Source organism: Acartia tonsa, chromosome 7 (genome assembly GCF_053477335.1).
Source record: "Acartia tonsa isolate MP-2025a chromosome 7, ASM5347733v1, whole genome shotgun sequence".
In the NCBI taxonomy this organism is placed as follows: Eukaryota; Metazoa; Arthropoda; class Copepoda; order Calanoida; family Acartiidae; genus Acartia; species Acartia tonsa.
This window is the reverse complement of record NC_137266.1, coordinates 50,198,090-50,317,058: the sequence shown is the minus strand read 5'-3', so window position 1 is coordinate 50,317,058 and position 118,969 is coordinate 50,198,090. Positions and strand designations below refer to the sequence as shown.

Here is a 118,969-nt window from a genome sequence, read left to right as displayed (position 1 = left end):
AGAAATTTAACAAAAATTGCAAAATTTGGCAAATAAGCCAAAAGAGCATTTATTGTGATTGATTGCCTATAAGTAATTTATCAAAAAATTGCATGGTTTGGTATATAAGCCAAATAAGCAATAATCTTCATTGATTGCCTATAAAAAAATCATCAAAAAATTGCATGGTTTGGTATATAAGCCAAATAAGCAATAATTTTCATTGATTACTTATAAGTAGTTTGTCAAAAACAGGCATGATTTGGTAAATAAGCCAAATAAGCAAAAATTTTCATTAATTGCTTATAAGTAATTTATCAAAAAATTGCATTATTTGGTATATAAGCCAAATAAGCAATAATTTTCATTGATTGCTTATAAGTAATTTATAAAAAAATAGCATGATTTGGTATATAAGCCAAATAAGCATTAAATGTGATTGATTGCTTATAAGTAATTTATCAAAAAATTGCATGATTTGGTATATAAGCCAAATAAGCAATAATTTTCATTGATTAGTTATAAGTAGTTTGTCAAAAAAAGGCATGATCAGATATATAAGCCAAATAAGCAATAAATGTGATTGATTGCTTATAAGTAATTTATCAAAAAATTGCATTATTTGGTATATAAGCCAAATAAGCAATAATTTTCATTGATTGCTTATAAGTAATTTATCAAAAAATTGCATGATTTGGTATATAAGCCAAATAAGCATTTATTGGGATTGATTTCTTATAAGTAATTTATTTTAAAAATGCATGATTTTGCTTATATAAGTTGAAGTGAAGAAAAAGGAGGAGGAGTAAAAATTAATCCCTTCCTTCCTGTAAGCAGTTTATGAAAAAAAGAGAAGATTTGGCTTATATAAGCCAAATTATTAAAAGCCTTTCATTGATTGCTCATAAGTAATTTAACAAAAAATAGCATGATTTGGCATGTAAGCCAAATAAGTCAAAATATTCATTGATTACTTATAAGTAATTTATAAAAAATAGTATGATTTGGAATAAAAGCCAAATAAGCAAAAATATTGATTGTTTCTAATATGCCTTAAAGAAAATAATTAACCATCTCGGAGGGACATACAGACCAACCCTAATTTTATAAAAGCTGTGCTTTTCTAAATTTCTTTGAAAGTTTAGTAAATTTTTTAATCCGTTGGATTTTTCTACGAAAAGACTGATTATTAACTTAAACTTTTACATTTTTATAACTGCAGAAAGCTGTTAATAATACAATGTGATTACTATCTATTTCAGTATTGCTTCAAACTCAATTAATATCCGGTGGATTAGAACCGGTTCTTAGCTATACTGAAAATTTATGCATTGTATTGTACTACAGACAATTTTCCGTGAATATTAAGATAAAAATCATAATAGTGTGTTATACAAGAGTTATTAGCACCCCATGAAATTATTTTCAATTTGTTTCATCATAATCAAAATTAAAATGTGGGCTGATAAAACAAAGAAACTATTGTTTTATATATCAAATCATGCAATTTTTTGATAGATTACTTATAAGCAATCAATCACAATAAATGCTTATTTGGCTTATATACTAAATCATACAATTTTTTGATAAATTACTTACAAGCAATCAATGAAAATGATTGCTTATTTGGCTTATATAACAAATCATGCAATTTTTTGATAAATTACGTATAAGTAATCAATCACAATAAATGCTTATTTGGCTTATATACCAAATCATGCAATTTTTTGATAGATTACTCACAAGCAATCAATGAAAATGATTGCTTATTTGGCTTATATACCAAATCATGCTATTTTTTCATAAATTACTTATAAGCAATCAATGAAAATGATTGCTTATTTGGCTTATATACCAAATCATGCTATTTTTTCATAAATTACTTATAAGCAATCAATGAAAATGATTGTTTATTTGGCTTATATACTAAATCATGCTATTTTTTTATAAATTACTTACAAGCAGTCAATCACAATAAATGCTTATTTTGCTTATATACAAAATCATCCAATTTTTTGATAAATTACTTATAAGCAATCAATCACAATAAATCTTTATTTGGCTTGTATACCAAATCATGCAATTTTTTGATAGATTACTTATAAGCAATCAATCACATTTAGTGCTTATTTGGCTTATATACCTAATCATGCAATTTTTTGAAAAATTACTTACAAGCAATCAATTACAATAAATGCTTATTTGGCGTATATACCAAATCATGCTATTTTTTCATAAATCACTTACAAGCAATCAATCACAATAAATGCTTATTTGGCTTATATACCAAATCATACAATTTTTTGATATATTACTTATAAGCAATCAATGAAAATGCTAATTACTTATAAGTAATCAATCACAATAAATGCTTATTTGGCTTATATACCAAATCATGCAATTTTTTGATAGATTATTTATAAGCAATCAATCACAATAAATGCTTATTTGGCTTATATACCAAATCATGCAATTTTTTGATAGATTACTTATAAGCAATCAATCACATTTATTGCTTATTTGGCTTATATACCAAATCATACAATTTTTGATAGATTACTTATAAGCAATCAATCACAATAAATGCTTATTTGGCTTATATACCAAATCATGCAATTTTTGGATAAATTACTTATAAGTAATCAATCACATTTGTTGCTTATTTGGCTTATATCAGCCAAATCTTCTCTTTTTTTCATAAACTGCTTACAGGAAGGAAGGGATTAATTATTACTCCTCCTTCTTTTTCTTCACTTCAACTTATATAAGCCACTTTTACTGTAAATGACTGAGTATTTATTTACTCCACCCTCTTTTATCTCACAAGTAAGACCAAATTGTTGTAGAATGCTGATATAAGTAAGCAATTAGTATTCTTTATGGCTTATCAGTAATTTACCACAAAAATGGCACAATGGCACATTTAAGTAAGCCAAAAAAATGTTAATTGCTTACTTACACGTTTTGAGATTACTAGGGCACCTATATATGGCATGATTTGGGATTATGGGGGGGGGGGGGAGATAGTGACGTGGCTTAGAATCCAGGGTATAGATGCAGGGATATAAAGGGATAAGACAATGGCCCATAAATTTGTGTTAATCTCATATGATGAATCATAAAAATACCCCATTTGTAGATTACAATTAGTGGTTGAAACGTTAAGACACTCAACTTATTGAACTAACCAATCAAAATACAACTAAAGTCTCCAAAATTGTAAGCTAACGAATAACAAAACGTAATTGTAAAACTTTAAGGACTACTGTATAAATAAACAGCTCATTGTCCCCTGCCTCCCTGGTGTAAAAAAACGGGGATTAAAGGGAAGGTGTACAACGGTCAGCTCATGCAGTAGCTAGCAAGCAAGGATATTACGATCAGGGTCAACCTATTCCAAGAATCTAGAAATTCCACCCATAATTCACCCCCCTCCTTTTGTTTCCTATCCCAAATCAAGCATGGGCCCTCGTTCGTCTTGATATTATAATTAAAAGAACTGTACGTATTGATTTTTCCTTCTTCAAAAGTTAATTTATCAAGATTAATCTATATTTATAATGAAGACTTTTGCCGCTTTGAATACTATATGAAAACTATAAAAATGCAGAAGTTCAAAACATTGAAAGGCAAAATATTGTCCCCAAGATATATTTCTTTTGGAAGGGGGGGATGGGGTGAGGTAATAAAGTTCCTTTATGACCTAAGTTTGACACACAAATTCCTTTTTCTACTGTAATAAACTGTGATAACTAACTGAAATGTTCTTTTTTTGATATTTGGACTAATCGATCGAGCCGTTTATTATGTCTTACTGAACAAATTTAATACCGTTCATTTGGGTTATTCAAACAATATGAATACTGCTTTTTCTACAGCTGAAAAAATGCGGCAACATTTTTTGCGAAAACAGCTAAAATTTTTCTCGTAGATTTTCTACAATTTAGAAAAAGTACAGTCCTTTAAGAATCATGCTAACCGGCCGATGCCATTCTAAGGTATGTGTGTGTGTGTGTGTGTGTGTGTGTACACATAAAAAATGGGTAAAGCAAAAAACGAACATGGGCTAGGTCATGCCATGGGGTAAAGAAAGAAAGGCTTTTGGAAAGGGAGGGTGTATTTTTGGGGGGTCAATACTTGTTTTAGGATTAATTGGTGTTAATTGTACTTTTTTATTCGTTGAATAAGCATTAATAAAGAAAGCATTGCCTGTATAAGTGAATTGTTTGAATTTTTCTGAAAATTCTAATCGACAAGTGTTCATTGTTTTAAGGTAGGTTTTCAGTTAATTTTTTAAAAAGTGAAGCTTTTCTGTAGTTAGGGCCTTTCGTCCATGAATTAAGACATGTTAGAATTGTCCTATCGAATTTAAACTTTGCGTAATGATTCTTATAACAGTTAGGTACGATTAGAAAGCGTAGCAACTCGATGATCATTACAAGAAATTCCTTACGTCTATTTTAAAAAATGCTGATTTTTACATTTTTGACAACAAATTTGTGTATGTTTTTTTCATCCTATTGATCTGAATTTGGGAATACTGATTCATAAAACAATAAAGTACAATGTTATAAATCGAACCATCTCTATAATCAAGTCCTATAAATGTAGTTCTTAAATTATAGCCTTTAAACATTTTTGCAATAAATTTACTTAAAAGTTTGTGTAGACTTGTGCATTAATTTTTTGTGTAGACTTGTGCATTAATTTTCAGATAATTCAGTTTTGACACTCTACAAGTGTTAATGTTCGTTTGTCCTACTGTTTCAGAGCTTCGCTTTTATATAGATGTTGTCATCCTTGTTTTTATATTTCTTTTTATATTGATATAACAAAAGCATAAAAAAACAATTACTAAGCAAGTTTTCGTGATAGCAAAGTCATATTTTAATAGTAAAATATTTTTAAGTATAAATCGATCAAGCCGTAGTTTTCATTTTTTTTGTTACGTAGGGCTTAGGATTTACATTAGACTTAACATATGCATGTAGACTTGTCCGGGATCTAAAGGGATAAGACAAAGACCGATGATAAAATGATGTAAATCCCAAATGTTATTACACAAAAATACCCTGTCTGTAGATTGCATTTAGTGGGTGAAAAGTTTGGAACACTAAACTAAATGAACCAACCAACAAAATTTATTAAAAGTTCCCGACGTTTTTAAGCTAATTAATAAGAAAACTTTATTATAGAACTCTGGGGACTGGTGTAATAAAAAGCCTAATGTCCCACCTCCTGGGAAATATTCATAAAAGTTCAGACCCATATCTGTTAGGAAAATCTCCTCAAAATGATTGGTCTACAATGACTTTTTGTTTTGTTAATCACTCCCTTTCTAGGTACTTACATGTAACTGCCTTGTTAAGCCAAAATGCAATAATTTTAAGCCTTATCGATTTAACTTATAGAAAGCACTTCGTAAAAAACACATTTTTAACATGATTAAATTATTGATTTTTTCTGAGAATTATAGCTTTGTTGTATATTATGTTCATTTGATTTTGTTAGGTATTAAATATTTCATTATAAGCGTTTAAGCTTTATAAATCTAAAAATTTTTTTTATATATGTATATAGGTATTTAGTTAAACTTCCCATTTTGAGATATTTTACACAGACCTTAACTGCTTTATAAATAGCACTAGTGCATTTGATTGTCTAAGAAAGCGAAACAATATAGCATGAAACCATCCTAAGATTTTTACTTCAAATTAAACTAGCCTAAAACCATCCCCAGAGCTTTGAAAAACTTTCCTATATATATTCATTCGGTTAAGAGGTTAGCGAGATATCTAAGGTCAAACAAAAAACCTTTCTACTTCTTTTTAAAAAGAATTTATGGATCAGCCATTTAAGACTTTTAGGTTAAGATTTAAGGGGTAAATAGCAAAGAACTGTTTTCTTCTTATATTAGTATATAAAGCTTTTCGAAAAAGGATTATCCTAATGCATCGTAAAGCCATTTTCGGGTTCTTTGCATTTAAGATTTATATTTTATTCTTATTAACGTTTAAACTCATTTTAGCCTGTTTTTCCCCCTTTTGAACCTAGCATAAAATATTATCCACATATATGTATGCTATGATATATGATTATCAGGGACCTAGAGGGATAATACATTGGCCGATAAATTGGTATACATCCCCAATGATGATACACAAAATTACCCCTTCTGTAGATCACAATTAATGTTTGAAAAGTTTGGACACTTAACTAAATGAACCAAGCAATCAAAAGTTCCCAAAGCTAACGAATAAGAAAACATTATCATAAACTTTAAGGACAAGTGTAATAATAAACATCCCAATGTCCCCTCCCTCCGGCCCAATATGATTTTACATTAAAAGCGTTTGTAGAAGGAAAGATTTAATATATTCAATTTGGTTTCGTTTGCACTTGCTTTTCAGAGAGATTTTCAGTGAGGTATGGGGAGGGAAAGGTGTTTTTACTAAATTGCAGAAAATCCGTGAAATTTTTCTAAAAAGTCTACAAACATTTAGTACCTACTCGATATTTACCTACGAAAAAAATTAATCATTGCATATTGGGTTGTTTGTCAAGAAAATTTCCCAAGTTACAACTTTGAATTGCCGTGTAGATGTGTAAAAGGGGGTTATTGAAATATAAAGTCCCCTTTGCTTATATTTCGTTTTTGTGATTTTTCTATTTTGCTAACTAATTAAATTTGTAGTAATACTAAAGCGCTTTTAGGGATGCATAAATGCTTAGAGATGAAACATGTTAGGAGGGGTGGGGGGGGGGGGGGGTGTTGTGCACCTGCTACAAATCCATTGAAACAGCCAGAATTCTGCCATCTGTCAAAGTTGAGGCAACTTTTCACCCCCCCCCCCCTCCCCCACCCTAAAATCCCCCCAAAAAAACAACCCATAACCACTATAATCTCCCCCCCCCCTCCTTACATATCATGCATGGAACAAATATAAAAGCATTATTACTATTGAGCATGTGAAATCTGGCCTTTTATTTGTGTCACTTCCTCCTCTATAGGGAATAATATTTCGGGGGGGGGGGGGGTATTATTGCATATGGCCTGGAAATGGGCTTATGTGCCAAATACAATACAATGAGTTAGTATGTATGTGTTGGGTATTGATTATTTTTTCCGGTCGCGCCGGAAAAAGAAATTTACTACTTAAGGTGGTTGGGGAAATAATCTTGTAAAAAAAAGGTTAAAGTCAGGATTTCAATCTTATATTTAAAGTAAGGGTATGTTTTTTTCTGAAATTTTCTAGTGGTTTGGAGCATCATCTATGGCTACAAGGAGGGTGGAAAAGACACAAAAATAGCTGAAAACCATCCCAAGACTTATTAGGTAAAAAACATGATATGTAAAGCATCTTTGAAAGAGAAGTCAATCAGTTCAGTGGTTAATGAACACACAAATACTAACTACTTTGCCTATAGAATCTAGGCTCTGCTTTAAAGGGGTATGGAAAGCTAAAACATAGCCTAAAACCATCACAAGATTTAAATCGAAAGAAACAATCCTTAGACCTATGTTAAATGTAGAACTAAATCGGTTTAGTAGTTAATGAGATCTTAACGGAAATACAAACTAATAATAAGTTATTTAAAATCTCCATTTTATGAAATATGTTTTCATAATAATTATCCCTATCTAGTGTCACATATACATGTATGTAGGGTTTGGGCTAGGTATTGATTTTTAGGTACTGAGAGCATTGTATTTTAAATTTTTGGGTGCTTAGCTTGATATAGTTGGATGGATATGAATCAGTTTATAAACCATAGGTTACTGACCTCGTAATAGGATTAAAAAGGACAAATATAGCATTGTAGACTAATCATATCCTAATGCATAAAGTATTAAGGTTTGTTTTTGATAATCTAAACTGAATAAGTAATATATTTTAGAGCAGTTTGTTTTAAGCTAATTATTTCAAATGAGTACTAATATTTGGGATGGTTTTATGCTGTTTTTGCAACGTTCATTCCCGTTCCAGTAGAAAGGCCTTTTGCTTGTCCGTTAATTTAGAGCTAACCACAGATTTCTGTAGGGAAGCTTTACATAGGTTTTGAAGGTTTTAATTATTTCAAATATTAATCATTGGTTTTGGGCTGTTTTTCTGAATATTGTCCTCTCTTTCCCTTTGAATACTAAATTCACGGATGCTTGGGAGGCACCCGCTTTTTTATTTTATTTTTTAGAATTTTGTTCAAACCTTATCAGAATCTATTGGACTTTCAAGAGATAAAAATAGAGCCAACTATGTGCTTAAGAGAACATTTAAAATTGATTAAGAAAAGGATAAGTGCCACAAAAATTGTACATTAAAACATTGATTCTTGTATTTAATTTGTATATAATGGATATTGTCATCTTTGTTATGAGTCATGGATCTAAAGGGATAAGACAATACATGGCCAATAAATTGATGAACATCCCTAATGATGACGCACAAACGTCCCTTTTACAGAATAAAATCAGTGTTTAAAACCATTGACACTGAACTTAATAAACCAACCAATCAAAATCCATTAAGTCCACAAAGTTGTTAAGCTAATGAATAAGAATATGCTATTGTAAAACTTTCGGGACTAGCTATGCTACATAAATTGTAATGAAATAAAAGTTTTCAAAGATAGGACCATTCTTTCATCTCTTGAATATATGCTCCCCTCCCCTCCCTGTTTTACTGTAACATATTTAAGTCTCTAATGTTAGAAAAGCTTATTTAAAATTACATGGATGACAACATCCATAAGTAATGAAGCTCCCAAAAATAATCATGGTTTGACAAACTGATAGTGATGATAGAAAAATTGTTTAGTTGTCAAATGAAAGCATGACCGACCGACAGATGACCAAAAAATTGTGTTAAAAAGGACTTAATTAAACTGACAAACGGACGTACAGACAACTTTAATTTTAGAGTAGCTTCGCTCCTAATAAATCTGTTGAATTTCTGGCTTTGGCTTTAATAAACAAATGGTAGGGCAAGCAAATGTTGATTTAAATAAATCTTTTGTTTAAAATTTTTTATATGAATAATTCCACATATGGTTTCATCCAGGGAGGGAGGGGACATCGGGCTGTTTATTACACTAGTCCCAAAAGTTTTATAATGACATTTTCATATTATTTGCCTAACAACTTAAAGACTTTATAAAATTTTGATTTATTGGTTCATTAAGTTGAGATTCCAAAACGTTTCATCCACTACTTGGTAAGGTACAGAAGGGGTAATTTTGTGCATCTTCATTGGGGATGTGCATGATTTTTACCTGACATTGTCTTATCCCTTTAGATCCCTGAGTTTCATCATATTTGCATAATAATTTTCTATTTAATTCTCTTGCTACCTCATTTAAATAATGTCCTTTATGCAATGGCAGGGATCCAAAAAAATAAGACAATGGCTGATAATTTGATCTACTTACCCAATGATGATACGCAAAAGTACTCCTTCTGTTGATTACAATTAATGGTTGAAATGTTTGAACACACTAATTGAAACATCCAATCAAAATAAAAAATAGTTATATAAAACTTTGTGTACTATTGTAATAAACAGCCCAATGTCTCCTTCCTCCTGTAATAATTTACTACCTTATTTAAATAAGGTCCTAAATGCAATGGCATGTAAAGCCTTTTTGCAAGGGGGGGGGGGGTTATATGAGAATTATCCAATGGGGGAGGGGGACAACCATTGCTATAAAGGCAAGTGATTACTTACACCTGTGTATTTTTTAAAAAAAGCTTTGTTTTTTTTGTTCCCTCCCATTTTACTCGAAAACGTACCTCATATAGGTATATGCATTATATTATGCAGGTAAATTCAAAATAAGGTCTTCATTTAAGTTTTTAAAAGGGGTAGTTTTACGAGTAGTATTTGAATTTTAAATTATTGACCTTAGTACTTAACTTTTATCAAAATAATTGTGTTTCTTTGGTGATGTGCACCTTTTATTAAATTGGCATAAGAAACAATTTAATAGTGCTAATTTGGTCAGGGAGGGTGGGGACAATGGGCTGTTTATTATAATAGTGACCAAAGTTTAATAATAACGCTTTCTTATTCGTCGGATCAACAACTTTGGGGACTTTAATTGAATTTTCTCTGGTTGGTTCATTAACTTGAGTGTCCAAATGATTCAAGTTTTAATTGTAATCTACAAAAGGGATAATCTTGTGTAACGCAAGATCTGGTAATAGTTAAGTTTCTAATAACAAAATCTGTAATTAAACTCATAACATACCTTCAATGGAAATATCCTTATATATTAAACCAGTTTTTTTTCTATAATTAGAGAGAGAGAGAGGGGACATAAGTACACAAAGTTTTATAATGTTTTCTAATTCGTCAACTTAAATACATTGGGGACTTTTATGTAATTTTGATTTGTTGATTCATTAAGCTTTTAATCGTTTTTATCAATATTTTTATTCTAAAGAGGGGGTAATTTTATTAATCATCATTGGCGATGCATATCAATTTATATTGTTTATCGTCTTGTCCTCTAAATGACTCTGTTCATTTACAACTATTACAAAATATACATGAAATACCTTACATGGAAATATCCTTGTAGGAAAATCTTATATATTAAACCAATTCTCTATTATAAAGAGATATTTACAGGATCTAAGGGATAAGACAATTACCAATAAATTGAAATATATCCCCAATGATGATCACAAAATACCCCTTCTGTAGATTAAAATTAGTGGCTAAAACGTATGAACACTCAACTTGATTAACCAACCTATCAAAATTCACTAAAGTCCCCAAGGTTGTGAAGCCAACAAATAAGAAAACGTTATTATAAAACTTTGGGGACAAGTGTAATAAACAGCCCATTGTCCCCTCTCTCTCTGGTTATTTATCCTTGGAAGAAAGGAGGGAAATTATCATTGAAAAGTCAGGGAGGGAGCGGTCAATGTTAGATATTAGTAAAATAACAGGGTTGGAGGGGATATTGGGCTGTTTATTACACTGGTCCCCAAAGTTAACGTCAAGTTGAATAACGTTTTCTTATTCATTGGCTTAACAACTTTGGAGACTTTAATTGAATTTTGCAAGCACTAATTGTAATCTACAAAAGGGGTAATTTTGTGAATCAGCATCAGGGATGTATATCATTTTATAGGCCATTGTCTTATCCCTTTAGATCCCTAGTAAAATGTACCTTTTAAGCATTCCAATTGGGGTGAAGATTAATTTATCATCCATAACCCTATCCCTTAACACCCGAAGGCAAGTATGTAAGAAGCCTTTCTCTCTCTCTCTCTCCCTAATTTTCTTTGTTTTACGTGTTGATAGGGTGAAATGTAGGTATTTTCAGGAAAGAGCCAATGGAAAGTAATTTATTCCTACCCCTTCCTTCCCAATTCTTGATATTTAGTCAGGCAGGGAGAGGACATTGTACTGTAAATTACACTGATACCCAAATTTGTGTTATAATAACTGGATTCTTGTATTGGTTGCTTCCCATCTAGAAGTATCCAAAGTCAAAACTTTTCAACCAATAGAGGAAAGTTTGTTTATAATCATGGGGTTGTATATAAAATTTACGACCACCATTGACTTATACCTTAAGATCCCTTCCCTGGTATTTTGTTGAAGGTTTAAACATTTGGGGATATTTTGGTGGATAACTTTGTTTTGGTTTTGAAGTTCATAAGTCCATACAGATTTTAGGAGCTAAGCTTATTACATCTGTTAAATCTGACAAAGAAATTGAAAAATTGACCTTAAGAAATAGAGAAATTAAATGGAACATATTTCTTTCATGCTTATAACTCCGAGAGAGAGGGGGGGGGGTGGACAATCGGCTGTTTATTACACCAGTCGATTCCCCAAACTTTTACTATAACGTTTTTTTTACTCTATGGCTTAACAAATTTGGGGACTTTTACTGAATTTTGATTGGTTGGTTTTATTAAGTTGAGTGTTCAAACGTTCCAACCTTTAAGTGTAAATTACATAAGGGGTAATTATGTGTGTCATCATTGGGAATTTACATCAATTTATCGCCCAGTGTCTTATCCCTGATCAAATTAGATTTTAAGGTTGTTATTTATCATTTGATCCTAAAAGTAATACCTATTGAAAGATTGCGAAAAATTCCATTAGTAAAAACTTAAGCTTTTTTATGCTAAATAGGAATAAAGTTTATTTTAGATAACCCCAAACTGTCTAATTATTAGTATTGATTAAAAGAGTACACTAATACATGTGTATGTAATATGTATGTATATGTATGTATGTATTCCAATACCTATTTTATATTATGCACTCAAATTTTCCCCTTTCAAAAGCTCACATAATATAACAACCAAGCCATCTCTCTCTCTCTTTCATATTGTCAATTTACTCCCCCCCCCCCCCGTTTTTGTACCCAATTTCCCCAATGTTTTCCAACCCCCAAATTTTATTTTTATGCCATTCCTTGGTTGATATTTTAGATTTACGCTGGGTACCCAACCCAGGGATCTAAAGGGATAAGACAATGACCGATACAATGATGTACATCCCTAATGATGATACACAAAATTACCCCGTCTGTAGATTACAATTAGTAGTTGTAACGTTTGGACATTCATCTAATTGAACCAACCAATTAAAATTCAATCTAAGTCCCCAAGGTTGTAAAGCCAAAGAATATGAAAATGTTGATATAAGACTTTGGGGACAAGTGTCCACTCCCTCCCCACTGGGTACCAATATTATAGTTTGTGAGTGTGTGTAAAATAGTATATATATACCAAATATATATAAAAGTATTCATCTCTTTTTAAAGCAGTGCATCACCCCTCCCCCTTAAAACGTGTTTATTCCCTATTCCCATAAGCCCAAGCATGTGTTATAACCCTCTCTTTTTTTATCCACCTTATACCCAACCACCCCTCATCTGTAGTATGTGCCATGCCGGAATAGAACGGGGGGGGGGTGCTTACACCCCCCCCCCCCCTAAGATGAAATGATGCTATGTCCTCAAGGGATTTAACAGCAACTGGCCTCAACTAATTTAATCTCTAATTTTCATCAAGTTCTCTAAACTAAATTACTTTAAAATCAAATTAAAAGTCATTATTCAACTAAAAAATATTTCTGTAATTTTAATTATTTGTAAAATCATTGATTTGGCCTCTTCTTTTAAGAGAAGTTTTAAGGTCCTGAGGGGATATTATATTTAGTGCGTTCTGTTGCTTTGTAGTGTCCTAAAAGTCCCTTTCCATCTTAGTTTCTCTTAAATTTACTTCAACTAACCCCCCCCCCCCTCCCATTTTCTCTTGTACTGTTCCCTTATCTAACCCCCCTAAAGGGGGATTTTACACCTTCTCCCATTTGTATTTATGTCCTACACAATGTATAAGGATGCTTTGGTCTTCTCAGATGGCTTTACAGTATACACAGATTATAGGAGGGGGGGGGGGGGGGGGGATAGTACCATGTATGCTATATTCCCCTCTCTCTTATTTCATTCCTGGTCGTGTGCTAAGCGTCCTCAATGAATTTTACCATCTCTCAAATGTTGCCCACAAAACTGCATTAATCAGTAAATAGCAAATAGGCCATAGGTCTAGAAATTTTAAAAAATGGTCTTTTTGAAAAGCGATGATTGATTTAAAGATTTAAACCAGGAAGGAGGGGACATTTGACTGTATATTACACTAGTCCCCAAGGTTTCATAATAATTGGGGACTTCCAATTGAATTTTGATTGTTTGTTCATTAAGTTGAGTGACCAAACGTTTCAACCACTACAGAAGGGTTAATTTTGTGAATTTCTTTGAGAAAATACATGAATTTGTCTGCCATTGTCTTATCCCTTTTGTTCCCTTGTTTTGTTTGAACACCTCGCATCTCTGAGAGTCGGAATACTTGAATTAAAGGTCCACCCTTCACCCCCTTCCAACCCCCTCTAATATTCCCCCCCGCCCTTTCCAGACAAACCATTGATGCCTGGTTTTCCCCCTTCTTAATTCTGTTGCTTATTTACCCCCTCCACCCCACCCCCGCAATCCTTGCAGCAATCAAAGTAGGTTGCTGGTTAAGCAGGGGGGGGGGGGTTGAATGGAGGGATATAAGCATTCCCCCCCCCCCCCCACGTATTTTCTAAGTAGGGGGGAAAAGCAGAGAGAAATTGTGGATTGAGAGAATTGTGATCTGAACAGGACCTAAACACTCATTAGTTTTTCATTTCAGTTTGTCAAGTCGTCATGTAGATACACAACACTAACAAACTACCCGCACATACTAAAAACACACACACTCAAAAATCACCAAAAAATATCTACACTAAAAGCTGTTGACGACTTGTTATATAAAACAAAACAAAAAAAAACTTAAAAAGACAAACTTGAAATTAAGGAAAACATAAGATATTTTTGTATCTTCTGCTATTACTTTTAATTTCCTTCAGTTTTGTTCTTTAATTTGATATAATTATACATACTCTGAGAACGTTTAAAGAAAACCATTTGTGCCATTTTTAAATAATCAGAAGAGAAACAAATCTAGTCAAAGTTTGCCATAATCTCTTACTGTGAAATAATACTTTAATGATTTAAAAAAAAACTGTGCAATAAAATTGTGAAAACTGTGCCAAAGTTGAATTTGAAGCTGATCTAATAATCAAAATGGTTGTTGAAGATAACGAAGTTAACATCATAGAAGATACTTCTATAATAGCATCTTCACCAATTACAACAACTACCAAAACCAAAACAGATGATATAACTGCTGAAATCAAGGAACAGCTTGTGACCGAGGGTCTTCAGGAGAAGCTGGTGACTGTTGGACTGAAGGATAAGCTGTCAGCTGCTGCTCAAGAAGCCGCGGCCATCATGGAGACACATAATCTGGTTACAAGTCACCAAGATGACGAGTAAGTTGCTTTTTAACTTTAAAAAGAATTGATTAAATCTTTCTCAAAAATTGTTTTATTATTTTATAAGAGTGTTCTTTTTTTCTACTAGTTAAAATAGTTAAAAACCTGTACCACAAAAAAAGCTTAACTGTAAAGGAGAACCATATAGGTTCAGCGGTTAGCGAGATCCTTCGCAACAGACAAAAAAGTTTACTTTTTAATTACAGAGGATATATAAAATACTAATGAATCATAATTAAGAAGAAATTGGGATATACCTTTATTGAGAGGTTGCGAGATTTTATATTTTATTATATTTAGTTAAGCCTTTATTTGGTGAATTCATGATTTTAGCACTTAGGAAATATTTGATTTTAAGGTGTTATAAATTAAATACCTAGTTTATATTCTTTTTCAGTATGGCTTTGAAACCGATTAATATCCGCTGGATTAGAACCGGTTCTTAGCCAAACTGAAAAATCATTTATATAGCATCGTATTAAAAGCAATTTTCCACGAATAGTAAAATATTTATTTATTAAGATGTAAAGAAGAGGGTGAATATATGCTGCGTTGGTCTGAACACAACAGCCAGCTTATACATGTCTTCTATCAACTTTGTCAGGTAAAAATCTTCAAAAGTTTTCAGAAAAAATCCACGAAAAACTACCAGAAAATCTTCTAATTCTGTAAAAATCGGCGCGAAAACATATTTATGCAAAACCTAAAAAATATAATATTAATCTGAATACCTATGGTTCATATAAATTGCTATGTAAAGTACTAGAGGCTACGCACCTAGAGGCCTCTAGTGGCACTTGTCATAATAGTCAAAAACCTTCAAGGACCTTTGAGAATCTACCCTTTATGGGAGAACCATATCGGTTCAGCGGTTAGCGAATGCCTTTCGTACAAACAAACAAACAGAGATCAACATAATTTGTGCTACTTTATTAAACGGATTTTCTTTTGATATTTTGATAAATCTTACTTTATCTTTTTTCCGTTATAAAATAAATTTCGGCATAACACTAGGTGTAAGTTGTGTTCTTCATAAATATGTCCATATAGAATTCTTGTACTTTGTATTCAAAATTTAAACAAGTGTTACCTATTGAATTAAATGATATTTATTCAATTTTAATCTATTGATTTTATTAATAAGCGTCATTAGTTAGAATTTTCAAGTACAATCAGATTTCATAGAAAATTAAAGGGGTACCTAGCCTTTTAAAAATACAAGTTTATTTCCAGTATGGCTTCAAAACCAATTAATATCTCGTGAATTAGAACCGGTTATCAGCCATTTTGAAAAAGCATATATAGCATCGTATTACAGCCAGTGTGCCACAATAAAAATTAAAATAAAAATCATTAAAGTATTACCAGTTTTGTTAGCCGAATCTTCGGGGCTAACAAAACTGGTTTTAATTTTATAATTTTTATTTTATTATCCACGGAAAGCTGTCTATAATGAAATAAATAACATTAAACTAACTCATGATAAAAAAAATATTTAAGGTTAACAACTTAACATTTACGAAAATATCGCATGAAAATATTTCTAACCTTTGGCATTTGGATTTAATATTTAATGTGGATAAATGTCAGAGATGTGGGGGAGAAAATATCCAGGGAGGGAGGGGATATTGGACTGTTAATTACACTAATTTCCAAAGTTTTATGCTAGAGTTTTCTAATTCGTTGGCTTAACAACTTTGGATAATTTTATTGGTTGGTTCATTAATTTGAGTACCTTAACGTTTCAACCAATTTTGGGTATCATCATTTGGGATGTACACCAATTGATCGGTCATTGTCTTATCCCTTGAGATACCTGGAAAATATATCATTTTTATACGCACACAACATTTTTAGGTTTATAAAAATCATGAATCAAAAGTATTTGAGTTTTATATTTTATACGTTATGCTTTTAACCGAGCCCGATTGAGTTCTCTTATTAAAGGAAACTGGCAAATAGGGTTTTCATGGTTTTAGTCTATTTTACTTTCTAGATGCGCTATCGCTATTAGCTTAAATAAAGCATTACTAAATCAATACCTTTTGTTTAACTAGCGACGAAGCCCCTAGAATTTAGGGTATCTTATCGAAGGAGCAAACAGGGACTAGAAAGTAGCTTAAAACCATTCCATAAATTAAATATCATAATAAAAAGCCTAAAACCATCACAGGAAATATGTGAAACTCAATTGGTTAAGTAGTTGTTGAGATCTTAAGCTTCAGACAAAACTTTACTATTTTATGTCATAGGATATTTAATGAATTTTATTGAAATGTTGCATGTTTCGAGAAATTCTTAGCTGCACCTGTTTTGTAAAATTGATATGTCTCTTCAAAACATTTTTATGGAATTAGGGAATTAGATTTTTTAAAAATCATTTAAGAGATAAAAGCAAAAAAAGGTCTTTTAGGTACTTTAACTAAAAATGGATTAACTATTACATTTAGGATTACATTTGAATATTTAATGTAGTGATTTTCATATTCAAGATGCATTTTTTAGTACTGTAATAATATGCTTTTTAGCTATATTTGCTTATTTCTAAATGAGAGCTTAGTTTTGAATATATTTCTCTGTTCCTAATTACATTCAGGCCATTGAAGACATTGAATAGGCCTTTTTTTGAAGAAAAAAAAACATTGACGTCAAAATATTAAAAAATCCGGATTTATGCCTAATCATTTTTATCAATATGAAGCCCTACTAGCCTAAATTACCAGTTAATTCTTTGGTAAAAAGTAATTTAAATCCAATTTATATAATATATACCTATGTTTTTGCCTTTTTATTGAATAGATCTTGTTTATTTGATAATTACCATGTTTTTATTTTATTTTTTGATGATACGTTTACGTCAAAAAGGAAAGATCCGTTATTAATTTTTTAAAGGGTTGCTTATTTTTTTTGGTAAGTAATATTTCTATTTAATCCGGTTAAATTAAAAATGTAATTAGCAAGATTTTCCTTTTTCTTGATTGATTGATTGATTTAAGAAAAAATAATGATTTTAGGCCGAAGAATTTTGTGACGTCACAATTGCAACAGAAAACCAGCAGTTTAAGGTAAATCATCTTTGAAACAGATTAATATCCAATGGATAAGAATCGGTTCTCAGCTATACTGAAAAATCACCTATCGTATTGTATTAAATCTAGTTTTCTACTAATATAAAAATGCACAATTATAGTATTAAACCAGATTTGTTAGTTCGCACCTCCGGGATCTCCGGGCTAACTAAACTGATTTTAATCTCATTATTGTATATTTTTATATCCGCGGAAATCTGTTTTTTATAATACGATGCGATAAATTCTGTTATTTGCCTAAGATATAAGTACTACATAGAAAATCTAAGGTTTCTTTGACTTTATCAAAACATTTAATGGAAGTTCTTAGGAATAATTACGGCTTAGGTATACAGAATATTTCATTTAGCTGTTCTTATTTGTTTGATAAGTTTTAGTGATTACCATGAGGATAAGGTTTCAATGTTTTTTTTAATGTTTTGCTATGTGTTCTCAAAAACTTTGAGAAAAAATCTTCGAACTGAAAAACATAAAAAAATCCTCCAATTTTGACAGGTTGATTCTTTTTCTAGGCTCACAAGTTGATTCTATCCGCCTGTAGTCCGTACTTCAGACAACTTTTCCTTGCCAACCCTTGCAAACATCCAGTCGTTTTCATCAAGGTAAGCTTTTGGTTCATTTGCAATTTGTAAGTAGATTTGTCCGTACGTCAGGAACGTAAAAGATTTCCGGGTATATTCCCTTTCGTGGCAACGCCCCTTAAGGGGTGATTCGTCGTATTTCTAAAATGGGTTTCGACAGGTTATTTTAGGTTAGGTTATATTAGGTTAGATGATTGCCTCGCAGGGTTAGGCAATTGGCCCTGCAGGGGCTAGAAATAGGAGAAAGGCTTGAAAATACCAAGAAACGCTCCTTAAAGGGCATTGCCACGATAGGGACTATACCCGATTTTTCTTCTAACTTTTGGATACTTTTTTTAACTTGGTAATATAATATTTATTTAGACCACTAAACAAAAGAATTCAGTTTTTTATCCATTATTGTAAATATTGAATTTCAAAAATGCACCTCAAAACGTTTTAAAGATATTAGATATTTGAAAAATACATAAAGAGAGGAATAAAGAGAGAGATCGGATTAGTTTGATTTAATTCTTGGTTCTCTGCCTTTAAAATTGTAAATATCAGCATTTTATATTTTACTTGAAAATTCGCATGTATTTACATGCTTTCCATATCTAACTTTAATGTATTTTGTGAAGTTGTTTTTTGTTTGTCCGTTAAATTCGCTAACAATTGAAGGGATTTTAGTTCTCATAATTTTTATTGGCCATTTTTTCTTAATTTTTTTCTTAATTTTTTTCTTATTATTTAAAAACATGTATTTAGTCAAAACAACAAATATAGAAATCATGCAATATTTAATTCAACAAGTACATTGGCTTTTGATTTAATTTTGCACATGTGTAATATTAATGAATAGTGTTGTGTCAATTATAATTGCGTAGTTTTTTTTGCAGGATCTTTCAAATACATTACGTGTGCAAAACATATTCATAGGGTTGCTACGTAGGGATCTAAAGAAATAAGAAAATGGCAAAAAAATTGATATACATCTCCAATGTTAATAAAAAATTACCAATTTTGTAGATTACAAAAAGTGGTTGAAACATTTGGAAACTCTACTTAATAAACAATCAATCAAAAAACGAATAAGAAAACGACATTATAAAACTTTGGGGACTAGTCTAAAGAGCCCATTGTCCCATTGTTGCCCCTACTTCAGAATGTTTTTAATTTATTTAATTTTAGGACATTTCTGACCATCACATGGCCCTGCTGTTAGAGTACATGTACCGCGGCTCAATTGCGGTCAAACAGTTTGAACTGGAGGATATTCTATCCGCCGCATCTGTCCTGAAAATCCGCGGACTGACCACAGCCACTTTGCCGCCAGATCACCTGGCACCTGTGCTGGGCGGGAAACGAGGCAATTATTCTCTGCATGAAGACGACATTCGACAACATCCCACTTCCTCCTCCAGTAGTTCAGAGGAGGAGGATGAAGCCCCTTTAATTGTTGATGAAAGTGCCGGCAATGCAGACAAATATCACCATGTTGAAACCAGTTCCAGCATCAGCGGCAAGTCGGGCAGCCGTAAGCCTGAAGGCCGCAAGTCATCAGTGCCCAAAAAGTTGCGTTTAAGCGGCGGTCTCATGATGGATCACGATGAAATTTCATCCACACATCATTTGAACAGCAGCGGTAGTCCTCTGCCGTTGACCAGCACTGTTGGTTTGTCATCCTGGTCTTTCTTACAGCAGGCAGCAGCAATAAGCACCACATCAGCGCATAACAAATCAGCAGCAGAAACCAGCATGGAACACTTGTCCACGTCACCTTTGTTGGGCGGAGCTGTTACCGTGTTGTCGGGTTCTAGCATCGGCGATAACCGCAGCCCTGATACACACACTCTCACCAGCGACACTGAAGAAATTGACACGGACCAACCAGTTGACTTTAGCACCACAAACAACAGCAAAATAAATATGGCGCCCAGATATTCAATCCTGGGATCTTATTTGAAAAGCGGCATCCCAGTGGGTCTGGATGACCAGCAAAGACGCAATGAACTGGCTGAAGACTTGAGGAGGGCTGGCTATGGAACAGCTGCCCCGTGGTTGACTGGTCTCGAGCAATTGACCGGTTTGAAGGGAGGTCTTAACAGGCCTGCCTCCAGGGATTCCCGCGGCGATAGCCGTGAAGAGAGAAACTCAAGTGGCGAAGATTATGAGAAGGATTCCAAGAAGGGTTCACCCACCCCTCCCCCGCAGCCATTGGGCGCTGGATCACTGACTGATTCCCTGGGAATTGACATTGCTGGTCGTTTGAGGTCCCATTTCCTTGCCAATCTTCCTTCACAAAGTTATGCCTGGCTGAACGGCATGTCCAACGGCAACATCAGCAGCCTCAACTCGCTGGCGAGTATGTCCCAGCTGGGAGCCATGGGTTCGTTGCCTGGCCTTGGTAGCCTTGCCAGCCTGTCACCTGGAAGCGGAAAGGATTCTGGTGCCTCGAGACAAAGACGGGGATCCACTGAAAAGATGGAGAAACATCCCATTGGTGGTGTGAGGTAATAAATCTTTATTTTTGCAGTATGGCTTCGAAACCGGTTAATATCCACTGGATTAGAACCGGTTTTAAGGTATACTAAAAAATCAAGTATTTTATCCAGTTTTTAACAAATATAAATATGTACTTTCATAGTATTAAAACCAGGTTTGTTAGCTCATGCCTTTGTAATTTGGGCTAACAGAACTAGTTTTAACCTTATAATTGTACATTTTTATATCCGCGGAAAGCTGATTATAATACTATTCAATAACTATTATTATACCTGAACTTAAATACAAATTTCCAAGAAAATTAAGATTCTATTGACATATCCTAATATACAAAATTAACAAGTGTAAAATATACACTTGAAGAAACATTTATAATTACCTATAAGCATTACAGCATATAATTAAATTATCATTACTTGTACTAATTTTGTACATAATGTACCTAATAAAATCACTTGGGTCTCTAGGCTAAAATGTGAACTTTTAGAAAATTAAGGTCACCACAAGTTATCAATAAACTAGCGGCTGCGACCCTAGGCTCCGTATTCGAAGGGGCAGATAAGAGATTTAAAATAGTCTGAAACCAACCAAAGGCTAAAATCTAAAGTAAAATAGCCCAAAACCATTAGATAAACGATATGAACTTATCTGAAATAGAGAACCCAATCGGTTCAATAGTTATTGAGATCTTCAGATTAAACAAACCTTTCTACGTTATATTAGATTAAGAAAATATCTGAATTTCATTTACATTACATCGAGCATCTTAAAAATTTTAATCAGTCGTTTTAACTTTAGGACTGGCGAAATTGGCGCAAACGGCAAGCCCGCAGTTGCCTGCGAAGTTTGCGGCAAGAAACTGGCGGATCCTTCCAGTCTGTACAGGCACAGGAAGATTCACTCCGGAGATAAACCACACAAGTGTCCATATTGTCCAAGGTAATGCATACATTGCGTTTTATAATTAACCAGGGAGGGAGGGGACATTGGGCTGTTTATAACACATGTCCCCAAGAGTTTAAAATAACGTTTTCTTGTTCGTTGGCTTAACAACTTTAGGGATTTAAAAAAAAAATGATTGGTTAATTAATGAAGAAAAGTGTACAAAGATTTCAACCACTAATTTTAAGAAGGGGTAATTTTGTGAATCATTATTATCAAGAGTGGTACACGGATAGGGTAATAAAGTATAGTTTTATTTCATATCTTTGCAATTCCTAATGTGGTTAATTTGGAAAGTAGTGGCTTTAAAAATGAAGTTATTAAGCAAACTTTAAATCTTTAAAAATATCATTGGATTTATTTTGAATGTGATTTAATTTAGGCGGTTTATCCAGCGGTACAACATGAAGCAGCACATCAAAACCCACAGGATCGAGCTCATGGCCGACCAAACCTCTCTGCCTGAACAAAACTTCATGGAGCAGGAGAATCACAACATCACCGCGTAAATCTTCCACGAAAAATCCGCGAAGAAAATGTTGAAAAATCTGCGAGAATGCCGCGTCTGCTGATTTGTTGAGTTTCCCGCCTTTATGTCGTCACGAACAAAGGAAATCAGCTGATTATGCACAGCACAAAAGCAAATTTGTTGCCTGTGTATTAAATAAAAAGACACCTACCCCATACAAAAAGAAGAACCACATTAAGAAAATCATAGAAACATTTACTAAGAGTCTGAAACCCTCCAAATAAGAGTAATTTTCTTACCGAATAGGAGTTAATTTTTTTACTGTGTAGAAATAGAATCCTACCAAGGCTCTTCCTTAAAGCTTATAAATAATTTTACATTATTATTGCACATGCTGTTATCACAAGCTCAAGTGGATAAAAAAAGTTTTAGGAAATGTTCTTTCCGGCCATTTTGGCCCAATTTTCATAATTTTCTCTTCACCAAATTGTGGTTGTAGTTAACCTACCAAAAAATAAAAAGCATTTAATGGCCTTTATGTATTTATTAAAATGTTGCTGCTCTATGTTAAATGGCATTAAGTAGATATATAACTGTTTAAAAGTAAATACCTATTACATATCCAAATGAATTATTCAAAGAGCAAATAAGATTTTGCCAAAAAAAAAACAGATAGTCAATGTGTACCTAAAACCTTCTGTCTTAATGGATCTCAGTCATATTTAATCTTCTGTTAAATGTAAAAGATTTAGTCAATCCTGCAATCAAAAAAAAATGAATTTTATATAAAACATTCCAAAGATATAGGATTTAAACAATGTGCAATTTTGTTAAGTAATCTATTCTACATGCAATAATTAAAATTGTTCAAATTAAAGTACCTTAATTAAAGAATTGTAAAGAAATAATTAAAAAATGCATTTTGGTTCAATCTGCAAAATCAATGCAGTTTATCTTATTTTTTCTTTCTTGATCTCGTAACCATTGAAAAACTGCTGTGACTAGTGTATTAAAAGTTGTTGTTGAATCTTACAAATGCCAAGTACTTTTCTACATTTTTTTAGAAGATTAAAAGGATACAAACACTTTTATACCCTAGCGCATAGCGGCCAAGAATTTGACTAGTCAACTAAAAAGAGTTTATACCACTCTTGGTGAGTGAGCAACATACTTAAAAAGAAATTTATCAAAAAATGCGTAAAAAAGTACTCTATATTTGTAATAAATGTAATTATATATTATATATGTACTGTGTATTAATATTGAATATGCCTTTAATAAAATTATAGTTATAGCTAAAACCATGTTAGTTGTTTGGTTGATTTGCTTTCAAAATCAATTACTAAAAATTACCAAAAATAAACATCTAACATGTTAAGAAATATATGTAGCAAAAAGTGTTATTATTTGTATTAAAACTGAAGGCATATTTTGATATATAAACTTCTGATGTTAAGTGTTAAATGGTATTTGATGGAAATAAATGTGATGTTTTGGATTATATATACATTTAATGGGCTTTTTTGTCACTATTCTGTCCAAACTAAAAAGTATTTGTATTTTTCTATTTTACCGCGAGTAGTCAAACTAGGCCCATACAAAATCCTTATTATTATTATTATAAATGTGTAAAAATTGATGTTTTAAAAAACTGCATAAAAATGTTAAACCTAGTGATGTTAAAAACATATCTTTGTTCTTATATTAATAATCTCGGTGCAAGTTTAAATAGTCATGGGCAACTTCATGTAAATTCCTCTTTAAATTATTTTAATATTTGTCATATTATTTTTCCTCAAAAAACATACATGATGTCCCAAAAATGCTAAATGTGCCAAAAAAGTGAAAACTTGCCATTTTTGTCCTGCTTTATTTATTATTATGTTATTATTATTATTTTTTATATTATTTATTATTTCACGTAAAAGCACAAATTAGTATAGCACAAAATAATTTTGTTTAGGTAAGATTTATTCAAATTTATTTCATTATGAAAACTGTTTTATTAAGTACGTTTTAAAATTCCTGAAATAAAATTTCGAGATTGATTAAGATATTGATTGCGTGTGCCTTTATGTGACCCAGAAAGTAACTCTGTTCATTTTTGTGCCAAAAAAATTGTTTTACAATTCTCATTTTTCCGCCGCCTTACTTTTTCCTCGTTTTTTTTGGTCCACCGCCTTTCCTAGGTTTAGCCGACTTTAAATATTCAGTGAGGGAGGAGACAATGAGCTGTTTATTACACTATACCCCAAAGTTTTTAAAAATAAGTTTTCTCATTTGTTGGCTTAACAACTTTGGGGACTTATATTGAATTTTGATTGGTTGGTCATTAAGTTGATTGTCCAAATGTTTCAACCACTAATTTTAATCTACAACAGGGGTAATTTTGTGTATCATCATATGAGTTACACATTGATTTATCAGCCATTGTCTTATCCCTTTAGATCTCTGATAAAAAAATCCTCTAATCCTTATAAAAAATCCACAATTTTTATTTTCTCCTGATACAGTATTATTGTACAGACTTCCAAAGTCTTTCAAAGTCGTAAATTTTGGGCCTAACTGTGTAATACTAATAAAAATATTCAATGTGTTGAAAACTGGTTCGTTTTATGGGCGCAATGCCGCGCCGTCTAACATTTGCGCGCGCGGCATTGCTTTTATAAAATGATCTTAGCATAAAACTCTCGATGTGTACCTAAAGATTTAGTGGAGAATTGAGCTTAAATGTAAACTTTTCATAATTTTATCATTAAAAATATGTTATTCAATAACTTAAAATACTCTAAACTTATATTACAATTATATTAAATTTTGAAAGGAAAAAAACTGATGCTCAAATTGTTTATTTATAGCTGTTTTTATGGTAAAATTATGAATAAGTTGGTAAATATATATATATGTGCTATATTAGATATATGTTTGTAATTTTTTAGAAAATTAATGTGGTAGTCATCGTATTTTTAATAAACCATACAAAAAAACTTAAGTTTTATTTTCTTTGCCGTTGGAATTCCAGTTCTCGTAGAGGCCTCTAGGGGCGTAGCTGCTAGTTTTTATAAAAGTAATTGAATCTCTGTCTGAACCGAAGGGTTTTGTTAATTACCGAATTGATATAATTCCTCTTTAGAGTGTAGCTTATCATAGATCCTGAAAAGGTTAATTGATATTTTTGATGACTTAACCAGAGAAATCGCCAAAAATACCAATAGAATTTTCTCCGCGAGGTGGCGTGTACTAGACTTCCCGTCCTACACAGGAGCAGAAACATATTGTGTTTAAAACTATAATTGAGAGTGACACCCTTCCAACCACCTAGAAGCCTCTAGGAACATAGCCGCTATTGTAATTTAAAGGGATAGTTTCATGAAAGTGAAGAAAATGAAGAATGTTGATGATGGTTTGTTAATTCCTTGATATATTTTTTTTTTTTGGGGGGGGGGAGGTGGGATTTTGTACAAAACAAAGGCTTTCAATGGTGTCAAAAAGCGCAAAATTAATGTTAAGGAATTTTAGAGTTTTTAGTAGCGAAGCAACTCTACAATTTGAAATATCTGCCTGTCTGAAACGTTTTGGACCCTGGAAAAAAGGAACCAGGTACATACACCCCTGACAAAAAGATCTCATTAACAACTTGATAAATTGAAACATTACTTTCAGGGAAGTTTTATATTTAATTGGTTTAGGGATGAAGTTGCTAGTAAATAAAGCTGGGAACTAAATGAGTGAGACAATGGCTGATAAATGGATGTATATCCCCAACGATGAAACATAAAATTACTCTTCTTTAAATTGCAGCAATTAGTGGTTGAAAAGTTTGGACACTCAACCTAATGAACCAAACAATTAAAATTCAATAAAAGAATAAAAAGAAAAACACATAATGCTTTCTGCTGAAGGTACTTTTATTTTTTTTTAATTTAAACATTATCAAACACAAATAATAAAATTTTTTTATATCTAAAATTTCCTTAAATCTAGAGTCCCTTACATACTAAGCATCATGGTTGTAAATAAAAACTATCAAAATCTGAAAAAGCAAAAATGCAAGAAAAATGCATTTTTGATTGATTACTTTTTTTCACAACCATGACAAGTCTAAATTAATTATAAAAAAATACAATAAATAAATATAAAATTTGATCAATATTCTTTACTACAATATATCACAGCATTAGTCACTTTGACACTTGTCAATACAATAAATAATAATTAGTACTAATAGGACAATCACATAGGTTTATAAATCTGAGTGTGATACCAATACAATATATTAACATACAATAGAGATTTAGATAGTAAGTTAGAACTTGACATATGAACCAGTATTTTCAAAAATTGGATCATTTGCACTTGACCCTGCATTTGTAGCTGCCTTAGTAGTTGTGGTAGTTGTTGTAGTAGTTGTGGTTGTTGAAGTAGTTGTTGTGGTTGTTGTTGTTGTAGTAGTTGTTGTAGTTGTGGTTGTTGTGGTGGTAGTAGTGGTTGTTGTAGTTGTTGTGGTGGTAGTAGTGGTTGTTGTAGTTGTGGTTGTGGTTGTTGTTGTAGAAGTGGTAGTTGTTGTTGTAGTTGTGGTTGTTGTAGTTGTGGTTGTTGTAGTAGTTGTGGTTGTAGAAGTTGTTGTAGTAGTAGTTGTGGTTGTTGTGGTAGTTGTGGTAGTTGTAGTTGTAGTTGTTGTAGTGGTAGTGGTTGTAGTTGTAGTAGTTGTTGTTGTAGTTGTGGTTGTTGTTGTGGTAGTTGTAGTTGTGGTTGTTGTTGTGGTAGTTGTAGTTGTGGTTGTTGTAGTAGTTGTAGTTGTGGTTGTTGTAGTATCAGTTGTTGTAGTACCTGTAGTAGTAGTTGCTGTTGTTGTAGTACCTGTAGTAGTAGTTGCTGTTGTTGTAGTACCTGTAGTAGTAGTTGCTGTTGTTGTAGTACCTGTAGTAGTAGTTGTTGTTGTAGTAGTGGTTGTAGTTGTAGTTGTTGTTGTAGTTGTTGTTGTAGTAGTTGTTGTACTTGTAGTAGTGGTAGTAGATGTAGTTGTAGTAGTTGTTGTAGTTGTAGTTGTAGTTGTCGTTGTAGTAGTTGTGGTTGGACCTGCAGTTGTTGTTGTTCCTGTAGAGAAAGATAGAATATACTTTGATTGTAAATAAACATAATGCTCAATCATAAGAATGTTATGTATATTTATTAATAACATAGTTTTGATGTCCTATATAGCTCGACCATAGAATGTTGGATAATCTACCCATATTTGGCCAGTTCGAAACCCACCCCAAAGAGAGGATCTTTTGTAGTTGTTATAACTCAGGAGTTTCTGTGTAGTAAATGTTGTTAGAAATATAGGTATTAAATAAAATTTATTTCAAAGAGTCACAAACCTTCTGTTGTAGTTGCAGATGATCCAACAATAACTCTCTTTGTAGTGGTTGCTAAAATTAAAATTAATTATAGAATAATGAATAGAAAAAAGATAAATTTGATATGATTTTGACCAATTTTTTAAATTTAAAAGATTACATACTTGTAACTGTTGTTGTTGTAGTAGTAGTAGTTGTGGTTGTAGTTGTTGTAGTAGTAGTTGTGGTTGTAGTTGTTGTAGTAGTAGTTGTGGTTGTAGTTGTTGTAGTAGTAGTTGTGGTTGTTGCTGAAATAAAATAAAAATGTATTTTAAAAAAGTAATTGTAAATATATGTTAAAGACAATGTAGAACAATATCTGTCCATAATTGTTGGTTTATTTGTGCCTTAAGATTTCACTAACCAATGAACTGATTAGGATGTGCTTTTCAGAGAATGTATCTACTGATCTTGCAAATATTTTTTCTGGGCACTCTCAAACCACATAAGTAATTGTAAATAATCAAGAACAATGTTAAACTTACTTGTTGTAGTTTGAGTGGTAGTTGTTGTCGATGAAGAGGAACAGCTTGATAAGCTCGATGACAATTTGGTAGAACTTGAAGATGTTGAAGGGTTGGAGCTAAGCAACATAACAAATCCGCTTGGGGTAGAACTGCAGCTTGAGAAAGTACTTGAGCTAGATAAGGGACTGCTACAGCTAGGACTGCTGCTGCTTGGGCTGCTACTACTGGAACTGCTGAAGATAATAAAGATTAATAAAATTTTATATAGTAATAAAAAAATAAAGAACATATACTTTTTTACACAAATAAGTTGAGTAAATTGGTTAGAACAACCTTGGGTAAGATTTATCAAAGTTAAGTTAATTCGCTATTTGGAAGCTCATTAGAAAACAAAGCAATGTGTTAAAAAATATTATTTGAATATTAAATGAATATGTAAACCTGCTGGATGAACTGCTGCTTGATGAAGAGCTGCTGCTTGATGATGAGCTGCTTGATGAAGAGCTGCTGCTTGATGAAGAGCTGCTGCTTGATGAAGAGCTACTGCTTGATGAAGAGCTACTGCTTGATGAAGAGCTGCTACTTGACGAAGAGCTGCTGCTTGATGAAGAGCTACTGCTTGATGAAGAGCTACTGCTTGATGAAGAGCTGCTACTTGATGAGGAGCTGCTACTTGAAGAAGAGCTACTGCTAGATGATGAACTGCTTGAAGAGGAGCTGCTACTAGATGAAGAACTACTTGATGAGGAGCTACTACTAGATGAGGAACTGCTGCTAGATGAGGAACTGCTGCTTGATGAGGAACTGCTACTAGATGAGGAACTGCTGCTTGATGAGGAACTGCTACTAGAAGAGGAACTGCTACTAGATGAGGAACTACTGCTTGATGAGGAACTGCTACTAGACGAGGAACTGCTACTAGATGAGGAACTACTACTAGATGAGGAACTGCTGCTCGATGAGGAACTGCTACTAGATGAAGAACTGCTACTAGATGAGGAACTGCTACTAGATGAGGAACTGCTGCTAGATGAAGAACTGCTACTAGATGAGGAACTGCTACTAGATGAGGAACTGCTACTAGAAGAGGAACTGCTACTAGACGAGGAACTGCTACTAGATGATGAACTGCTGCTTGATGAGGAACTGCTACTAGATGATGAACTGCTGCTTGATGAGGAACTGCTGCTGGATGAGGAGCTTGAGCTGCTACTTGAACTAAAAACAAATATGTTAAATTTGAGGATGTTTTTGCAAGCTTTGTTAAAAGTGATTCTAAAAATGATACAATTTATATTATAGACTAGTATAATTGATAAAAAGTATATAACCAACTTTATACCTTGAACTGGATGAGCTACTGCTGCTGACAACCAATGTGATACAAACAGGTTCACTGCTGTAATCACAAGCTGCTGTGAAACATAATTCCAGATAATTTATCAAGTTTGTTGCTGTATTTAATTCAATGTCAGCCTCTACTTGGTAAAGAGTTCCATCTAAAAAATATGTTGCAGATCAACATTTAAAGAATTTACTTTAACCAACTTAACCTTCATTAAGAAACACGATTTATGAACAATATGGATTTTGGATATTACCTATTTCTGTGTAAAATGTCCATTGATGATCAATAAGTCCAACCCTCTGATCCCATCCAGATGAATCAGGATCAAGATTTGTACAATTTACCTGAAAAACAAACAATAATTCATACTTGAAAATTTTGACCCAACAATAAAGATTCATGTTTGAAAGAATGATTTTTTATAAGCTGAAAAATTTCTTTATTTCCTTTGATTAATATAATTACACAAAGGGTTGAGGTAGCTTATGTTTCTTTTATAATTTTGTCTTGAATGAAAAATTACTTAACTCACTTAAACTTATCAAATCAATAATAAGTCTTAAGTTGAATGATAAAGCTTTTCTTTCTTTACCGTGGAATTCAAAGTGAGACAATTTATATGAAACACACTGTACCAAATAATACTCATTCAAATAGATTGCAACTTACAATAGTCATGTACACTAAAGGCCGAATACATATGTTATGATTCTTTCAAAAAAAAGCTTCTACTACTTTAATCATTTCAATGTCTATTTATAAAACTAAATTTACAAATATGCGATTTTATATAAGAATACAAAACTTTAAAGTGTAAAAAAGTGGGTGATAGATTAATCTTAATTTTTAGCAGGGGATGTGATTCAGTAAATTAATTCCATTTTGAATTGAAAAAATTTGGATGTTATAGTGGCATAAAACTTTTTTGTGCTGTAACTTTTAACTAAAGGGAAGTGGGTGGTAGAGAAATTTTCATTTAGAATTGTTTGTCAGGTTCCTAGTCCCTTGTCCCAGAATTTTAGAGAGTATAGTTTAATATTTAAATAATATGTTTACCGTGGCCTTATCAACAACATAGGTATCTGTGCGAAATTGTAAATAGCAGACTGCAAAAACTCCATCTTTTACCAGAACCAGTTCCTGATCATTTACTTTGGTTAGTCCTGAAAAAAAAGATTGATTTTATAAATTACTAGGAATTTTAAACATTTAATGTTTGGAGAACTTGAGCTCATTCATAGACATTTATTTCCCATATAGATATAGATCTTGAATCAATGAAGCAGGGCATTTTGTAAATGTTAAAAATTGGAAGTTTCTGTGTAGTGAAAGTTGTCGCAAATATGGGTAAGAAATAAAAAGTAAATTTAAAAATAAATAGGAAAATAAAATACGGACAAAGTGATTCTTAGGTTCTTAGTATTAGGTTCATTAGTCAGTAACGTGTTATTCTAAAACAAATGTATCATTCTATTTACCTCTATTGTCTATATCATCTGATAGGATAACCAATATTACCCAACCATCTAGAGTATCAAAAGTGTTTCTACTTACCTCTATTATCTGCAACCCAACCATCTAAAGTATCAAAAGGTTTCTACTTACCTCTATTATTTGCAACCCAACAATCTAGAGTATTAAAAGGTTTCTACTTACCTATACTATCTGTAACCCAACCAACTAGAGTATGAAAATTACCTCTATCATCTGCAACCCAACAATCTAGAGTATTAAAAGGTTTCTACTTATCTATACTATCTGTAACCCAACCAACTAGAGAATCAAAATTACCTCTATTATCAGCAACCCAACCGTCTAGAGTATCAAAAAATTTCTACTTACCTCTATTATCTGCAACCCAACCATAAAGAGTATCAAACTTACCTCTATTATAAGCAACCCAACCACCTAGAGTATCAAAAGTTTTCTACTTACCTCTATTATCTGCTGCCCAACCATCTAGAGTATCAAAGGGTTTGGCGGTAGCAACCTGAGCACCTAGCAAGGTTGCTATTACTCCCACCCAAACTTTCAGATTCCCTTGCCTAAGAAAAATAATAAGAATGCGGTACAATTCATTCAAATCCATGCACGCTAGGTTCTAACCACCAACTTGTTGTATTTCAAACCAGTTTATAATCGACGTCAGGTAGCTTGTCTATACTTTAAAATGTAAAGAATACATTTTTATAATTTTATAATTAAGTTTCTATAATTTCACCTTTTTTATAGAATGAAAGTTCAAATAATTACATTTGATTTATGCTTTTTTGACATTAGTAGGGTGTTTAATTGTCTTTAACTATTTATATTCATAAAACTTACAGAAAAAAAACCTCATATCTTACATATTTATACTTATTGCCTTTCTACCTATAGTTGAGAATATTAGAAATTGTATTTTTTCATCAGAAAATTTTACTAAAGAATTTTTATATTTTCACCAATTTAATGCCTACATTTTTTTTTGGTTGAATAAAAGTTTAACTATTTTCTTTTAAGCAATGCTTTTTTGAACTTTGCAAAGTGTTTGATTTCCTAAAACTAATGTAAGAATTTAAGCTCTATATAGGTCATACAATACAAATGACCAATGATAGGCCAAAACACAGACTAAATTACCAGTTACATGACAATGCCAGTATACATTTTGATTGACCAATGTTAGGCCATTTTTATATGCACTATGAGGAGCTTCAAAATCCTGATGTCTTTAATATTAAAAAAGTAAAATTATAAAATGTTATCTTACTGACCTACACTTTTTACTTTTTTACACTTTTGACCATAAGAAAGTTTTTGATTATCTTACAGTTCACGTGAAATAATTATTTTCTTAGACTCCTCCATAAAATATTTTTACAAGATGGTATTTTACAAGGAAATAAGGATGACAAACGAACATTAACACTTTATAGTATAGAACCATAAGCAGAATATAAATTTACAAGTCTAAACAAAATTGTATGTAAGTTTGCTGCAAAGTTATAAAATATGTCTTACTAACCTAAGTAACATGATAATGTTACCATGCGGGGCTCTGACATAGGACTACAGCCTAGCCATAATTATATCAACAATAAATAACATTCAAATTTCAAGTGTTTTAGTTTGTATGCATTAATGACATATTCAAGTTAGGTTTTCAGTGAACTTTTGTATATCAAAGCAGGGATAAGACAATGGCCGATAAATTGATGTCCAAATCCATTGATGATTCACAAAACCATCGCTTCTGTAGATTACAATTAGTGGTGGAAATGTCTGGACACTCTAAATAAATAAATCAATCAAAATTCAATAAAAGTCCCTAAAGTTATTGGGTTAACGAATAAGAAAACATTATTATAAAACTTTGGGGACTAGCAAAATAAACACCACAATGTCCCCTCCCTTCTTGACGAGCCACATGTAAGTATTAGTAATATTTATATCATTCTGTATTTAAATCAGAGTTATATTCTTTATCAAGTTTTTGTTTGCTTAATTAAAAAAAAATAAACAATTCATTCCTATATTTTAATGAGTACCTTAAGATCTTGTAAACATCTGGACTAATTGTTCCACATGGAAAGGTTCCAGGCTATTGGGAGGAAATAAAGCGACAGCACCACTCCAGGGGACCTCTCAAGGCAAAGTCCCTAAATGTTAGGATCGCAGCCACTATTCATTTTGACCCCCCCCCCCCACATTTTTCAAAATAACATAGAAAGAATTGATTTACTTATTCATAGAAATTTCAAAAGTTTTAAAAGAGTCACTTTAGTTTACAAAGTTTATTCATATGCCAAGCTATAGTAAAGACAGGGACAGGAATTCTGAAAATGTTAATGTTTTATATCAGGCAGGTCACGTGACAACATCTGTGAGAATAGCGTGGGAGGGGGAGGGATTTGATCATGTGTTGGTTTTTGTCTTTGTTAGGGAAAGGGATAGTTGGTGCGCGTCCTTTTTAAAAGCGAAGCTTTGCTATGATTAGGGTCGGTCCATCCGTCCGTCTGTACGTCCGAGACAGATAGCTTTTTCGTTAATTTAGGCAAGTTAGAATTGTCCTATCGATTTCAAACTGTGTATGCTGATTTATGTGGTAGTTAGGTACGATTTAGAAAGCGTAGCAACTCTATAATCATTACCAAAATGTCTGTACGTCCATTTTAAACATATTGATTTTTTACTTTTTAACAACAAATTCTTATGTGACTTTATTATCCCTTTGATCTGATTTTTGGTATATAGATTCCTTAGACAACAAAGTACAATAGCATAAGCGAAGCCACTCTATAATCAAGTCCTTAAAATGTAAGTATGTCCATAAACATTATCCAGTATCAAGTGAGAGGCCAGTATACATTGTTATTGACCAATATGGTAAAAATTATAGTGGACTCTCATTGGCTATTTTTTTTACGTCATAATCAGAGTCAGACACTTTTGCTAGGTTCAAATTCGAGTCTTGGGATTGTTTAAGGCTATTTTTATTCTCCCTCCCAAGAAATGCCTACACCATTGATGCTAGGGTCTTAGTCATTAGTATGATATGGGGTAGTCGAATTCCCTTTGTTTGTTTTTTGTTTTAAAAAGAATTTTAGTGGGGGGAGCGTATTTTTCATTTTTTGGGGGGTTGGGGGTGTCCAACCCCCTAAGAAAATAGCTTAAAACCTTCCCAGGACCAGTAGGTATATTCCCTGAAGAAAAGAGCCCAATCGGTCCAGCGGTTACCAAGATCTTAAGCTTCAGACGGACAGACATCTTACTACTTTCTTTTATAATCTTTATTCCTATTCATAATCATTTTAAGCTTTTATGTATTCCAGCTATTTCTTCATTTAATAGACTACATACATACATACCATGGCAGGAGAGGACATTGGGCTGCTTAATACACTAGTCCCCAAAGTTTTATATTTACGTTTTCTTATTCGTTGGTTTAACAACTTTTGAGACTTTTTTGAATTTTTATTAACTATTAGTTAGTTCATTAAGTTTAGTGTCACATGTTTCAACCATTAATTTTAACTTTCACAAGGGATAATTTCGTGTAGCATTATTGAGAATGTATATCAATTTATCGGCCAATGTCTTATCACTTTAGATGCCTGACATACAACTTCAAATATAAATCAATCAAACATAGAAATACAAATGAGTTCAACAAATTGACCTTCTCACATGTTTTAATTACATAGGATTGAATAGTATGACGATTTACAGTTGATACATGTAAAGAAAAGGATGACAACATTAATAAAAGCGAAGCTCTGAAATGGAATGTAGAGTGTCAGAATTGAATATACTTAATATAAATATATAAGTTTTGACAAAATAATACGTAGATTTGTTGCAAAACTAAATACAGAATATTGTTTAAGGACATACTGACATTTTTAGGACTTGTATTATACTTTATTGTAATAGGAATCAATACTAAAAAATTACTCGGATAATCATATCTCACAAAAATTGTTATTAAACGATTATAGAGTAGCTACGCTTTCTAACTACTACAGGAATCATCATGCAAAGTTTGAAATAGATATGACAATTAAAACACGCTTAAATTAACGAAAAAAAGCTATCCGTTACGGAGGTACGGCCGGACTGACCCTAATTATAGAAAATCTTCGCTTTAAAAAAGCCATTAAATACCTTATGTCTTAAACTAGATATTATTACAAATTTATTTGATTATTTATATATATTTCTTTTTAGATATGTTATAATTTAATAATTGATAAAAATTTTAAATCTATACAAAGGAGTTTAAAATTAAAAACTTAAGATTCTTTTATATTAAAATACTTTTTGAACATAAAGTAAAACAAAGCTCTTTATAAAGCTGTTCTATAAGATCTCAGCAACTACAGTACTAAAAGGATCCGTTCTTTAAAATTTAAAAATATTTATTTTAAAATAAATCCATTTCATGTATTTTTAAAGCGAATCACGATTTTTTTGTTCGTCCGTAACGAATAGTTCTTTTCGATAATTTAGCCATGTTGGAATTATCCTATTCATTTATTTCAAAAATAAGAAGTTATGTTTTTTTTCTTCTAGTATTTCTCTTTCGAAAAATAGTTATAAACCTTCCCTGCACATATAAGAAAACTATATAATTCATAAAGGCATCATGTTACTTTTATGTAAGAATACATACAAATTTATATTCTGCTTATTAAGTTCTGACACTCTAGCAATTGGTAATAATTTAGCAATACCATTAAAATGACAATTTTTTAGTGGTCCGAAACCACTGTATTCGTTTAGTGAAAGCAAAAAATTTTTTTTTACTTCTTTCTGTATTTCGAAATTATTTGTTGAAAGCAAAGCTTTCCTCAATTTAAGGTATGACCATCCCTACAGACAACGCTGATTGTTAGAATCGTCCTATATATTTCAAATTAGGCACGAGGACTTCTATGACTTTTTAAAAACATCCTGATAAGAAAACTATGTGCTTATTAAGTTCTGACACTCTAGAAGTGTTATTGTTCGTTTTTCTTACTGTTTCATATCTTTGCTTTTATCTATTTTGTCATTCTTGTTAATTCAAAATTTAATCAATGATATTTATGTGTTTATTTCATGTTACACTTTATGATCAGGGAGGAAGGGGACATTTGACTGTTTATTACACCAGTCCCCAAAGTCATATGATACCGTTTTCTTATTCGCTAGCCTAACAACCTTGGGGACTTTTATTGAATTTTGATTGGTTGTTTTATTTAGTTGAGTGTCCAAACGTTTCAACCGCTAAATGAAGGGGTAGTTTTGTGTATTATCAATTTATCGGCCATTGTCTTATCTCTTTAAATCCCTGCTTTATGATACACCAAGTGTTTTAATTTCTTTTATCAATAACTTGAATAATTTGAATATGGATGATATTCAAGAAGAATAAAGGTACAAGTAACTTTGCTGCTAAAAGACTCTAAAGAATATCCTTATAATAAAGTAAAAGAACCTCTTTATGTATGTGTGTCTGACGGATCTATTTAACTAAAAGATGTACAGGGTATAGCCACTTTCATGACAACGCCTCTTAAGGGGCGTGTTTTCGTATTTTCACAATAGCTTTTGATAGGTGATTGCCCTGCAGGGTTAGGCATCTGGCCCCGCTAGAAATAGGAGAAAAGCTTCTGTGGTAATACAAAGAAACGCCCCTTAAGAGGCGTTGTCACGAAAGAGTTTAATACCCGCTGAACCGATAAGATTCTCCTTTACAAAATGTAGCATCTCATAGGCCCTGGGAAGGTTTTGGGGGAAAATACCACCACCCTCCCAAGATAAATCACCCTTGGAAAAAAAATTACCCGCTCCACAAAGGGGATTGGTCACTTACCCCCCTCCCCGAACCCCTAATTTTTTAAAACTTTTTTTGAAAAGAAATAAAATGTCGGTGGGGTGGGGGGTGGTTGAATTCAACATAAAGTAATACAATTTTGTTTGTTAAAATCTTTGCTTTACATAATTGTCAGAAAAGCTTCGAATGAAAAAAAATATTACATCTATCCTGCGGTTATTGAGATATTTTGTTACAGATACACATAGACAGACTATATATGATGTACTAATTATAAAAAATTTTAGTGGATTTTCTATTCCATTAATCCATGACAAATATATATTTATTGAACAAGCAACATAATTAAAGGTCAGTTCTATTGGATGTGTTATCAATTCCACACATAAAAAAAGATCAGATATCTAAAGGGATAAGACTATAACCTATAAATTGATGTACTTCCCCAATGATGATACACAAAATTACCCCTTTTGTAGATAAAATTGGCAGTTGAAACGTTTGAACAGTAACACTCAACTTGAATGAATCCTCAAAGTTGTTGAGCAAACGAATAAGAAAATGTTATTATAAAACTTTGGAGACTAGTGTAATAAAAAGCCTATTGTTCCACTATCTCTGTAAAAAAAACAGCTTGATAAAAACTCAAAATCCAAATGCCCAAAGATTGATAGAAATTATGAAAATAAACATAAATCAAGATACATTTAGTTGTCAAATATTATACTAATCAGTGTCAGATTTTCAGTGATTCAGGAATAGGACAAATAATTATTTTCCAGTATGGCTTCCAAACCGATTAACCCTTAACGGTCGAGGGGGGAGAGTGCCTTGAACGCCCCCCCCCCCCTCCGGTTTTTTCTATCTCATTTTCTATGTGTGAAAGATAAAGAGCCCAAACTGCGTGACTTTTTTAGTGTGGGTATGACACATAACTGAGAGTTGGAATTTTTAAATATCTCCATCCTCGCGGGAACAGGATGCCAGCAAACCTGGCAGGGTCATCCAGGTAAAGAGCAATAATATTGTTTTTGACTTAAACAAAGCATTTTATCTTACCAAAATACTAAAATATCCTCTAGTAGTACATTCACATATTAAATACAGGTGTTCAAGTCAATTTTAGGTTTCAGGTATGATCCTGCCGGTCCTGATCCTCCAGGTCTCCAGAAATCCCGACTGTTAAGGGTTAATATCCGGTGGATTAGAACCGGTTTACAGTCATACTGAATATAATGTATAGAAAAACAAAATAAAATTCATAAAATACCAGTTTTATTTTATTGGCCCGTGCCTTCGTTCACTTGGTGATAGTTTTCATCGTATAATTTTGCATTTTAATATCTTTGGAAAGCTGACTATAATACAATGCTATAAATAAACATTCTCTAATTCAAATTTTGGTAGGGAGATTTTGTATTCAAGACGAAAAGGGAACTATCCACGAACGAGAGCAAGTGATTCTAAGCACCTTCCAGCATTCATCCACAGTATATTTTTAGTGAATATACTAGGTTTATGTTTAATATTTGGTTTATCAACTAAAAAGTTGGGTTTTATATTAAAAAAAAGTGGAAATGTAAATATATTTTTTTATGCAATATAATCAAATGCTTTGTTGAGTTCGAAGGACAAAATAAAATAACACGACAGAAAAGCATCAAATGATGTGAATTACAAAAGTACTTAAATTAAACAGTTTGAACTCATTAAAACATTTGATGATATTGCACCAAAAAATGCTTTACTTTTCAAAGTTTTTTTCATATAAAACCATGGTGAAACCTAACTTTTTAGTCGATAAACCAAATATTAAACATAAACCTAGTATATTCACTAAAACAATACTATGGATCAATGCTGGAAGGTGCTTAGAATCAATTGCTCTCGTTCGTGGATAGTTCTCTTTAAATTTGAGTTGATGATATTTATGTGGAATGTTGGCACACCTCTTTTGTAAAAAAAAAGGTGCTTGCTTACGTTACACAGTTGGACTGGTGAAACTAATTACAAATTACACTATGTACTAACTAGCGGCTTCGCCCCTAGCATCTAGGGGCTTTGCCCAAAGAGGTTTGATCAAACCAATTTTTCGTATTTTAGATTTAAAGAAAAAATCAAAAACTGTAAAAAAAAATTAGGGGGGGAGGGGAAGTCGGCCCCACTGTTTTAATTTTAGTTAAAAAAAAAAAATTTTTTTTGGGGGGGGTATTTTTCATTTTTTGGGGGAAGAAAATAGTTATAAACCTTCCCGGGACCTATGAGAAACTACCCTGAAAAGGAGAACCCGATCGGTTCAGCAGTTAGCGAGATCCTTCGCTACAAACAAACAGACAGACAAACAAACATCGTTCTACTTTGTATTATAGATATATCCAGGGATCTAAAGGGATAAGACATTGGCTCACAAATTGATGTACATTCTCAATGATGATACACAAAATTCTCTCTTCTGTAGATTACAATAATTGGTTGAAACGCTTGGACATTCAACCAACGAATAAGAAAACTTTTTTGTATATAAAACTTTGAGGACTAGTGTAACTAATTACAAATTACACAATGTACTAATTCATCCAGGGATCTAAAGGGATAAGACATTGGCCCATAAATTGATGTAAATACTCAATGTTGATACACAAAATTCTCTCTTCTGTAGATTACAATACTGTTGAAACGCTTGGACATTTAGCCAACGAATAAGAAAACATTTTTATGAAACTTTGAGGACTAGTGTAACTAGTTACAAATTACACAATGTACTAATTCATCCAGAGCTGGATCTTTAAATCATTTAAATTTCGTTGTTGGTATAAGCTGGATTTAAAATAAATGCTCTATTGATAACGACATTTATATATTACTAGTTTCAAAATAAAACTAAAACAACTAAAATTTCCATTAAATTTATTTGTTAAAGTATAAAGTAGCTACTATTACATTCTAATTCAAAATAATTATAATTATAATCATATTGTACATATCTTACTATAAATAATCACAACACATTTCCAGTATGGCTTCGAAACCAGTTAATATCCCCTGGATTAGAACCGGTCTTCACACTGAAAAATCATGTACAGCATCGTATTGCAGATAATTTTCCACGAATATTAAATCATAAATCATAAAATTAATATCAGTTTTGTTAGTCTAAGCCAATGCAACAAATATGGTTTTAATCCTTGAATTTTTATTCAAATATTTGCGAAAACCTGTCTATAATACGATGCGATAAATAACTATTATCTAATTATTGCTTTGTTTAAGGAAGTATCATAATATTACTGTAAATTTCTTTAAAAATAATAATAAAAAAATAAAAATTAAAGATGAATGATTGGCAGTAAAAAAATATAATTTGCATTTCAAAGTTTATTGGTTCTTTAAAAAAACATAAAAACATTGTTTTTTTTTAAAGTAAAAAAAGGTTTATTTTTAAAATCAAACATAAAGAGGCAGAATCCAAAAATATCTTGGGGACTAGCCATAGAGTTAGGGTTTCCTAAGCCTTACAAAGTATTTTATATTAATTTAAGGCTATGAACCATTACCTCTTGGAACCTTTTGTTATGATTTTACCCCATAACACCATATAAACCTATTTGTTGAAAATTTGGAAGCTCTTCTTTGCGCCTAAAAAAGGGGGATAAATTTTGAAAACTTTTGGCTAAATGACGTCATATTAGAACAATCCATTATTCTAATGACGTCATTCGGCATACCTTGTCCAATTTTTTTAAATTTATCCCCTTCTTTAGGGACAAAAAAGAGCTTCAAAATTTAGATTTAGATTAATCTTGCAAAAAGGCAGAAAAAATATTACTAGGTAACTAATATAAACATTGATTTTATCATATCAATAAAAAAATATAAGTTATTTTTAACATACATGAATAATTATATCTTTAATTGTATTGCAATTTTTAAAGAGTGCTTTAGATTTTCATATGTGTAAATTTCATTTAAAACATAATTACAATATTGTAAAAATTTAAAAGAGTTACTTTTAAATATATGTATATGTATGATATATTCTAAACTCTAAATCATATCACTTTTTTGCTTTTTATCATAATTTGTTTTTTTATATTTTCTGCAGTTGTGTTCATAAGGGGCGTCAAAACACCCCTAAAACCTTAAATTTTGGAAGGACCCCTTACCCTTTCACCTCCCTGGCAAATCACTTTGCACGCCACTGAATTTTTCTGTCTGTTATTAATTTCTAATTTTTTGTTACTGGTTAAATTGTTTTAATTCTATAAATGTTGTAAGGGAAGCTGTTTATTGTGCCTATAGAAAAATGACGTCATGCAATAAAAATGTCCAATGATAGGCTAGTATACATTTTAATTGGCCAATGGTAAACCAGTTTGACGTATTTTTTTAGAGGCACTATAAGCTGCTTCTAACAGCATAATAAAAAACAATTTAGTACCAAATTTCTCACATAGATGTTGTTTTATCTTAAACTTTTTCACCGCTGAGACTGACTTCATTGTAGTAAGCATGGTCGGGGAATATGTTCAAATCAATGTAATCTGTGTCTTTCATCAACATATTCTCAAAATCCTAAAAAATGCGCATTGTTAATTATTTTTTTCATATATTTTTTTTTGTTTTAACTGAGCTATATAGATACGACTCTATTAAACAGAAAGAAATACTTCTGTCAGGGATCTTAAGGGGTAATACATTGGCCGATCAATTGATGTACATTTCTAATGATAATATGACAATAACCCCTTCGGTAGATTACGATTACTGGTGGAAAAGTTCGGACACTCAACTGAATAGACCAACCAATCAAAATTCAATAAAAGTCTCCAAAGTTGTTGTGCCAATGAATGAGAAAACGTTATATAGCACTTTTGGAACGGGTGTAATAAACAGCCCAATGTCCCCTCCCTCCCTGGTCATCTTTTCTGTAGCATCCAATAGACAAACAACCCAATAATTTGACGAGACCTTTGTTTGGAAGTACTAATTGTGCATGGTAATGAGTTGCACCTTATTTATGAAATTACATTTACATTACAAAAAAGGAGAAGGGGTTAAACAACTGTATCTCTCCATCCCAATGACCCTATGCCGACTCTCAATTGGGTCTTTGAATATCAAACAATGGCGTCATAAATATTAATACAGCCAAGTCGCTGCAAAAGAGCAGAAAAGCGGACGAAAAAGGTCCCCAAAAACAGGGGCCAGGTAGTTGTCTGGGTTATATTCTTTACTTATTACATTTATTACCTTAACAAGTTGAGAAAATGATAATCTTTCGTCCGGATTATTGTCCCAACAATAATACATTATGTTATACATTTCTCCTAAAATAGATAGGTAGATAGACAGACAGATAGATAGATAATTAGATAGATAGATATAGATAGATAGATAAATAAATAGATAGATAGTTAGATAGATAGATAATCTTTCATCTGGGTTATTGTCCCAACAATAATACATTATGTTATATATTTCTCCTAAAATAGATAGGTAGATATACAGTTAGATAGATAGATAATTAGATAGATAGATAGATATAGATAGATAGATAAATAAATAGATAGATAATTAGATAGATAGATAAATAAATAGATAGATAATTAGATAGATAGATAGATATAGATAGATAGATAAATAAATAGATAGATAGTTAGATAGATAGATAATCTTTCATCTGGGTTATTGTCCCAACAATAATACATTATGTTATACATTTCTCCTAAAAATAGATAGATAGATAGATAAGTAATATTTCATCAGGATTATTTATAGACATTCTCAATGATGATACACAAAATTACACCTTCTGTAGATTACAATTAGTGGTCAAACGTTTGGAGACTATACTTAATGAACTAACCAATCAAAATTTAAAATAAAGTCCCCAAAGTTATTAGGCCATAATAAGAAAACTTTATTATAAAACTTTGGTACTTACTGTTGCAATGTTCTGGTTTCTCGAGTCTCTTTCCCTCCTTCACTTTCTTGAGAACCTCGGACCCCGACATCCCGGGGTATGGAGTGGCTCCCAGAGTAACTATCTCCCACATCAACACTCCGAATGACCAGACGTCTGACTTACTATAATAAGTAATGTAAATATATTGAAAAGGAATAGAGGGTGCTATAACTATGTGTAAAGACCCCATCTCGATATTATATTGGGTCTTTGAAAATCTGCTGATAGAAGGTAAAGTAAAATTTCAGGTTTCTGGACTCTTAACATTGTCAGGCCCATACATGAGAACAACAGGTAAAATGTAAACAATTTTTTTTTAAAATCTTAAAAAACTGACATCACTTTAAAATTTCAGTGAAAAGTAATCAGAACAATGAAATTTGCACACAAAGCTATTAACAGCGTAACCGATAAGCAAAGTTTGCTAGCTAAAGGTTTAGGTAGTTATCTGGAATATACATCTATACTTGTTGTGTTTGTTTAACAATTTAAGATGTTTAAATTTTTTTTTACAAATTATCAGAAATGCGATAAAATTAAAGATACTTACGTAGTATAAATGTTATCAAAAAGAGATTCAGGCGCCATCCATCTGTTTTAAAACAATTTAGAATCTTTAATTTAAAAAATATTGAAATGGTTTAATTATCAAATGTTACTCTTTTGTCAAACCTACACAAATTAATTAAACACTTGAAATTTTAAACCTAAACCCGTTTGGATGCTTTAATTAAAAAAATACAGAATGTTGCTATATCTGGGTCAGGGTTAGACTTCCGGCTGTTTTTTTAAAGTTAAAAGGTTGATTTCCTGGAGGCATAAAGGCGGCTGAGGCTCTGCTGCCAAGCCCTGCGTTAAAGAAATCAAGTGGCAGGACCGCAATTTGAAATAAGATTTGAATTAAATCTGGTAATTTTCAAGACTATTTTTGTAGTATGACAAAAAAAATAGACCTAGAAAAATAGTTATTCCCTAATTCTAGAGGCTGTTTGCAAAATAACAAAAGAGTAGCTTCGCTTATAAAAAAAAACGGTTCGAGCCTCTTTCGTGGCGACGCCAGTTTTTTTATTCTCATAGTAGCTTTTCCCCTATTTCTAGACCCTGTAGGAGGGCTCAAACCCTGCGAGCCAATTGTCTAATCCTGCGGGACAATCACCTAACTCAACTTAACCTAACCTAACCTAAAATAAAAACTAATGTGAAAATACGACAAAGTGCCCCTTAAGAGGCGTTGCCACGAAAGGGACTATACCCAAAATAACTAGAAAAATTGAAAAGATTCCAAACATTCCTTATTGGAAGACGACCCTCTGACTTTCTTTCATAAATATTATTTACAACATTTCAGAGTTGCTTTTACTATTACAGGAATCACCATTCACCATGCTATAAGGATGCTGTGAGTATTGGTTTAAAAAATATGACGAAACAAAAAAAATTAGCCAATGCAATGAGAGGCCGTTATTGACCAATGGCGGCATGCGTAGTGGACTCTCATTGGCTAATTTTTTTTGTTACGTCATATTTTTTAAACCAATACTCACAGCATCTGCTATAAGTTTTAAATCGGTAAGAGCTATTCGTTGCGGACGAATGGACGGACCAACCCTTATTAAAGAAAAGCTTAGTTTTTAAGAATAAAAAATGAATGTAAAACATAAGATTCTAAACATCCCTTATTGGAAGACGACCTTCTGACTTTCTTTCATAAATATTATTTACAACAACATCTCGACTGAAACCAAAATCTGACACCTAAAATAAAATATGTAAGTAATAAAGTATCATATAAAATTATATGAAAGTCAATTTTAAGCATGATAATTTATAGGTTTTTTTATATACAATAATTCATATGATACTTGTTTCTTTGATTTTGACCACTAGGGGAGGGTGGGGGAGGTCAGGAATAGCAAAAAAACACCCAAAAGGCTTCCCTGTAGAGTACAACCAAGTCTACAAATATTTTTATTCCGGATTTTTAGCTTCAGATTAAAAATCTTACTAATGTATATATTAGAATAATATCAATAATCCAATCAACTTTTTGGAATGTGGATAATATGTTTTTTTAAGCATTCTGTATTTAAGTAATATTGGAATAGAGTAAAGCGGAATTTTTTGTCCAGATAGTAGCTGTCTATAGTGCCCTAGCAAAATGGGGTTAGATGGCAATGCTTCAAGAAATATACTATACCCCATCTATTTTCTAGAGGGTTTATTTCCCCCTTCCCTTTCTCTTTTCCTCTACTATGACGCCAATAGAATAGGTAGGCCAAAAGCTGTGACATCTATCCCCATTTTCCTAGGGCACGAAACACAGGAACTAGCTTTTATAGATGTTGACAAACTTGTTTTCGTAACTTTTGTAAATAAAGTAACCCTGCGGGTTTGTTCCTACCTTACAAACATTTTGTGCTGTTAGTAGAATATTTCTTGCTGCTAGATCTCTATGAATAACCTAAAAAAAACATTTATAATGCAAGTTTATGTTCTATATCAAACCAACAAGGTTTATGAGAAATATGTTTTGGACTACAAATAAATTATTATTAAACAAAGTATTATAATAAAGAATCAAATTATTTCATAATAGATAATCTTTCGTTGTATTGATTTAAAAATAAAACATAGAAATTACCAAGAAATTCCTGATTATTAAGAAAAGATCTGATTAAGTAAGAGGATAAGGTGGATCCCCTGTTCACTTTTAGTTTTGAAAAGTATCCCTCCCCCCCCCCCCTCCAAAAAAAGAGAATAGTCACAAACCCTTTTAAGGACTTATGAAAAACTTCACCTTCACTGTAAAAGAGAACCATATCGGTTCAGCGATTAGCGAGATCTCTCGGTACAGACATACAGACAAGCATCCTAGAACTTTTATATAACGATGTATTATTTACCTTTTTAGAAGAGAGGTACTCCATTCCTTTAGCAATATGGAAGCAAAACATTATCAGGTCTCTTGCCGTCAATTCCTTACTTGGACCTAAAAAAAAAAAATATGCATTGAATAAATTGGATTGGAATATAAATTATACCAGAAATCTAAAGAGATAAGACAATGGCTGATAAATTAAGCACAAAATGTTCCCTTCTGTAGATCACAATTAGTGGTTTAAACGTTTGGACACTTAAACAACCAATCATAATTCAATAAAAAACACCAAGGTTGTTAAACCAACGAATAATAAAACGTTATTTTAAGACTTCGAGGACTAGTGTAATAAACAGCCGAATTATACAGATACCCAAAGTTTTATAACCACGTAATCTTATTTGTTGGCTCATAAACTTTGGGTACTTTTATTGAATATTGACTAGTTAATTCAATACTTGTATAAATTTGTCCAACCTTTATAACCAATAATCTACAGAAGGAGTAATTTTGTTTCTCGTATTCATTCGAATCCGGTGGATCAGAACCGGTTCTCATCCATACGAAAAAACTATGTCTAGCATCGTATTAAAAAACTATGTCTAGCATCGTATTATATCCAGATTTCTACGAATATAAAAATGTACAATCATAAGATTAAAACCAGTTTTTTAGCCCGTGCCTACGGCATCTCGGGGATAAAAAAATGGTTTTAATCTTATAATTGTACATTCTATATCCGCGGAAAGCCGTTTATAATACGATGCGAGAAATAACTATTATAATCATTTTTAACTTAAGTTTTCTAAAATCTAGAAAAATTTATTTAACTTCATTCTTTACAAATATCTTAAACTTCTTATAGAAAACTATTTAAAAAAATTCCATAACAATTTCTTCAACTTATTTATTTCTTATACCAAAACAATGCCAAATATTAACTTTTTAAAAAATATTTCTTTTATGAAACATAAAATATAAAGAAATATTTATTTTCTTTTGTTCAAGGTTATTTACTTCGCAAATTAATTATTTCACAAAAAAATATTATATAAATGAATTTTGAAATTTTGATTAGATTATTTTTTCTTTTTATGATATTATATAAATATATTTGAATAATATACAAGAAAAAAATTAAACTGACAAAAAGTCTTTTAAAAATATTATTTTACACGGTAAAATACTTAAAAAAAACATTTTCCAGTATGGCCTCGAAAACGATAAATATCCGCCGGGTTAAAACCTGTACTGAAAAATCATGTATAGCATCGTATTACAGACAATTTTCCACAATTATTACAATAAAAATCTTGACATTAAAACCAGTTTGTTAGCCCGGGGATTTGACCTCTCGTGGCTACCAAACTGGTTTAAATCTTATAATATTTCATTTTAATAACCGCGGAAAGCTGTCTATAATACGAGGTGATAATATTTTCGATTAAGTACTAGCGCCCCCCCCCCCCCCCCCCAATGTTTGGGATTCGATTATCACTCTATTATAACAAAAGGTAAACATTCAAATTTTAAATTGTAATTTTCAGATGAAACAAACTATAAATGTTCAATTTCCTTATATTTTTCTCTTTTTTCGATCTCTCTATCTCCCTTCTGTTTTTATGCAAAAATTACTATATTTATGATGTGACCGTCTGTATGTCCATGTATCTAATCTTATTCATATTAGAAAAGTCTGATCTATCTCTAACTTTGATTGACGATTCTAATAGTAATGTGATATCATTTAATGTTATAGGAACAAGGCATATTTAAATATGTTCATTTCTTTTCGACCTTTTAAGTTCAGTTCTTTCAATGTGATTATAGATACTCTGTTGTTAGCCGTTTGACAGCTACCTGCATTTAAATTAATTTTGTCGAAAAAAAATTTGTATATTTGATTTTGATTCATTAATTCTTTAAAAATTGTGTTCTTTGCAAACAGGGTTTTGGACATTTTTTTTGTATAAAACTCCACTAGACAAGGAAGAAAATAAGATATTAATGATTATTTTAGGTCAATGGTAAATGGGATAAAATTGCTTCTCTTGTATGGATGTTTTCCTCCCTGTTTTCACTTTCTCGTTCAGTCTTTGTTCTAAATGTGATAAGTTCCGACACTTTCATTTCCTGTGGAACTGTGGTATTCGGCAGCCGTGAGCCATGTTCTATGGCAACCCTGACCTTGGTTCGGAGAAGGGCCGAGGGCCCTCCCCCGAGTACTGGGGAAGGGGTCAGCCGACCCCCTCCCTATGCCTAAAATTAATGATAGATTTTGACAGCCTTATTATGGTTAAGCTGTATTGTTAATTCCCCCCACCCTTTCCAGGGATGGGGGATCATTATTGCCCAAACTGATTATTGTATATGTATTTATATTGATTCTGTTTATGATTACTTATTCCAATCTGTGTATTTATTGTTTGTTGTATATAACTTTAGTAAACCTTAGACCCTGAATAAAGGAACATCTGAATAGACTCTGTTTGTTATTTAGTGATTGCTAGAGAAGCATAGCTTCTCTATAATATATGTGTCCACGTCTGTTCGCACTGCCGTAGTCATTTGAACTCGGGTGTCTGCCATTTAACCTAGGCGGATACCACAACTTTTGGTGACAGCTGTGTGAGATTACGGCAAACCACAAGTGTAGAGCAGACGCGCAGCTGAGGCTAAGGTACTCCCAGCAGTGAAACTGGCAAAACTGACACAAGCAACCTGAATTACCCACCCTGGATAGCAAGGTCTAACTCTGTATCCGGCAGTTGTGGAAGCGAAACCTAGCGAAAGACCACTAAGTGTGGCGGAACCCGAGCTGCGGAGAGTAGCGAAATCGGACGAGAGACTGCGGAGAGCAGCGAAACTTGACGGAGAACTGCGAGAAGCGCCGACATCTAACGGAGGATTGAGCGCTCAAGGGCTGAAACAGGCCTGCGGACGGGCTGAAACAGGCCAAATAAGTGCAAACGGCTGAAAATAGGCCAACATTTACTGCAAGAGATAGCAGGATCCGAACCAGCGGCGCTGCAGGAAGGGACATTCCCTGCCGCCACCAGCCTAATTTGGATACACGGCGCTGCAGGACGGGACATTCCCTGCCGCCGACTGGCTGAAACAAGCCCAAATAGCTGCGAGCTGTGAGCGAAAATACGAGTGTAGTGTACCAAGCAGAAGAAAAACTACGTTAACTCCAAGTATCCTGAGAGGCTACAGTGCAGCCACCCATTTAGAAAAACAGATATTATATCAGATTTTATGGATTACCACCCTGGTGTGAAAGCTGAACAATAGATTTATGGGCAAGGCTTGGTAAACAAATTTGTTGTGTATTGTGATAAAGCCAAAAATAGAACCTAGATGTAAGATAACAATGCATTGGTAAACAATCTGACCCCAAGCCTTCAGCACGACAAATACACCCCCTTATCCCAACGGAAGGGGAGGGGCCCACCATAAATTGAAGCAAATACAATTGAGGTGACATAACAATAAGCCCAGGATTAAGGAAGAGGCACAATTACCTCACCACCCAGTCACTTCAAACCTGCAGCACCCCCCTCCCCATAGGGGGGAACGGACGGCTTTACCCCGTCCCCTCACGCACTCCCCCTTCTCCCTACACTTGGATAAGTCCGTCCACGGTGCGGAGATAGCGACCGGGAGAACAGAGCGCAATTCACGGGTTGCGCAGCGGAGCTTGGGACGCAACAAAAATTCAACGGACAAAGGAGATAAAGCGGACCAATGAGAGAGCAGATTGAGGGATAGATGCGCGTTTTACCTGTGTGCGCAATCTGACGGCGCGTAGGCGCGTTGCAAGAAAAGGAGATTCCACGCACACACAAACACACAGGAGCGGAGCTACTCCATAGCATACAACAGAGATATTTTTAGAAAAAAAGGACTTGCAAGCTCCTCCCTCCTATCTATAGTGTGATAAGGAAAACCAAATCAGTTCCTGACAGCAGTTCAGACCCTCAACAACTATCTACACCTACCAGCCTACCTTAAAGCTCAGAAGCTAGTGACAAGTATTCTAGTGTACACCTATTTTAGATCTTTGTAGTTTAAACTACCAACCGAGTGATAAACAGTGTTGGCTGCTAGGCTAGAAAGCCATAAGTGTAAACCACCTATAGTATTGACTTAAAACTTAGTGTCCCGCCGCTGAACCTTTGACCCGATGGAACAGCCACAAGCGCAAGGAGGCGACCAGCTCCAAGGATGGCTCCAGGACGATCCCCAGCCGGCTCCAGCCGAGTACCGCAAGCTGATGCTGAGTAACCTGCCAGAGTACCGAGGACCGCCCAAGCAATCCTGGAATTCCCACATCCGGAGGCTGGAAATGTCATGGGCGGCTTACCGTGTGCCCCCCCATGACACACTGAACCGCCGCAACGCCCTTTTACTATCCCTGGCGGGGCAAGCGGCGGAGATGGCCTCTCATCTGTTTGGAGAGGCAGGCCAAGCCTTGACATGCGAACAAGTCAAGGCCGAGTGTGAAATGTTATTTCGTCCAGCCTATGAGTCTCAGACCCTGAAGCAAGCCTTCAGAGACTACAGGCAACACTCGACAGAGCCTATACAAGCCTACATATCCACAAAGTGTGCGCTGTACCGGGAGGCCTACAGCCACAAAGATTTGGAGTTATTGATAGATGAACTAAATCGCGGCATTCGTAACGCGTTATGATGGGTCATGAGATTGCCTCGGTACCTGAGTACACGAGGCGAGCCATGTTTACCGTGACCATGATCACCAAGCAGCTGAAGGAGGGTGTGTGCCTAGTGGACGCCACCGACGGGCTCACGGGATCGGCCAGCGTCCAGTTGCCCCAGTACGATGAGTCGGAGCCAATGGAGATTGGCGCCTTGGCTCCGGGTCTCCACCAGATGGGGAAGGTTGCACCAGACGACAAGATTCCAGGCCGCTGCTACCGCTGCCATGGGAAGGGCCACCGAGTCAGAGATTGTCCTACGCCTATGGAGGTCAGCCTAGAAGAGCGACGCACCCAGCCACGCCGTGACCGTCCTGCCAAATGTGAACGTTGCCATTACGCAGGCCATACGGCAGCCGAGTGCAAGGCTGACTGGGACCAGGTAGCCGGCCGGAGACGTATAGCTGACAAGGGCACTCACTCAGGAAAGCCCAGCAGAGTAGCCAACATGGAAGGGAGCGCGCCCCCAGCAACACTCCAGCAAACCGCCGCCCCCAGCGCAGCGGGCCAATCAGAAGGAATGCCGCAGTTTGGGACCATCCCAGCTAGGATCAACGTGCTGGGAGGAGCGGCTGAACCCAACTGGGTTGGCCTGGGCTTCAGCCTCAACCACTTGGGACCGGAGTTCGTGCAGCCAACCAACATTGCGGAGCCAGAAGTCCTGAGGCCTCAACCCTTCAGCCTCAACATGATGGGGCCTGCCAGACCGAGTCCACCCAGCGCCTACCCAGCGCCACCGAGACAGTGTACGGGGAGGCCCTGGCGGCCGCTGAGCAAGAGAGGCGAGAGGCGCTAGCCAGCGCATTGGAGTCGATGTATGGGGCACCATCCGGCGTCGCCACCTGGGAAGGACAAGAGGTGCGCCCCCGCACCCCCAAGCTGATGTCTGGGGCGGCAACCGCCGCCGCCACCTGTGAAGACTGGGGGGTGCTATCCAGCGCCCCCCCACTGGTGCCTGGGGCAACAACCGTCGCCGCCACCGAGATACCTGGACCCTGGAACGAGCCTGCAGCCCCAGAGGGAGGGGTGACATCCGTCACCCACAGTCAGCCCGCGCCACCAGCCAGCAGGGAGAGTCCAGCTATCCATCATCCAGCGCCACCAGCCAGCAGGGAGAGTCCAGCTATCCACCAGCCAGCGCCCCCTGCCAGCAGAGAGAGTCCAGCTGTCCACCACCCTCAACTGAGCCAGGATAAGTTAAAATTGACAAATGTATTGTATCCAAAGTATTGTAACCCTCCAGCCTTGCCTGTGCCTCCCGCACCAGAGGCTGGGGAGATTGAGATTTGGGGTTATCAGGACTTGCCTGTGCCACATGCACCTGAGTTCCTAGGGCAGGGGAGGGATGTAATACAGGGCGAGCCTGTGCCACACGCACTCCAGCCCCATGCCACTGGGCATGCCATGGACGAGGGAAGGGACACCTTGGGGCTAGGGGAGCCGACGCCCAGACAGGCGCCAGTCGCCTGTCAGTCTGTCATTGGGGAGGGCATCGGGACGCCCTGGGCGTCCAAAGATAACACTCAATGGAAATTTATATCCAGCCAGGAGCCGTCCAGCAGTGTCCAGCCCCAAGAAGCAGTCTTGGCCCGAGCCGAGGATCCCCAGATGCGTGCGCGAGGACGATGGCTGTCTGGTAGATTTTCCCATTGGTGGATGGTTCTGTGGGGCCTACTGCTAGCAGCTGTGTGGCCTACAACCAGTTATGTCTTGGTAGGGTGGGACTGTGCCAACCCCACCCATGTCATCGCCTACAACAAGGAGCAGATGTGTAGCAAGGAGCCGCTACACCAGGAGGTGCCCTTGGGCCATGAGATACATGTCCTGCAGCAAGTCAAGATTCGGGAGACCACGGGATATAGCTGTCAACTCGCCGTGTCTCAGTGGACATTTAGGTGTGGAGTCTGGGGCCACCTGAAGGTGACCTCGGTCCCCACCCTCATGCGGCCAACCAAGATTGACCCAGAAACGTGCCGAGACCTGGCCCAGAACCGAGTCTACACCCTGCCAGGCAAGACCCAGCCATTGACGTTCCAGCTGAACCACCCCCTGTTCTTTACCCTCGATATGGTGGGCGCACTGGTCAACAGCCCCGAGGGGGTGGGTTGTGAAGAGGAGGACGTCCATTTTGAAGGCCAGCTGTACCGAAATGAATTAGTGCTCCAGGAGCGACGGCTGCTGGTCAAGGAAGAGACCTACGTAGTTGAGAATGGACGGGTGGAGTCCCAGTCTGACCACCTGACCCTAGAGTGTCCCCTTCCGAGCTGTCCTGTATCACTGGAGAGGCCACATACGTGTGGGACCACCTGGGGAGAGATTGCCCCTTGAGGCTGATCCGCAGCCTCCAGCCCAGCCTGGTGATGGATGCGTTCCTGGTTGACCATCAAGCCCAATTCTTCATCAACATGACTACCCCCACCTCAATAGTGAACTGCGACTTTGAGGCCCATGCCACCAACCACCCAGCATTGTTCGTGGCAGCCGACCCGGCCGCGGCAGCGTTGCCCAGAGTATCGGCCAGGGACGTGGATGTCCCCCTCCAGGCCCAGATACATGCAGGTTACATCGGATTTACCCTGGAAACTCGAATGAGAAGCGCAGCAGCAGAAGAAGTAGCGGCCAATTGCTGGAAGCTCCAGCAGCTAGACCCGGCCCATCCGGTGCGCGTCCAGGGGAGCACGTTCTCTGTTTTGAGGGGAGATGTATTGCTCCAGCTTACCTGCCAACGTAATAAGTACGTGGTCAGGGAGAGCAATGAATGCTGGGACAAGGTGCCGGTGGAGCCCACAGGATTTGTAGATGCCGTGACAAAGGTGTATAGCGGCCACGCCACCAAGATTCCCTGCTCCTCCACCTACCCCCTAACTGTACACGCTGAGGAAGGATGGATAGAGCTAACTCCTGCACCTAAGAAGAGGCCGCCCCCGCTGGACACACCCAAGCAGCTGCTGACCGAGCCCTTGGATGACTTCAGCTCGGGAGGATTGTATTCGCAGGCCGAGCTGAAGGACTGGCAGCAGCTACTAGCGTTTCCGGCGTATAAGGCCGCCATGCTGACCGGCCTGTCGTATGGCTCGTGCGTCCAGCAAGGCAGCTGTTCAGCCACCAGAGACCATGGGATCGTGTCCTACAATATTGACCGACTGGCGGAGGAAGGAGAAGCAACCCTGGATGTCTGGGCTGGGTTCAGACAGGCTATTCACGAGTGGGGAGATGGCGCAGCCATACTGTTTCTGCTGTTGTTGATCCTCAAGCTGCACAAGGAGGTGTACGAGCCGCCCTGAATGCGATGTCACAAGTATTCCTGTATCACCCAACCTTGTATCGCAAGGCCTTGGCCAGAGCCAGGCTCACCCATGCCAAGTCCCAGGACTTTTCAGTGGACTGGGATGCCATTCCTATTGGCCGGGAAGCAGCTTAGGAGATGGTATCCATGCAATCAGCCGATAGTGGAAATGACCGCCCAGGCAGGCCTGGGCCACACTCTGGAAAGCCCCGCGGCCCCTCGGGAGTCCAGGCTGTTGCCCAGACGGTCAACCTGGTAGCCAGTGCCCCAGCCGCTGCCAACAACAACCAGAATGCCCCGTTGCTGACCGGTCCCGCAGCGGCTGCGCCCCATGCCAACCTGACACCCGCTGGCGCCGAGCTACGTGCCCAACAAAAGCCAGCCTCTACCTTCTATCCCACGTTGGGGGCCCATCAGACCTGAAAACCACCACTAGGATTCCATTGAATCATTATCTCTTGTATATAATAGCCCCTAATGAGCGGGCCGAAGGCCTCAACCACTGTCGGAAGTCTGGCAGGGAAACCCCCTCCCAGCCTTCCGAGGGGAGAGTTGTGGTATTCGGCAGCCGTGAGCCATGTTCTATGGCAACCCTGACCTTGGTTCGGAGAAGGGCCGAGGGCCCTCCCCCGAGTACTGGGGAAGGGGTCAGCCGACCCCCTCCCTATGCCTAAAATTAATGATAGATTTTGACAGCCTTATTATGGTTAAGCTGTATTGTTAATTCCCCCCACCCTTTCCAGGGATGGGGGATCATTATTGCCCAAACTGATTATTGTATATGTATTTATATTGCACAGTGGGATCTTTTGCCAAAAAACGGGACATTTAGAGTAGACAAAAGTAAACTTCAATAAATAAGCTTGTATTTGAAGAAATGATGTAATTTCTTTTGCTTTAACTCGGAAATAACTTAAATTTTGCCTCTGTTAACTTCTAATGTGCATTTGGTAAGTACGTCTTGCTGTTTTGGAGGAGCGAAGCTACCCTATTTTTAAAAAATCTATAAAACTTCATAACTTTAGTTAGGATAGGAATATTTTAACAAAATCAACGTCTATGTAAATATTTCTTCAATGCAAACAATGTTTGTGAAAAAGAATATAGCGTCAGGTGCACCCATTTCGAGTCCCGGCATTTTTAGGTAGGTCCAGTATAAGTAAAATAGGACACTTATAAGGCATGTTTTCAAATATTTTTTTTACAGATATAAACAACAATAACATAATTTTCAAAACACTTTTGATTTTGTGTTAATACCTTTATTCTAGGTCTAGCTATCTTCATTTAAAGTTTGTATAGGAATATAAGCAAAATTACTTAAATTATATTCTCTCTCAAACGTACATTTATACTCGTATATACTCTCTCTCTCTCTGATGCGTATATAATGTTTTTGCAATATTATAATTGATCTCCAAATTTGAATTTCTGCTGGACCAAAACCAGTTAGAACTACACATTTTTTTAGAAAACATGAAAGAAGTTGTATCAACTTTTTTTTTTATAGCTAGCCGGTTCTTTTAGTAAGTAGTAGATGTAAAATTTTTCATAGAATTCAAATATGCAATCGGTTTTTTTGTAGACCTCTTATTTTTTAAGTAATTTAAGTTTTTAAAAAAAATAATTAAGTCGGTTTTAAGGTACTAAAACGCAACAAAATAAAAGAAGAAAATGGTCAGTAAGAACAAAAATAGTAAGATCTTTAATTTGACACCTTACTTTTAAAATTCTGTTGAGTAATTATTGAAAAAATCTATTTTTTTAACCTCGGTATAATAAAAACTTTAGACCTAAATATTTTCTCAAACAGACATAAAAAACATGGGTTCATATATACCATTAGAATCAGAAAAATATTACGAATCCATTGTAAGCAAAATTGAAAAAAATTAAAAAATTAAAAAATTACAGAAATGGCCAATTATTTTTTTTGTTCAGACAACACTATTGTCTTCCCTTTTTTACCCCCTCTTTACCCCCTCTTTACCCCCTTCCCATTTTTATACTCAATTGAAGAATTAAGACGTTGCCTGTACAACATAATATGATATTTTCATATAATTCCTTTTATTATAGTTTATATACTATATTGTAAACTTTTTTTTCAATTTTGCTTACAATGGATTCGTAATATTTTTCTCATTCTAATGGTATATATGAACCCATATTTTTTATGTCTGTATGAGAAAATATTTAGGTTTAATGTTTTGATTAAACCGAGGTTAAAAAAATAGATTTTTTCAACAATTACTCAACAGAATTTTAAAAGTAAGGTGTCAAATTAAAGATCTTACTATTTTTGTTCATACTGGCTATTTTCTTCTTTTATTTTGCTGCGTTTTAGTACCTTAAAACCGACTTAATTATTTTTTTAAAAAACTTAAATTACTTAAAAAATAAGAGGTCTACAAAAAAACCGATTGCATATCTGAATTCTATGAAAAATTTTACATCTACTACTTACTAAAAGAACCGGCTAGCTATAAAAAAAATAGTTGATACACCTTCTTTAGCAAATTTAATTGCTAAAATAAAAGTATTTTAAAGTCATCTTTATTTAACGACTCCTTTATCCCTTAAATGTCCATTAAAACTGCAAGAACGGCAAAAATCGTTAAAAATCACGCCAACGGCGGCAAATAACAGCGAAACGGTTCGCCAGAGGCAAATGATGCATAAGTCAAGAAAGATCCGCCTTAATAAGTTTGAAAATATTGCAGAGATGACTTTGGGCTCTAAAATGACTCCTTCCCCCTCTAACGGGGGAAAATTTGAAATTTACAAGAACAAAATTGTTCAAACCATGCAATGTAAAATGCTCAATTACTCAAAACCGGACAAGAGGCCCCAGGTTGTGAAAACTGTTTTATACACAATACATGTTGTATATTAATATTATTATTGCAAAACCCAGGGCCTCCTGTCCGTTTTTGGGTAAAATGGAGAAAACTGATTTTTTGGGGTTAAAAATCTTAATATTTTTGGTGAAATTTTCTCACAAAATGTCAATTTACACCACCAAAAAAATATTTTTTAAAATTTTTTCTTTAATTAGACATTGGTACAGGTATCTGAAAAGTACCTCAATAAATTTTTTTTTTCATAAGATGAACATAAATGTATTTTTTGTTGCCTTGAAAAAAATGTGTAAAAAAATCTGGAAAATCATCAAAACTGAAAAGAAATTTTTCACTACCTTTTTTAAAAATGGCATAAACCCGCCAAAAATTAATATTTTTTAAAAATTTCTTTTCTAGCTGTCTACTTACAGCCATTATTAGGTCCTAGGATAGATAAAAGTCGATTATAGATTTTTTGGATGTCCCGATTTTTTTCAAAAGATCCCACTGTGTATTGATTCTGTTTATGATTACTTATTCCAATCTGTGTATTTATTGTTTGTTGTATATAACTTTAGTAAACCTTAGACCCTGAATAAAGGAACATCTGAATAGACTCTGTTTGTTATTTAGTGATTGCTAGAGAAGCGTAGCTTCTCTATAATATATGTGTCCACGTCTGTTCGCACTGCCGTAGTCATTTGAACTCGGGTGTCTGCCATTTAACCTAGGCGGATACCACAGAATCATTATATTATACTTTAACAAGGACATTAACATCTTAAGAAAACAGGACATATAAATCGACTTTCAGCCTTTCTTGTTAATCTTTAATCCTACTACATGAATTTATAAGATTGTTTTGTCTAAAGATTAAGATCTCAATAACTACTTAACCAATTAAAACTCAATAAAAGTACCCAAAGTTGTTGAAATTGATAAGAATAAGAAATTGTTATTATAAAACTTTAGGGACTAGTGTAATAAACAACTCATGTCCTATCCCTCCTTGCTATGAGACACCATATGTGTACATAGTTTCTAAATTCCGAGACAAATGCTCAAATAATCTATCCTAATATATAAAGTAGTAAGGATTTTTTGTCCGAAGCTTAAGATCTCTAAAACAATTGAAAAGATTGAGTTTTCCCTTTAAGGGAAGCTTCACAGAGGCCACTATATTTTCAGATTTTAGTCTTAGGTAGTTTTAAGCTATTTTGCCCCTCTCTGCCTCTTGGTATAAAAAAGCCTCTAGAGGCTAGGGGGTTTATAGCTAGTAATTAATAAAATATTTACCATGAAGATTTCTGTAGTTTTGATCAGATCTTGATTTTCTCAGGAAATCTTGAAGTTTTCCATTCTCAACATATTCCATCACAACAAAGACAGGATCTAAAAATATTATAATTACAACTGTGTTCTTTGGGTACCTTTCCAGTTTAAGTACCATTCCATTCTCAACATATTCCATCACATCGAATACAGGATCTAAAAATATCATAATTACAGCCGTGTTCTATTAAGTGTTCTATAAAGAGCGGAAAAGGGTTAAATAACTGTATGTCTACTCTACATCCCAAGGACCTCGTTTCGACTCTTAATTGAGTCTTTGAAAATCAACCAAAAGTGTCGGGATTATTTACACAGAAAATAATTTGCTAGCAAACGAAATAGGTCCTTAACAATTTTTTAGGTAGTTGTCTGGTTATACATCTATACATTAAATTTAATAGTACAACTGTGTTCTATACAGAGGTTATCATGAGGGAGAGAGGGAACAAAGGGCTGTTCATTACATACGTCCCCAAAGTTTTATAATAACGTTTTCTTGACAACTTTGGGGACTTTTATTGAATTTTTATTGTTTGGTTTATTAAGGGTTGAGTGTCCAAGCGTTTTAACCACTTGTTGTAATCTATAAAAAGGGTAATTTTGTGTATCATCATTGAGGATGTACATCAATTAATTAGTCATTGTCATATACCTTTAGAATAAGATCCATGGGTTATCATATAGAGATTTAAGTATGTTAATTTGAGGGTAAAGGGATGTAAATTAATAGAAGGCTCTTATTGTACTCAAAATCGGTATACCAATTTTAGAATGGTCACTCTTGTAATAATGAGCTAAAATCTAGAATTGCAGCAAATCTATCATTCTTAGAAGAAGGCCAACATTTTCATTTTAAGCATTTAAATTTTTAAGCAAAAGTTCTTCAAGTTTTGTCATTATGCATTTGATACAACATTTTTTAAACAGATGAACATCGAATTCAAGTTTGGAAAGTTTTCATTCTTTAATTTTTATTTATATATTTAAAAAAAAATGTAAATCCTGGTTTAAAAAAATAATCTTATTATTTAACCAAACTTACAAAGAAGTAAAAACAAGAGGAATTTTTGGAAAAAGGATTCAAAGATAAAAGGTCTAGTTTTTTTCTAGAGATATTACGAATGAAAAATGATTTGAAAAAAATCAGCAATCTTAATATTAAGCCGTGAGATAATGACCAAAAAGTATTTATGAAATTGACGTTTTGTGTATCGAAAAAAGTCGATTGGTAGCCATGAAAGATTTTAATTTAAAATACCGGTCTAAAGAACAGCTAATATAGTATTGTAAGTTTTGTCCTATGACAATGCAGTTCGTTTGCAGATTCGAATTTAATATGTATGCAGCAGATTAAAAAAAAGATAATGTTTTTTGGTCTTTTGACATATTACTACATCCTGTTTGTTATTCCCAGATGGAAATTCCCAAATAGATTCCTTGATTTGCAATGTTTTTCAAGTAAATTCTTTTCTTTCCTTCAAAAGAGGATTCTTCAGAGAGATAGGGGACTTATTACACTAGTCCCCAAAGTTTTTAAATAACTTTTTCTTATTTGTTGGCTTAACAACTTTGTTGATTTTGGTGATAATTAATTGGTTGGTTTATTAATTTGAGTGTTTAAACGTTTCAACCTTTTATCTTACGCTACAGAAAAGGTTATTTTGTGTATCATCATTAGGGATGTGCATCAATTTATCGGCCATTGTCTTTTTCCTTTAGATACCTGGGATTTATATAAATCCTCAATCTATAATAGCAACGCAAATCTTAAACTAACAATTGTTCGGTCGCCTATTTTTTAACTTAGTACTAATAAACAGGGGTTCTAAAGGGATAAAACAATGGCTGATAAATTGATTTTCATCCACAATGATGATACACAAAATTATCCCTTCTTTAGATTACAATCAGTGGTTGAACCGTTTGGACACTCAACTCAACCAATCAAAATTCAATAAAAGTCCCCAAAGTTGACAAGGCAACGAATAAGAAAACGTTATTGTAAAACTCTGGGGACTAGTGTAGTTAACAGCCTATTGTTCCCTTCCTCCCTGATAAATAAAATAAGGAGGGTTTATTTGTCTTTATATCTTACCCCTGTAGAGTAGGCCTATCCAGGTATAAGGTATTGTGGTATTCGGCAAACTAGTTTTAATCTCATAATTGTACATTCTATATCCGCGAAAAGCCGTTTATAATACGATGCGAGAAATAACTATTAAAGAGAAGTAATTTGAAGATCATTACATAAATTATATAAAAATAGCGGCCGCGCCCCTAGCATCTAGGGGCTTTTTTATCTAAAGGGAAGGTAGAAAAATAGATTGGGTTTAAAATATTGCCACGGTCATGCGTCTTGCGTCATATTGGCAGGGTGACGCAAATTTCAGATCTCGTTTTTCGCTGATTTTTCTTCATAAGATAAAAGCGATGCTTGCAAGATTATTTAATTCGCTATAATGGAAAGATAATTTTTATTCAAATCGTGAAATCTGGGATCTGAAATTTGCGTCACCCGTCTAAACTGAAAGTGGGGAAGAGAATAAGGGAGCCAGGGTAGAACCGGTTATAATAATGTTTTGTTTTCTTGACTTCCCAGCCAGAAAGTAGCGTCACTATTGCTCTACTATAGCGCACGATATCGTGTAGCAATCGAGCACGAGTTCTTACGATATCGCTAAATAGTCGTCCAATGCACATCGACGATATGTTACGATAAATGGTCGAAAAGGTACTTAGAGCTGCGCGATACACCTACGAACTCGTAAGCGATATCGTAAGTAACGCGCGCAATGTCGTACCAAAATCGTAAATAAACGGTACATTAAAAAACTTATTTAACATCGTGTAGTTTTAGGTAAGGAAATGGTTAAGTACAACAACAATAATCATAACATAAACTAATTGTACTTTCCATACAGAAAGAGAGAGAGAGAGAGGGTGTTTATCTCTGTGTTTCCTCTGAAATTATAAGGGTGTTATTAAATCTGTTTCCATTATAATTGTAATTGTGAGGAACTTGGAATTTCTTACATAATTTATCTTATTTTAATTGCCATTTAGACATTTTTGTACACTTGCTGTGGTTTAAAATGAAAATGATTAAAAAAAAAATTTTTTTTCAATAAAAGACCATTAACACATTATGATATCATGTTATACCAGTTTTTAATTTATTTTGTTTGAAAACAGAAAGATTTTAATTGTCTATACAAAGTAATGTGAATACCTAGTGGCCAATTTATAAACTATATTTCTCACACAATGATTTTGAAATTGTTGGTTGTGTGTCTGTTTGTATGTGTGTGTTGACAAACATAAAATGCGAGATACATACGATAGTCACGATTTTTACTACAAATTCGAATTAATCTCTATAAAATTGTAAATTCGATTTTTGCTATAATATAGTAAATATCTCCTTACGATTTTCCTTACGACGTTTCTGGCTGGGAACTTGCTTTAAGGGGTAATTAAAAGTGTTTGAAAATGCATCAAAGTAAAAATTTATTAAAATATTTTGTTTTTTGTCTTTAATCAGTTACAAATATTATGGAAAAGGAAAAAAATTAAAGATTTAAATTTTATGAAGTAATTAAAAATATTTTTTTAATCTCCCTACTTTTGAATTGTTTGGTAAGAATTCTTTTGTTTGTTTTGAAAAATGGTCTGCTAATTTCTTATCTAATAGTGAGGTTTAGTGATGAGATTTAGCGAATTTAAACCCTTATCTACTTTACTACAAACCCTTTTTTATAATAGTTGAATCATCCCAAACATTCAAAACTTTTAAAGGTTTCGTGAATTAGTTGCGTGATTTTAATAGAATTGTTGATCAGAAAGAACTTCCCTTGTCCCTGGTTGTAGGGGGTTAAAGAATAAGAGGATATGTATATTAAATTAAATGGGCAATCGAAAACAATATTTCGTCCAACTTAAAAATTAAAAACGTCTATCTTTCTAGAATAAGAATATTTATTTCATATTTAGTCACAAATAATTCAAAACAATAATATAAGCAAAAACAATTTTGGACTATAATTTCCCAAAGCAAGCAGCTTCTATTATAACCCAGCCAGAAAGTCGAGTTACTATCGATCTACAATTGCTTGCGATGTAGTAGAGTAATCTCGCGCGAGTTCTTACGATATCGCTAAATAATCGCCCTATTCACATCGACGATATCATACGATAAATGGTCGAAAAGGTACTTACAGCTGCGCGATACACCCACGAAATCTTATGCAATATCGTACGGCTCGTAAGCGATATCGTGCCAAAATCGTGAATAAAAAGTACATTTAAAAAATATTTAACATCATGTCGTTTTATTGTAAATATTTTATGTAATTAAGAGGTTGCATAAAGAATCCATTTCATACTGTGCATGCAGAGAGAGAAAGAGAGAGTGAGAGAGTGACAGAGAGAGACATGGTGTAAAGAGAAACTATTCTCTGTGACCTTCTATTTAATGTATTCTTTTCAAAAGATTTCAATGAACAGTATTGTTATATCTATCATACTGAATGGCAATGATTTAAGGAATATTAAGACTCACATTTAAAAATGTTGTTATTTAGAAAAAAAACTTTTTAAAAATACTTTTATCTGTAATATTAAACATAAACACATTATGACAATTTTAGTTATCAGTTTTAAATTTATTTTGTTTGACAACAGAAAAAATGCAATATTTTTTTAAAAATAATGTGAAATTCTAGCGGCCAATTTATAAACTATATTTCTCACAGAATGATGTTGATTATATGTTGGTTGTGTGTCTGTTTCTAAGTGTGTGTTGACACACATAAAATGTTATTGTTTACGATTTCTTAGGGAAATCGTGGTTGCCGCGATTTTTACTACAAAATCGAATTAATCCCTAGCGATTTTTTTCGATTTTTGCTATAAAATCTTAAATATGATTTTGGCGATAAAATACTACATATCGGATGCGAGTTTCCTTACGACGTTTCTAGCTGGGTTTAGATTAAACTTCACCGAAAAATACCTTAAAAACATTCCAACTCTGTACTCTAAAACTAAAATAGCCAAAAGACACCACGAACTATGTGACGAAAACTTATAAAAAAGAAAACCAATAATTTTTTACAAACCAGGTAAAGTATCTTTTTTGTTGGGGGGGAGGGGAAAGGGGGATAAATTGGCTCCTGCCATTCCTCCCCACCCCCTAATAAGATTTTGTCAGGGATGGAAAGAGGAAAGTAGGCTGTTTATTTCACTGGTCCCCAAAGTCTTAGAATAACGTTTTCTTATTCGTTGGCTTAACAACCTTGAAAACTTTAATTAAATTTTGATTGGTTAGTTCATTTAGTTCAGTGTCCAAATCTTTCACCCACTCATTTTAATCTACAGAAGAGTTAATTTTGTGTATCACCATGCCATTAAGGATGTACATCAAATTATCGGCCTTGTCTTATACCTTTAAATCCCTGGATTTTGTAACCCCCCATTGCCCCCCCTCCCTTTACCTGTATCGGTGCAGCAGCCAATAAGCTTGACAACATTAGGATGGGGGTCTAGAATTTTCATGAGAGCCAGCTCTTGTATCAAATCCTGCTTGTCTTTCTCTGAAGCTGACTCCTACAATAAAATAGTGTGTGTGTGAGAGAGAGAGAGAGAGAGAGAGAGAGAAAGAGAGAGAGAGAGAGAGATAGATAGAGAGAGAGAGAGAGAGAGAGAGAGAGAGAGAGAGAGAGAGAGAGAGAGAGAGAGAGAGAGAGAGAGAGAGAGAGAGAGAGAGAGAGAGAGAGAGAGAGAGAAAGAGAGAAAAAGAGAGAGACAATGTAAAAATCTATAACGAAATAAGAAGTAAAACGAAGACCTACATTTTACATGAAATACAATGCTATAGGTAATAGCAAACTGCATAAGTTAGAGATTTTACACAATCTAGAGTTTTACTTTCTCACTAGAGCTGGATATTTAAATCATTTTAATGGTGATTTAAAGATCCAGCTTAGCAAACTTACTTAAATTATATAGTAGCTGCGCTACTTATAAAAACAACTATACCTTTAATGTTTTGATAGCAACAGTTATGCTGCCTTGATTTCCAAGTATATTTACTGCCTCTGCCTTCCACACCTTAAATATAATTTGTATGTCTAGTAAGATCTCAAATACAAAAGGATCTTTCCACAATTTCAGATATTTTTTTTTAGTTTTTAGACTACTTTAAATACAATACAATCCCATGATATATATGGTTACCCATAATATTCTTATCAGATAAAAAAATAATATTTGCAGTAAATTTTTGGTATGTCCCGACAGAACTTGGTCCATATTTTACAAAAAATATTAACCTGGCAAGAGTCAAATTTTTTAAAGGTATCTCCTTTGGAGAAAAAATTAGGCTCGCTACTCACTGGTGAGGCAAAATTATTTTTGTGAAAAATCCTTCAAAATCTACAAAAATTAAACTAAATCTTATGTTAATAACCCTTTTTAATTTAATTTAATTTTTGTAGATTTTTTATGCGATTTTGGAGGACTTTTCACAAAAATAATTTTGTCTTACCAGCGAGTAGCAGGCCTAATTTTTTTGAAAGAATCCACCTCAGGTTGTTAAAATTTGACAACTCCTAAAGACAAATCAAATTCAAGACATAACTAGACCCGTAAAAATTCTTAAGGTTTAAAAAGTTGATCATACCTGTCCAAAACAGCCCTCTCCTAGTATGCCAGAAATTTTAAGATGATGCCTGAAAATAAATATAAATAAATTATAATTCAAATATTGCTTCGAAACCAATTAATATCTAGTGGATTAGAACCGGTCCATCATGTATACAGCATCGTATTACAGACAGTTTACAATAATAAACATAAAATCAATACCTTTTTAGCCCGGACCTTTTAAACAGGTTTGAATTCTATAAGTTTTATTTTACTATCCACGGAAAATGATCAATTTTAGAAAATATCTCCATTGAAATGACTATTAATTAATTCCATATACATGGGTAGCTCCGGGAGACTCCCATTCTATTGTTGTATCAAGCACTGTGTCATATCCATCTATCTATCCATATATCTATCCATCTATCTATCCATCTATCTATCCATATATCTATCCATCTATCTATCCATCTATCTATCCATCTATCTATCCATCTATCTATCCATCTATCTATCCATCTATCTATCCATCTATCTATCCATCTATCTATCCATCTATCTATCCATCTATCTATCCATCTATCTATCCATCTATCTATCCATCTATCTATCCATCTATCTATCCATCTATCTATCCATCTATCTATCCATCTATCTATCCATCTATCTATCCATCTATCTATCCATCTATCTATCCATCTATCTATCCATCTATCTATCCATCTATCTATCCATCTATCTATCCATCCATCTATCTATCCATCTATCTGTCCATCTGTCCATCTGTCCATCTGTCCATCTGTCCATCTGTCCATCTGTCCATCTGTCCATCTTTTTATCTGTCTATCTGTTTATCTGTCTATATGTCTATCTGTTTATCTGTCTATATGTCTATCTGTCTATCTATCCATCTATCTATCTCATACCTAGGTAACTCCCAAGGGTCAGTAGACTCCCATTCTGCTGTTGTATCGAGCACTGTGTCATAGCTAGAAATAAAATATAGTGTAAGTAGCTCCTAAACTATACATAGCACATGAATGGTTTTTATACATTCAAAAACTAGATCTTATGACAGTTCTAATGGTGTATAAACAATTTTGTTGTGTTCAGCACTGTGTCATAGCTGAAAATAAAATCCAGTTTGATTTATTTATTTATAGCAACAAAAACATTATTTTTATTTAAGCAGGGCTATATTTAACCGACATACCATTGACAGAAATTAGCTATGAATAAAATACAGTGTGTTTATTTAAATGAACAAAAGCATTACCCACCTACCATTGACAGAACTTAAAAACCAATATATCATTTTCTTCATAAGCGTAGGTCATTTTGCTTCAGAAAAATATTTAGCAGTTTTTAACAAATTAAGCTCTAAAAACCGGTTTTTCCAGAGTGCCTTATTTTTGGAGATTAATAGATTATGTTAAATTTAAAGGGTATGCAAAAAATGCGTACATTTTCAAACTTTAAAATATTTTATTTTGATACAAAATGTCCCAAGCTAATGAGATGAGATATTGACTATTAACTTTTACCAATGGTAAGTGAGTTTAATAAAGTAATGCTTTTGTATAAAAAATTATATTAAATTTTAACTCTACCCCAATCAACAATATTAGAATTAAATCTTTAATAAGAATTCATTTATATCAAAATTAAAAACGATAGTATGTAAAATTCTGCCTTTAATGGAATGTGTATATTGTGGAGGAAAAAGGTATGTTGATGAAATTTTTGTGTATGGAATGAAGTATGGTATTAATGACAATAAAATCATTATAGGGGCCTAGTTATTGAAATTAACAGAAAATTCGATTCTTCAAGGCATTACCGACAATCTAACGGACAAAGTGGACAATACTATACATGCTTATGACATAATTGTGAATTATAATATTTAATTAAAGAACATTTCTGGGGACTTTCAAAGTATCAGACGAAGCCAAAAACCCTTATTGAAAAAAGTTGCTGCGGTGCAACTCAATATAAACTAATATAAGGTAGCAAACAAATCAACAAAAAACTGTCCCCTCTTTATTAAAAATAAGGGGGGGGGGGGGGGCAGGAAGGGTTTTAGTGTTTGACAAGGCAATCAAAGGGAAACCACCAAAATTACCTTTTAACAGGATTAACACTTGTACGTCGGGAGCTCTGGAGGTCTGTGATTTCTGTACGCGTTGACAAGGTTGTCATTGCCTGAAAGATAAATAATTACTGAGACGATATTTATCTATAATACAAAGTAGGACGATGTCAGTCAGTCTAAAGCCTAAGATCTCAGTAACCACTGAACCGATTAGGCTCTGCAGGTTGTGTGATTTCTGTACGGGTTGACAAAGTTGTCATGGCCTGAAAGATCAACAATTTATCAGATTACTGGTAAGATTAGGTCACATAGATATTTCCTTATATAAAAGTAAGTATAAAAGTAATATGATGTTTGTCTGTATGTGTGTCTGTTCGTCAGGAGTTCTGTGATGTTTGTACGCGTTGACAAAATTGTCATTGCCTGAAAGATAAATAATTACTAAGACGATTAGGTAAAATAGGTCTATCTATAATACAAAGTAACATGATGTCTATCTGAGCTGTGTTTGTGTGCCTATCTATGTACAGCGAAGGATATTGTTAACTCCCAGACTGCTTAGACTCCTTAGACTCCTTTCCCTGATAAAAAATATCCCCACCCCCCAAAAAATATAAATTTTCTTTCTATTTTTAGATAATAACAAGGATGACAACATCCAAAAAAGCGAAGCAATGAAACGGTATGACAAACGGACATTAACACTTGTATAATTTCACCCCCAGGGGGGAACCTTCCCCTTTTTTATGAAATTCGAATTTGACATATTGCTGAAAAAATAGTCTGAGAACACTTTTAAAGGTATCAATAGTCTTATATTTATGAATAGAATGGGTTAAAATAGCGCGCCAAAAAATTTTGCATCTTGAGTCGGCCTATTGTATAGTGTCAGAACTGAATTATCAGAATATAGATGTATAAGAGTCGAAGCAAAATTGTAAGTAAATTTGTTTAAAAACTGCTTGATATAGGATAATATTTATGGACATACTTACATTTTTAGGACGTGATTATAGAGTTGATTCGCTTATAACATTATACTTTGTTGTCCCAGGAATCAATATACCAAAAATCAGATCAATCGGATAATTAGATCACATAAAAATCTATTATTAAAAAAAGTAAAAAAATCAACATGTTTACCTCCATTTTGAGTTCTCCACGATTCTTGCAGCATGCCTGTAGTTCTTTCCGCTTCCACAGGGCTAGGAAAATTATCACAATGGCGACTAAAATTAAATTTTATTTAGTAAACAGTTGTGAATACAATATTACAATATTACAACATCAGAAAAAGCAAAATTAACAAATATAGACTCATTTTTATAAAAAGAGCCAATGTGTAAAAATAATTTAATTCCTGCGATTGCTTTAAGAACAGGATACCTAATTAATATGATTATATTTTAGACTAAAGAATCCCTGATTTATAGGCTATCCTGAGAACTTTTATAAGATTGGAATCGGCATAAAAAAATGGTTACCTAAGAATGTTACAGCAATATTGGCCTGCATATCATCCTCCTTTTGTGTATTATCATTGGGGATGTACCATTAACTTATTGGCCATTGTTCTATCCCTTTAGATCATTGTATGAAATGATTACCTAAGAATGTGACAACAATAGCAATGATGGCCTGCATATCATCATCCTTACTGTCATCAGCGACACTTTCTGTTGTAGTTGTAGAATTCTCGTTGCCAGCATTTTTACCAGAATCTTCGTTACCAGCAATCTTGCCAGTTATTTCAGCTTTCTCTGGTTCTTTGGTTGATGCTTCGTTTATTAGCTCTTCAGTACTTCGGGTGGGATACACAGAAGGGGGCCCAGTTCTGAAATTTATACAACTAAAATTAGAGAAAAACAATAGAGGAGAAAGTGGTTAAATAATTATTTTGTTTATTTACACCCCGTTGACCCTTTAATTGGGTCTTTGAATATCAGCCAATAGTGTCGGAGTATTAACACAGCTTAGTCGCTACAAAAATAAAGTACACAACTCTGGATCCAATTATATGTTTAAATGTATTCAATTAAATAAAGTATTAGGATTGTTTATTTGTTAGTAGCTTATGATTTATAAGTACCAAGCCAATTTAAGGTTTAGATTTTCTATTTTCCCTACCCCTTTATATGTAAAACTCCTAAATGCTAGGGGTGCAGCTACTAGTAGATTATAAGATACCAGCAAATGAATAGGGAGATTTAGGAAGATATAAAAAAAAATTAAGTTAAAGTTTTCAAAACGTGAAAAAAATTATTTAAAAAAGAATGTAGCTGGACAAAGTGTCTCAAAATAAGCCTTGTGACGTCATAAAAATGAAGGATTATACACATCTTTTTTAGGGGTTTTCTTTCCCAATTCTCCTATCATTTCCCTTGTTTTTATGAAGTCACATGGCTGATTTTTGAGACACTTAGTCAAGCTACAAAAGAATATATAGTATAAAACAAATTAACACAATATATTTTCTTTATCTAAACAAGGATAACAACATCCATAAAAGCGAAGCACTGAAACGGTAGGACAAACGGACATTAACACTTGTATAGTGTCAGAACTGCATAATCAGAAAAAAAATGTTTAAGAGTCGAAGCAATATTGCAAGAACATTTGTTGGAAAAACTGCTCGATACAGGACAATGGTTATGGACAATGACATACTTACAATTTTAGGACTTGATTATATAGTTACTTCGCTTATAATAATGTACTTTGTTGTCCCAGGAATCAATATACCAATAATTAGATCAATCGGATATTAAGATCACATAAAATTTGTGGTTAAAAAAGTAAAAAAATCAAAATGTTTAAAATGAACGTACGGACATTCTGGTAATGATTATAGAGTTGCTACGCTTTCTAAATCGTCCCTAACTACTAAAGGAATGACCATGCAAAGTTTGAAATCGATAGGACAATTCTAACATGCATAAGTTAACGAAAAAAGCTATCCGTTCCAGACGTACGGACGGACCGACACTGATTATAAAAAAAGCTTCGCTTTTAACAAAGACATTGAAAAAGATTTAAAGAAACAACAGACTATTAATAATAGAAAATAAGAAGAAAAAAAACTGAATATATTGAAAATATGTGCATTTGAGTTTAATCAAACAAAAGTAATATAATTATTCTAGTCCATTTGTCATAATCAACCCATTCATAAAAAAAACAATATAAAAAATGTTCAAAGTATTTAAAGGATAGAAACTAATAAATATAAGATATGGTTTTCAGTAATAGTTCAGAACCATTTTTATTGTGAAAAAGATGTAAGTTATAAGGCAAAATAATAGTTATTTATCGCATCATATTAAAGATAGCGGATATTAAAGCTAGTTTTGTTAGCCCCGATGGGCCGAAGACACGGGCTAACAAAATTGATATTAATATTATATTTTTCCCATCAACAAGAAGTTCCTCTCAATTTATTTTATCACCCGCGGAAAGCTGTCTGTAATATGATGCGATAAATAACTATTTCCACAATGAAATGAAATCTACTCTGTAGAATTATTCATATACACATGGACAAAGTTATTTATAGAATAGATGGATGGGACAATTGAATATAAATTAATGCGCATCCTCAATGATGATAAACAAAATTAAAAGTTCAGTAAATCAAAATTATTGGCTGGAAAGTTTGAACACTACTAGTTTTCAACAAACCAATCAAGATTTAATAAAAGTACCCAAAGTTTTAAGCCAACGGTGGGGAGAGTTCGAGTTCAATTCTCCATGTGTTGACTCTTCGCAATAATAATCACACAACTTCCCCTGGTTGTGTACGAAGGGGATTATTGAGTAAGTTTGGATACTCAATAGTCACGTACATAATATCAGTACTTCCCTTATCCCAAGCTCCTCTGCGGAGAGCGTCATTCATTACGGTTACTTAATTTGGGACACCTGCCATACTCGGCGAGGGTTAGGTAATAATGAGTAGCTCTCATGAGATAGCGGGTCAAGTCATAATGTGCTTGAACGTGGAGCTTGATAGCCCTAGTGGCTAAACAAAAGTGTCTCAACCTACTCCATGACTACTTAGGTCCAAACCCTACGAAACTATGGCTAATCAATCAATCAATAATCACGTTCTGTCATTGTTTAGATTTTTGGGGGTTGATGCTGGATCAAGATTGAATTGTACAAAGTAACAGGGTACATACTTTTCTAAAGTGATGATTTTGGCAGGGACAAGGGAAGGCTATTCTGGCAAAAAATGCTTTAGAGCTGATTTCATAGATTTCCAGTTAAAACTAGATGATGAGATTAAGCAACTTTTGGCAGAATTTGATACGAAACTCAAGCATTATTTTGTCTGTTTTTGCTTACTTTACCACGAGAAATGATTTTCAGAGTTTAGTACTATGTTCAGTTTTGAGATAAATGAACAGATATTAAGCTTTTTACATGTTTTGATATTTTATCTAAACCCTAGACTAATCGTAAATTATATGTTAAAAAGTGAATAAAATTTATTGAAAATCCCAAGAAGTCCCTGTGTTTCTGGTCACCAAATATTTAATAAATGCGTTTTCTCTTTGAGTCATTAGTTGGATTAAAAACTTTGATTAATTTATCAAAGCTTAATTTGTTGGTGTAAACTACCTGTGCCAATAATTTAAATCTACAGAAAGGCTACATTTGTTTATTATAATTAGGGGCGAACACCATTTTATAGTTTATTGTCGTATCCCTTAAAATCCCTGAAAATACTTACGTGGATGTGAGATCTTCGAGTTTAAAATTTTCATTAAATGGCGGTTCAACATTGATGTTAACTTCTGTGACGAACACATGTGTAACTTTTTCAAATTGTACCTAACAAAATAAGTATAATTAGTAGGGTGGGTCGATTTTGGACATTTTTTTTCTGAGGCCAAAGCAGGGATCTGCAAATGATTTGTATGAGTATAATACACCTCTAGATGATTTAAAATTTATTCTAAGTCTTAAAACCGATGACGACCAGACATTCAATTGTATAGCTATTTGTAAATGGGAGTCAATTTTTTTTTGAACCAGAACTATGGCTTCATAGTGCTCTTAGGAAAGGCATTGAGGAGTAGAATCAGGAACTTTTGACCGTTTCAAAAAATCTCGTTCCTAGCCTGAGAAAATCTAAAAAACCTTTAAAGATTAGACAATTCTCAATGAACCTTAAAAAATTGTGGTTTTTTAGTGATTTATAAGGCTAGGAACGAGATACTTTGAAGGGGACAAAAGTTCCTGATTCAGCTCCTCAAGGCCTTTCCAGGGAGCACCACGAAGCCAAAGTTCTGATTCAAATTTTTTTTTTGAATGTCGTCTTTGTATATTAATAAGTAATGAAATATATTTTTCAGTGGTCGCGTTCTAAAACTCAATTTTTTAAAATTCTCTTTCGGTCAGAAATGTTTTTAAGGTTAATTTTATCTGTTGCATATCCCCTCTTTGTCTAATTTCGATATGAACCCGCCCTAATAGTTAGTGCTTACGCCTCTAGAAAACTCTAGAAATACTTAGAGGGGGGGAGGGGGGGGGAATTCGAACCTTCCCCCTCCCCACCATTTTTAATAAAATTTTTAAAAAAGTATAGAAAAAAATATGATTATTCTTTTTGTAGGGTATGGGTGTGGAATGTGGAACAAATAATCTGGAACAGCCAAGACTCAGTGATGTACAGAGATAGCTTAAAATAAGTGTTTTTTGCGCATTTATGTGCACTGCGACGTAATTGCAACAAACCTTAATTGCTAGGCCTAGACCATCGTCTACTTGAAAATTTCCTGCCAGCGGCTTTGACAATCTAAATAGAAAGAATTTAGTAAAACTAAGGACGTTCAAGCTTTTTTATTGGGGAGAGTCCAAGCTTTCTATATCTGGGAGGGGGGGTGGTGGTAAAATAAGAAATTTAAAATAAAAAACAAGGACGTTCAAGCTTTCTTATTTCTGGGAGGGGTAATCTTTATATCATAGAGGCAAGGACGTGCAAACTTTTTTTGGGGGGCGGAGGGGTGATCACTCCTTTACCCCCCCCCCCCTTCTTTGGACGTCCCCAAGTAAAACTTTACTTCATTTATAGACATACATAACTCTTAGAAATATATAAATTAATTTGTAAAAGTCTTACATATTTCTTACTTTATAAAATACTAATTAAAACGAATATAAATTAGTATAACAGTAAAAATTAACTTACACGACTATATAATGTTTCTCTAGTGAATTACTTTTAGTAGAATAGGGCTCAAGTTTGAAATATCCAGCACCATCCTTTTGACCTGGAAACTGAAAAGAATAAGAAAGATTAAGGGTGTGCACAAAAAATGTGGATCTTTTTAAATTCAAATTGCGCAGCTTGTGTTAATAGATGAATAATGTTTTGGATACCGTTAGAACCGCTATATGCGCTAGTTTTTGTAAATATAAGAATGATTTCTGTGCTACATATAGTTTAGGAGGTATGTGGTAAAATGTCCCAACTGACTAAAACTTTTTTCAACTTTTCTCACATTTTTCAACGTTACTCCTAAACTACAACTAGAGCATACAATTTTTTCTACTATTAACTTGAGATGCGCAATTTGAATTTGAACAAAGATGATAACATCCACAAAAGCGAAGCTCTGAAATGGAAGGACAAATGAAAAATAACACTTGTAGAGTGTAAGAACTGAACAAGCATAATATTAATGCATAAGTCAAAACAAAATTGTAAGTAAATTTGTTGCAAAACTGCAAAACTGTTTTGACGTATTTTCACAGTAGCTATTCCCCTATTTTTAGCCCATGCGGGGGGCTCTAACCCTGTGGGACAATCACCTGACTTAATTTAATCTAACCTAAAATAACTTATCAAAATCTACTGTAAAAATACGACTAAACGCCCCTTAAGAGGCGTTGCCCCGAAAGGGACTATACCCCTATCATCTTACCAGATTCGACAGTGGTTCAACAGATGGTTTAAAATTTTCATTCTCATTTGCTAGCCTTACTGCAAAGGTTGTTACATGCCAGCCAACCTAAAAAGAATAAAATCATAATAAGTTACTAGCGGTTACGCCCCTAGAGGCCTCTAGTGGCCCTTGAAGGTGGGGACAGTCGACCCACTCCACTTTAGATTTTAGTTTTATAAAGTAAACTTTTTTTTGTAGGGAGTAATTTTTTTTCTTGGGGACGGTTATGGTACCCTCCCCCAATATAGTTATAACCCTTTCCAGGCCCTGTGAGAAGCTACACTGCAAAGGAGAACCATATTGGTTCAGTGGTTAGCAAGATCCTTAGCTACAGACAAAAAAACCTAACTACTTTATATTATAGGATAGTAGATTCCTGTGATCTTAAGAGATAAGACAATAGGCTAATACCATGATTTGCCCCCCCTATTAAAAAAAGAATAATCGGCTTTCTCCTCTTATAAACATTTTTTTCAATTAACTACTATTTTAGGTTAGGTTAGTTTAGGTTTTAAGCTAGCGAGCCGAGCCCTAGGCAGGCAAGTGGGCCAAGCGCTGTTGCTAGGCAGGCAAGGGTGCCGAGCGCCGCGGCCAGAGTTCATAAATCTGTTTTTTTTTTGGGGGGGGGATATTACCGAATAATCCTACTTACTGGTTTATCGATAGGAATCTTCCAATATGTTGATAGCTGTCGTATTCCTTCTTGACCACTGCATCCTAAATATTGAAACAAAATGTAATGAAGTTAAAACAGGTATCTAAAGGGATAAGACAATGGTTGATAAATCGATCTACATACCCAATGATGCTACATAGAACTATCCCCTCTGTAGATTAAAATTAGTGGTTAAAACGTTTGAACAGTCAACTTAATAAACCAACCAATCAAAATTCCGTAAAAGTCCCCAAAGTTGCCTAGCAAACGAGTAAGAAAACGTCATTGTCATACTTTGGGGACTAGTGTAATAAACACCCCATTGTCCCTTCTACCTGAGTTAAACTGAGGAAAATATTTAAAATTAAACTTCTCTTGATTTACCCGCAAGTTGTATTTTCCACCCACCCACTCACATTTATCACCATTGCTACTAAAGTACAATCAGCACAAAGATGGTATTTATATTTCCAAAAAACTAGATCTCATAGCGGTTCCATTTGAATTTTGAGACTGTTTTAGCCTATATTCTAATTTTCGAATATAGTTCCCTTGGATGTAGGTGGAGCAACCACTAGTTATTACAAATAGCAAAATAATCGTTCTTAATCCTACTAAAGTAGTAAGTTTTCTTGTCTGAAGGTTAAGATCTCAATAATTGCAGAACCGATTCATCTTTTTTTAGGCAAGCTTCACATAAAGCTTCTGTGATGGTTTGAAGCCATTCTATTTTTAGAGGTAAGTCTTGAGATGGTTTTAAGCTATTTTTAGCCCCTTTATACCTTTAAAAATACAGAGTCTCTAGAGGCTAGAGGCGTAACCGCTAGCAACGTGCTATTTTAGCCTTTTAACCAAAGTAACTAAGAGATGGCTGTTTCAGAGATCTTAAGAGATAAGACAATAGACGATAAATAATGATAAACAAGTCCTGTGGATTAGAAATATTGTTAAAACTCTGTATTCGTATGGACAGAAGGGGGCTAACTTAAAGTCAACCCAAGACTTATTTAGATTAATTCCATCTCAAGATTTTAATAATGAAAAAAATTGCCTAAAACCATCACAGGTCTATGTGAATCTTACAAAAATATAGAACTCAATCGGTTCTTAAGTTTTTAAAATATCAAGCTTTAGTCAAAAGGCCCAATTTCCCCTACCTCCCTGAATCTTAATTATTAAAAGCGAAGCTTTTCTATAATTATGATAGGTCCATCCGTCCGTCCGCTCGTCCGTAACGGATAGCTTTATTCGATAATTTAGGCATGTTAGAATTGTCCTATAAATTTTAAACTTTGAATGGTGATACCTGTAGTAGTAAGGTACGATTTAGAAAGCGTAGCAAGTCTATAATAATTATCAGAATGTCCTTACGTCTATTTCAAACATGTTGATGTTTTACTTTTTTAACAACTAATTTTTATGTAATCTAATTATCCGATTGATCTGATTTTTGGTATACTGATTCCTGGGACAACAAAGAACAATATTATAAGCGAAGCAACTCTATAATCAAGTCCTAAAAGTGTAAGTATGTCCATTAACATTATTTTGTATCAGTTTTTCAACAAATTTACTTACTTGCTTCGACTCTTATTATACATTTATATTCTGATTATTCAGTTCTGACACTATACAAGTGTTAATGTCCGTTTGTCCTACCGTTTCAGTGCTTCGCTTTTATGGATGTTGTCATCGTTGTTATAATTTAATAATATATATGATACATATATCTTCATGAATAAATATTATTATTAAATATGGTATAGGTCATCTAAATGTCAAAAGTCAATCTAATAAAAAGTTTATGTTAAAAAAGTTTTTTTTACGCATATTTTTAATGGAAAATAATATTAATATTTAACTTAAAATACGAAGAAAAATACATTCATGTTACTTTATTAAGCTAATAAAACTTAATTTTTTTATTTTATAACAAAATCCCTAAAATTTATCATATTTTTATCTAGACCTACCTATAAAAAGTGCAGATATAAATAAAAGCCACATTTTTACCCCATTTTATTTTCACCATTTAGAAAAATTCGTCATAATTCACCATCATTATACATTAACATAAATTGGAAAATCCAAGACAATATCTGTCTGTTTGTCTGGCGTTAATATCACTTTTAAGATGGTACTAAGTTGGAAGAGTGAGATAGAGAGAGTGGGAAGGGGAATGCGCGAGCGTGCATACCGGCTAGCATAATTCTTATGGAATAGCATACATGTACTAGAAGCCAAGGATCTAAAGGGATAAGACAATGGCCAATATATTGACGTACAACCCCTGCGATGATGCACAAAATTACCCTTCTGTATATTACAATTAGTGGTTGATACGTTTCGATACTTAACTTTATGAGCCAACTAAACAAAATTTATCAAGTCCCCAAAGTTGTTAAGATAACGAATAGGAAAACGTTATTTAAAATTTGGGGACTAGTGTAAGAAAGAGCCCAATGGCTCATCTCTCCCTGGATAGAAGCAACACATAGTTGTCTTGGACTTTGGGTACTATAATCAACACAACTCTTCCTTTTTGCTAAGACTTTGGGTACTACACCAGAGTTTAAATACCCGTATTCCTTATTTTCAATTCATTAGAAGGTTAAATCATCAACTTTTATGTTCATAAAAAGTATAAATATTTTTTAATGGTAGGTTCATTAGAACACCTTATGCGCGTATGGTTGTCTACCTGCCTGCCACAACCAAAAACGCGCGTGCATATTACAGCAATTCGAAAAATAGCGCAACATATAATCGTTAATATTTGTGTTGATGTTCGTGTGGAAAATATTGGTAATATAATTGAATTTTCGGTGCTTTAATTCAAATCGCTTGATATCTTTACCTACATTTCCAATTTCAATTCTATGGGACTCTCTTAACCGTTACTTAACCTAACTTAACCTACAATAAAAGTACCTCTCAAAACTTTTTTTGTTTTTCTATACCCTTACTTAAACTTGAACAGTACTTATAATACACATATCTATCTATGTAAGTATACGTGCATTATTTAAGCATATTATTATATGCAAAAATATAAACATTATTAGCTACTTTATTATTGTTACAATTTCAGTTTTAAGTCTAATATAATGTATTTAATAAAAGAAAAAATATTTTGTTTTGATTTTAAAGGTAGAAATATGTATAATATAAATCTCACGCCCCCTTATTTCACGCACACGCACACAATTATACACGAGTGAGTGCGTGCGTTACACACACACACACATGAACACTCACACACACCCAGACACACACACACACATATTCAAGGTGTAATCTTCTCTCCCTGTTAGGATAGCGCGTAGCTGCTCTATTACTCTATTTGTCCGTCAATATCAGGCATCTAAAGGGATAAGACAACGGTCAAAAAATTCATTTACATCCTTTAGTCAAAATTACCCCTTCTGTAGATTACAATTAGTGGTTGAAACGTTTCGAAACTTAACTTAAAAAAACAACTAATTAAAATTCAATAAAAGTCCCCAAAGTTGTTAAGACTACGAATAAGAAAACGTTATAATAAACTTTGGGGACTAGTGTAATACAAAGCTTATTGTCACCTCTCTCTTTTTTAAATATCATACAAAATAGTAACTTTATACACTCAGGGATCTAAAGGGATAAGACCGTGAAAGCTAAAATTATGTAAATACCCCTGTTCTGATAAACAAAATTATTCTTTGTTAAAATCTAAATTATTGGTGGGATAGATTGTACCAAAAGTTTTTATCCAACGAATGAGATTAATTATATAACTTTGGGTATCAGTATAATTTAGAGTTTAAAGCTTAAGAAAGCTCCATAACCATTGAACCGATTTGGTTCTCTAATTTAGGTAAGCTTTACATTGGTCTGTAATGATTTTATGATAATTTTAAAAAAGATACAAGTCTTGAGATGGTTTAAAGCTATTTTCTAGCCTCCATCTGCACCGTCGAATTTATAGCCCCTAGCTGTTAGTAACTACTAAAAGGAAACAAATATTTCAAAGTCTTAATTGTCTTAAAATGAGCTTTGCTAGACTTTCTTCTTGTAAAAGAAAGTAAATTATTTTAATATTACCTATGATTTGTTTTGTTCTTGTTATTGATTTCTTTTACCTCAATTTAAAGAAGGAGGGTATTACACAATAATATCTAGTGGGTAATTTGGTAAAGAGTTATATTATATATGTATACTAGCGGCTTCGCCCCTAGCCTCTAGGGGCTTTGCCACAAGAGGTTTAATCTACCTATTTTTGTGTTATTTTGATTTAAAAGGAAATATAAAAAAAAATTCGGGGGGGGGGGGGTTTGAATTTGTTTTTGGGGGGTTGGGGGTGTCCCACCCCCCAAGAAAATAGCTTAAAACCATCCCAGGACCAGTAGGTATATTCCCTGAAGAGTAGAGCCCAATCGGTTCAGTAGTTACTGAGATCTTAAGCTTCAGACGGACAGACAGACGGACAGACGGACAGACAGACAGACAGACATTATAGATATGTATACTAGCGGCTGAGCCTCTAACATATAGGGGCTATAAATTCAATGGAAAGGGCTGAAAAATAACCTAACTAGATACCAAGACTTGAATATAAAAATAAAATAGACTGAAATCATCTCAGAACCTATGTTAAGCTTCCCTATATTTGGAGAACTCAATCAGTTTGGTAGATATTATTATTAAGAATATTGAAACAATTAAAAATAGATGATAAATAAGTATTAAAAAGTTTAGAAATTCCGAGTTGGTCGAAAATTTGATTATTTCCTGTTTTTATAGCGAAACTATTCTATTCCCATTACCTATGCAAAAATTTTTCGTGAAAAATCCTCCAATATCACATAAAAATCTACAAAATTAAATAAAATCTTATGTTCATAACATTAACCCTTCTATGATTTTGTTTATTTTTTGTGGATTTTTAATGTGATTTTAGTGGATTTTTCACGAAAACAATTTTGCCCCATTAAGCGATTAGTGGGGCAAACTTTTTTAAAGAATCCACCTCTGATTTACGACCACTTAACATCTGCATTTTATATAACTTTGAGTCTTTGACTTTATATCTATCTATGATTTTTTCCTCGCTACTTATGGATGTTGTCTTCCTTTTCAATTCTACAGAACTAAGAATCCGGATGTAGTAAAAGAAAATTGAAGATAAGTATCAAAACAGATTTGCTTGTAACAAATCCTTATTATAAAGTAACAGGATGGCTGTCTGTCTTTTTGTACCAAAGGATCTCGCTAACCGCTGGTTGGTTGGATATTATCTAGCTGGAAAAATGAAATATTGTGAATTAAAGACAAACAAACTAAGAATAGTCGGTTATGGAAAAATTTTCAAGTCCAAAATAAAATATTTGAAAACTTAAATATTGAGAAAAAAAATCCACCAAATATTCATAAGTGGACTACAGCTGTGAATAAAATATTCAATTTTATACAATTTATTGAGATTTATTCAAACGTGATAAAAAGAAAAAGATTTTCAGATTTTCATTCTTAGATTACTATAGACAATTATGATGTATTTTTTTAAATAGTTAGTTTTCAAGCAAAAGTTTTTATTTCCTATGATAGAAAATATAGGATGACTTTGCCTGTAGCTGTAAAAGGCTATCTCTATTATTTAGAGGATAGGATATGATTTAAAAATATCAACAAACCTCCAAGCGATCAATTTAAAGCTTTACTGAAAAAGTAGATCCAAAATATGATAGTTTCTATGTTCTTTTAATTCAAATATAAATTCAGACAGATTAAACCATTATTGAGTACTTTGTATGATGAGATGTTTATTACAATAGTCCCCAAAGTTTTACAATAACTTTTTATTATTTTTTGGCTAAACAACTTTGGGGGCGTTATTGAATTTCGATTGGTGGATTTATAAAGTTGAGTGTTCAAATATTTCAACCACTGATTTTATTCTACATGTAATTGTGTGTATCATGATTTGGGATAGTAGAGGATGTACACAACAACTTATTGGCTATTGTCTTATCCTTTTAATAGATCCCTGCTAAGACAAAAGCATGATTAATTTGTCTATTCTCTGAAAAGCAAACTATCTTGGACTATCTTTAGTCGGATGGGAAGATATAGTTTTATTTAAAGTAGCGAAGCTTCTCTATAATTTAAAATGTCCGTCTATTCACCTAATATCAACCAAAAACTTCAAAAAGTAATAAGAAAACAAAAAAAAATAAATAACGGATAACAATGTTAAGATTTTGACCTTGTGCCTAGCAATATACTTGAGTTATATTGTGGTATTCGGCAACCGTGAGCCATGCCTATGGCACCCCTGACCGGGGTTCGGGGAAGGGCCAAAGGCCCTCCCCCGAGTCCTGGGGAAGGGGTCTGCCGACCCCCTCCCTATGCCTAAAATTAATGATTGAATCTGACAGCCTTATTATGGTTAAGCTGTATTGTTAATTCCCCCCACCCTTCCCAGGGATGGGGGATCATTATTGCCCAAACTGACTATTGTATATGTATTATATTGCTTTTATTTATGATTATTTATTCCTATCTGTGTAGCTATTGTTTGTTGTATATAACTTTAGTAATCCTTAGACCTTCAATAAAGGAACAACTGAATAGATGCTGTTTATTATTTAGTGATTGCTAGAGAAGCGTAGCTTCTCTATAGTATAGGTGTCCACGTCTGTTCACACTGCCGTAGTCATTTTGGTGTCTGCCATTTATCCTAGGCGGATACCACAATATAACGTCATTAATAGGCCTGTTTAAACAAGTTAGGTAATATCAAAATAAACAAGGATGACAACATCCATAAGTAGCGAAGCTAAAAAATCATGGATAGACATCTGGAAAAAATGAATTATAAGGCAGTGTCATAAAAAAAAACATTAAACTTGATCAAATAAAACACGAAACCTTAAAAAAATTGTTAATCTGTTAAAATATTAGATAAAATGCAATGAAAATTTAAAATGAACGTCACATTTTTTAAGTAAAGTTTATAGAGTTGCTAGAATTACAATATTACATCTTAATTTTAAGAGGATTTAAATTAATAAAACGATTCTAACATGTATTTTATCAGAGCTAACCGTCATTAAAATACGGACAACGTTCACCCTTGTTATGAAAAAAAGCTTTGCTTTTAAAAAGAGGTAGTGATATGAAAATTAATGAGTCATCGAAAATCGTAACATAATATCCTCGAACAATGTGTCATGCAAAAAAATCGTGGATTTTCATTAATAGAATGAAAAACAATAAAGAAATCATGCAGAGAGAGGGGGGACAATGGGCTGTTTATTACACTAGTCCCCAAAGTTTAGTCATTTTAAGTTTTCTTGTTCGTTGCCTAACAAATTTTATTTAGAATTTTGATTGCATGATTCATTCGTAAGGGGTATTTTTTGTGCCTTATGATTAGGGATGTACATTGATTTATCGGCCATTGTCTTATCCCTTTAGATCCCAATTTCCCTAACTTTAACGTCGATATACTTTATATAATTAGAGGAAAGGTTTTTTTGGTTGGTAAAGTTGCATTTTTAAGACTATTTTTAAGACCATTTTTACGACCATTTTATCAACAAAAGCCTTTCTTTCTTTCGAAATCTTATCAAGTTTTTTTATACCATGCATCAGAGGTAGAAAAATATGAAATATACGCTCTACCGAGTAGTAGCTTTCTTCCTTACTATAGGATATACACAGTTTATTAGTCTATTTCGAAAAGAAGGTGTATCAACTTTTTTTTTATAGCTAGCCGGTTCTTTTAGTAAGTAGTAGATGTAAAATTTTTCATAGAATTCAGATATGCAATCGGTTTTTTTGTAGACCTCTTATTTTTTAAGTAATTTAAGTTTTTAAAAAAAATAATCAAGTCGGTTTTAAGGTACTAAAACGCAACAAATTAAAAGAAGAAAATGGCCAGTAAGAACAAAAATAGTAAGATCTTTAATTTGACACCTTACTTTTAAAATTCTGTTGAGTAATTATTGAAAAAATCTATTTTTTTAACCTCGGTTTAATAAAAACTTTAGACCTAAATATTTTCTCAAACAGACATAAAAAACATGGGTTCATATATACCTTTAGAATCAGAAAAATATTACGAATCCATTGTAAGCAAAATTGAAAAAAAGTAAAAAAATTAAAAATTAAACAAATGGCCAATTGTAATTTTTGTTCAGGCAACACTATCGTCTTCCCTTTTTTACCCCCTCTTTACCCCCTCTTTACCCCCTTCCCTTTTTTATACTCAATTCAAAAATTAAGACGTTGCCTGTACAATATAATATGATATTTTCATATAATTCCTTTTATTGTAGTTTATATACTATATTGTAAACTTTTCTTTCAATTTTGCTTACAATGAATTCGTAATATTTTTCTGATTCTAAAGGTATATATGAACCCATATTTTTTTACCTGTGAAATAATAAAATTAATGTCAAAGTTTTTATTCTCGTGGGTTTAAAAAAATCGATTTTTTCAATAATTACCTGACAGAATTGAAAAAGTAAGGTGTCAAATTAAAGATCTTACTATTTTTGTTCATAATGGCCATTTTCTTTCTTTTTTTGTTGCATTTTAGTACCTTAAAATCAACTTAATTTTTTTTTTAAAAACTTAAATTACTTAAAAAATAAGAGGTCTACAAAAAAAACCGATTGCATATCTGAATTCTATGAAAAATTTTACATCTACTACTTACTAAAAGAACCGGCTAGCTATAAAAAAAAAGTTGATACACCTTCTTTTAGAATTTATTTTGGAAGATTGTTTTCATTTTTTTTGTATAAACGTCAGTCAGTCCTTAAACGTGATTTTCTCGGTTGTTGTTTCAAATATATTTTTAAAAAATTATTTAGCGATGATTACCAGTGTCAATGAGAATCCAATATATATGTAAAACACTTTGTCCGTCGGTTCTAATTCAAAAGACATAATATTTTAACAAAGGTTTCGTTTTATTACAGATTTTTTGTGCATCAAAATTATGAAATATCCTTACAAGTATCTTAAATAACATTTTAAAAGGCTTGTTCAATTCATTCCTTTATGCTTAAAATAATCAAATAAATCAAAATTTTTATTTCATTCCAATTTTATCAAAGGACATAATTAAATTGTATATTTTAACAGATATTGTATGTAAATTGTAAAAAAATGGAAATATCTAAACAATAAATGTAATAATGATAGATATATAACCCAAACAACTACCTCACACATGGTTTGGTGACCTTTTTCATCTGCTAGCAAATTGATTTCTGCTCTTTTGTAGCGACTTGGTTGTGTCAATATTTACGATGCTATTGGTTGATATTCAAAGACCCAATTGAAAGTCGGCACTGGGTCCATGGGATGGGGACATACAGTTATTTAACCCCTAATCTTATTATAGTTTTACCTAAATTCTTAAATTTGCGTTGATAAACATTGATTTTTTCTAATGAACTAGGCCATGGTTTAATCTACCTGTGGCCGAAGAAGGGAGGGGTCTAAAGGGGGGGGGGGGCTGGGGGCAATTATCAAGCCAAAGGGTAATCAATGCAGGTCTATTTTAAGGGGAGACAGAAAAGGGGTACGGAGTTAACTGCATGGAATTTTGTAAACAGAAACACACACACACACATGAGCACGAACGCAAGCAACACAACAGTTTAAATTTTTGGGAGGTTGATTCATAAACATTGAGGTGTGGTAAAATAAAGTAATATTAATATTTCATTCTTTGTGAAAATTAAAAAATACATCTGTGACATAAAATGATAAAAAATCATTACACTATTAATAAGTGATTATTAATAAAACAAAGACCTTTTTGCTTCAATATTTACGCGGTTTTTATGGGTTTAACCTGCCTGTAAAAACTTGGGTTTTTACCAAAATATATATGGTTTGCACAATTAGGCTTTGTGTCACTTTTTTGGGGTGAATTAATTTTTGGTGATGCTATTTATATAGTTAGTTAATTAGTGATTTTTAAAAGGAAAGCTATGAACCGTACCATATTGTTAGTTATGAAGATTGCTAAAGCATGAAACATTAAGTTAAAGATAAATAAAATTGAAGAAAAAGCGTTGTTTTACTATATAAAATTAAAAAGATACAAAAAATAATATATGTCGTGATTAAAATCTAAATAATGTGATTGAGAACATTTGTGATAAGATTTTAATGTGATACAATATCTAATATTTGATTTTACTTAAAAAAAAACACAAAAACAATAGGTTTTAGATATATAGGTAGAATTATAGCTTGTAAGTCGTAGTTTTTAAATAAAACAGCGGATAAAATAAACATCTGTCGAATCCCAAAAATAAAGCGTTAATTATCTCTTTTAATAAATGAACATGGGTTAAAATTCATTGTTTCACCTGTCTGTCTTATCAACCTACTTCCTTCTCCCCCCCCCCCTAAATTCTTTGAGATTAAAAGAAAATACTCCAATAAATATAGAAAGACTAGATGATCAATCCGTTAAATGGGTCAACAGGAACGCAATGTAAGAGCAATTATTCTTAGAATAATATCAAGCTTCAAGATAATATATCGCACAAAAATTTCGTCGCTTATTTCATAGTACTGATCAAAAATGTGCAAGAAATTCCAAGACACAATTTAAAGATAATCCACCCCAACACCCAATAAGAATCTAGAGAGAGAGAGAGAGAGAGAGAGAGAGAGAGAGAGAGAGAGAGAGAGAGAGAGAGAGAGAGAGAGAGAGAGAGAGAGAGAGAGAGAGGGGACAATGAGCTATTTATTACACTAGTCCCCAAAGTTTTATAATAACGTTTTCTTATTCGTTGGCTTAATACCGTTGGGGACTTAAATTTTGATTGGTTGATTCATCAAGTTGAGTGTCAAAACGTGTCCACCACTAATTGTAATATACAAAAGGGGAAATTTTGTGTATCATCATTTAAGATGCGCATAAATTTATCGGCCATTGTCTTATCCCTGTAGATCCCTGATATATTTCAGATAAATACAGAAAATGTGAAGAAAAGAACAGTAACAACGAAACAGTAAAAATGTCGTCGGCTGACAGTGAACTATATGTTAATATAGAGGATCTATATGATCTGGAATTAGAAAACGAAGAGGTAAAGCATAGTTATTATTGCATTGTATCATAGACAGCTTTCCGCAGATAGCAAAATAGTAAGTTATTGGATTTTTTCTGGTTTTGTTAGCCCCTAGGGACCAAAGGCTTGGTATAAAAAAACTAATATAAATCTTATGATTTTTAATTTTACTATTCGTATTAAATAATCTATAATGCGTTACGATTCATGATTTTTCAGTATGACTGAGATGCGGTTCTAATTCAGCGGATATCAATCGGTTTCGAAGCCATACTGGAAAAACTTTGGCTCGGCTGCTATATCAACTAACGTGCGTCTGTCTGTTGTACGTCACATGGCAGTTTGTATTTGAATTTTACCCAGAGGAGAGATAAAGAGAGGGTCCAATAGGCTTTCTATTATACCAGACCCCAAAGTTTTATTATAACGTTGGCTTAACAAATTTGAGGAATTTGAATGAATTTCAATTGGTTGGTTTAATAAATTGAGTGTCCAAACGTTTCAACCATTAATTAAAATGTACATAATGGGTATTTTTATGTATCATCATTGGGGATGTACATCAATTTATCGGCGCTTGTGTTAACTCTTTAGATCTTAAGGTATATAAATGTATAAGAGTCGAAGCAAAATTGTAAGTAAATTTGTTGAAAAACTGCTTAATACATAATAATGTTTATGGACATACTTACATTTTTAGGACTTGATTTTAGAGTTGCTTCGCTTATATAATTATATTTTGTTATCCCAGGAATCAACATACCAAAAATCAGATCAATCGGATAATTAGATCACATAAAAATTTGTTATTAAAGAAGTAAAAAAATCAACATGCTTAAAATGGACGTACGGACATTCTTGTAATCATTGTAGAGTTGCTCGTACCTAACTACTAAAGGAATCACCATGCAAAGTTTGAAAACGATAGGACAATTCTAACATGCCTAAATTTAAAAAGCAACGCTACAGCTATTTGGCGGCTTTATATTGCTAAATGTTAGAGCTAAATTGCTTGAGCGACAATGTTGGTTGAAGAAACAAACATTTCTTCATTATAGAGTATCTACCCTATACTATATAATCAAAAAGTAAAATATCAAATTTAAAATTTAGATTTATTTCTCATTACAAATATGTTCAAAATGTAAATTACAAAATTAAATATGAGTCATTCTATGATATAAATATTTCTGTAAATCACAAATATTTGAAGTTTTCTACATGTAATTAAATTAAACCGTTAAACCATTCAAGGACATTTGGCGTTTGTTTTGTTAGAATAAGTTAAGCTAATGTGTCTTTTTAAGTAACGAAGCTACTCTATAATTAACTTTGTAAGGGTATAGGTGAAATATTTCCTTCTTGGTGAAGATTATATGATCAATATTGTAAAATAAGAAATTATATGATTCACCACATAATTAGTTATTTATCGAATTTTATAATAGACAGATTTCCGCGGATATTAAAATATTATATTATTTTTGTGATTTTATATTTTAATATTTTTAGAAAATTGTCTGTCATATGATGCAATACATGATTTTTTATTGTGGCTTACAACAACCGGTTCAAATCCAGCGGATATTAATCGGAGTCAACCATATTGAAAAATGTATATTTGTAAATCCCAAATATTTAAAGTTTACTCTATAAAATTAGGTCAACCGTTTTTTTTGACGTTTTTTATCTTATGTCTTTAAAATTAGCGAAGCAACTCTATAATTCACTTAAATTTTACCGTATCGGCTAATATTCAAGATAGCCGGCTAAATTAAAATAAATCTCTATACCAATGAGCATACAGTATATAATATATTTTGTCTGTATATCTACCAGTCCTGCTATTAAACATAAATATCAAAACATATATAAACACATGTTAAAGATTTCGTAATTTTTTTCCAATAAACATCTTTAAACCACCCTGTCCTTATTTTTTAGAAGCAGCTTATAGTGTCTAATAAAAAAAGACATCATACAATATAAATGACCAACGATAGGCCAGTATACATTTTATTTGACCAATGGTAAAATGTATACATGCCTATCCTTATTCATTTGTATTATATGATATCATTTTTTATTAGGCACTAGAAGCTGCTTTGTATTTTGTTGTGCTTCCTTTCTTTGTGATGTTGTCATCCTTGTTTTTGTTAATAGGTAGAGTTGCAGACTGAAGAAATCATCCAAGTTATAATCCGGAGTATTGTACTTCTGGCTGTTCTTATTGGTTCAGTTTTTCTTATCATCACAACTAAGAGGTAAATCCTAAAATTAAAGTAAAAGGACGCCTGTCTGTGTGTTTACCGAAGTATATGGCTAATCGCTGAACCTATATGGTAAAGCTTCTTATAGGCCCATGGAAGGTTTTTTACTATCTTTTGAGGAGGATATCTCACCCCTCCCAATAAAAATGCCCCTCCCCCCAAAAATATTTTTTTAGTTTTTCTTTTTAAAACTCAAAAACCTGTAACCTTTTAATTTTAGTTGCGATGTTACTCTATAATTCATTTTAATGTCCTCCAATTAGACAGTCCATAACGGCATTTAGAAAATGTGATTTTCTCGGCTGCTATTAAAAATAGACAAGTAAAGTGAAGATTCAAAATTTCAGTCGACGCATACGCATCTAATCTATAATTTTTTGTTTGTTTCTCTATCGGTCATGCTTTAAAGACCCTACTTTTAAAGGTCTTCATATTATTTATTTAATTTTAGAAGAAAACCAGGAATATGGAATATTGCCGTAATTTTCACCTTAATTCAGATAATTTGGCAGGTAACACATTTTTATTTTATAAATTATTTTATCTTTATTTTATTTTATCTTAATACAATAAAATATAAATCTTTTTAAAGTATATGTTACAGTTTGGAAATTGATATACGAAACTTTTGTAATATTTTCACTTCGGGGACAAGGGAAAACACTCAGAAGCTATTCAATTGAGTTAAAGGACTCATTTGAATCCACGTTTTTTGTTTTATTATTTTAAACTAACAACGGCTATACCATCATATTACTCTAGTAAAAGTAAGTGGGGGATGGTGGGAGTTGACTCTGTATTTTCAAGTTTAGTTTTATAAAGAAAAATTTAAAAACATTTTTTTGGGGGAAGGGGTCCCTTTTTTCCCTAGGGACGATTTCTCTTGGGAGGGTGAAGGTACTCTCCCCCCAAAAGTTATATTCCTTATCGATATAGCGCGTAGCTAGATCCTTCCGTACAACAGGCAAACATCTTGTTATTTTTGTCAAAGAATTAAAAAATAATGATATACATGAAATGATCCATTTCTCCTATATTTTATCAATTTTTAGGCTTTAGCATGGTTTTCAGCCTCCATAGATCACAACTTTACACACTTTCTCAACTGTCCACAGTTGGATTGTCTAAACAGAAGGTAAACATCTTTTTATCTATATATCTATCCATCTATCTATCTATCTATGTCCCCAAAGACCTTTAATGTGGTGGTCTCCAAAAATTCTTGATGTATGTCTATTGCTCTTATTTAAATTTGACTTATCTTGGCCGTTTCTTATCTGATATTTTTTTTATATAACAAAGTGTCCAACTACTAATTGTAATCTACAAAAGGGGTTATTTTGTGTATCATAATTGGGGATGTACATCAATTTAAGTGTCATTTTTTCTTAATTCTTTAAAACTTAACAATTGAGGTAAAATGAACAGGAACTTTTTTTAGCTAGTTGTAAAAAAGTAATTTTACTTTTTTTTTTTAGAAAAATCTTCAAATTTTGTGAGAATCTTTTCCACGGCCTGGCAGTGTATACTGGTGTCGTCCTTGTTGCTAAACTAGAAGGTATAATCCTATTATATAAAGTAGTAAAGGTTTTTTGATAGAAGCTTAAGATTTCAGTAACTAATAAAGGGATTGGGTTCTCTATTGTAGGTAAGATTTACACTTGTTCTGAGATTGTTTTAGGCTATTTCATTTGTAGATTCAAAACTTGGAGGTGATTTAAAGCTATTTTTCTAAATACCTTCTGCCCCTTCCAATACAAAATCCCTAGATGCTAGGGGTACATCATCTAGTAAAATAGTATATTACATACAAATAAGAAGGAATTGACAACATTTAAAATAATTATACCACCCTTCCAAAACCCTTTATATAATCAAGTAAATTTGGGACTTTTTATATAACATAAATGGAAAAGGAAAACGTGGATTCTTTGACAGGGGAATTTTTTTCTTTTATTTAGGTTGCTAATATAGTCCTCAGATATTGGTCAAAACTTAAAGTCACAAGGGGATGGGAAAAACATTTTATCAGGGCATGTGAGAATATCTCACAATGTCGACGTATTCTACATATATCCATTACACTATAATTTTTGTTATTGCATCCCACAAGAGAATTTTCTTCCTTCACCCATGTAAATTTTACCTTTGCGGTTGACTAATATTTACATCAAACCCCCAAATGTAATTTTGTATTGTTTTATTTATAGGTTTGACTGGTTTTCTGATGGGTATTCTGTATGCCATGAGTGGAGTTGCACCTCTCATTTACTCCTTGATACTTCTCCTTCTTGACTTTATGCTTTCAACAGAGGTTAGTAATATACAGACAGACAGACAGACTAGCACCTCTGATCTACTCCTTGATACTTCTCCTTCTTGACTTTATGCTTTCAACAGAGGTCAGTTATATACAGACATACAGACAGTTAGACAGACATATAGACAGAGAGGCAGTCATATAGACAGAGGGACAGACATTTTGACAGAGAGACAGACATATAGATAGAGAGACAGACAGACATACAGACAGATAGACAGACAGACAGAGACAGACACACAGACAGACAGACGGACTGGCACCTCTAATTTACTCCTTGATACTTCTACTCCTTGATTTTATGCTTTCAACAGAGGTTAGCTATATACAGACGGACAGAAAGTCAGACAGACAGACGGACTGGCACCCCTAATTTACTCCTTGATACTTCTGTTACTTGACTTTATGCTTTCAACAGAGGTTAGTTATATACAAACAGACAGACAGACAGACTGGCACCCCTAATTTACTCCTTGATACTTCTCCTTCTTGATTTTATGCTTACAGCTGCAGTGGTCAGTTATCCTAAGAATATATTTCTTTTCTATGTTATACAAAAATTATTCATAATTAAATACCTTGCCCCCTCCCACTTCTTTATTACCTTCACTGTAGAAAAAATGCATCTTTTTTGCTTTAGTATATATCTTTTACTCATTCAAACATCATACATTTTGCACCAATTTATCGCACATTGTCTCATCCCTTTAGACCCCTGATAACTACACCAATTAAAAATCTACCAAAAAATGTCGATTTTGATAATATATTTTGTCCAGGAAAGATTTGATATCCCGGTGAATGTTGGAGTTGGTGTTTTCGGTGGCATCTGGCTTAATCTTATCCCTGCAGGTATTGTACCTTAAATTTTTCCAGAATAACTTTAAAACTGATTAATACCTGCTGGATTAGGACCGGTTTTGAAAAACCATGTATTGTATTGTATTATATCCAGTTTTCTTTGAATATAAAAATGTACAATAATGATATTAAACCTACTTTAGTTAACTCATGCCTTCGGGATCTCGTGACTAACAAAACAGGTTTTAATCACATAAATACCTTTTCATATACGCGGACAGCTGTTTATAATACGATGCGATTATATTCCACCAGTCGAATATGAAATTATTCTTTAAATTTGGATTATTAACTTTGTTGATATTGATAACAAGGATGACAACATCCATAAAAGCAAAGCTCTGTATTTAGATTGTAACTAACATTAACATATGTAAAGATTCAGAATTGAATAAGCAGAATATTAACACAATTATTGAAGATTGTATAAATATTATACAAGATTATAAGGATATACTTAATCATAGAGATGCAATGCTTGTTTTTCTGGGAGTTATTATTAAAAAATTCAAATGAATAGTATTATTGTATCACAATAATAATTGTAATCAATAAGGATGACAATATCCATAAAAGCGAAGCTCTGAAACGATAGGACAAACGGTCATTAATACTTATAAAGTGTCAGAACTTAATAATCAGAATATAAATGTATAAGAGTCGAAGCAAAATTGTAAGTAAATTTGTTGAAAAACTGCTTGATACAGGATAATGTTTATGGACATACTTACATTTTTAGGACTTGATTATAGAGTTGTTTCGCTTATAACATTATACTTTGTTGTCCCAGGAATCAACCTTTAAAAAATCAGATCAATCGGATGATTAGATCACATAAAAGTTTGTTGCTAAAAAAGTAAAAAAATCAACATGTTTAAAATGGACGTACGGACATTCTTGTAATGATTATTGAATCACGATTCAAAGTTTGAAATCGAAATGACAATTCTAACATGCCTAAATGGACGAAAAAAGCTATCCTAATCTAAACAAAATTATAAGTAAATTTGTTGCAAAAATTTCTCAAATACGGGAAACTTTTTAAAGACATATATTTACATTTTTAGGTCTTATGGCCTTTTTTTCATAGTCAAATCCTTAAAATAAACAGCAAATTTAATTAATTTTTCGTATTTTTTCAGGTTTATTGATAAGCTGGGCCTTTGGAAAGTGTGTGAGCGGCTACACACAAGTTAGAACTCAGTCACAAAGACAAACTGCTAGGTTTAGAACATTTAACACATATAGATTTTCTCGGTTGCTATTAAAGATAGACGTTGATTTTGTTTGTAAAGATTCTACTTTCGAAATGCATATCCACTTTGGGATCTAATGGTATAATACAATGGCCGTTAAATTTATGTACATCTTTAAAAATGATACACAAGATTACATCTTCTTTAGATTGCAATTAATGGTTGAAATTTTTGGACACTCTAATAATTAAACCAGCCAATCAAATTCAATAAAGTCATTATTATTATTTGATTCTTTATTTGTCTTAATTATTTACATAAAAAGTTTACATCTGAATTTTAAAAGTTTTTGGCGTTCTCCTCTTTTTTTTCAATTTGAAAATTTGAGTACAACCGTCCCCCCCCCCCCCCCGAAAACGAACAACTATTATAGTTAGGTTAAGTTATAGGCTAGGAAGCCGAGCGCTGCGGCCAGAGTTGTTCGTTGTCGGGGGGGGGGGGGGGGGGGAGGGGGGGGGGAAATTTCAAATTTTCAAAATTAAAAAAAAATTTCTAAGAGGATATTACCAGGTTATTATAACAATATTAAATTAAAACTAATCCAAGATATTCTCTTGTAAAAAAAAAAGTGTCAGTTGATTAAAAAGCAGAAGTAAAAAAAGAAAATTGCCGACTAACATAAAAAGTGTACATTTAGATTAAAAATTTCAAGACTAATTCAACATAATATAATATATTCTGAAAATATGTCAAATTTATACAAAAAAATAGAACTTTAAAATGGCCAAGAAGGAAAAAAAGTCCTCAAAGTTGTTAAATCAAAGAATAAGAAAACTTTATTATAAGACTTTTGGGACTAGCATAAAAAACAGACCAATGTCCCCTCTCCTTGTAAAATAATTAAATCTAGAAAATAAATATTTTTTTTTTGTGTGTTTAATGTTTTAAATTTTTTCAGTCATTTAATAGCAATTCTGTTAATATTATTCCACGCGGTGCACTTCAGCAGAGCTATTGTTTATGTAGTAGCCATTGCGTCGGAATCTACAGAAACACAGGTAAATAAATAGATAGACAGACAGGCAGACAGACAGATATATTATTCCACGCGGTGCACTTCAGCAGAGCTATTGTTTATGTTATAGCCATTGCGTCGGAATCTACTGAAACACAGGTAAATAAATAGATAGATAGGCAGACAGGTAGATATATAGACAGACAGACAGACATATCATTCCATGCTGTTCACTTCAGTAGAGCTATTGTTTATGTTGTAGCCATAGCGTCGGAATCTACTGAAACACAGGTATATAGATAGATAGATGGATAGACAGACAGACAGACAGACAGACAGACAGACAGACAGACAGACATATTATTCCATGCTGTTCACTTCAGCAGAGCTATTGTTTATGTGGTAGCCATTGCGTCTGAATCTACTGAAACACAGGTAGATAGATAGATAGATAGACAGACAGACAGACAGACAGACATATTATTCCATGCTGTTCACTTCAGCAGAGCTATTGTTTATGTGGTAGCCATTGCGTCTGAATCTACTGAAACACAGGTAGATAGATAGATAGCCAGACAGGTAGATATATAGATAGACAGACAGACATATTATTCCATGCTGTTCACTTCAGCAGAGCTATTGTTTATGTGGTAGCCATAGCGTCGGAATCTACAGAAACACATGTATATGGATAGATAGATAGAAAGAATAAGATTAATAGATAGGATGTTTCAAAACTCATATTTACCAAAATATTTTGTCCTTACCTTTAAGAATACATGTTATATTCTTTATTTTCAAGAGTCTCAATACCAAATTTTTCAAGTGCTCTTATTAACTCCTACCTTTTAAATAAAGGATTCTTCAACATATCCGGATACATCTAAGATAAAAGGATAACTAAATTGGGTAAAGAAGCATCTTAAAAAATTAAAATATTTTGTATTCAAAAAGTTTAAAAACCTTAAATTTACAATTATATTTATTGTTGGTTTAATGTATTTTCGAATCTTAGGGTAATAGATGATAAATTGTTATACATTCCCCATGATAATAAACCAAATTATTTATTCTGTAGATTATAATTAGCGAATTTTTTTGACTACAAGTTTGAACTAACCAATCTATATTTAATAAAGGTACTATCCCTATACTAAAGTAACAGGATGTTTGTGTGTCTGTGTGTTTGTTTGTACCGAAGGATCTCGCTAACCGATGAACAGATCGGGTTCTCCTTAACGGGATTGCGAGGTATCGTATAAAGAGACTCTTACGCAACATATCGTAGAAACTTAAACGCAACAAAAAACCAAACATTTAAAGTGGCACTAGAGGCTTCTAGGGGCGAAGCCGATAGTTTATCCATAAAGCAATAAATCAAATGAATGCAATAAACGCGTTTAAACAACATTGGGTACCGGTGTGGTTTACAGTCCTATATCCACTCCATTCCTTGGAGTCTTTTTAGTAGGGAAGCTACTCTATAATTCAATTTGTCTGATCGTCAGTCCGTTATTTCCCGATATTCCTTCATAACTTTTAAGCTTCGCTACTTGTGGATGTTGTCATCCTTTTTCATTAGTACTATTATCCCTAGAATTAACTTTTTTTCACAAAAAAAAACATTATCCTTAGCTATTAAGCGGTTAGCGTGATCTTAAACTACATTGAGAGGATTTTAATAAATCAAAAACTGTTTAATTTTTCTTTAACCCATGGCTAAATATTTTTCTTTCAATAATAAAATATTTCTACCAAAACAATCGAACTATTGAAGTTATTGTTTTCAAAGATTTTTTGCATTGTTTATTTTCTTTAATAAGATTTTTTAGATAACTCTTAGTATGTTTTTATTTTATTTGGAAGCACTTTTTAGCATTTTAAGGTACAGAAAAAATCAACAAGAATGACAACATCTTAAGAAACAAAGCTCTTAATAAAACAGTAGAACAAACGAACATGAATTCTTATAGAATGTAAAATCCCCCAAAAATTTCATTGTAGCATTAATCATAGAGAGAGGGGACAATGGGCTGTTTATTACACTAGTTTCTAAAGTTTTATAATAACTTTTTCTTATTCGTTGGCTTTACAACTTTGGGGACTTTAGTGAATTTTGATTGGTCGATTCATTAAGTTGAATGTTCAAACGTTAAAACCACTAATTTTATTCTACAGAAGGGGTTTATTTTGTATATCAACATTGGGGAAGTACATCAATTTATCGGCCATTGTCTTATTCCTTTAGAACCCTGTTTATTATTAAATAATATTTTTTTGTTCAGATCTCATTGGAGCCCCCAATCTTGTGGCTGAATGTAGCTGGACATGTCTTGGCAGCCTTAGCTATACCTTGGGCCTGGGTTCTGGCCCTTCTTATGCCAAGGTAACATATTTGAATGTCTGTCTGTCCATCTTTCTTTCCATCTGTCTTTCCATCTGTCTTTCCATCTGTCTTTCCATTTGTCTTTCTATCTGTCTTTCCATCTATCTTTCCATCTGTCTTTCCATCTGTCTTTCCATCTGTCTTTCCATCTGTCTTTCCATCTATCTTTCCATCTGTCTTTCCATCTGTCTTTCCATCTGTCTTTCCATCTGTCTTTACATCTGTCTTTCCATCTATCTTTCCATCTGTCTTTCCATCTGTCTTTCCATCTATCTTTCCATCTGTCTTTCCATCTGTCTTTCCATCTGTCTTTCCATCTGTCTTTCCATCTATCTTTCCATCTGTCTTTCCATCTGTCTTTCCATCTGTCTTTCCATCTGTCTTTCCATCGGTTTTTCCATCTATCTTTCCATCTGTCTGTCTGTTTGTCTGTCTGTATGAGTGACCATATGTCTGTCCATATGTCTGTAAGTCAGTCTGTCTGTATGTCTGTATGTATGTTTGTCCATCTGTCCATCTGTTTGTTATCTATACATAGATACATCCTATCAACCCTAGCTATACCTTGGGCCTAGGATCTAGCCCTTCTTATGCCCAGGTAAATATTCGTCTGTCTGTTTTTCGGTTTGTTTGTCTGTCTGTTTGTTTGTCTGTCAGTTGTTTTTTTTGTCTGTCTGTCTGTTTGCATGTCTCTCAATATGTATTTCCATATGACTGTCTGTCCATCTGCCTGTCTGTCTGTTATCTGTATTTGTCTGTCCATCTGTCTGTATTTCATGAGTACATCCATAAGTAGCGAAGGACAGAAAACATGAAGTAACAAAAGGACAAAGTGCGCAGATATTGAGTCGTTCCAAGTGAAAAAATCACAAAACTTATCTATCATAAAAAAGAAGAATAGGAAATGGAAATAGGAAAAAACTATTTTTTGTTGTTCTTATATTTTTCTCTTCAAAGTACTAAGCGATCACAGAACCGTCCCTTTTTTTCTTAGTTTTTTCTAATTAGGCCCCCTGCATGTCCTACACTTTTGATGATACCAAAACATGTACCACAAATAACTAACCTGACCTAAATTAAACACAATCCCACGAAAAACTCCACCAACCCCTCATTCTGATTAATCCAAATAAGGGGGAGGAGGGGGGTTCTATGCTCGAAGTGGCACTTTGATGGAAACCAAGATATATTTTATAATTTTTAGACGAGATAGAACAGGCGACGCCACAGAATTGAACCTGAAACTAGCAAAACAAAACAAAAGCAGAAATATTGTAAAGTACAGGTAAAGGATTCCAAACCAATTGTTATCCGCTTATAATTTTACTGTAACTGTCCGTGGAAAGGTGTTTATAATACAAAGAGTTAAAACTTTAAAAGAAAAAAATTAATTACATTGATACACGGGATAAGACAATGGACGATAAATTTATGAATATCCCCAATAATGAATCAAATGATTTATATTATTAATTGGTAAATTTTGACTCTATTATTCAAACAAACCAATCGAGATTTAATAAATTACTTCAATTAAAGATTTATTAAATTTTGATTGGTGTATATAATCCTATTATACAAAGAAGTAAGCTTTTTGGTCTGTAGAGAAGGATCTCGCTAACTACTGAACAGATATGGTCCTCCTCTTCTGTAAAGCTTTATATTGGTAACAGGATGGTTTTAGGATATTTTTTTTTAAAGTATGGGTGTGGTTTTAGGTTATTTTTCTGTACTCTCATATAATTTCAAATATAGATCCCCTAGATACTAGGGGCGCAGTCGCTAGTAATTGTTAAAATCCTAGTAAATATGTCATTAAAAAGTCATCATTAGACCTTTTGAAATTGTATGTAGCTTATGTAAGAAAACCAATATAGAGTATATCAATATAAATGGTAATTTTATAACATTTTCTTCAATGTGTAATAACTTCCGCGAATTGTTATATCATCCATTTGTTTAATGATCGCCAAAAAACAAGGATCTAAAGGGATAAGACAATGGCCGATAAATTGATGTGTATCCCAAATGATAATGAACAAAATTACCACTAGTATTAAAATTAGTGGTTGAAACGTTTGAACACTCAACTTAATAAACCAACCAATCACAATTCAGCAAAGGCCCCTAAAGTTGTTTAAGCTAAAGAATAAGAAAGCGTTATGATAAAACTTTAGGGACAAGTGTAATAAACAGCTCTATGTCTCCTCCCTCCCAGTAAAAAAACCCACAATATCATGTTAATTGAATAGAAATTTATTGATTTATAGGGAAGCTAAAGAGAATTTTGTTTTATTACAATAAATTTGGAAAAATGAAAATTGTGTGAATATGACAATATGCAGAAGTGATGACACGCTAACCTTTTATATTACCAGGGATCTTAAGGGATAAGACACTGGACGATAAATTGATGCACATCACCAATTAAGATAAACAAAAATACCCCTTTTATAGATTGAAATGAATAATGAAGGTTTGTACAACCCGATAAATAAATATTTCATAAACTTAAAGTTTTAAGCCAATAATTTGGAATGAAATTTATAAAACTTTGGGTACCAGTATAATTTACAGTCTAACGCCCCCTCCCTCCCTGGATAGGACAAAGTTCATTGTTATTTACGAAAGAATTCATTAAAAATGTAATTACCTCTTAATTGAGTTTTGATTAATTAATGTGAACGTAATTGTTTTGATTTTTACATTTATTGAGAAAAAGTTTTTGTAAGGTTAGGTTTTATGAGGATAATTGATTGTGTTATACAGCATGACCCTCGAAAAAGTATTTTTAAGCATCTGCAGCCCTTATTTCTCAATGAATTATAAAAAAATGCATATGTCATTGTTCTCCATAGTATTCCACATAAGTAGATATAAAAATATTTTTTTTACCTCCATTAACACCGGAGATTTTTAGAGCTAAAGTTTTGAAAAAGTGACTGAGGAAAAAGATACTTTTAACATGAAACGACTTTTTTAGCAAAATTAAGGTAGAAATCTTTTTATTTTTGTTACTAGCAGAAACTTTATACAAAAATGAAATAAAAAATTTAGTTTTTGAGTAAAAAGCATTTTTTTACACATATTTTTTGAGTCTTTTTAGTTTAATGATATTTTGAAAAACTTACTTATTAGGCAAAATTGTTTAAGATTAAAAAACCAAATAAATCTTTATGAATATAGCAGGAAAATTGTTTTTGTTTCACAATCCTAACTTTAATAACAAAAAAGTTATAAAGAAAATGAAATTAAAACATAATGATTTTTTTGTCTAAAAAGCTTAATTAACCCCCTATTAAATTATTGAGATGTCAGAAAAGTAGGCGGAGCAACTGTCATAATTAATCCTTTTCTCAAATAAGGGTTAATAAATAACCTAAAATTTGCAAATAATCAATTCATTCAGTAGTATTTTTTGCAATTAAAAATTTATATTTTTTGGTGGAATAAAAAAGAAATAATTAGTTAACTTGTTTTCTTTGTGTATCATTATTCAGTTGCCAGAAAAACATAATATAACCATCCAAAAAATAAGAGAAACAAAAAAAAATTCTTTTTCTCAGTCACTTTTTCAAAACTTTAGCTCTAAAAATCTCCGGTGTTAATGGAGGTAAAAAAAATATTTTTATATCTACTTATGTGGAATACTATGGAGAACTAGGACATAAGCATTTTTTTTTATAATTCATTAAGAAATAAGGGCTGCAGATGCTTAAAAATACTTTTTCGAGGGTCATGCTGTAAAACTTATGATTATGTAATATTAGCGGTCACGCCCCAACTATGCCTCTTGGGGCACTTAGAAGGGTAGACGGGAAATAGACCACTATTAATTTAAGTTTTAAAGGAGAAAAATATCAGTTCAGCAGTTATCGAGATCCTTTGCTATACAATAGCAGATTGACATCATTTTACTTTTATTTCTAAAATACGAGTGGCTGCACTCCTAGGATCCAGGGGATCTTAATCCGAAGGATTTAAAGAAGGGGCTTAATTAAGATTAAAACCATCCCAAGACTTAAATCTAAAAAAAATTAAACCATCACGGGACCTATGTAATGCTTTCCTAGAGTCGAAGACTTAGTCGGTTTTGTTGTTATTGAAATCAATAAAGGTACTAATTCTATTTTGAAATCTTAAGCTTCAGGAAAAACCTTGCTACTTTATATGTATTTGTATACCAGCAGCTGCGCCCCTAGCATCTAGAGGCTTAATATTCGAGGAAAATTAAAGGCATAAAGATAGCCTAGAACCATATCCAGACTTATTCCTAAAAATAAAATGGTCTAAAACCATCTCAGGACCTATATGAAGCTTCACTGTAAAGATGAACCTTATCGGTTCAGCGTTTAGCTAGATTCTTCGCTACGGACAAAAAAGCTTACTACTTTTTATACTAGTTTTAAGAAAGGATTGCAATTTGAATGCAACCTTAAGATTATGTAAAAACAGAACTACATATAGAACAAATTATTCAATTCAATAACAAACATACTATAAATCAATTATTTTTTTCAGAAAGGAACAGAAATCAGTGGAAACCCCACCACAAACACCTTACAAATTCCAGCCAGAGGTAATGTGACGTTTAAACATGAAATTGTTTATTAACTAAAGAAATGTACATCACTGTGGGCTGTAACTGAATTAATACAAAAGTAAGTGCCGAGCCCTAAGACCTATGTATGGTGAAAATAGACATAAAACCATGATGATTTCAGGTAAAACCAAAATATTTCAGCGGGGGCTTTTTGAGAAAATTAGATTTGAAAATTTTAAGTTCAATTTTCACCCCCTAGGAGTTGCCGCATAATCATGACAAGAAAAGCAAATATTATTTATTTTAAATTTTGAACAACTTTGCTTTTATGAAGTCCTTCTTAAAACCTCTCTATATATGATTTATTTTAGGCTGAATTTTCGTGACCTTTGCAAAGCAAGTGATAAAAATGGCCATTTATTAACTCCCTTCAGGAGTGGTTTTATGAAGAACTTTATAAAAGCAAAGTTGTTCAAAATTTGAAATATTTAATATTTGCTTTTCTTGTCTTGATTATGCGGCAACTCCTAGGGGGTGAAAATTGAACTTGAAATTTTCAAATCTAATTTTCTCAAAAAGCCCCCGCTGAAATATTTTGGTTTTACCTGGAATCATCATGGTTTTACGTCTATTTTCACCATACATAGGTCTCAGGGCTCGGCACTTACTTTTGTCTTGATTCAATTCTAGCCCACAGTGACATAATAACTGGAGAGATTTATATACATGTAATTAGACTGACCCTTTATGCAAAACTATCATCAATACATTTAGTATTTAAGCCTGGGCTTGAAGGGGTAGGGAGAAATAGCTTAAAAAAATAAAATTAGCCTGAAACCATCCTTGGACTTATGTAAAGCATACCTAAAATAGATAACTGAAATTCTTCAGTAGCCCTTAAATTCTTAAGCATCAGACAAAAATAACTTTACTACTTTACATAATTCGATATTTTCTACTTTAAAATTCCAAGATTAATGCCAAAACAATTGAAGGTCGAGTTTTATGAAATCTTATTAATATCCTTTTTATTTGCAGGTTACCTCGTCCCCAAGTGTGACATCACAAGTTAATTCAACTCACCATAACATCACAAGCAGCCAAGGTGATTATTACATTAAAATACGTCAGTTTTAGCAAAGTCAAATTGCAAAAGCATTTTTATTAAGAAATTGTATCTTGATTTTTCTGACCTTCTCTTATTTTGTAATGCAAATTATATATTATGTTTATAGTGCCTATACAAAAAATCGTCATACAATACAAATGATCAAGTATACATTTTAATTGCTCAATGGTAAAATGTATACTTGCCTATTTTTCATTGGTCATTTGAATTGTATGACGTAATTTTTTATTAGACACTATAAGCTACTTCGTCATTTTTAGCAATACAAGTTTTGTCAAAAAGCATGCTATTAGGACACCTGTGTCTTGACTTTTCTGTTATTCTTTTATTCAGTTATGTGCAATGCTAAGTTTTCTATCTTTTTAAATCTAACGAGTAACGAATCATGGACTTTTAAAATTACATTTTTGATTTTTATTTGGAGTTTCATTTTTTATACTTTTAGTTTATTTACAGCACAATGTTTAATTCTATTTAAAACTTTTTATTTTATTTTAAAGAGACTGATTTTCTTGAACCTTTTCTTATAAAAGGTAAAACATTTTTTTTAAAGAATATTGTACAAAAGCACATACTTTATTAAAAACTAGCGGCTTCGCCCCTAGCCTCTATGGGCTTTGCCCAAAGAGGTAATTAATGAGAAAAAAAATGAATTACCTGGTGAGAAGCCCCCACTCCACCACTAATTTTAAAGTTGGGAAGGGGGATTTTTTCATTTTTAGGGGGTTGGGGGTGTCCCACCCCCAAGGAAAATAGCTTAAAACCACCACAGGACCAATAGGTATATACCCTGAAGAGTAGAATCCGATCGGTTCAGTGGTTACCGAGATATTTAGGGGGCAGTCGGACAGACAGACAGACGGACAGACATCGTTCTACTTTGTATTATAGAAGAGAAAAAGGTTTTTTTAAAGACTAAACTTTAATCATTAATATTACCTCTCTATTTATTTGCCTTTAAAACACTTAAAAGTATATATGACACTTTAGCGGATGTTAATGCTCACCTGCACTAACTAACATTAAAGTATTTAACCACTTCAATTGAATAATGATGAAGCAGCTTGTAGTGCCTAATAAGAAATGACTTCATTCAATACAAATGACCAATGATAGGCCGATACACAGACTAAATTACCAATGGCAGGCTAGTAACAATTGAACTGCAATGGTATGTCAGTATGACGTCATTCTTATAGGCATTATAAAAAGCTTGAGAAATTTCGCCACTTCAACCTAATAATTATGTCATTAGTAATCACCTTTTCTAGGATAAATCATTTTAAATGACATCAATTATTAATTGAAGTGGTCAATTTTTTATATTAAACTTCCAATCCCAAATATTATCTTCAGTTATGTAATAATATTGTATGGTATTATATTAAGTGTCCACGGATAAGAAAATAATACTGAATAGCCACAGAGGAGTCAACAAAAAAGGAAAAACATTTTCAGTATGGCCTTAAAACCGATTAATATCCGCAAGATTAGAACCGGATCTCAGCCTTACTAAAAATCATGTATAGCATCGTATTACAGACAATTTTCCACAAATATTAAAGTAAATATCATAAAATTAATACCAGTTTTGTTAGACTGAGCCTTCAGCCTCTAGAAACTGATTTGAATCTTATGATTTTCCATTTTAACATCTGCGGAAAACTGTCTATAATACGATTCTATACATAACAATTATATTTTTCAGAGACGGACGGAAACAAAAGTAAAAGAAATTCGTACATTGAAGCCATGTCTACAGGGTCTTTACAAGAGCTACCCAATATTCAAATAAATAAGGTAAATATTTTCACTAAATGCCCTTGAAGGAGGGGTCTTTGGGCTGGTTATTACACTAGTCCCCAAAGTCTTAGAATAAGGTTTTCTTATTGGTTGATTTAACAACGTTGTGGACTTTTATTGAATTTTGATTGGTTGGTATATTTTGAGTGTTCAAACGGTTCAACCACTAATAGTAATCTACAGAAGGGGTAATTGTGTGTATAATTATTGGTGATGTACATCAAATTACCTGCCATTGTCTTATTCCTTTTTATCCCTGTTAATAAATAGGAAAAAACCTGGAGGAAATTTAACTTATCCGCAGAAAACTGTTCATTTTATAAATTATTTCAGACAAGATCAGAAGATCCTCTGTGGCTTACTCCAACACATCTGGAACAAAGAGTTTAAAACATTAAAGTGAAGACAAAAAACTCTGTGAAAAAATATTCTTCTGTGAAAGACAGCTTTTTATAATGCCTATAAAAAGTGACGTCATACTGGTCTACCATTGGCCAATTACAATGTATACTGTCCATCCATTGGTAATTTAGTCTGTGTATTGGCCTATCATTGGTCATTTGCAATGTATGACATCATTTTTTTCATAGACATTATATAGAACTACATTTTAAAGTATTGTAGTTAGAATTTAATATTCTTATACTTATATCTTACAAAATATTTCTTATGTACATTAAAAACCAAATAGCATTTAACACCATTATATTATCTACATACGTTCTTTACATAATAAATATAGAATAACATTTTTGTATTTTAAGCCATATTACATCACTTCTGATGAAAATTAAATTAATTCTTTTATATTTATTCTTTTTTAAAAACAATTTTATGATGAAAAAGTTAGTTTATAGATCTTTTTCATAAGTCTAAAAACTTGAAAACGTATTCATAAAGTGGATGTATTTATATCTTGATATGTTTAAGTAATTTGTACATATATTACATATATGTAGTCTAGAAATATATTAAGGAATAATGATTTTTAAATTGAAACTAACCAACAAAAAAAAACAATTTATTGATCACCGAACCCCACTTTCCTTACGTATTATTTACTTTAGGGGGGCTTTTACCCTGAAGAGTCCCTTGGTTCATGATATACCAACCCTTTGAGGTCTCATCTAACCTAGCTCAAGCAATTAAAATTTAGTTTGTGGTCCAGATGCAATAAAAGGAAATCAAAGCCCCTAGGTGCTTCTAGTGGTCTTTAAATTATACTTATAATATAGTAACAGGATGTTTGTCTGTTTGTCTGTACCGAAGGATCTCGCTAACCGCTGAATTAATTGGGTTCTCCTTAACAGGGTAGCTTCTCATAGGTCCCTGGAAGGTGTGTAACTATTTTAGGGGAGGGTACCAACACCATCCTAAGAGAAATAAAAAAAAATTAAGTATAGAGACTTGAACACAACATAGATATGTATTGTATTACTAAAAAAAACGTTTAAAATGCCACTAAAGGCCTCTAGGGGCGTAGCCGCTAGTAGACCAATAAAGACACACAGAAAAACGGAAAATAGACAGGCAGAAATAAATCCTGATACTTTATTAGAAAGATGTAAATAAACCTTAAAATCTTTTTGTAAAGTATTTTTTAGAATCTAATTCCTTTAATCTGCCGCTTAAAAGTATTCCAATATGTTTAAATGTTATGTGAATAATTGAAAAGAAACTAAAGTAAACTTTTGTAAGAATTTACAATTTACGTAGGGATCTAAAGGGATAAGACAATGGCCGATGAATTAATTTACATCCCGAATGATGATACACAAAATCAACCCATCTTTATATTACAATTAGTGGTTGAAACGTTTGAACCAACCAATCAATGTTCATTAAAAGTCTTCAAAGTTGTTGAAAACGTTATTATAAAACTTTGGTGACAAGTGTAATAAACAGCCCAGTGTCCTCTCCCTCCCTGCAATTTAGGGATTGGTCAATTAAAGAATGATTAATAAATAATTCCCCCCTCTTGCCAATCTGTTTATTTAGTAAATTTTGTCTTTTTTTAAAATCAAAAGTATTAAAAATCAACTTTATATGATTGTAACAAGATATATTTTCTTAAGGATCTCACTAACCGCTGAACCGATATGGTTCTCCTTTACAATGTATATTCATATGGGGCCAGGAAAGATGCATACCCATTTTCAGGGAGGGTACCACCAACCTCTCCAAGGAAAAATGAATCTTCCCAATAAAGAAAACTAAAATTGAAATTTGGATTGGAGTTATTATCTCCCTTTATTTCAGGTGCCCCCAGAGGTAATTTTCCATTTTATTAACCGCAGAAATACGATGCTATAAATACCTATTGCATCACTAGTCTTGAAAATATTAATTATTTATGTGTTTTAAAAGTTTTCAACAAAATATGGCATTTGATTGGGGGATAAAACACGAAGCAACGAATTTCTAAAATTTCTACAATTTGGATATAGTTTATACTAGATAAAATCTTAAGAAAGTCTTAATATTAATGAAAAGAGACAGCCTATAGTGCCAAAAATGCTGCAATACAATACAAATGACCAATGGCAGGCCGTACATTGTAATTGACCAATGGTAAAATGTATACTGGCCAATCATTGGTCATTTGTACTGTATGGCGTCATTTTTACATAAGCTGCTTCTTGAAAAAAAATGATATCACTTTAATTATGTTCCAATACGTTTTGTGGAGGTATGTAAAACATTATTTCTTCAATTTTTCATACAGGCACAGTTATTTAACTTTTATTTTTAAATATATTAGATGTACAAAAATGTAATGTATATTTAATTTTGATTTACAAATATACAATTTACGTCAATTTTTATATTTAAGAATGATGTAAAAATATCAAACATTATTTATTAATAGTCTCAAAACGATAGTCGATAAAATTAATAATTTATTTGTTGTTGTATAAAAGTAACATAGCAATAACAAACTAAAAGAAGTTTGAAAAAAATAATTTGGTTTGCTTAGGTAATTTGGCAGGTAATTTGGATCATGGAAAGAAAACGAAGTAGCGGGTTTTGTCGTATTTTCACAGTAGCTTCTCTCCTGAGGAGGGCTTTGACCCTACTTGGCCAATTTCCTAACCCTGCGGGGCAAACATAAACATTTACCTAACCTAACTTAACCTTTAATTACCTATAAAAAGCCAGCTTATACCAACAATGAAATTAATTCGAAAAAAAACACGAAACCTATAGGTGTCGTTGGGGGGCAACACATCGTAAAATTGACGACCTCTCCATTTGCCCCCCAAATATTATTTTAGTTTTTTTTCGCTTGTTGGTTATACCTATTCCTGATAAAAAGCTACTGTGAAAATACGACGAGGCCCGCTACTTCGTTTTCTTTTCATGATTCGGTAATTTATGTAATTAGAATATGACAAACTTAGATAGTCAATATATTCAGCCGCCCACCTAGCATCTAAGGCTCTGTATTAAAAGTGGTAGGGAGGGGGCAGAAAATAGCCTAAAACCATCCCAAATCTAAATAAAAAAAAACATTCCATGACCTTAATGAGGGTTCTTTTAAAAAAAGAACTCAATCGGTTCAGTATTTCTCGAAATCGAATGCTTCAGACAAAAAATCTTACTACTTTATGTAATAGAATAAATATGATTTAGAATTTTTAAAATCCGTCAAAACAAAGAGGATATAATCAGTTGAGTACAATTAATAAGAACAACGTTAGGCCTAACAAGTTATCTTTTAATTAAAATGTATATAAATTCGTAACATTAGTTAACAAAAATATAATATTTATATTGATTAAAAATTGTATGTAATCAAAAGCTTTGTTTATGTCAAAATATGGGTTCCAGGACAAACGTAGGGGAGACAAACGTAAGCATGTCTAAAATATATTGAATTACGTATTTCTATACAGGTTAGGTAAAGGTATGAAGATACAAATAAGACCCCGCAGGGGTTAGGCACTTAAAAAACATATAAGATGGTTTAAAATAGGTTAGGTTAGTGTCCACTCCGACGTTTGTTACTCCTGGGTTTTTCCTAGGACCGAAATGTGCACAATTGTGATTTTTGTTAGTTCTTTTTTCCATAACTTATTCAAAATTGAATTGAAATATAATTGATCTTATAGTGTATATATTTGTATTTTTTTAGCAAGTCAACTCTATCGTTTTTAAAGTCGGTAGTATGTCTGTATATCAATAATGCTAATGGGGTTTTCAGCAGCTTTTAAAGATAATATTTTGTATGCTCGTTTATCTATAACGCAATCAAGAAACTGGATTTTACTCAGCTGCTAAAAGAGATAGACTTTATTTTTTGGGTATATTCCTAGGCCGGACTGATAAAAATATATTTTCTCGACTTCTCGACTGTATGGGTCCTTAAAACTCATCATAATCGAATGGATTATTGGACCTGTGGCTACGTCAAAGCAAGAATTAATAGACGTTCCCATAATACAAAGATCTCCCGGTCATTGCCACTATCAGGGAGAACTTCGCCAATTTGGACAGAAACATGGTGACCAAGGCTTGCTGGCGGCGGTTAAAGGCAGTGATTGAGGCTGGCGGCGATTGTATTGAATAATTTAATAGATTTTACCTAGTCCGCATCCAAGTTTAAAATTCACCTTTTGAATAGAAATAAAATAAAATGTAGCTATCATTTTCAGTATCAGCGATTCCTTTTTTTGGGGTTGAGGGGGTTAAAAATTAACACCCCTTCACCCCCATCCCCTTGGACATCCTTGATCCTTCAAAATCAGCCCACCTAATACCTTTACAGTTAACAGTTACAGTTAACTAACATTTACTATTATATAAATTTGAAAATTAAAATATATTAAAACTCCTATTTAGTTCTTCAGAACTGGATATATTTTTTTCAGCAAAACTAAAATTTAAAATATTATACTTTAATTAAATTTTTAATATTATCAAACTATACATCAATTAAGGATTTACCTTAAAATATAAAAATACTTGCGGATTTCTTAAATTTTCTTTCAAGACAAAAAAAATATGGCAACGAAGATTTTTTATTGCTACCAAAAAATTTTCCAGGACTTTAATTTAAATTCCAGCAAAAAACGATCTTTTTTGTCCAGTGGATAATGAGATATTTTGGTGAAAAAACATAGTCAGACAAAAAATTCTTACTTTTTATGTAATAACTAGCGCCTACGCCCCATAGGCCCAGCATCTACTAAAGTGGTTTTGTTTCTTTAGAAAGGTTGCATTGATATGTCGTTAACTTTCAATACATCTTTTTTGTGACGTATTTAAAGAAAATGACTTAATAATATGGCCTTAACTGTTTTTTATTTGCCATTATTTTTCTAAAAAAAAGGAATTACAAATTAATGCCTGATTAAATATAAAAATTATGGTTGTTTCAATGCGTCATTTTGTATTTTTTCCACATATTAATATATATTGTAGAATTACATATTAATTCCGCAGTAAATAAAATAAATAATGTGGAATTAAAACGTCCTTAATTTGTAATAAGTCATCTTAATTAATTAAATAATTTATTAATATATGTTATAGAATTACACATTAATTCTGCAGTAAATAAAATAAATAATGTGGAATCAAAACGTCCTTATTGTGTAATATGTCATCTTGATTAATTAAATAATTTTCAAGACACTTTAGGAAATAAGGTAGAGTTCAGAAAAAATTCTGACATAATTATTTTTAAATATTTTTTTCTTAAAAACTAAAAGTTTGTAACATAAAAATAAAATCAAGAAATCTATTATTTTTATTTTTGAAGTTAAATTTTTCTTATTAAAAGACAAAAAAATTTCTGAACTATGATCCCCATATAAATATTATGAGTATTTAGTAATAGTTAAACCCTACAAACAAACATTACAATTTATGAGTAATTTAATTTTTGTGAAGAATAAGATTTACTTAAAGGGAGTGTGAACGTAAAAATTTCTCATCTAATTATCAAATCTTAACATTTTCTAAGCACATTTCACTACACTGATCAACCAAAAACGTCCTATTAACAAAAATATCCAGGAATAATGCCTTGATTTTATGGTATTTTGGGAGGGAAAAAGGAAAAAACAGGGGAAATCTGAACGTTTTTGTTTCTTATAATGTTTGCAGGGATATTTAACTTGTCATATATAGTTGAAACAATTTACTTACTGTTAAGGATTTATTTTATGATATAAAATTGCCAATTAGTTTTTTTATAACGTAGTAATTAGGTAATAAAGACCTATTTTAAATTCGTATTATTGACAAAAAAAATACCTCACTGTCTACAAAGGGTTGAACCTCATAGGTTATTGAAAATAATAATATTCTTTTTTATTGTGTTGGACAATAAATAACCCACTTTGGAGAATTAGTTTACACTTTTATCAGACTGTTTATAAAGAAATATTGCGTCTGTATTATTTACAAATTTGTAATTAAAGGTGGGCGAGAGATCGGCCATCTAAAGTTAATTGGATACTAATAAAAAAACCAGTTTCTAGCTTTGTTATTGTATTTGGTTTTCTATAAAAAAATATCGCTTATTTTATTAATTTCTAAGTAACTATACATTGGTTTAAATCAAGGATTATGTTAAAGTCAGCTTAACTGTTAGGAAAATTCAAGAACTATGTGAAAAAGTTTAATTTTAGCTATAATGGGAGAAAAAAGCAATTTAATGCACATTTTATATAATACGGAAAATTTCTTCCTTTCCCTTTACCTTATAAAAATCGTCGGAAAAAGCCGTTTTTTAAGCAAACAAAAGCGCGTTTTTCTCTATCTGTGAGATATTATGAATGAGATAATGTTAAGATTTGATATTAAGATGAGAAAAATTTACGTTCACAGTCCCTTTAATAGAACTTCGTTCGTAAATGTGATGAGAGAATGAGTTAAATGAATTTTAAAAACATTTTTCCTTCATTTGTTGCATAATTTCGAAAGGAGATCATAATCGACGACAAATCATGAATATAAGTTTTACAATGTTGAGGTAAGAAGTTAGCTTGAACAACTTTGGGGACTTTAGTGAATTTCAATTGGTTTTATAACTTTAAAGGTAAGAGTTCTATTTTATATCAATCCTATTATATTAATTAGTAAACGTTTTTTGTCTGTCCCAAAGGATCTCGCTAACCGCTGAACCGATATTGTTCTCTTTTACAGTGAAGCTTCTTATAGGTCCTGGGAAGGTTTTTAACTATCTTTTGGGAGGATTCTACACCCCCCTCCCCCCCAAAAAAATATTTTTTAAAACTCTTTTAAAACGCAAATTTAAAATGGGATAAGGTCAACTTTTCCCCCTCCTACCAGTGCCCCTAGATGCTTCTAACCAATCTGTTCCATGATATTTTGTCTGTTGGTCGGTTTGTTAGGCAATAAAAGGCAGAAAGAAGTTGTATCAACTTTTTTGCTTTTTATTTAAGATAGCTAGCCGGTTCTTTTAGTAAGTAGTAGATGTAAAATTTTTCATAGAATTCAGATATGCAATCGGTTTTTTTGTAGACCTCTTATTTTTTAAGTAATTTAAGTTTTTTAAAAAAATAATTAAGTCGGTTTTAAGATACTAAAACGCAACAAAATAAAAGAAGAAAATGGCCAGTATGAACAAAAATAGTAAGATCTTTAATTTGACACCTTACTTTTAAAATTCTGTTGAGTAATTATTGAAAAAATCTATTTTTTTAACCTCGGTTTAATAAAAACTTTAGACCTAAATATTTTCTCAAACAGACATAAAAAACATGGGTTCATATATACCTTTAGAATCAGAAAAATATTACGAATCTATTCTAAGCAAAATTGAAAAAGTTTTATAAAACTAAAATAAAAAAAATAAGTTTATTTTAAGAATCATAATTTTCGGCTTTAAAGGGTTAGCTTGAACCAAACCTGAAAAAAACCTAAACAAAAGACAATGCAATGTAGCAGATATTTTTTAAACACAAGAAACAATAATGTATTTTTAACTGCATTGTTTTGAAGTTTATAAACAGACTTATGCATATTTGTTCATAATTTTTCATTCTTTACATGTTCTTTAATATCACTATATTTATTGTAGTATCTATTGTATATATTGTATGAACGTTCTCCTTTTTTTCTGGCAATTCTATAGGTTAATTTTATAGATTAAGCTTCCCGATTTGTCAATTTTTGCGATTTGTGATTGGCTAGTTTAGTAGTTACAATTCTTAAAATAACTTTTTTATTTTTTCTATTTTTTATTACAATTTTTTAAAACTTTTTCAATTTTGATTACAATGGATTCATATTATTTTTCTCATTATAATGGTATATATGAACCCGTATTTTTTATGTCTGTATGAGAAAATATTTAGGTTTAATGTTTTGATTAAACCGAGGTTAAAAAAATAGATTTTTTCAACAATTACTCAACAGAATTTTAAAAGTAAGGTGTCAAATTAAAGATATTACTATTTTTGTTTATACTGGCTATTTTCTTCTTTTATTTTGTTGCGTTTTAGTACCTTAAAACCGACTTAATTATTTTTAAAAAAAACTTAAATTACTTAAAAAATAAGAGGTCTACAAAAAAACCGATTGCATATCTGAATTCTATGAAAAATTTTACATCTACTACTTACTGAAAGGACCAGCTAGCTATCTTAAATAAAAAGAAAAAAAGTTGATACAACTTCTTTAGAAATATATAAAAAAAAAGATTTTCTCGTTTCCTGATTAAGAGTGTACTTATTTTTTTCCTGTGTACATTTCTCATATTCAAGCATCTAGATTAATTGCAATTTTTATTAAAATAATCCATTTTTATTTAACTCAAATCAATTTCTAATTATTAATTAATTCAAATGATTTAATTCAAAAAATATTTATTTGATTCAATAAAATAATTGTTTAATATTAAATCTAATATTTTATTAAAGGAAGCCTGCAAGAAATAACACGTTTTAACTGCTAAAAGACTGCCACAAGAAGACCCAATACTCCAAATTTAAAGCCTTAAGCTTCAATAACAAAAAAGTTCTAGGCATTTCAAAATAGCATTTTATGTACAATGGAATTTTTGAAAGATTTCCAATGCTCATAAAAGAAAAAACAATTTTAAATTACGTCGCCTAGACACAAAATTATAACCTTATCTTTGTCAGAAACTTAGATTGCCTGTAACCAATTACATTTTTACAATAAAAACACCACATTTCATAGTCAAAATCTATGGAAAAAAATTCGATTTAAATTGCATTTTTTAACGAAAATCATAGCGGAAACAAAGGGGTAAACTAATACAAGCTTAGCTGTGATTGGTTGTTAAGCTGATTCAGCCTTCTGATTGGCTACAGTACATTCGGTACAACGCAAGTAAAACTTAATTTTTTTAATGATTTTGACTATAAGAATGGGTTTTTTTATTGTAAAAATATAATTAGTCACTGGAAACCTAAATTTATGACAAAAATAAGCTTATAATTTTGTTTCTAGGCCACGTAGTTTAATTTTAAAGTTTTTAACATGAGCATTGCAATTCTTTCAAAATTTTCATTGTACATAAAATGTCATTTTAAAATGCCTAGAACTTTTTTGTTATAGAAGCTGAAGGCTTCAAATTTGGGGTATTTGCTCTACTTGTGGCAGTCTTTCAGCAGTTAAAGCGTGGTATTTCTTGCAGGCTTCCTTTAATACACATTAAATACCAATTTTGGCGGCCATATTGTTTTTTTTGACGTTTTACCGTAAAAAAATGACGTTTTGATATGTCTTTATTTAAAATAATATGTCATTTAATATTTTGTTACTTATATTTTTTAGTGACGTTTTTTCAGAGTTAAGGCCGCATTTTTAGGATTTAATAAAATATTATTATTTTTTAATTAATATTTAAATTATATTGTTAGTTTGGCGGCCATCTTGTTTTTCTGGAAGTTTTAAAGGAAAAATTGACGTTTTAATGCGCCGTTATTTAAGATAACATGTCATTAAATTCAAAATATTGTTATTATTTATATTGTTTTGTGACGTTTTTTTAAAGATAACGACGTATTTTTGGTACACAAAACGTCCTTTAAAAAAATATGAAACGTCATTTGTATAGTAATAAAAAAGTTACGTCATTAAGGACGTATTAATGGGACATGTTTCTTGAAATAATGCGATAAAAGTATATGCTGGGGGAGGCTCTAGGAGCACTTAACGTAGGAGGGAAAAAAGTCGCCCCCTCATTTCAATTTGAGTTATAAAAAGAAAATTTAAAAATGGGATTATGAGAGTGTAACTTTTATTGGGAAGGTAAAGATACCTTTCCCCGAAAACAGTTAAAAACCTGAATCCATAAGCTTCACTATAGAAGAGAACCATAAAGGTTCAGCGATTTGCAAGATTCTTAGTTTTAATCACAGTCTAACATCCCTCCATCCCTGGGTATAGTAAAATATTTTTTGAAGGAAAATGATTCTTATTCAATTCTATGCGCTTGATGTGTGTCTGTCTTTGCAGTACTAAGATCTCATAAACGGCGGGATTGAGATTGATATATGATTTTAGCATTGGACCAGAGTATGTTTTAGGGGCTTCCATTATGACAAAAATTACCATTATGATTTTTATGAGATATATATCCTCTTAAACAGTAACAAGATATCTGTCTGTTAGTGTGTTTGCAACGTAGGATCTCGCCAACCGCTAACAGGATAGCTTCTCATAGGTCCCAGGAAGGTTTTTAACTACTTTGGGGGATAGTACCACCACTCTCCTAAGAGAAATCACAAAAAATTGAAAATTTTACAAATATTCTCGCTTTGGCGTTGAGGCTTTAACGCAACATAGACAAAGTTTTCTCTAATTAGATATTTGAAGTAAAAAAACATACAATCAAATTGCCTCTAGGGGCGTAACCACTTGTATATTTACATTGTACATGATATTAGTCAGATCTGCTTCATCATTTAATTAAACGGCTTTTTAATCTTCAGAAACCTGCAATGAGAGTAGTAAGTATATTTGTCACAAATTTTACATTTTAAACGCCTGTATAAAACTTAAAATTTTAATGTTTAAGTTATCTAATCTTATTTTTATAAGAAGTTGTATGATAGATATGAGAGATATCACTTGAGCAGGGTGGGAATTAAAATGGATAACCCAATTTCTTAATTTAGATTTAAAAGACAAATTTTTAAAAAAATCTTTGAAAGGAAATTTTTTTTTTGTGGGGGTGCCTCCCCCCAATATAATTTTAGTAAAATTTAATAGAAAAATTTTTTTTTTGGTGGGGGGGGAATATTTTTCTAGGGGCGGCTTCTCTCAAGAGGGTGGTGGTACCCTCCCCCAAAATAGTTATAAACCTTCCTGGGACCTATGAGAAGCTACCCTGTTAAGGAGAACCCGATCGGTTCAGCGGTTAGCGAGATCTTTCGTTACAAATAGACAGACAGAGATCGTTCTACTTTGTATTATAGACTAGCGACTTCGCCCCTAGCCTCTAGAGGTTTGATCAAACCAATTTTTCGTAATTTAGATTTTAAAAAATAAATATAAAAAAAAATTTTCTTTGGGGGGGGGGGAATTTTTTTTTCACGGGGGGGGGGGGTTAGACGACCCAACTATTTTAATTTTAGTTTTACGAACTATAACTTTTTTTTGGGGGGGGGGATATTTTTAATTCTTTGGGGGGGTTGGGGGTGTCCCACCCCCCAAGAAAATAGTTATAAACCATCCCGGGACCTATGAGAAGCTACTCTGTAAAGGAGAACCCGATCGGTTCAGCGGTTAGCGAGATCCTTCGCTACAAACAGACAAATAGACACACAGACATCGTTCTACATTGTATTATAGACTAGCGGCTTCGCCCCTAGCCTCTGAGGGCTTTGCCCCAAGAGGTTTGATCAAACCAATTTATCGTAATTTAGATTTAAAAACAAATCTAAAAAAAAAAAATTTCTTTGGGGAGGGGGGGGGGATTTTTTTTATAGGGTGGGAGGGGGGGGGGCTAGTCGACCATACTATTTTAATTTTAGTTTTAAAAAAATTATTTTTTTTTGGGGGGGGGGGGTTGGGGGTGTCCCACCCCCCCACAAAATAGTTATAAACCTTCCCGGGACCTATGAGAAGCTACCCTGTAAAGGTTAACCCGATCGGCTCAGCGGTTAGCGAGATCCTTCGCTACAAACAAACAGACAGACATCGTTCTACTTTGTATTATAGATAGTAAGTTTTTTTTAAGGATTTCTATAGACGCTTAACCGATTAGGTTCTCCATTTTTGAAAGATTTATATAGGTCCCTGGATGGATTTAGGCTATTTTCCTACTACTTCGGATACAGAGCACCTGGACGCCAGGAGCGCAGCCGCAGGTATATGTGTTTGGTATTAGCCATATTTGCTTATAATTTTAATCAAGTGGCTTTCCAGCCTTCAGAATTCACTTAAATTAGGATTATGCAGTCCTAATTGGACGATGTTAATATACAATATAATCAAAGTGTATATATTTGTCATAAATTTTGTATTTAAGCGTCCTGTAAAAAACGTTAAATCTTTTGGATTTGAATTATCTAATTTAACTGTTATTTTTATATTTCACATTCATAAATAATTTAAAAATAGATAAATTGAAAAAACAGATGCAATTATAATTACAAAACTTTTTTTAATGACTCCTAGCGGAATTTATTTTAGTTAAGAACAGGATAAAATGGGAGGGGCAGTTAATTCGTTATCCCCACCTCTTTCATTGTTTAATCCATCTATAATCGATGGAGTCCCAGATAATGCCATTTCTCGCGGTTGTACGCGGTCATGCGTCATGTTGGACGGGTGACGCAAACTACGCCCTTGGAGGCATCTATGGGCAATTGAGGAGGGGGGAGTTGAATTCGATAACCCAATTTTTATTTTAGATTTAAAAATAAAAAGTAAAAAAAAAATTGGGGGTGTGAGTAAAATTTTCTATGAGCGATTTCTCTTGGAAGGATGGTGGTACCCTCCCCCAAAATAGTTATGAACCTTCCCAGGAAGGAACTAAGCGAGGCTACTCTGTTCAGCGGTTAGCGAGATCCTTCGGTACAAAGAGACAAACAAACATCCCTTTACTTTATTATAAGGATTTAATTGACAGTTATTTTATAAATATTATTGAAATACTAGCTTTTTCGGTTTTAGCCTCAAGGGAAGTGAGGGGTAGGATGGGGGTTTGTAAGGAAAATAGCCTAAAACCACCCCAAGACATGTATAATACTTCTATGAAAATTTTAACCAATTCGTATCAGCAATTTCCGAGATCTAATGAAGTTTTATTAGAATCCACCTCAGTTTTCTTTTCTAATTATTTGTGACTAGTAATCGGTCCCTTATTGACAGATAACATACTGGCAATGCCAACTTACCAACTAACACATGCATAGAGGAGCGTCGATATTTAGCAAGAAGCCTTTTGGTTTATTTATTGGTAGATATAAAAAGCAAGTATAATAACATCCATAGATGCGAAGAAAAACCGAAGGTTATCAAAGTAGTAAGGTTTTTTTTCTGTAGCTTCAGAATTCGATTACTACTGAACCCATTAAGTTCTCCATTAACTGGAATAACCTTATAGGTCCCTGGATTGTTTTAGGCTATTATTATATTTTAGTTTGGTATTTGGCTATTTTCCTACTAACCTTATTACTTTGAATTTAGAGCTTATAGTTGCTAGAACGCAGCCACCAGTCAAAAATATGTGGGAAGAAGTTTCAACAAAAATCTATATAAACCTGTCGTATTCACATTTTGAGGCTTGTTTTTTTAGATGCTTTGCTTGAAAATTCTGTTTAGATAACAGTCAACCTAATCGGACGTACGTCGGGCCCTAATTGTAACAATGCTTCGCATTTTATAAAATATTAAAATGTTTATGGCAGAGATAATTCTCAGAAGAGTAAAGTGAATTGTAAAATATTAAAATATTTTCGGCATAAAAAATACAAAAATATATTTCCAAGAGTTTTTTTTATTCATTCTCTGTGTATTTTTAAAAGATTTTTATGTTTAACTCTTATCTATTACACCCCTCTCACAACCATAACTGCTCGAGTCAGGTGAGATTCTGACTTGAACCCGGAACCTCACCGAAATCAAGCCGACATGAAACCAATACGCGATAATTGCGCGGGATATTTTAACAGATAGGTATACCCACAATAAACATGTGGATTTAGCTACAATAATACACTGTAAATACTTGCAAACCATAGTTATATGGTCACTGAACCCTTTGATGACAAGATCTTTGTCTAGAGGTTTATCCCACATAGGAAATTGTTTATTTGGCATTGACAATCATCTTTTTAAGACATAACTGACAAAATTATGAAGTTTTATAATTCAGCCAGCATTTACCAAATTAATTTTTTTATAAAGTAACAAGATGTCTGTCTGTACGGATCTTACTAACTATTGAACCACTGCGGTTTTTCCTTTACAATGAAGCTTCTCATGGGTTCTGGAAAGGTTTATAACTATTTTGTGGGAGGATACCACCACCCTCCAAAGAGAAATCAGTCTAGATAAAAATGCCACCCCCCCCCCCACCTCCCCCGAATTTTCTTTTAAAACTAAAATTGAAAAAAGTCCACCACCCTCATGTGCTCCTAGAGGTCTTTAGGGGAGATAATCAACATTTAAATCTATAAATATCTATCGCCTTATATTACTGAAGAATTTAGAGTTCAAATTTGGTCATAGAGAAATATCTCTTGTAAAGGAATTCTCAATAAAAACTTGAAAAGAAATTGAAAATTTAATACTTGAAATTCTTTAGAAATGTCGTGTAATTCTTGAATTGGTGATAAGTAAATTTGCCCTAAATATCTTTGAATTAAAAAGATTGGATCAACTTTAGTTCAAGGTAAAATGATCCTGGTAACGAATATTTCCAAAAATCTATGAATTTTAAAGGATGCTAGCTGCCAAACGGCTGAACGTACAGATCATACCTGCACACCATTTTAAGCGGCATAAGAAGGCCTACAAATAATCTGGAATATCCAAGATCCAATAAATGCACAGGGAAAGCTTCACTGAAGAAAAAACGCGTAAAATAGGTCTTTTTCGCGCATTTCTCTGCACTGCAAGATAATTATGCATTATTGATTTATGGATGTTCCAGCTTATTTGTAGGCCTTCTTATGCCGCTTAAATAAGTGTGCTGGCATGATCTGTACGTTCAGCCGTTTGGCAGCTAGCAGCCTTTAAAATTCATAGGTTTTAGGAAATATTCGTTACCAGGAATATTTTACCGTGAACTGCAATTGATCCTAAAGATTTTTTCCAATTTTATCAATCATAATTTAAAAAGTACCCTAAAAACTCCTTCTGTAAGAAATAAAAGCCTGTTTTTTTAAAAGAAATATGCTGTAATTGATGTATAACCTAGACAACTACCAGGTTCCAGTGGTGGGGAACTTTTCGTCTGCTAGTAAATTGGTTTCTGGTCTTTTGTAACGACTGTTAATATTTCCGATGCTATTGTCTGATGCAAACACCCAAATGAAAGTCCCAACACCGAGAACATACAGCTTTTTAACCCTTGTCTTCTCTATTATTTTACTTTAAGCATGCTGTAATTGGTTATCAATGAAGAAATTTTTTAAACCTTTTTAGAAAATGTGGTTTTTAGCTTTTTTAAAATGAATGTACTAAGAGAAAGAAACCCCTTTTCCAACTGATTTGATTATTCCGTTAGCACTCTTATTTATTTGTTTGTAAATACAATTACAAAAATCTATTCACTTGAACCGGATAAACTAAAATGTTTAAGGATTAAGAATAATGACAATACTTAGTTTCGATGCCTCCAGGGATCTAAAAGGATAAGACAATGACAGATGAATTGATGTACATTGTACATACCCAATGATGATACACAAAATTACCCTTCTGTAGATTACAATTAGTAGTTGATACGTTTGAAAACTCAACTTAATGAACCAACCAATCAAAATTCATTAAAAGTTTAGAAAACGAATAAAAAACATTATTATAAAACATTGGAGACTATTGTAATAAACAGCCCATTGTCCCCGGGCCCTCTCTCTATGCATTTTTTTTAGTTGCGTAGCCTC

General features: G+C 33.0%; 4 protein-coding genes across 8 annotated transcripts; 2 read left to right on the top strand and 2 right to left on the bottom strand.

The window, feature by feature from the left end:
* Positions 1–3,987: 3,987 nt before the first annotated feature.
* On the top strand, positions 3,988–23,727 carry LOC145323937 (uncharacterized). Of its 3 annotated transcripts, XR_013881144.1 has the most exons (9): positions 3,988–4,252; positions 14,177–14,858; positions 15,384–15,465; positions 17,876–17,926; positions 18,463–18,552; positions 19,702–21,023; positions 21,814–21,954; positions 22,340–22,712; positions 23,526–23,727. XR_013881144.1 is itself a non-coding variant. In XM_080166541.1 (8 exons), the coding sequence occupies exons 2-8, from the start codon at positions 14,611–14,613 to the stop codon at positions 22,464–22,466; spliced, it is 2,061 nt and encodes a 686-aa protein (XP_080022667.1). In that variant the 5' UTR covers positions 3,988–4,252; positions 14,177–14,610; the 3' UTR covers positions 22,467–23,487. The 3 variants fall into 3 exon arrangements, 2 of the variants coding, with proteins under 2 accessions (XP_080022667.1, XP_080022666.1); XM_080166541.1 differs by lacking the exon at positions 23,526–23,727 and having other exon boundaries at positions 22,340–23,487; XM_080166540.1 differs by lacking the exon at positions 23,526–23,727 and having other exon boundaries at positions 21,799–21,954; positions 22,340–23,487.
* Positions 23,728–26,316: 2,589 nt separating this feature from the next.
* On the bottom strand, positions 26,317–32,688 carry LOC145323933 (uncharacterized). 2 transcript variants are annotated; one of them, XM_080166536.1, is made up of 11 exons: positions 32,630–32,684; positions 31,558–31,667; positions 30,679–30,785; positions 29,876–29,966; positions 29,617–29,773; positions 28,716–29,492; positions 28,293–28,507; positions 27,933–28,055; positions 27,790–27,840; positions 27,347–27,523; positions 26,317–27,316 (listed from the first exon to the last, which is right to left on the bottom strand). In XM_080166536.1, exons 1-11 carry the CDS (start codon positions 32,638–32,640, stop codon positions 26,733–26,735), a joined length of 2,403 nt encoding a protein of 800 aa, XP_080022662.1. In that variant the 5' UTR covers positions 32,641–32,684; the 3' UTR covers positions 26,317–26,732. The 2 variants fall into 2 exon arrangements, with proteins under 2 accessions (XP_080022662.1, XP_080022661.1); XM_080166535.1 differs by having other exon boundaries at positions 26,317–27,523; positions 32,630–32,688.
* A 7,124-nt stretch (positions 32,689–39,812) lies between these two features.
* On the bottom strand, positions 39,813–76,445 carry LOC145323936 (tyrosine kinase receptor Cad96Ca-like). Its single transcript, XM_080166539.1, has 21 exons — positions 76,266–76,445; positions 74,290–74,354; positions 73,617–73,703; positions 72,881–72,969; positions 72,427–72,487; positions 71,420–71,520; positions 68,295–68,521; positions 67,831–67,916; positions 66,718–66,797; positions 65,519–65,581; positions 64,627–64,675; positions 63,984–64,055; positions 63,440–63,551; positions 57,912–58,007; positions 45,791–45,876; positions 45,289–45,348; positions 44,565–44,642; positions 43,438–43,481; positions 42,867–43,009; positions 42,173–42,249; positions 39,813–41,494 (listed from the first exon to the last, which is right to left on the bottom strand). The coding sequence occupies exons 1-21, from the start codon at positions 76,297–76,299 to the stop codon at positions 41,390–41,392; spliced, it is 1,815 nt and encodes a 604-aa protein (XP_080022665.1). The 5' UTR covers positions 76,300–76,445; the 3' UTR covers positions 39,813–41,389.
* Positions 76,446–85,264: 8,819 nt separating this feature from the next.
* Positions 85,265–104,116, top strand: LOC145323934 (uncharacterized). Of its 2 annotated transcripts, XM_080166537.1 has the most exons (16): positions 85,265–85,400; positions 87,546–87,646; positions 88,104–88,164; positions 88,705–88,787; positions 89,131–89,210; positions 89,863–89,966; positions 90,752–90,824; positions 91,976–92,057; positions 92,988–93,087; positions 95,330–95,430; positions 96,635–96,715; positions 99,952–100,009; positions 101,012–101,078; positions 101,603–101,635; positions 102,811–102,902; positions 103,239–104,116. In XM_080166537.1, the coding sequence occupies exons 1-16, from the start codon at positions 85,329–85,331 to the stop codon at positions 103,293–103,295; spliced, it is 1,245 nt and encodes a 414-aa protein (XP_080022663.1). In that variant the 5' UTR covers positions 85,265–85,328; the 3' UTR covers positions 103,296–104,116. The 2 variants fall into 2 exon arrangements, with proteins under 2 accessions (XP_080022663.1, XP_080022664.1); XM_080166538.1 differs by lacking the exon at positions 101,603–101,635 and having other exon boundaries at positions 103,239–103,664.
* The last annotated feature ends 14,853 nt before the right edge of the window (positions 104,117–118,969 follow it).

Excerpts from the sequence above, each read along its gene's own strand:
- LOC145323937 (XM_080166540.1), top strand. The coding sequence starts at position 14,611 with ATGGTTGTTGAAGATAACGAAGTTAACATCATAGAAGATACTTCTATA. Across the intron at positions 14,859-15,383 it reads ACAAGTCACCAAGATGACGA|ATGTAAAGAAGAGGGTGAAT; the intron begins GTAAGTTGCTTT and ends TTATTTATTAAG. Across the intron at positions 15,466-17,875 it reads TCTTCTATCAACTTTGTCAG|GCCGAAGAATTTTGTGACGT; the intron begins GTAAAAATCTTC and ends TAATGATTTTAG.
- LOC145323933 (XM_080166535.1), bottom strand. Across the intron at positions 29,774-29,875 it reads GACATTTTACACAGAAATAG|ATGGAACTCTTTACCAAGTA; the intron begins GTAATATCCAAA and ends CATATTTTTTAG. Across the intron at positions 27,841-27,932 it reads TACAACAACAACAGTTACAA|CAACCACTACAAAGAGAGTT; the intron begins GTATGTAATCTT and ends TTTTAATTTTAG.
- LOC145323936 (XM_080166539.1), bottom strand. The coding sequence starts at position 76,299 with ATGTGGCTTTTATTTATATCTGCACTTTTTATAG. Across the intron at positions 71,521-72,426 it reads GTCTAGGCCTAGCAATTAAG|GTACAATTTGAAAAAGTTAC; the intron begins GTTTGTTGCAAT and ends TTATTTTGTTAG. Across the intron at positions 45,349-45,790 it reads AGTACCTCTCTTCTAAAAAG|GTTATTCATAGAGATCTAGC; the intron begins GTAAATAATACA and ends TGTTTTTTTTAG.
- LOC145323934 (XM_080166537.1), top strand. The coding sequence starts at position 85,329 with ATGTCGTCGGCTGACAGTGAACTATATGTTAATATAGAGGATCTATAT. Across the intron at positions 85,401-87,545 it reads TGGAATTAGAAAACGAAGAG|GTAGAGTTGCAGACTGAAGA; the intron begins GTAAAGCATAGT and ends TTTTGTTAATAG. Across the intron at positions 100,010-101,011 it reads CTTACAAATTCCAGCCAGAG|GTTACCTCGTCCCCAAGTGT; the intron begins GTAATGTGACGT and ends TTTTATTTGCAG.